Source organism: Phoca vitulina, unplaced genomic scaffold (genome assembly GCF_004348235.1).
Source record: "Phoca vitulina isolate PV1807 unplaced genomic scaffold, GSC_HSeal_1.0 scaffold1, whole genome shotgun sequence".
NCBI classification, from domain to species: Eukaryota; Metazoa; Chordata; class Mammalia; order Carnivora; family Phocidae; genus Phoca; species Phoca vitulina.
The window spans coordinates 34,551,447-34,695,625 of NW_022589704.1; the positions used below are offsets into that span (position 1 = coordinate 34,551,447).

General features: G+C 40.4%; 2 protein-coding genes across 9 annotated transcripts in view; both read right to left on the minus strand.

Moving 5' to 3' along the window:
- Window positions 1-844: 844 nt before the first annotated feature.
- On the minus strand, window positions 845-81,074 carry LOC116632964 (aldehyde oxidase). 3 transcript variants are annotated; one of them, XM_032405081.1, is made up of 35 exons: window positions 80,820-81,074; window positions 72,364-72,421; window positions 70,212-70,308; window positions 67,889-67,997; window positions 66,330-66,456; window positions 64,499-64,560; window positions 60,102-60,191; window positions 59,352-59,432; window positions 58,613-58,757; window positions 57,660-57,752; window positions 56,497-56,648; window positions 56,212-56,305; window positions 54,782-54,891; window positions 53,606-53,790; window positions 47,979-48,141; window positions 47,278-47,370; window positions 43,288-43,457; window positions 42,508-42,634; window positions 39,557-39,679; window positions 36,118-36,214; window positions 30,056-30,180; window positions 28,259-28,392; window positions 27,116-27,203; window positions 22,858-22,944; window positions 21,842-22,033; window positions 19,906-20,133; window positions 14,924-15,019; window positions 12,450-12,578; window positions 11,652-11,726; window positions 10,170-10,222; window positions 8,823-8,937; window positions 5,548-5,613; window positions 3,379-3,567; window positions 2,508-2,675; window positions 845-1,541 (listed from the first exon to the last, which is right to left on the minus strand). In XM_032405081.1, exons 1-35 carry the CDS (start codon window positions 80,862-80,864, stop codon window positions 1,491-1,493), a joined length of 4,017 nt encoding a protein of 1,338 aa, XP_032260972.1. In that variant the 5' UTR covers window positions 80,865-81,074; the 3' UTR covers window positions 845-1,490. The 3 variants fall into 3 exon arrangements, with proteins under 3 accessions (XP_032260972.1, XP_032260982.1, XP_032260992.1); XM_032405091.1 differs by lacking the exons at window positions 30,056-30,180; window positions 36,118-36,214; window positions 39,557-39,679; XM_032405101.1 differs by lacking the exons at window positions 8,823-8,937; window positions 10,170-10,222; window positions 11,652-11,726; window positions 12,450-12,578.
- Window positions 81,075-94,887: 13,813 nt separating this feature from the next.
- The window catches only part of SGO2 (shugoshin 2), a 66,950-nt gene continuing 17,658 nt past the window's right edge, over window positions 94,888-144,179 (minus strand). For 2 of the 6 annotated variants that reach the window (XM_032405152.1, XM_032405132.1), the window contains exons 2-9: window positions 133,267-133,401; window positions 131,258-131,433; window positions 130,368-130,445; window positions 122,570-122,655; window positions 114,380-114,501; window positions 110,095-113,301; window positions 107,552-107,702; window positions 94,888-96,750 (exon numbers count right to left, since the gene is read on the minus strand). In XM_032405152.1, the coding sequence (XP_032261043.1) occupies window positions 96,735-96,750; window positions 107,552-107,702; window positions 110,095-113,301; window positions 114,380-114,501; window positions 122,570-122,655; window positions 130,368-130,445; window positions 131,258-131,433; window positions 133,267-133,399 (3,969 nt within the window). In that variant the 5' untranslated portion in view covers window positions 133,400-133,401 and the 3' untranslated portion in view covers window positions 94,888-96,734. Of the gene's footprint in view, window positions 96,751-107,551; window positions 107,703-110,094; window positions 113,302-114,379; window positions 114,502-122,569; window positions 122,656-130,367; window positions 130,446-131,257; window positions 131,434-133,266; window positions 133,402-138,148; window positions 138,233-138,349; window positions 138,410-138,603; window positions 138,718-140,609; window positions 140,694-144,179 lie in introns of those variants that run through there. The other 4 variants (XM_032405115.1, XM_032405123.1, XM_032405161.1 and 1 more) reach the window with 4 other exon arrangements.

Consider the following 144,179-nt stretch of genomic DNA (forward strand, 5'->3'; position numbering starts at 1 on the left):
TCTTTTAGAGCGTGCAATTCAGTGGTTTTTAGTATATTCACAGGTTGTACAACCACACTACCTAATTCCAGAAAATTTTCATCACCCCAGAAAGAAACCCTGTACCCATTAGCAATCACCTCCCCATTTCCCTCTCCCCCTCTCCCTTCAGCCCCTGGCAACCACTAATTGACTCTCTGTTACCATGAATTTGCTTATTCTCAATGTTTCACATAGATGGAATAATACAATATGTCGCTTTTTGTGTCTGGCTACTTTCATTTAAACAATGTTTTCAGGGTTCATCCATGTTGTAGAAGATATCAGTCTTTGATTCTTTTGCATAGCTGAATGACATTCCCTTGTATGGATATACCACATTTTGTGTAACATTCTGTTATCAGTTGATACAGTTGGGCTGTTTCTACTTTCGGTTATTAAGAATAATGCTATGAACATTTGTGTATAAGTCTGTGTGTGCATATGTTTTCAAATTCTCTTGGGTATATACTTAGTGGTCATTTGGTAAGTCCATGTTTGACTTTTTGAGGAACTGCCAGTTTTTTTCCAGTGTCTGCACCATTTTTATTCTTCCCGGCAATGGATAAGGGTTCCAATTTCTCCACATCCTTAGCAACACTTACTATTATCCATCATTTTGATTATAGCCATCCTAGCGGGAATGAAATGGTTTCCGTTGTGGTTTTCATTTGCATTTCCTTAATGACTATTGACTTCAAGCATCTTTTTATGTGCTTATTGGCCATTTATATATCTTCTTTGTGGAAATGTCTGTTCAATTCCTTTGCCCATTTTTAAATTGCATTATTTATCTTTTTATTGCTGAGTTTTAAGACTTTTTAAAATATATCCTGCATAATACATCTTTATTAGATATATGATTTGCAAATATTTTCTACTATTCTGTGGTTTGTCTTTCAATTTCTTGTAGTATCTTTTGAAGCACCAAAGTTTTCAGTTTTGATGAAGTCTAATTTATCCATTTTTTTTTTCTTTAGTCCCACAGATGCTTGGATACAGTGCCTGGATCCATTTTGACAATAAAAGGAGGCTGACAGCAAATGGGGACATATGAGAAAATGACAACTTTACAGTTCACACTACTAATAAAATTATTTAGAAAATTGCCTTTCACTAGACAGTGTAATTTCTGTTGGTGGATACAAGCCAAATATGAATCACATACAAATCATCATCTTCTATTCCATTCAGCTGGATGGATTTAAGAAACAAAGTAATGGAGAATATCATTCTAGAGGAAACCAGTTAGTATTTGTGCTATTTAAAATATGATTTCTAAATTGCTTAAGCATATCTATCAAAATCCAAATGGAACATTGAAAATCAGCATCATATAAAAGCAATACTCTGTGAAATGGTTTCTAAACTATGAACGTTTATCTTTCAGACCTAGCATCTTAAAGCATAAAGACCGGATAGACTGCGATGGTGGAAGAGTCATCCCATTTCCCCAGAAGTTTGTATTTGATTCATATGGGTACATTCCAAGGAACATAGGATCCAGGTTTGTCTTTTGGGATCTGGAATAAAAGAACAAATGTGGACGTTTGCAACTTGGAAAACATTTGTGACAGGTGAAAAATAGCATAATAAAAAAAAAAAAAAAAAAAACAAAACAGGATAAAAACCACCCAGAGGGCAACCAGGACAAAGCGAGGTCTCAGAATGACAGCATGAGCAGTATGGAAGAATCTGGGATAGGACTGTGAGGCAGGGCAGGGCAGCCTTCAAGAGTCATCATTTCACACTTGAAGGGGGACAAATAAAAAGTGGAATTAGTCTCTGTGTTCCTCCATAGTGAAGAGATGATTCACGGGGCTTGGGACAAGCTGTAAGGGGTACCACACAGAGCCAGCACTGAGAGGAGGAGTAGGAGGGGCTCTCCCTTCAATATAAGGAATACCTTGTATATAGTCAGAGGGGTCAAGATCAACAGCATGACTTTCTCCCACAGTTAGAATCTCATCAGTGAACGTGACAAAGGGGAGCTGAGATGTTTGCTCTGCAGGGGTGTTGATGCATGAGGGATTCTGCTCTTGGGCTTGGGCCAGAAAGGGCCCTTCCCACTCTACAGTTCAAATCAGGAATTACACGCACTTTCTCAAATATCTGACTGGATAGAGTGGGACAGACTGTTGGCGTGGCCCATATTCTTGGCCTGGGTGTCTCAGGTTCAGGGAACAGTTCCTGAACTCCCATTCCTGACCAATATATCCTGGGAAGGGAACGAAACCAAGGAGGAACATGTAACTGATGAAAGAGCAATGAACCTTCATTTTCAAGTGGTGTAGAACTGAGCCCCTTTGTAGGGCAGGCAGGACCAGGCTGATGAAAAACTGCACTCTAAGGGTCAGTCTACTCTTCCCATGCTCAAATGCCCTCAGGATTCCTGTCACCTTTTCTTCCATGGAAAAACATGGTGAGTTAATAAAACTTGACTACAAGGACAGGGAACAAAAATTCAGAATTTTATGAGCAGATCATACCATTTTTGTGAACTTATCTTCACAGGCCATTCTAATCTTCTCTGGGGTCAGGGGACTATTGAGCTTTAATGGTCCAAACAGGCCTCTCTCCTGTCGTGCTGCATTCACCGCATCATGAATGGCAAAAAACACTGAACATCCCAGGAATATCCCAGACTCTCCCAGACCCTTGAAGAGAAACAAGTCAACCAGATTATGACTCTCTCTTTGTATCTCTATGTATATATATGTATATGTGCATCTATAGGTAAACATGTGTATAGATGCCTATATAAAATGTTATTACTTCTAAAGATTTATTTATTTTACAGAGAGTGAGTGTGCACATGTGTGTGGGGGGAGGGGCAGAGGGAGAGAATCCTCAAGCAGACTCTCCACTGAGAGTGGAGCCCAATGGGGGGGCTCAATCCCACAACCATGAGATCATAAACTAAGTCAGAACCAAGAGTCGGATGCCCAACCAACTGAGCCACCCAGGTGCCCCTATAAAATATTATTATACATGTAACTTTTTTCTTTTAAAAAAGTAATTTGATATTTTAACCTAGTATTCTCATTCTTAGGATTCCTGCCTAAGGAAATGATGCCAAATGGAGAAAGCAGACGTAGGTATGAGATGATTATTGCAAAACAAAAAATCAGATACAACCTGATGGTAACAGTAGTTCATGTTAGGCTCCAAAATTTGAAGTACTTAAGAAAAGTTGTAACAATGTTAAATTAATTTAAAATTAAAATGTTTAATAGGGCCTTTTCTTCTCTAAGTCTGGTAAAAACCTCAAACAACACAGAAATGAAGGCCCCTCCCCCAGCCCCTGCACAGATACCACCAATCACATAAACATTCATTTATTTATCAAGCACAGCTTACCTTCGATGAATACAGGGTATTGGAGCTTTGAGACGGAGGCAGTAGGGAAATGTGCAACTCTGCGGGGATGTCACAGATGGTGGGGATTTTATACTGGTTTGGGCCACGAGTATACAGGACACCCTGAGGAGAATAGTGCAGCTCCTCGATTGTATAAAGTCCCATGCCTTGAATAAATGCACCTTCAATCTGGGGGAGGGGGGAAGAAAAGAATTTCCATATATGAGAAAATACAACCAACAGGAGCATTTCAACTTTATGCTGTTTATTTGAATTTTTAAAACACAGCACAAGAGGGTTTGCAGCATGTCCTGGAAGATGTCTCTGGAAGTTTACTTAGAAGATTACCTCATTTTTGAACATCTTATTCGGTGCGCAGTTCAAAGTCAAAGAAGTTGACTTTGAATCTCAACTGGGCAGTGAAAGTATAGCTCTAGAAGAGGCCTCAAATAGCCTGTGGCCCAAAGGCCCTCCTTCTTTTGGTCCATGGGCCAGAAGGAACCCTCTGGCCGATCTGTCCGTAGCCCCCAGCACACTGACAGGGCTCAGAGCGTCCCCTCACCTCATCACAATCCTGGCTCGCAAGTGGGCGTGGCCTCTCATTCCTGTCCCGTTTCCTCACTTGTTAGTTACATGAACTGTGTGCTCTCCAAGCTTCCTACACACCTTTAAAATGCTCCAATTCTTAGATGTCAGCATGTGGACAAAATTGGCTTTCCACACATCTTTCTGACTTCTGGGTCTCCTCTGTGTGCCGTCTTCTCCACCCCACCCTCCAGCCTACCTTGTGTCTATTTGCAGGGAGATTCTTCTCTAACACAATGTTAGATGAATCTTCCTTATAGAAGCCTAGACCACGCGCCAGGCGACGTCACCTCCACCTTCTAAGGCAGGCGCCTGTCTCCGGGGCACCTCCACCGACCCGGCCCCCTTCTGGTCTCTGCCTGCAGCCGTGCCTTCCATTCCACTGACACAGGCCGCATGGGCACTCGCCACCGTCGTCACCCCCCCCGCCGCCCCCCACTAGCCCTGAACACAGAGTAGGCTGAATTTCCTGTCTTTCTTTAGGTCCTCCACTCTCCTCCCACCCAGAATGCCTTTTCCTGTTCATTCCCTAAACCTGGGGCCTCCCTGAAGCCCATTTTGACTTCTCCAACCCACCCATTCTTCCCACTCTCCAATGACACGTGTCATGATTGGAGAGTACCTCCAATTATGTTCTGAACTGCGGGTAGTAAGCTGAATTGCCCACAGGTAGGAGACAGGTGAGGAACGTGAGTGAAGCTTCCAGGTGAGTCCTGACTCCTAGAATCACAGAGTACATGCTTCTCTTAAAAAAGGGAGCCAACTGGGCGCCTGGGTGGCTCAGTTGGTTAAGCGACTGCCTTCGGCTCAGGTCATGATCCTGGAGTCCCAGGATCGAGTCCCGCATTGGGCTCCCTGCTCAGCGGGGAGTCTGCTTCTCTCTCTGACCCTCCCCCCCTCTCATGTGCGCTCTCTCTCTCTCAAATAAATAAATAAAATCTTTAAAAAAAAAAAAGGGAGCCAACTGACTTTTCCTTGTGGAAATGCAGCGTCCGTGTTGGCAAATTTTCTGTGTTTCCAAGAAACACTAGCCAGTTGAATACTTAGGTAACACAGCTGGTGATTTTTTAGTCTTGTCAATTATTTCAAATTTATTTATTTATTTTTATTTTATTTTATTATGTTATGTTTCAAATTTAAATAAAAGATAACTGTGGGCAAAACAGGCTACCTATTATTAATGGCTACTGCTGCAACTGTTTGATGTTATCCCAACCCGACTTTAAACTCCTCGAAGCTAGAGCCCATCGTATGCCCAAGACTTCACACTTAGCCTCCAGTCTACTTCTAATCCCAGAGGTGAGGGGCGCATCTGACACCTCTAGGCTTGCTTCTTCTGCCTCCCTCAAGCTCCTCAGTCACAGACTGCATGTCTCTTCAGAAACCACTTAAAACTTCTTTGTTCCCTTCCCTTTTTTAAACAGTAAGAGATTTGAGTTTTGTGGCTGGCCTGAAGAATGGATTCTGACTTACAGGGGTAGAAAACTACGACGACGAATAAGCCGGAGAGAATGTTTGCCCTACAGACCCCCACGGCGGTTCTGGCTTTCACAAATGGGGTTGAGGCAAAGCAGGTACACGTACCTGGCCTATGTCAAGGGCTAGGTTTATGCTGCAGCCAACATCCATGACGATGTCTGTTCTGATGTTCTGGTAATAAAAAAGAGCAAAAATGTTCATTTTCCTGAGTACAACTTAGGAGAGAAGGCTGCGAAATAGTTCCTGCCAGGAAGCCCTTGGTATAGAACTTTTTTGGGGCCACAATACATTTCAGGAGAAAGAATCAACAAAGAATTTTATTGGGTCACCAGTCTATCTATAACTTTCAAAATTATACACATACTCAACCAGCTTAAGCACTGATTTTTTTTTTTTTTTCCTTCAGGAACAACAAGAGAGAAAAATATTTGACTTTGTTCCGGCTGAGTGATGTAACTTAGTGAGTTCAGCCCAGCGCAGCAGACATAATCTATGACACAGAAAATGTTTACAGTCCTCGTGATCCTTGTTGAAAAACCCTGTGGCTACCATACAACCCAACATCCAGAGTCCAGCTGGCTGGGTGACATTGACTGAAGCACAGAACTCAGGGTGCATCAGCCGAAAAGTCTCCAACTGTTATCTGCTGTTGTAGATTCTTCATTTTGAGAGCAGAGGAAAGATAAATCTAAAGCACAACTTGGTGACCAAAACTTCCTGATAAGCTACAAATGAGGACTATGGCAGGCCCAGCCAGGTTACTGGTAACACCTTTGCTCTCCAGCAAGTCTGTACTCTTTTACTCGACATAATGACGTCTGCCACGACAAATAGATTCTACTTACAACTATTAATGGAACAAAGGAAACCCAAGAGTTTTCTTATTTGATTTGGGACTTTCATCTAACATTTTTCTTAAGAAAATTAGAGAGTGATCCAGAATGTTTTATTACAATAAAATAATAAAACACCTTTCTTCTTTAAGGACATGATGAAATGTAAAGTTCTCTGTGACACCATTCAGCAAGGCTGGCCTTCCGGCAGACCCATGGCCTCCGTTACTGGTGAGGGGAGGTGCTCTCAAGTCTGCAGTGTTAGTAAAAGTTTCGTTTTTAGAGCCATGGACTTACTGTTTGTCACTGTGTTTTGTTAGGGCTGAAGAGAGCAGTTCTAGGTTGTGGTAGCCAGCCTCCAAGATGGCCTATGACGATCCCTGCATGCTGGGTTCACGTCCTGATGGATTCCCCTCCCACACTCTACCAGCGTTAGTTTGTGCGACGGACAGGACATGTGGAAGTGCTAGCACATCACCCCGGTGTTAGGGTGTAAAAGACTGTGGCTACTGTCTGGGTGCTCTCTCACTTGCTCACACTCTCTTCTTCCTTTGCATCAGTCCCTCTGGGCTTGGGGGCAGCCTGCGTGTCCTGAGGACACTGAGACATCCCATAGAGAGGTCCTTGTGCTAAAGAATGGAAACTTTTGACCAACAGCCAGTGAGATCCTGAGGCCTCCTGCCAACAAGCAGGTGATGGAGCTTGGATCAGATTTTCCAGCCACTATTGAGCTTTGGGAGGACTGTGGCCCTCTTTGACAGCTTGATGGCAACCTTGTGAAAAATCCTGAGTCTGAATCACCCAGATAAGCCACTCCCAGATTTCTGGCCCTCAGAATGCTGTCGGTTAATAAATATTTGTTATTTTCAGCTGCCAAACTTGAGAGTAATTTGTTACCCAGCAATAGATAAGTAATATATAGATGTAGGTTCAAAGTGAGGGAAACTTTGTAGGAATAAGAACAATTCTAGGGGCGCTTGGGTGGCTCAGTTGGTTAAGCAACTGCCTTCGGCTCAAGTCATGATCCTGGAGTCCTGGGATCGAGTCCCACGTTGGGCTCCCGGCTCAGCAGGGAGCCTGCTTCTCCTTCTGACCCTCTCCCCTCTCATGCTGTTTCTCACTCTCTCTCTCTCCCTCAAATAAATAAAATCTTAAAAAAAAAAAAAAAAAGAACAATTCTAACAACATAAGGAGAATGACTGAGAAACAGGCCTCCAGGGAGGGCCCAGGGGGCATGTTACATTATAGCCCTTTACTTAGGGGTTTACCTAACCTGAGCTACAGATCTAGCTTTTTTGAATGCATCTGATAAAAAGACTATTTAGCACATCTCTTAAGATTGTTCAACTAAGTCATAAGAACACACCTTAGAATTTCATACCAATTATTCATACTAATTATTACCTTGTTCTTAGATCTTAACAAGGCCAAGGCATATACAGATAAAGAAAACCCAAGTGATTAGGTTTTCACCAAATTTTTCTTTGAGGGAGAAGGTGATGTAGAAATTAGTTAGCCTGAGAGAACTTTCTACTGAACTAAAAGAGGACAGCTACTCTAGCATGAAAACCATGCTTAGAATGATCATTGTTGTGTCCCAGTCCAAGATTCCCCAAAAGTAGTCTGGTCTGGGTTAGAGTCTGAACAAACCAGATACTGTACCAGGCAGGTTCAATAAAGGCATGTACAGTTTCAAAGATTAGGCTGACTATAGTTTTAAAAAACATACATGCCAGAGACCTATTAAATGAAAACTTACATCTTATCATAATCCAAGATACAGTCACAAAGTATGTTGGGAAATATAAAGACCTAGAGCTTGCTTCTGGGTAGGTTTTGGGACAGATTATCACATGACAGTTGTGAGGGTATCACAGTCCCATTGAATGTATTAATGATCATTTATTATTATAAACAGTGGCCAGTAAGTAGCTTCATTGCAGCTGGGTCCCACAAGGACCGAGATACAAGAGGAGAAACTCTCCTTGAAACAGAAGTGCACGTGTGTGTGTGTGAGAGAGAGAGAGAGAGAGAGAGAAACTGTGTGCATATCTCCTCACTGCATCCCTTAAAAGCATAGGGATGCCCTTAAACTATCTAAAAAGCAGGATCTAGCTAGATAAAAGATATCAAAAGCTGGCCACTAGCTTCCCCGGATTGGCCCTTGGTGCTTGTTAGCAGGTTATGGACACGTACAAAATCCTTCAAAAATGTCATATGATGGCATTTTATGTAAGAGTTCAGGACTGCTGGTTAGACCAACGGTCTACATGAAAGCTCTCTTTAAGCTCTGTTTCTTCCTTGAAGTGGTTTCTTTCCTGATTCCATTTAAAAGGGCCAGGAAAATAAACAAGAGAGGCCGCCGGTCATTTTCCATGGAAGCAACCACAATACCAAGGCAATTGCTGAGCTTCTGATTTTTTCTGGTAACAGAGAAACTATCCTCAGCCAAATACATGGTGCTTCTACGGTGCTCAGACAGATGTCATGTGCGGAATTTAGGTGTATCTGGGGTACAACTGGAAGACCTTCCCAGTTGGTACTGACCTTATGAGCACCTGCCAGGCAGTCTATTTCAACTTCGGAACAGGCAGCTCCATAAACAAAATATTCAAAAGGATGGCCTTCGCCTGTCTCCCAGTTCATGTTTGACTCATAGCCCCTGGAAGAAACAGAATTCTTGAGGAGCGTTGTTAAGCGACTCAGTCCCCTAACTGCAGACCCTGATGATTAAACAGACCCATAAGAGGCTGTGTTCAGTTTGCATGTACAGCAAATGAGCGAACACACTTGTACAATGATGTGCCGGCATGTCGTGCGTGCAATAAATCTGTTGAACAAATGTATACTTCTTTCTTATTAAATTTGCTTTGTCTGATAAAAACATTCAATTGCTCCTCACCAATGAATGACTCCTTATGCCTGGAAGTTAGGTGCTTACTCTGTGATTACCCAATCTATTACTTTTCGTTAATATTGAATCATGTCATCCTACTGTCACCAGGTTTAGGGAATTTCACCTGCATTTTAGACCAAACACTATTTCAAAGGTGCACATTCGTCTGTTCGTCTGTCTTTCCGGCTCCAGGATTCAGCCTTCTGTTTGCAAGACCAGGCCCCTGGCTCTCATTCTTTGCTACTTCTCTGGTTTCCACGCCTGCTCTGTTCCTCACTCTTCCTCAATGACCAAACGGATGTCACCATATAAGAGGCGTGCGCAGGCCAGCAGCTTGCCCGCACTTTCTCCCCTTCTCTCCTCTGCTTCTTGGCCTGGAGGTGGCCGTTAAAAACGCTTCTCACACTTACTCCTGATAGCCGACCAGTGCCCTGAGACTCCCTGGAGAACTAGCAGCATGACAAATCAGTTGAGACTTTCTGATTCACCCTGTTCTCTGATAGCTTTCATTTTCCATTAAAATAATCTGATAATTATTTTCCAAAGTAGGTGAGTGACAATTGTTCAGCGTCTTGACAACACGTGCTTATTGTCAGGTTTCTTCTTTTTTGCCAATCTAGAAGGTGTGAAATGGTGTTTATCTTATTATGGGTTTAATTTGCATCCCTTTACCTTTGTCTCTTAAGGATACGCTAAGTTTTCAATAAAACATCAGCTACTGCTGTGGGTTCCAAGCACTAACCTCAGAGAACCCTCCAGTACCGCCCAGTAGGATTTGAATCATGAGCTCAAGCCGTGTTTTATTTTATGTGCCTATTTTTCCCAACAGAAGCCTCTCTGGGCATTTGGATTAACTAGAAGCTAAATGTTGTATATAACAGTGGGTTAATAGAAGGTCACCCAAATCAATTTTTTCCCAAAATTGCAAATGGAAGTGAAACTCTTCCTCAAGCAACAGCTGCTATTTTTCATAGCATGTGATCGAAAGGACTCTTTACCTGAAGTATCCAGTAGCTGAAAGACTAATGCTTTCATCAAAAGCAGCTTGTGCCTGGGAAATAAGAGGAAAGATGATGTGATGATGATGTTTCAAGAAAGAATCGCTTGCGGCTTCAATCTTGGTTTCGCTCTAGGTGAAATGCAGCTATCAGTACTAATAACCAGGAAGAACCAAGATTAAGGTATTCCCTTCTGCATTCTCTGCCCTCGCGAGCACTCGCTGTCGCTGCCGCGAGTAACGGCATGTGTTCGGGGCCTGTGACGTCCCGTGACTGCCCAGGTATGTTACACCCGAAGTCGGGACTAGAACAGCCCACAGGCCTTCTGCTGATGAAGAACCTCACTCGGTCTTCTGAAAAGACAGCCTATCCACCGGGAATGTTTCAGGAGACAATGAGGTGGTTGTTGTTTAGTTTTAGTACCAGGTATTCATTGGTCTTGGGAAAGTGGCATAATTTTGGTACATTGTACCACTGACATGGTAAGTTCTCCTGACTCTGCAGTGCACGTAGTTGACTAATAGACAGAAAAATGAGGGTTAGGTCCACGTCCCCAAGTCCGAGAAAGGAAAAGGTGAGGAGTGCAGCAGAAGAAAGCACGCTGAATGGTAGCATCTCTGAGGGCGGAGGCCTGGCTGTCTTGCACGGTATCGCTCTTCAGTCAGGCTCTCTCTGCCTTTTGTTGGCTCGGAAAGCACAGGGCAGAGGGCAGAAATAAAGATGCCCCAAAAGGACTGAGAGCTCCCATAAATATGAATTATAGAATGAGTCCTAACTCTGTGGAAGAGCAGGACCCATTTCTAAGGAGGATTCCCCAAATGCTATTTCCCCCGACCGATGCTTTTAATGTGACATCCTCAGTCAGCCTGACACACACTCTCAGCTTTTACTGACATCCATTCCACACCATCTGGTACTTTATAACCTATTACTTTAAAAGTATGCTAGTTGACTGCAGAATGTGCGTTTTCTCTTCCAACGGGGTTGTAAGTACATCGAAGGAAGCAGTTGAAATTTCCACTGCATTTAGTGCCTACTACTGGTTGAATACATATCCAGTGGCTTGGTTTCCTATTTCTACATGAGTGCTTATGTGATTTTTTACTTTTATAGAAGGATTGTACTGTTGGCTTTCCGTTTAGGAACGGTGGAACCCAAAGGAGGATAACAAAGAGATTTACAGCTATTATCTAGAAAATACCTGGGATCCATCGGAAGAAACATTAATTTGTTCTGGCTTAAAAACAAGGGCTTTGGGTAGAAAAACAATCTTTCTCTCTAATGGAGAATTTTCCCAGATGCAAGAGTTCCTCTACCATATTATGATAACGTTTCCACGTGCAGAGAGCCAAAAGGCCTCTACTTATCGTTATGTAACTGTAGTACCTTTTAAAGTGCCATTTCAACTGATATTTAATTCACACATTTTTCCTCCCTCCTTTTTTCCCCAACATAAAACACAAAAGTAACAGTGATTCTCACCCAATCCTTCCAAGTGCCTTGAGGATTCTTGCTGATGATGGGTTCAAGGCGTTTTAGAAGAGTCTGACAAGCATCCTAGGGATTATTTTTTAATTAAAATCATTATCATAATTTCAGGCAAACACTAATTTCAAAACCACAACATATGTGTCATTACAGAGTTTGTTTAGGAGGCCCACAGGCCCTCAACAACACAGAGAAGGTAGAGACCGACCCTTTAAGAGGTGATGTGAAAGGTTTCCCAGGGGTGGGGTTGAAGTGTGAGCTGGTCTTAACGATGAACCGTCTAGGTTGGGGGGCCTGTAATCCGTGCTAAGAGGTCAGGACTTAACAGAAAAACTGATGGCAAACCCCCGACCGCTGTTTTTAAACACGGCATGGTCAGATTTATTTTGTGGGAAAGCTCACTCTGTCAACATGAAGCCAGAGTGAAAGGCAATAAAACTCCGGTGGAGAGACAGAGCCTTGTAATGGTCCTGGCAAGAGGTGCGAGTCTGAATCCAAGCAGCGATATTCCCGGAACGTGGATGTCAAAAGACACAGAGATATTTCTGAGTGGAATGGAAGGATCCATGAGATGTCAGGAGTGAGGGAGGAAAGGAGATGGATTTCCAGTCCAGGAGAGCAGCTGGTTATTATACCATGTACTGAACCTGATGCTGGGGGAAAGCACGTTTTTCACCAGGAAGGCGTGAGAAGGAGGTAAGAACTGGATTAAATCTCAACATCTTCTGAGCTCCACCCATGTTCCTGGCCCGGTGGGGCTAATGATTTGGATGCCATGGCAATGATTTTTACCTTTACTGCCAGCCCGTTGAGATCGGCCACCACGGAACCTCCAGAGATGTTTGTATTAGGGACAGTTTCTGTGCTTGTCCCACGCAGGTGGATATTAGACATTGGCATCCTTAATTCACGACTAACCACCTGAATTTTAGAGGAGAGATTCTTTTCACGTTACTTTGGTTAGTCGCAGACCTGTGCACATACCCACACAGTAGCCCACGTGTGAGCCCCCATACATGCAACAGGGACAGGTGGGTAGAACCATGAATTCCTGCAGCCACAAAAAGTTCTTTTCTAAAGACCCTGTATAGCTAGTCTGGACCCTAAACCTTGAGCACACATTCTTGTTTCTTTGACTTTCTCACGTGCAATAGCATCAGGAAGAGGAGGCAAAGCCCCAAGCCAACACAGGAGGAGATGCTTCACGTCTTCATGAAATCAACACCTTGAGGCCTTTCCTACCACCTCACTCTGCAAAATTCTAGCAAAGTCTCTATAAACAGAAAAATGCAAATCAAGGCAATAATGAGATATTATCCTTCACAACTATTAAATTATCTAAGGTTTTTAAAAAAGCCGTAACGGATAAAGTTGGTTAGTGGCGTAATGAAATGCATACTTTCTGGAAAACAATTTGGTCATAAGTGTCCATGATTTAAGGTACACTCTATGACCCAGCAATTTCATTTTGGGAAATCTATTTTAAGAAAATAATCATTAATTTGACAACAGGCTTACATACAAAAATATTAATTGAAGTATTCAACAACTGGGGATGGTTAAATAAATTATACATACATCCACAAGCAGCCATTAAAAAGCGTGATTGCAAAGAATTCTTAACCACAGGAGGAAGTGCTCACTCTATATCAGATAGATAGGTGGAAAAAAAAAAAAAAAAACCAGAAACAAGCACAGGGGAAAAAAGAGAGAGAGAGAGGCAAACCAAGAAACAGACTCTTAACTATAGAGAACTGATGGTTATCAGAGGGGAGGACGGCGGGGGCGGCAGGGGGATGGGTTAAATAGATGACAGGGATTAAGGATGCACTTGTCCTGATGAGCACTGGGTGTTGTATGGAATTGCTGAATCACTATATTGTACACTTGAAACTAATATTACCCTGTATGTTAAACTGATATAACTGTATGTTAACTAACTGGAATTTAAATAAAACACACACAAAAAACCAGGATACAAAAAATTATATAAACAGCATGTTAGCAATTTATGAAAAAAGAAAGACAGAAAGACCTCAAAACAGTGCTTATTGCTAACTGGTGAAACTGTTCAGAGTCTTTTTAACAATTTTTTTTGCCCCTTCCAAATGTTTTAAAATCCTTAATATTATTATTATTCGCAAAATAGAAACAGTACCTAAAAATTAATCTAAAGTGAATGAGTCAAAAAACAGGTAGACTTTGATTAGAAATATCCAATGTGATTTATATTATCGATTACTCCAAGTCCTAAAAAGGGCGAGAAATGATGCAATACATCAGCATCTACACATCTTCTTATTAGCCAGCAAAGGTTCAAAAAAGACAACTCGCTTGTTAATACTGGTGTCCGCCTCTTTGTGAAAGTTTGAGAGTCTCTTGGTTTTTACAAAACACCTACATTGGTACCTGTTTTCGCTCACTGAAATAAATCTGAAGAGGATTTTCACTTTTAATAAAAAAGATGAAGAGCCAAGATAGCGTTCAGTGTTTGCTTGGCAGCGGACGGTTGCGGAAGCAGCGCTCACCCCCAGCAGGGAGAGCAGAACCCCAAGCTCCTGCCCCGGAGCCACACTCAGCATCTGGGCATCAAGCTGCCAGAGGTGTGAACTGCATCCGTCACCATCTGTGCTTTATCTCCATTTATGTTTACGTCCATCAGCAAATCAGAAAATATTAAGAGAGGTTAATTTGGAGGGGGGTCTGGAAAGGCTCAAAAATATTTTCATATAAAATTTTTTTTTCGATAGAGAGCACAGATAGGCAGAGCAGCAGGCAGAGGGAGAGGAAGAAGCAGGCTCCCCGCCGAGCAAGGTGCCCGATGCGGGGCTCCATCCCAGGACCCTGGGATCATGACCTGAGCTGAAGGCAGCCGCTTAACTGACTGAGCCACCCCTGTTTTCATATAAATTAAAGGTAATTACAACTTTGCTTTACTCCATTTTGGTTTACAAAAGGTTTCAAAGCAATACTTTGTTTGCGGATGGTGGGAGAGACCTGCTTACCCAAAGGAAAGCAACAAATAAAGACACAATCTTCTATAGCAATAAGACAACCTGAGACTCTTCTGCCACATTCTTTTAGGACATTCAGTTACAAAACCGGCTGGTTTATCCAGTTTCTGTTAACAGCTTAACAGTTTAAGCTGTCAAAGCTAAAATCTCGTATCTTTTTCATTTTGGAACAGAAAATACACATGCTTGGTTTCTCTCTCATACACAGCTACAAGCGCACACCCAACTTAATCCAACTAGTTGCATACTTACCTGAATCATTTTAGTGTGGACCCCCTGACCCATTTCGATCCCACCGTGAGTCACCAGCACAGACCCATCCAGGTAAATGTGAACCAAGGCAGCAGCCTATCCAGAAAAGATGACAAGAGTTTCCATGATCTTTTGGACTGATATTATCACATGTCTCATCAAGTAAAACATTTTCCCTGGAGAGCAATGTATAGAATTGTCAAATCACTATATGGTACAGCTGAAGCTAATATAACACTGTATGTTAATTATACTGGAATTAAAATGAAAAACATGTAATAAGCTGTTCTAAGCTCAAAGACATACAGAACAGGGCAGAACCTGACCCACTCGGTCATTTGCCAACCCTTACTTTAGTAGTTTAATGTTAACCAGATATCAGCATAAAAACTGTCCTCAAAAACCAAATATGTGCTTCACTGTCAGTCTATTCTAGAAGGTATTAAAAAGTACCAGATGAAAATAAATAAAGAGAATAAAACATTTTCCCTGGAAATGACCCCCTCCTTTCCATCTCCTGCTGAAATATGCACACTTTTCCCAGTGCCCTGAGAACACTGAGCAGAGCCAGGCCAGTGCTGGGGCTTTGAGGCTGGGGCAGGATGACCCTCCATAAACTGCTATTTCCTCATGAGGACATTTGAGGATCTCCCTAATCCAGAGTGGAACAACAATCTAGGTTTGGGGTTTGGTTTTTTTGGGGGGGGAGGTCAGTTGTAAAATGCCAAGTTAAGTGCAGATAGGTTGGGGCAGGGGAGAATTGTTTACATGAACACATAATCCCATAGTTGTAGGTACGATAGAGAGAAGCAAAAACAAAAACCCAAATAAGATGGGACAGACAGACATTGTTTGCTGCAAAATGAGCCAAGCCTACCCCAAATTATCCTGGCACAGAATTATAGGGCTTTAGTTGGAAGGGAACTTGGAAGGAATCTTATCTAACTGTACAGCTCCCCACAGGGACCGAGAAAGAACCAAACTGCTAACACAGAATTAAAGGCTGCTATAATCAGAAACATCCAGACTCTAGCTAAAAATGTTTTATAATCAACACCAATGTGCCTTCTTGCAATTTTGTCCATGCTAGACTAAGGGGGATGAAGATATCCCAGGAGGCTGCAGAAAACAAGGATGGCCTTTTCACTTTGTGTCTCTAGTGTAAGAGTAATATTAACAGCATGTGGTCCTGGTGAAAATGTCCCAGTGGTTGCACTGTGGTTTAGGAAGCCCTGCAAGGCACACTTCTGTAGCTGTTCAACTGGGAAATGCTAACCTCATAGGTGTGGTCTGGGCCAGCAAGGGGTGACTTAAAGCCCTGTCAGCTAGTTTCTTAATATCTAAGCTTGTAGGCAGCATGGCACAAAAACCTAGGATTTGTAAAGGCAGGGTCTTCAGAAAATTCTAGTAACAAGCGAATAGGTATACAACGAAGCAAAAATTTTAGTAAACCTTCATTACTCAGATTACCTATAAACAACCCTGGTCATAAGTGAAAGTCAATGAAATTGCATGACAATCACCAGATGCACCTAAGGAATGAACTACATTCCTTGATCGATTCTCTGATGACCAGAAGAACTTTTATTGCCACTTGTGGGCCATGAGCCACACTTGGAGGACTGCCTCTTTATTGATACCCAAAGGTTTACATGACTCCAGTGAAACAGAAGCTTCTAAGACACTGACAGTGAAAATGGGCTCTAGTTACCTGGGTCAGCAGGTGTACCCTAGGGATGTATTGGTCAAATAGGGACATAGGAATAACCTTTCTCAGCCCAAAGGAGAATCTTAGAACCTTGAGGAAGGCATTGTTGCCATGATAATCATGCCCAAGAGACTTGGGAGGATGCAGCAGAGTGTTTTACTGTTTGTTCACTCATCACTCCTGGAGATGCCATCTTGTGATCCCGACCATTTGTTCTCAAAATAGTAAAGCTAGGGAGTGGCATCCCCTACAGATAGCCTGGTGCTGGCTGCCCCAGCTGCTCATCAGATGCCGAGGGATGGCTGCAAGGGCTGCTCCGGGCTCCATTCTCTGCCACTTTATTGCTCTCTGCTAGAATGGAAGCCCCCTGAAAGGAAGGGCCATGTCCTAAGGCATCCTTGGAATGCAACATAGTATCTCACACATAGTGAGCGCCCAATAAAAGTCTACAGCGATTTGATCTGTTTCTGAAGCTTTTAAAGTCTGTATTTGGCCTCCTTGGCTCTGCAAGCAATTCAGAAGTTGCTTGTGGGAATTTGTAGCTGCCACACGCCCCAGAGCCACAGTCCCAGTGGCTTGTGCAGTTCCTCCATGCGTGACCCTGCTGGCCACGGGGCTCCGCCCGCATGGGACTGCTGAGGAATTTGTTCCCTGTGCTGCTGCCATCCCCTCGGGGCACTGAAAATATCAAATCTGGTTCAGTTAAGTGGCACCACCGGAGGGTCCACTGTTACTGCCACAAAGGAAAATTCTGCAAAGCTTCATCTGTGAAATTGGCACGACTGGAGCATGAGAACAGATGGTTCTCCGACACAGATCGGGGACCTAGTCTGTGAAATCTAAATCATCCAGCAGGGGCTGCCAGGGTTGGTGAGCAGTTTGCTTTCGTTCCACGGATTCCCAAAATGTCTCAGCCACTGGAGCATTTGAGTTTCCACCCTGTGTCGGGCGCCATGCTAAGGTACTGGGGATGCAGAGCTTAATTAGGTCTTGTCTGCTCTTCCGTGTCCCGGGGCTAGTCCTTAAATACGTCGGAGGGGAGGTATGTGTGAGCCCCTCAGCTGTCGCAGGCACAGGGGCTGCCCCTGCTCAGGGAGATGGCACGGGAGGATGAAGACATGTGACCAGACCGTCTCAAAGTCCACTCTCACGTTCTGTGGCTCAATAGCTGGATATCCTTGGGCCAGAGAGTGAACGCCTATGGGCTTCAGGTTCTCCTTCTATAAAACAGAATCATACCTATCCAACGAAGGTGAAGTGGGGCATTACGAATCCCCCAGCCTTGGGCCTTTTGATAACCTTCCTAGTTCCTTCCCTCCTCTGTTTGGTTTGCTTCAGGATCGCCTTTTGGCACACGGCTTCCACGGAGCAGCTTGCCCGATTGGACTCCTCGATTCGGCCCTACACCAATGTTTCCAGCATGGACGCTGGTCTCCGGGGAAGACGGGTAGGGCTGGTGGTCTGAGAATGAAGTCGTACTGCTGGCTGCGGTCTGGTTTCCTCCCGGCTGAGCTGAATCCCACCTCAGTTCCCACCAAATGGTGCCACGGAGGGGCAGCTTGATGGAGCTGAGAAAATACTGCTCCCGGAGCCTCTCAGACACGAATCTCCAGCCCTAGTCCCCCACTCTCTAGATGTGGGGCTTCAGGCAGGTTATTTTAGCTCTTGAAACCTCAGTTTCCTCACCACTAAATGAGGCTACAAATCTTATAGGTTGTCCTGAGGGTTGAATGAGATACAATCTAAAAGGGGTGCTCAGTAATTATCATTATTTCTTAGATAAAAAATTTTTGAGAAATTCCTGATATGGGAAATGGGCCAGGTCTGGCCTACTCTGGAGACCAGATTTAGGTAAGGGCAACAGTTAAATAGAGACAGCCTACCGCATCTACCACGGTTACGTCCTGGGCTTGCCGGGAGATCTGTAAACAACAGGGACTATTTTACCCAGGGGTCCTGACTGGTCTGCTCAGGGACAGATGGACCAGACTCATGTCTTCGTTAGCTGCCCGCTAATCAGTCTAACCCTCAAACCAGGACTCACTGCTCACTAACACTTTCCTAGTGGTGGTTTTCTCCTCTCCCCTCCTTCTGAATAATCTTTATTCCTCTACCACAGCCTCTTGACTGTCTCCCTCATCTGGGTAAATTGTGTGCAGATGACTAAATGTCTCTGTGTTGTTTCTGCTGTCACAAACAGGCGAGGAATGGGACGGCTGCAAAAGAGACTACCACTTGTATTGTTACGATGCTCCTCTGAGCTACTACTAGTCTAAGCAAGCATGGAACATTCTCATGATCATACCCTAGGTTGAGCCAGGATGGTTAGGTGAATGGATCAGCATGCGAATGAAGGAAGAACCTTCCTGCCCATTTTTTGGGGGGGGCCTCCTCTTCTCCCTCTACACACAGCATACTTACTAGTGCTCCTCACAGCTCCACTCCCATTTATCCCTAATCTGTCATTACTCAAAGCACCTGCCATTCCTTCTTCATAGCTCAGGGGAAGGTGTGAATTCTGCAAAGGGGAGTGACCACAGTTTTGAGGGCTCTGCCATCTTCTCTACATATATGTATGCATACGCAAACGTATGTGTAAGAACGTAGATAACAAGGGTCCCACATCACTGCTGTAGAGTGAGCTAGAATAGCGCAGACCACCAGCTGTTCGGGTACGTTTCATTCAAGAATGAGGGGGCAGATGCACGCACCAAGTGAGATTTAGCAAACAAAAACAAGCAGGAAATTTATTTAATCAATTGAAGAAACTACAAGAACAAATTTCTTCACATTTTTAACAGCTAAGAAGGGAGCAAATTTCTAAAATTCTGTTTTAAAAAAATTATTTAAATGAGTTACTCTTCTGGGTTTAGTTTATCCCACCCTCCAAAAGCCAAATGCTGTGCAGCTTCCTATTTCTATTTCATGGTCCAGTGACACTGCAGCACAGAGGGGCTGGAAGAGGAGTGCTGGCAGTCATCCATCCCACCATCTTACTTCATACTTGAGTGATCTGGGCCCAGAGCAAGTTGACTCAGTTGCTTAATGCCAGGACCAAAAGCAGATACCAGCTCTCCCGATTTCCCAGCAAGAATGCTTGTCACTAACCCTGGGGATTCCTGCAAAGGAGCTCTTATCTCCTCTGGAGAAAAGCTAGCTTGACGGAGGACAGCTTTGGGGAAGGTTTACAAACAGGCATTGCAACCCTATGGCTAATCCACCTTCACAGCAAGTTTCCCCAACACCTTCTGATTGGTCTGTTTGGAGAACTGACCTGACCAATAGCAACTGAGCCAAGGCCAACAGGAAACTTCAGGGGTACAATGGCCAACCCTTTCTTCTTCCAATAATTCTCTGAGTTGAATTTTTCCACGACCGCTTTCCTTAGGGAGTAGGAAGACATGGCCATACATTCTTTCCAACACTGAATCAGGTTCTTGGCATTAATCTCTTGTTTGTAGGGTGTCTGATCAATTTCCTTGTACATGTTTATCATTCGGACCTATAAAAGAAAAGGAGATCAAAACGGGAGGAGAGGCAACAGATGTAGTCTCTTCCATCTACTGCCCTCCTAGTCAAGTTCTGCTCATCCCATCAGGCCCAAACTGAGTTCCACTTACTCCTTGTTGAAGCCCTTCCTGAAGCCTTCTCTACCTGAAGCCTCTATCTAATATGTTAGCACTTAACATGCTTTCTATGCTGCTCTGATATAAGTTCAAAGGGAGGCATCCTTTCATTATATTTCTTATATAACTCAGTATAGTCCTGGTACACTGTAGATCCCTCTAATTCGAGTTGCATTTGTGAACATCTGTTGAAAGGTAATCCTGAATTTAACTTCCAGGCTACATGATCTACACAATTTGGATTGTTCAGATACTGTGGCAAGATAAGACTGCTCATCCTAGTTATTGGTTATGTTTAAACAGATAACTAGGATGAAGAACAAATTAAGATTCTTTTTTTAAGATTTATTTATTTATTTATGAGAGAGAGCGAGAGCGAGTGAGCAAGCGAGCACGAGCAGGATGGGCAGAGGGAGGGAGAGAGAGAATCTCAAGCAGACTCCATGCTGAGTACGAAACCTGACTTGGGGCTCGATCGCTTGACCCTGAGATCATTACCTGAGCTGAAACCAAGAGTCGGATGCTTAACCAACTGAGCCATCAGGTGCCCCAGGGAAGGCGGTGTTTTTTTAAGGGTGGCTGTTTTCTGCTCCGACTTCCCCAGGGGTGGAGGGAGGTCATTATCTAATTCTCCCTATGCTACCAAAGGCGCCAGCACATCTGGGAAGGAGGCTGTGCTGAGACGACCAGAAGGGAGGAGCAGGGACCCCCAGGAGTTCAAGAGACATAAAGAAAATGGCTCCTGCCTAGGGCCATCGATTCTAATATTGAATGGAAAGAAGGAAGGCAGATGAAGTGGGGACTGGGGCTTTCCAAGGTTTGCTGCAGCACGGGGCAAACAGGCATGAGGAAACCTGCCAGAGGTACCAGCTGAGGGTGGCTGGAAATGTAACCCACCCTCACAGAGGCTGTCCATTTGTGAGAGAGCTAGCAGAAATGGAGCCCACAGAAACATACTTGAAAAGTGGCCGCATCTCAGCAAGGAAGGGCCGAGAGCTCGCTGGGCAGAGGCTGTTCCCTCTGGTCCTCCTCTCCCTCTCTGCCCCAACGGCACAGCAGAAGGCACAGAGCGGGGGGCAGGCAGGGGAAGCACGCCGTGTCTCCCCACCCTAACTTGGCTCCAGGATTCTGAGTGCAAGAGGCATGGGGGTAGGGGGGAACAGAGCTTGTTAATGAATGAAACTGGGACCGAGACTTCAGGAACAGAAAGGAAACTATTTTAGTAACTGAAATGACTGAAACTTTCTGACAGCTGCCTGAGACGTCCAGGAAGCAGAAAAAAGAAGGGCTTGACAGAACTCGTTGGCAGCAGTTATATCCCTGGCCGATGGAGACTTCTCAATGAATGAGCTGGAATCCAAAGCTCCCTCTTCAATATCCTCTGTCTCCAGGATTTTTGGGAAAGAGCCTGAGTAGGATCACTGAACTTTGGAGTCCAGGCTCTGTCTTAACTAGTTAGCTGGGTTACCTCGGGCACATCATTTAGCCCCTCTGGATCCAAACTCCTCAACCTGAATGACCCCCGATGGTCCTCCCTGCCCTGGAGCCTGATGTCTTGTGTGTGAGAGACTAGTTTAGCCGTACCTTCTCAGGGGCCAGACCACACCGGGCTGCCACTTCGGTGATACAGGACTCAGTGATGAGCCCCGCCTGAGGAAAGCCAAAGCCACGCAAAGCTGTGTTGGATGGAAGGTTTGTTCTGCACACCCACGCCCGGCAGCGCAGGTTGGGAAACTTGTAAGCGTTTTCCATTTTCAGAAGTCCCATTTCCATCACCTGGGAAATCCAGAGTTGGTGTGATCAGATTCTCATCCTTCCATACCTATTTTGCCCTCCTGAGACCTAAGACCAAAACCAGGCAGGAAATGACCAACCCTCTCTACATCACATCAAACATGCTAGAATAGATCCATGTCCTAAATTAAAAGAATTTTTGTTATAAAATAATTTTTAAGGATTTGAATAATTTTTCTTTTGAAATCATCATTTTTTATTTTCATATTTTAGGGCTAATGCATTTTTTCCCCAGGTTTCAGACATCTGCCAAAGACTTTGAGGCATTCACAGGCTCTAAACACTGGGTCTACAGAATGTAATGAATAAAATATCCTACAGAGCATGAAAAAAAATGTTTTGGTATTTGGTCTAACGCACTGGTTCTCAACCAGGGGTGATTTTGTCCTCTGTCTTCCCTGGTAATGTCTGGAGACACTTTTGGTTGTTGAGACTAGAAGGTACTGTGTCACTGACATCTAGTCATAGAGGCCAAGAATGCTGCCCGACATCCTACCATGCACAGGACAGCCCCACAACAAAGAATGATCCAGGCCAGAACGTCAACAGAGCCATGGGTGAGGTCTAATGCTTGCATTTGGGAAAAGAACTCTAAGTACGGGAAACATGGCGATAATATACAGACACAGACTTAGCCAGTATCTCTGGGCTCACTCTGGGGGCACCAGTAAGTAACACATGGCTATCCCTGCAATGTGGGTCTTTATTTATTTATTAAAATATTATTTAACTATTGAACAGCTTCTAAATTGTATCATTTTATGTAATACTTTCCAGAATGTGAACTTGCTTCTTAAAGCACTTACAAGTAATGACTCATCCAGGGAGGCGCCTCCATTGCTATAATGCTCCATATCCAGGGCCAAGATTCTGCCATCGTTCATGAACCCAGCCTAGGAAAAGAGAACTGATCTTTAATGCTGGTGCTGGGGACCATGTCTCTCTACATTTTACTTTGTCACTTGGAAGTCCTCCTCACATGGATAGAAAGCTTCATGAAATTGGATTTGGTGATGATTTCTTAGATATGACAAAAGCACAGGCAACAACAACAACAAAAATAGATAAATTGGACTACAGCAAAATTTAAAACTTCCATATATCAAAGAACACAATCAACAGAGTGAAAAGGCAAACCAGAGAACGGGAGAAAATTTTTCAAATCATATATCTAATAAGGGGTTAATATCCAGTATGTATATGAACTCCTACAACAACAACAAAAAACCCAACCTGACTGAATAGACATTTCTCCAAAGACAGTATTCAAATGCCCAATCAACACATGAAAAGATGCTCAACATCACTAGTCATTAGGGAAATGCCAATCAAAATCACAAGATACCACCTCACATCCATTAGAATTCTGGCTACTATAAAAACACAACCAAGCAACCAGCCAGTAACTGAAAATAGTAAGTGTAGGTGAGCATGTGGAGAAATTGGACTGCCTGTGCACTGTTGGTGGAAATGTGAAATGGTGGAGCTGCTGTGGAAAACAGTAGGCCGTTCCTCAAAAAATTAAAAATAGCAATATAATCCAGCAATCCCACTTTTGAGTATTTATCTGAAAGCACTAAAAGCAGGGTCCCAAAGAGCTATTGGTACAGCTATGTTCCCAGCAGCATTATTCCCAATAGCCAAGGGGTAGAAGCAACCCATATGTCCATCAATGGATGAATGGATCGAAAAAATGTGGTACATACAATGGAATAGTATTCAGCCTTAAAAAGGAAGGAAATTCTGACACCTGCTATAACATGGATGAACTCTGAGGACCTTATGTTAAGTGGAATAAGCCAGTCACAAAAGGATAAATACTGTTTGATTCCATTTATATCAGGCACCTAGTGTAGTCCAATTCCTAGCAAGTAGAATGGTGGCTTCTGAGGGGCTGCTGGGGTGGAAGAAACGGGGACATATTGCTTAGTGGGTGCCAAGTTTCAGTTTTACAAGATGAGAAGAATCCCAGAGATGGATGGTGATGATGGTTGTGCAACAATGTGAACGTGCTTAATGCCACCAAACTACACTTAAACGCGGGTAAGACAGTAAATGTTATGTTGTGTGTATTCTGCCACAACTGAAAATAATTTAAAAAAGGAGAAAGTAAGTGTAGAGAAAGATATAAAAGCAAAACAAACAAAAACCCCTCCTGGAAAATTCATCACTATTGTTCTACCAACCCTTTTCTTTCCTCTGAAAGCAAATCAACCGCATAGTTCGTAACCTCCCTTTCTTGCCACAAGTCCTTGAATTCTGGCTCCACGTTTCTACCTGAACTTTCTCCCCCGAGGCCACCTCATCTTCTAATCTCCGAATCTGGTGGCCTGCTCTGAATGGACTCAGCACATTTTTCTCAGAGGGCCCAATTTGATGAAAACTCTCAGCAGCATTCGGTGCTACTCGAGGTCTTTTACATAAATATCTTTTCTGTGATTCATATGTATCCAATATCCATGCTTTCCATCTGCACTCTGCTTCAGTATCTCTGAACTTATTAGAGTTCACTTTGTGATTTTTGTTGAATGGAACCAAATTCAAACCAAAGTCGTAGTCAAGGGCACGGCCTATGAATTCCAGAAGTTTGAGTTCTGGCTCTGCCACTTAACTAGTTCTGTGATCTTAGGCAAGCTCTATAACCTATCTGCGAAATGGCAATAAAGAAAATAATGCATAGAAAATTACAGGTGAGTGACTGAAACACAGCAAGTGTTCTAAATATAAATTATTAATATTACTATTATAAGTGTTATTAATATCATCTTCTGTCTTTACATCAGAAAGCATCATTTTCTCATAATTATAATCACCACTATGCTTAAGGCTTCTGTAGCTGTAACAAGTCCTTTTAATAAGGTTCCATATTGGTGAAGTACAAGGAACCATATTGGTGAAGGAACAAGATCCATCATTGTTCTTCCAGATTGGTTCCTCCTTCCAACTTGGTGCTTTCTCCTAGAAACCTCCAAGTCATGTTTCTGGTTTTATTCTCCCTTGTTCTTTGCCAAGTTTGCCACCAACTCCTATTTTATTTTATACTACCATGGCTCTTGGACTCATTTCTTCTACATCTTCCTATCACAGCTCAGACCCAAAATACTTCATGTCTGAATGCTTCAGCTGCTTCCTAATGGTTCGCCTGCCTCCGCCCTCTCTCCTCCCTGGGCCATCCTGCCCAATGCCATCATATTACCTTCCCCAATGCACCTGTGTTTGGTTATGACACTTGACTGATCAAGGATCTACCCAGTCCTACTCTTTCTTACAAGATCAAATTTCAACCCCCATCCTGAAACTCTAGGCCTCTCTCAGTCTGGCATCACTTAACCTAACCAATCTTATTTTCCACCACCCCTCAGTAATTACTGTGTATTCTAATTCGCCCTCTCTCCTTACCGCCACCCCCATCAAACATGCCATGTTGATCCCTCCTCTGTGTTTTTGCTCTTACTATTCCCACCACCCATATGTCTTCTTTCTGCCCATCTGTTCTTGAAGGCCCTTTATGTTTCACCTTCTCTAAGATGTCTCATGAACATACTGCAACCCATATTCCTCTCTCCTCATAGGATTACCACGTGCATCTCATCTTTTAACCTGACATTATGTTTTCATGATGACTTCATATGTGTAAGTTTTATTTCCCCTCATTCCCTAAAATGTAGTCTCTGTCAGAACAAAGTTCACTCTGATAAATCTTTGTTAAACTAAACCAAATTCAAAACATAGCTCAGAGTGAACGTGAGTTGAAATAAATACATCCATTATCTCCTAAAAATATGTATGCAGGTACACCAGTTGTGGGGGAGATGATGCTGTGTTCAACAGATGTTGTTATCTTTCATCCTGGGCACATGGAAGACTACGTTGCCCAACCACCCTCGTAGTTAGGTGACAAAGTCCTGGCTCAACACACGTGAACAGAAGCAAGGCCCACATTTAACACACCTGGTGCCTAAAACACCCCACACACAACACTCCATGTTCTCCCTCTTCCCTTGTGTTCTGTCCTCTGCAGAAGACTCAGTGAAGTCCCTAAGGTGTGCTCTACAATAGAGCTTTCCGAGATGATGGCAATGTTCTATATCTACATGTCCAATATGGCAGCCACTGGACACATGTAGTTACTGAGCACTTGAAATACAGCTAATGCAACTGTGGAACTGAATTTTCTGTTTTATTTAATTTAGTTAATTTAAATTTACACGTGAATAGCCATACGAGCCTTGTGACTTCCATACCACATGATGCAGTCTGAGGGGATGATGGTGGCACTCCTGGATGGAAAAAGTTTAAGTCTCTGAATAATTTTTCGGAGCAGAGTCCTCTCCTCTCCCCTTCTCCACAACCCCTGCTGATTATACTGAGCTGTTACTTGAGCAAGAAATAACACAATACAGTTTAAGCCCCTGAGAGTTTTTAGTTATTTATTATGGCAGTTAATCCATTCTGACAAGTTAATTTATTTCTTATAAAGCAAAAGAATAATTATTTTCTGCTATGGAAATTTTCCTAGGAATTTCTGGGACAGAGTTTTATAGAAATAACCTTTATATATTGAAAAATGAGGAAACTGTTGGCAAATAATTGCAATTTCACAGAACACTATTGGGAATTATTCTATTTTTAAGAAAATGTGGAAGTAGTCCGGTTATCAGATCTACTTTCATAGATGTATATATACTCACATGTTTTCCAGTCATTCACTCTGTATCAGCCAAATCCAGTTGGTACTTTTTCACTATAGGGAAATGGTCCCAAGACCACATTATAGATTGGTTACAAATGCTATAGGGAAATGGTCCCAAGACCACATTATAGACTGGTTACAAATGGAGGAACTCGGGTGGTTTCTGATTACCAAGTGCTCCCTGAATAAAGCAGATGTGAACCAGCCGATAATCAGTGAGCACAAGGAATAGAAAGTTAAACAGAAGCAGGGTTTGTTGATTTGCTCATTGTTAGTCCCCAGGAGAGAGCAGCCCAACGCTGCCCTCTGCAACCATGCAATGTTATCTTGATAACATAAATCCTTTCCATCCCCACTCTTCTTCTACTCACTTTGTACTTTCCAAGGTAAGGGTGGCGGCCTCCAGTGATTAACATGTCTTCTCCTCGCTCCAGAACACAGCGGACTGCACGACCATGTCTAAAGCAGAAAAAAAGAAAGAGTGGTAAACTGTATACCAAAGAGCTACTATCTGGGGATTATATAACTCTCAGCGAGAGCTGGAGTGGATGCCAATCCACATACATTACAGGACAACAGAACTACTGCCCTGGGGCTGTCCTGATCTCAGGCATGCACAGTGGCCTCCCCTCCCTTTGGGTCAGGGTACAATGCCTGGCATTCGCTACTTATGCAAGGGAGGGTCTTGGGTGTCAGGGGCTCTAGGGTATTGCTTTGGGAGTATTTCCCATTGTGATAACAACCTCTGCTATAGGGAAATGGTCCCAAGACCACATTATAGACTTGATTACAAATGGAGGAACTCAGGTGGTTTCTGATTACCGAGTGCTCCCTGAAAGGACAGATCTGGAATGAAGGTCATTTTGCTTCATGGGATACAGAAACTGACTTATATTATTCAGCAAAGAAATCAAAGCCTTCTACATGTGCCTGCTCCAAAGACAATTTCCTATGGTAATGTTTTGAGATCCTTAAAGGGAAATGGCAATGTAAATAAAGGTAAGCATCCACAAAAGCAAAAATCTCCATTTAAATCAAGAAAATGTATGTATGAACACATTTATTTATTTATATATTTAATATCTATATTATATAGCATATATAATATAGCAATTATTATATATAAATACACATAAAGGATTTTATATATGTGTGTTATACATATTTATAAAAGATTGAACTTTTTTCAAACCATTGAACTGACCTATATACACATACAGGTGCTAAGGACAAGTAACCACCATCCATTTGGGACTTGTTTCTGTCTACTCTTCAGGTATTTTTACTGTGGCTTTCATTCTTTTCAGTAATTGAGTCTCACTTTGGTTCTTAGTATCTGGTATGACAATATAAGATTAAAAAGTTGTAATAAAATGGCAGCTTTGTGTATTTGTATACCATATGTGATTTTAAATAATCTTAACCCAAATTCTTTCTCCTGAACCCCAATATTGAGAATGCACAGCATGACTTCATTTTATTTTTAGTCTACTTAGCAGATTTTCTCCACTTACTTGTTGGCGGCAAACGCAGTGATGGCTGCCAGGATGCCGGTTTTGAAAGCCTTCCCCCCGAAAGCCCCACCAACTCGCTTTACATGACACATGACCTTGTTAGCTGGGAGCTTCAGGGTCGAAGCAACTATGTCCTGTGAATGATAATAGTTCCCATTAATCTGATCCATCTGCAGCAAGGGAGTGGGGCAGCTTTTACACGTTTTGATTTCAAAATGTTGCACACAATACAGAAACTGTGTAGTTATACTAAATAACAGGACAGTTGCCAATAACCTAAGCATACATCCACAACTGATCTCAGTGGCATTTAGCTATTATGACATTGCAAGAACTATCATTAAGCAGTCCTTTCAGTATCAATGGGATATTTTTGTGCTAATAATTTTTTTTGAGAGACAGCATGAGGGGAGTGTGGGGGTGGGAGGAGCAGAGGGAGAGAGAGGATCTTAAGCAGGCTCCATACCCAGCATGGAACCCAATGCAAGACTCAATCCCACAACCCTGAGATCATGACCTGACCCGAAATCAAGAGTTGGATGCATAACCGACTGAGCCATCCAGGCACCCCTGTGCTAATAAATTTTTGAAAAATTCCCCTATGAACCATAACCAAAGTATCCTTTACATACTAATCCCTTGGGATACATTTCCTGAAGCAGCGAGATTTTGAGGCCTTGCACACGTCTCTCAGACTGGATCTTTTTCCCACATTCTGCTGTCTCCACTGGAGAAATTTCTCACCTCCCATCTGGATTATTGCTGAGTTGACCTGTGGGTCCTCCTTGGATGCAGGTTTTGCTCTTCCTTGCCATCCTAATGTTGGGAGGTCATTTAATCTTAACAACTCATGTTTCTGGATGTGGAGCCCCAGGGGGATGAAGCAATGGGCCCAAAATCACATAGGGAGTGAGTAGCAGACAGGAATGGAATGGGACTCACCTGACCCTTCTTAATGTTCCAGCTTCTAAAAGGCCTCAGTCCACACATTCCCACATTTCTACCTGCTCTGGTAATAACATCGGCTTGTATGACCTACTGAATCAACCCCTTTGCTTTGTTCCCCTTGCTTTCACCCTGATGTTTCAACTAGCCACTCCTGAATGCATCCCTGATGCCAGCTTGGGCAGTCTTTGTGCCAGCTTTCTTACATGCATGCTGCCTGGTATACAGGACAGAGGCCATATGTGTTTACAGAAAGAATGAGTGAATGAATGAATGAATGATAAAGGAGTGGCATTTGATCTTGGTGTGGAATTGCCTAGAAATGGCCTCTCTTCTCACCATCTAGATAAACCTCATTCTCATTACAAATCCAAACTGAAGACTTCATCTTCATGGACTTTCTGGATGATTCTAGCCCTCAGCAAACCCTCTTTTCTCTTAATTCTTCCGTCTGAATAAATTCTGACTTAGCTGATTAAGTATTAAGTTCCATTCTGTCCAATACCATTTCCTAACTGCTTCATGAGAGTTGGGTACTTATAATCTTTGGAGGGCAGGCTTTCCTCTTTTTCCTTTTGTATTCTTAACAATGCCAAGAGTACAGCAAAAGAGATCTGCTGACTCCATAACTGGTTCTGAAGTTATAAATCCACAAACAAAAGGTGCCTACTTTCATAACATTATCTTAAAAGCTCTGAAATTGTACAGCTATTAATACCCAAATGGATAGGGCTGTTAGTACTCCAAATTCCTTCAGTTCCTGCAGTGACATTTTTGTCTCTAATTATTCTTGGTATATTTTGCCAGCAGAAACCATTTAGCCACCTCTCCTCTGCAATGGCCCCATGTTACCTGTATGTATTTGGGAAATTGTGTAGAAACATAAACATCGATTTCTTGATCCTCTCCTCTGGGAACAACAAGCATGCTTTGGGTTTCCATATAAAAATGTTCTTGACCTCCCATATGTATTTCACCTGTTATAGGAAAGTACACAGAGTCAAGGAGGCTTTCAGATAGAACAGGTAGAATTCCCCAGCTGTTATCCCATTACTGAGAAATTCCACCAACAGTGCTATTGCTAGGACAGCAAGCTACACAGTTAAGGGCCACGAACACTTGGCTTTCATTATATCTGCAGATTTGAAGCAGAGTTCTGTATGGGTATCTGTCAGGTCTCCCAGTATGGTAGGTCACAGAGTTCTAGGAAAAGGTGTGCGACATTCTAGAGTCAGTCAGAACACTATGGAAAGGAGATTTCTGGTCCAAGATGAGATGGAGTAATGCACTTCTCTTGTTTCCTTCTACTAAGTACAGCACACAACTTTATTTATTTATATGCAAAAGAAATATAAGACTCTGAAAGGTAGAGAGAAGGCAGACCAGCTAGGAAGTTTGGGATCCAAGGAAAGACACATGGTGAGTTTAGTGAGTTATGTTCTTTGTTGTTGCCGTTTGCTTCATATATCCCAGACTTGGTACCAGAGAAGCCAGCAATCCCAAAATATCAATAGGAAAAGACAGAAAGAAAGGCCCCAAGAAAAGCCTACTTTCTCCAGCCAAAGGACCAAGAGATGGGAAGCCTAGCAAGAAAATTTTTAGAAAGAAAATTGGGTCACTGACATCAAATACTTGAAGGAATAATGCCTGAAAATAACCACACTACCCAGTGAAAAAACTGCGGCCCCATCCCTATCTGCAAAAGTTGGATGGAAAAATCTAGACTTCCACCCTTGTCAGGCTATAATGAGATGCCCTAAACCTTGCATTGTGGTGGTATCACTGGAAACCACACGAGGAACCTGGACTTCCACCCTTCACCTAGCAATAACAAGGCAGAAACCCCTTTTCCCCACCAACATGGGGTCAGATGAGTTCTGGTAAAATAGAAGATTTAAATAAGATCCAGAGTCTTAAAACAGAATAGTCAAATGACCAGGATACAATTGAAAATCACTCATTATACCAAGAACTCAACTTGAATGAGAAAAGACAATCAACAGATGTCAACACCAAGATGACACAGATGCTGGAATTATCTAGCAAGGATTTTAAAGCAGCCATCATAAAAATACTTCAGTGAGCATTTACATAAACACTTAAAACAAATGGAAGAATGGAAAATTTCAGCAAAGAAACAGAAGATACAAAAAGAGCCAAATGGAAATTTTAGAACTAAGAAATACAACAACCAAAATTTAAGAGGCTCAATGGAAAAAGCTCAACAACAGAATAGAGACAACAGAGGAAATAATCAGTAATCAAGAATATAGAACAACAGAAATTGCCTAACTTGAACATCAGAAAAAAAGAGACTGAAAAGACAATGAGCAGAGCTTTAGGACCCTGTGTGACTATAAAAAGACTGCACATTTGGGTCACTGACATCAAATACTTGAAGAAATAATGCCTGAAAATTTCTTAAACTTGGCAAAAGACACAAACCTACAGATTCGAGAAGCTGAGTGAATATTTGAAAATATGATAAATCCATAGAAATCCATGCCAAGACCCATCAGAGTCAAACTTCTGAAAAGTAAAAATAAGAAAATATCTTGGAAGCAGACAGAGGAAAACACTACCTCGCCTACAGGGGGGAAGATTCTTCACAAGGCAGAGTTCTCATCGGAAACCATGGAGACTAGAGGAAAAGTACAACATCTTTCTTCAACTGCTAAATGACCTATAAACTCAGAAATCTATATCCAGCAAAAATATTCTTCAAGAATGAAAAAGAAATCCAGACATTCTTAGATGAAGGAAACTAAGAATTTGTCTTAAACAGACCTATCCTAAAATAATGGCTAAAGACAGTTTTTGAAACAGACAAGAAATGATTTTTTTAGAGGAATCTTGGAACCTCAGGAAGGAGAGAGAACAATGGAAAGACTACAAATACAGGTAAACACAACAGACTTTCTTCCTCCTCTTGAATTTTACAAATTGCATTGAAAGCAAAATTTTAACATTGTTTCATGTAGTACTCAGACTATAAAGAGGAAATTTTTTAAGACTATTACAAATGAGAGAGTAAAAGGATGTGAAGAAAGGCAAATTTCTATGCGCAAACTGATAAAATGTTGCTACCAGATATATTGTAATTTATATATTATATATTATATATATGTAAAATACACCTAGAACTACCAGCAGAAAAACTAGACAAAGAGATAGACTCAAAAATACTACAGATAGATCAAAATGGAGTGCTGAAAAATGTTCAACTAAGCCATTGGAAGATAGGGGGAAAAAAATTAAACAGACAAAAAAAAACAATACAATTATGACCAGCCATTATGTTAGTTAGGTGAAAGGCAGAACTTTAAAAAATTAAGAATGTATCCAATAACAGTGATTTTCAGATGGTTTAAGGGAGATTCCCAAAGAAATCTTTTGTATTGGATTTCCTATCTTATCCAAAATCTGAATAAAGAAAAAATATAGAAAAATGAGATTATGTTTCATTTATAAAATATAAAAATTAAAATGTCAAAACTCAAATCTCAATTTTATTTTTTTAAAGATTTTATTTATTTATTTGAGAGAGTGAGAGAGAGAGAGCACGAGCAGGGTAAGGGGCAGAGAGAGAGAGAGAGAGAGCACACTCCCTGCAGAGCAGGGAGCCTGATGTGGGACTCAATCCCGGGACTCTGGGATCATGACCTGAGCTGAAGGCAGATGCTTAACTGACTGAGCCACCCCAGTGCCCCTCAAATCTCAATTTTAATGTAAAGTTTTATCAAAGACCGCACATTGAAAAATCCACTTGTCAGTGGGCTCAAATTCATGGTTTACCATATCAGTGTTCCTACCTATCCACTCAGAATTTATTTTGTTAAATACCTACTTCACTTAAAACATGAAAAGCTACAAACTATTAGAGCTCTTTCTGCTCACATCTGGAAAGCAGGCCAAGTTTTAGAACCCTGTTACATTGCGCCGTCCATCCTGCAGCCCTCCCCCCCACAGGGCCCTCCCTCTCTTCCTCTCAGGGTATTGCTCTCAACTAATTTGATCAACTAATTTGATCAGCTAATCCCCGAGATAAAATGTTATTCCACTATGGGTTTAGGAGTGATTCCTCTGGGCACATTTCCATTTTAATAAGAAGCCCTTAAAGCCTGAAAAACCATTAAGATATACAGGAGTCTATCTGTGTTATGCCCAGTAGGACAGGATGTGGGGAAGATAATCTCGGTTTCAGGGCTCCTAGATCTCTTGCAAATCCTGCTGCACAGACTGCCTTCTGTGCTCTCCAGGGTAAAGCCCGTTCTGGCTAAAGGAATTTTAAAAGAGAGAAATGAGAAGTGGCATCACGTAGAGAGAGACGTTCGCCTCAGGGTTGGGAAATTAGATCAGTTTGATTCCTGCTCAATCACACGCCTCCCAGCCTCGGCTGGCTTATTTGTGAATGGGGGCTTTTAATGCCCTCCCAGTGCTATGACATCAGGGCTAGGAAGGGGCCAAATATATTTTCACACAGAATAAAAACAAACAATAATCTCACTCCCTTCAAGAACACAGTCTAAGACTTGATGTCGTTAGTGCTCCACATAGTTTATCTTTTAAATATTTGTTTTTCTTAGAGCAGCTATATTCCTGAGGGGCAAAGTGCTGTTTTAACTATCATCTCCAGTTACCTCTTCCTGAAATAAGTGGCCAAAAATTCTTAACTCAAATGACAACTGTATTGTAAGAAAAAAAAAATACCTCACACTAGTGAGTCAAGAAGATGAAAACTTAAAAGTGGTATAAATGTCTCTTTTAAAGCATCCTGTATCACTTTCGTATTTATCAGTAGGGTAAGGGGCAGGATACAAATTAAAATTCAAGTAAGAGAGAGACTGAATAAATTCCTTAACTGAATTAAATGATTAAAGAAGATGTCAAGGGAAAGAAAAACAACTGAACTCACACAAAAACACACATGGCAAGAACAGAGGCAAGAACATACTATGGTCCAAGTGGAGGAACCCCTTTAAAAATGGATATTTTCAAAATGCTCACACCTCATCTCTTATGCTAAAAATGCTCCCTCCTTGTCTCCCAGAAAACAGCCCCACCCTTCGAGTGTTTGCCCCATTTCACTAGTCCTAAGAATCACCTGGAGCTCTGTGAAAACTCGTCAAAAGCACATTCCTATGCTACCCTGGGTCCCCCAATTCCAGAATTCCAGAAAGGAGGCAGCTCCAGGAATCCCCAGGCAGGTCTCATAAATGGCTCCCATTGGGAGGTGCTGGGAAACATCGGGTGTGCTAAATGAGCACCTGCCAGGGTGTTAGCTCAGTAGTAGACTGAAATCCTGCCTAGAGAACAACAGAAACATCTCAGCCTAGGAGAAATTACTGCTCACAGTTATGGGTCTCCCTACTATGGGCCAAGCTCTATGCCAAGCACACTTATGTTATCTCTTAGAATCTTCACAACTGATCTCTGAGATCAGGATTATTTTATTCATAATAATTTTAAAGCAGGGAGACGGGCCCTGCCAAGTCACACACTGATAAGACAGCGTGCCAAGGGAATACTGGAAGGGCGATGGCGCAAGGTGTCTTTTCTATAGCTTCCAAGTGACGTCATCCAGGCAGCCCGTGACCATGTTCTGGTTTAACACAGCTGTGGAGTTAAGAAACATGATGGGCTTTGAACTAAAGTGGCTGGGCTGTTATACCTGCCAGACCTCTTGCTGTACGCTCGGGGATGGTATGCCTTAGGACCCTTCTGAGCTTGGGATCAGGGTTGGAGAGAAAAATTAGGGTGATGGTAGCTTCAAACATGCACTAGACGCCAATACCCTGGAAATTCACTTAAAGACAGACAATGCCAAATGAGATAGTCTCTGCCCTGAGATGTGGGACAGAAAGCCCATGCCCACCCAGCAACACATCTGGGTAAAGTAGACCTTGCATGGCGAGCGTTAAGGATGGCTCTCTAGCATGGATGAGAGCAGAGCAGAGCGGGGAAAGTATGTGTTATTTAAGACCCATGGTACATTTTTTTTCCTGCTATAAAGGACATGACTGAGACAAGTGGCAAAACCTGAATAAGGTCTGTTGATTAAGTAATTATATTATGTCAATGTGAATGTTCTGATTTTGATAATTCTTTAAGTAAGATAATGTTCTTACTCTAAGGAAATACACACCAGTATTTAGGGGTAAACCAACATGTAACTTACTCTCCAATGGCTCAGAAAAAATGTGTGTGTGTGTGTGTACAGAAAGAGAGACTGATTAAGCAAGTGTAGTAAAGTGTTAATAATCGGGGAATCTGAATTAAGAGTAACTGGGAGTTTCTTTAATGTTTCTGCAACTTTTCTGTAAATTTACAATGATGTCAAAATAAAAAGTTACAAAAATTTTATTGGAAAATTCAAATCAACTATTTTCTAAGAGAGAAATTTCATTTTAATTACACATATACATGATGGAAGGAAGTCTGGAAGGAAGGGAGGGAGAAGTCAGAGAAAGGATGGAAGAGAAAGAAACATGGGCTTTGGAAATGCTAAGAAAAGCTATCAATTTGATGACCAGCTTTATCACTTAGTAGCTGTTGTATGACTGTTCAAGCTCTGCAAGCACTCTGATCCTGTTTCCCGATCTGCAGGGTGGTTATGAGCAGGAAAAGAGATGACATCGTATAAAAACTGGGGCCATGATGGGGCAGGTGGTCAGCGCACAGTATAGGGGGCTGGGCCTCCCACTTTACCTCCCTGCTGTGCTCTACACACACACACACACACACACACACGCACGCACACACACCCCACAGAGGGAAATGCATGTGTGAATGAAGTGCCTATTCTCGGCTGATTTCTAGGTGATTTCTGAAAGGCAAAGGTAGCGTTAAACTAGACAAGCTCAGAAGCCTTCTGGGCTGCTTCCCCCTCCTCACGTTTTTCCAGAAAGCTTTACCTTCTAGAATTTGATCAACCACTTTAAATGCTTCATCCACATTTCCATATTCCAGTTTCCTCTCTGGTTCAAAGAAGGAACTGTGCTGTATGGCTTCCTGGACAGAACAGAAAAGTGAGGCTGTGTGGGCCAGAGATGCAGCCCTCTGGCCGTAGCCACCCTCAGTGGGGAATCATCTGAGTCGGGCCAACATTGCTCCTGCTCTGGAATCCCATGCTCTTCCATTCAGCACAATCCCAGTGAAGAGCTAAGAACCAGCCTTCAGAGAGACTCCTCACAGAGCCAATACAAATGTGCCCGTCGAGTCAGAAGAGAGTACGCCCAGGAAAAACCCCAGCATGTAAGGTGGTCCCGGAATGGAACTAATATTTTTCCAGGAAGACTGTACTGTTCATTCCACAACCCACTGTATGAAGCCAAGGCCACACAGCACATGGGTTTAGAGCTCGGACTCTGGACCCCGTCAGCATTATGTTCATTCTCTCCATTTACTACCTGTTTGACTGGGGGCCTAGTACTTCTTCTGCCGAGCCTCATCTGTGCACGGAGACACAGCTGTGCACACAGCCCCAAGAGCGTTGTGGTGTGGATAAAACGAAACGAGACATGTAAAAGGCTCGCATGGCATATAATAAATGCTCAGTAAGTGCTAGCCGAAGACATTCTGGTGGTAAGGATCATGGTGGACCTGCCAGCCAGCCCCGCGCCCCTCACTCGGGAGGACAAGCACAGCATTTACGCAGGGCAGTGGGGCAGCTGGGACTCCAGCCCCGGAGGTGAGATTCCATTACCCGCCCAGTGTGGGTATGTCAAATCCACTTACGCACTGGGTCCTATCGGCTTCCTCTGGGTGCCTAGTGAAGGGAGACTGCTGGGTACACATCATCAGGGATGTAGCTACAATCATGTAGGCTGGTTTCCTTAGCTATTCAAGGAATTTATCTTGCTGTAATCCCTGCGTCCCCTGGCAAATGTGCCATCCCAGCTCCTGCCACCATTACCTACCGTGGATTATTGGCCATCCATGAAAGTCCAGCCTGCTGGCAGGTAGGAATTATCCTAACTCTGGTTCCCTCTGGCCACGAGTAGATGTTCAGACCTACCAGCATACCTTACAGGACTGATGTATTGTGATCCTGCCATTTCCCCCACTCAAAGAGTGGGTTCATTTGTTTTTACCACCAGCGGACCCAGGTTCCTTGATGGAGGGTTTGTTGTTTGCTTCTATTTCTGACTAGCTGTGTGACTGCGTGACCCATGTTCTTCTTTCCTCATCAGAATAAAGACAGTAACAGTTTTTCCTCACAGGACTGTTTTGAGCGTTTAGTGAGTTAATGTCTAAAACCTGCTTTGACCTGTAGTGAACTCTGTGTGTTGGCTATGGTCATGCTGTTGATCATGATGACTGATGGGAGATTCTGGTCAGGAGCATATTTTCCTCACCATGGTCATCAGCCTGATCCCTTGAGCCAAGAGTTTTGATAGAGTTTCCCCACTCAAACTGTTAAACATTCTAGAAAGTATTAGCTTGGTTAAACCTCAGTGCTAGTGACAGAGATACATTTATTTTTATCCTATTTAGATTGATAACACAGTTCCTTCTAGAATGAACTTATATGCCTTTCTTATTAATCTAAGATTCAGATATTCCAGGTTGAAAACAGTAGTTAAGATTTATAAATCCTATTTTTTAAAGTTTAATCGTTTTCCACTTCACTTGCTGCTTGCTTTTTGAGTAACTTTGAGACAATTTCCCAAATATTTCTTGGTCAAAAAAGTGATTTAAAAAAAACTGTAATGTGTACAGAGCTGGGCATATTTCCCTGCTAAAGATTTTGATTAAATCCACCCTGATCCAGTTGACTGACCTTGGAGAGCCTGAACTCTGATAAAAATGTGAGGCAGCTCTCCTCCACGTGTCAGAGTTTGGTGTTTGATGCTGGTCTTCTCTGGCAAACTGAGGATCTGCCAGGTGGAGTGAGGGCAGGCGAGGAGAAGGGTGGCGTTTGTTTACTTGTTTGGAAATTCATTTGGCTGGCAGGTGGGGGCAGGGAAGGGAAGACATTTAGCCACCAGTACTGGGCAAAGGACTGTAAACAACATTTTGATGAAGTATCATGTAAATACTTCCTTATGAAGAAGTAATTAAGGAATAATTTCTTAGTTAGAAGTACCTCTAAAACAAAATGCTGGGATCTGAGTGTATAAAGCAGGCAAATGCATCAGGCAACATCTGACTAAGAAGGGAAGAGAACGCTGGAATCTGAAACCGGCCAGGAAAATTGGGGAAGCTTTGTCACTCCTTGACTCCAGCTTAACTTCTGTATGTTTCTCTTCTTGACATTTTATTTTAATTTTAAAACACTGAGGACACTGTCCAGACACAAATGCTATGTTTCTAGGAATAAAGCAGCATGATAGGAAACACACCAAGGCCAAGTTCTTCTGGAGACACTAGTCTGAGCCAAGTCAGTTTCTCATTCTCTGCTGGAGGGCACGCTAGTCACCTAGAGAACAGCTGATTCATTTCGTTGTGAAGGTAATGTATTCCCAGAGTACATGGAGTCTGTCTGTGCTGAATCTAATCTATTCATGCTGCTTTCCCAACGTGCATGCTTTCATTGTTTAGTAAATTATAAGAACCAATGAAATGGATGCAGAAGAACACCCTATCATTTCATGGAGATGAGTCTTATAATCTCTGTAAATCTCTAACTTCTTTCTAAAAAACAGGATAGAAAATGCAATTCTCCAATTGGTGTAAGTGGCCAAAATACCTACAGGCATCAGAGGATTCTATTCCTCATACTCATTTAAGATATGCACTGAAGAATCTAAAGAGCGTCCCCAGGATTTGCTGCACAGAGCATCTTGCTGGTTCCTGCACACCCCTGAGAAAGTCCAGGTGCTGGTGAACTCAGGGTCCCGGACACTGCTGCCTGCCCACGCAGCACTCCTCCCACCAGTCCCCTCCAGGGATCAGATTTCTTTTTACGTCTCCATCCCCTCCCACCCCACTGTGGCCCATACACTTCAAAGAAATCTGACCCCCAGCAGTAACCAGCAGGTCCGCCATTCCTCTGGCTAATCATCCAATCAGAGACGGGTGTGTGACCTCAGTGGCCTGATAAGGCTGGATCTCAGGATTGGAGCTTGGAATGCTGGGACAGTGCTGCTCTCTCCTCCCTGGTCATGGATGAGAAGCTCCTGGCTGCCATCTTGTGACTGCAGGGGCTAAGGCATGGACTGTGGGCAGCAGAGAGGAGAGGCACAAAACCAGGTTCTGTGCCAACACTGATGTAGTCCGGGGCCAACCAAGCCCCTACGTATTGCACATCACTTGGAGTCAGACTTTCTTTCCTGTCACTGTAGGCAAAGAGCATTTTAACGGCTCCACTGGGGAAATGTGCTATTCTGACCCTGCCCTCGAACTCATTACCTCGATCGTCAGGATCAGTGGCTGCAAATCTTGGTAGACAACCTTCACTTGCTGGGCCGCTCGCTTTGCCTGGAGCTCGGACTCTGCGATCACGGCGCAGACGAGCTGGCCCACACAGGACACCTACAACACAGACAGGCTTCTGTCGTCAGGGAGCGCAGGCGCCAGGCCCCCGCCCTCCGTCCCTTTTCCTCCTCCCACTAGCACAGCGCCGGACACACAGTACAGAACCGCTTCACATGCACAGTGCGGCTGTTACAAGGGCCCTGGTGAAAAAGCACATTTGTCAGAGCTGGCCTGCTGGCCCCGGGGCTGGAGGAGGCCACTGACAAGACGTGCTCCCTGGCTGACCCTTGAGCTTGACCCGGGCACATGGAGGCTCCTCACCCCTTCCCTGTCCTTAGAATGTACGGTTTCCACACTAGGAACTGTTTCAAGGATGGAGCCTTGAGAGAGGAAGGTGTGGTACAGACCATCTGGATGGCCCAGTTAAGGCCCCCACACATACAAGCTGGCAGATGGTGCAGAGATCTACTAGTCTTGTGGCTGCCCAAGATAAGCCTCAGAAGTTCCCTTTCTTGTCCAAACCACTCCCTACCAATCTGCAGGGGTCCGCCTCTTCGAGCGGTTTCTTTCCGCCGTGTGGGTGGGCACCAACACCCAGGCTCCAGGGGAGCTCAGCTCTTTGTGCTGCCATCCCTGGCAGAGTGGCTGACGAGGGGCAGGGGTGACCGTCACACAGCAGACTCAGCTCCAGGCCAGCGCACTGGGGCTGGGGCGGGGGCCGAGGAGAGCCAGTCACTTGGCTCGACCTGTGGCTGCCACCAGGATCAGGGCCATCCTGGGAGGAAGCTTCTGGAAAGGGAGGACCCGAAGGTCATAGCCCATCTCATCAGAGACGATGGAGGGAGAAAAGGAAAACACAACACTGCTAGTGAGCAAATCTCTGTCCCAAACCTTGGTGGCGCCCAGGCTCGTCATGAAGACACAGAGCCCAGACATAAGCAAGCAGAGAGCATCCGCTTCATCATTTCACCTGCAGGGGGCGCAGGGGCCTAAGGAGTTCACACAGGCAGAAAATTGATGGGAACAAAAAAATACGGCTCCAGAAAGGGAAAACAGGACTAGAAGAATTCACCATGACTGCTCTGTTCTCTCTCACCTTATACCATGATCACAATTCAAATTTAATCACTCATTTTAAAACTGACTTTAAACTATTAAATCTTTTCTACGACGAGCACATAGTAGTTTTGTCATGAGAAAAAAGTGTGGTAGTAAAAAAGTTAAATCTAGCATACGTGCGTGCACGCACACCCACATCCACACACAAAAGTATGTTTGCTGGGTGTGGGTGGGTGGGGACAGTGGGGAGATAAGTGAAGAGGAAAGGTGAAATGTTGACAATTGTTGAAGCTGGCTGATGGGCCTATGGGGATTCATTGTACTATTCTCTATTTTTATATATGTTTAAAAGTTCTACAGTGAAAAGATTTTTTTTTAAAGACTTTATTTATTTATTTGACAGAGAGAGACAGCAAGAGAGGGAACACAAGCAGGGGGAGTGGGAGAGGGAGAAGCAGGCTTCCCGCTGAGCAGGGAGCTCGATGCGGGGCTCGATCCCAGGACCTGGGATCATGACCAGAGCCAAAGGCAGATGCTTAATGACTGAGCCACCCTACAGTGAAAAGATTTTTTAAAGGCCTAACTTTAAAAAGGAATTAAACTAACAAAGGCATTCACGATGGTTCCACGCTCCACTCTGCACGGATGCCTGGGTTTGCCCCTGTGACCTGGCACACAGATGTGCCCCTGAGATGCTCATCATCAACATCTGCACACCTCCCAGCAGAAGTACTATCGTGCAGCTCAGAAAGGTTTTGCTTGTTTAATTAACATTTGGCAAAGGCCATAATTCTCACTGTCTTCCGCAAGCCCCACACAGCCCTGCCTTGGGAGAGTTTCAACCTCCAATTTACACTCAGTCATCAAGCTTTCATTTTTATCAACTAAATCAGCCAGCAAGAGCCAGAAGTAGGGACCCTGTTACAGGAGGAAGCTCTTTGGGGTCAACACTGAACTGAGAAGCCTGAGTTAGGCAGAAAACCTGCTGAACACTGCCCTTGTTGCATTTTCTGAAAACTTAAGTCACAATAGCCAGATCATTTTGAATCATCTGAAACTTTTAAATGGCCACAGTGCTATCATTGTTCCTCTACGCTGCTACATGGGAAGCAGTGTGAGGACTGTGCAAATGAATCAGACATAGGGTCTCACTCAAGGACTTTTATTAGGTAGGGGAGATACATAAGACAAAGGAATAAATAAGTAAGCTTAATACAAAGTAGAAGTGCACTAAAGGTCCACTTCACCTTCTCTGGACTTTAAGCTCTGTGAGGGTAAGGACCACCTGGGTCTTATTCAGCTATGGTGGCCAGCCACATTAGATGCTCACTTAAAAACGCCTCTTGAATACATGGCAGTATATATGAATGAGTCAGACCGAGTTCAGAGAGGGAGACGGAATTCTCATGTTAAAGGATAAGAAAAGGGGCGCCTGGGTGGCTCAGTCGGTTAAGCTTCCAACTCTTGGTTTCGGCTCAGGTCCTGATCTCAGGGTCATGAGATTGAGCCCCACATTGAGCTCCATGCTGGGTGTGGAGTCTGCTTAAGATTCCTCTCTTTTCTCTCTCCCTCTGCCCCTTCCTCTCCAGTAGTAAGATTACTACTAGAAAATAGGAAAACACCAAGCATCTTTTATAGAGCTAGTCAACTTCTTTTCTTATGTGGAAAATGAATATATTTGAGTTCATTCACCATTAGAATATGGTGTTTCAAAGAATTATTGGAATCCTTTATGATGTGCCAAATTTGATGCCATCTTTAAGAAAACAGGGCAATGCCATTAACTGAGGAAATTATTTTTGAAACAGAAAGCAAAAATGCCATACCTCCTCTGTCCTCAGAAGTTCCTCCGGTTTGGTTAAAATGCAGAAGGAGTTTACGCCACGAAGATGTTCCTCAGTCACAATGTCCACCACGCCAGGCAGGCTGAGAGCTTCTGACAGATCAATAGACCTAGATGAGAACACACACAGCAGGTCCTCAGAGAAGCCCCCAGCTTGAAGACCATGGAGAACATGCTTAATTGGAGAATAAGCTATTCGAGTGGTAAGATACACCCAGCTCTAATAGTTCTTGCCAGACCATGGTAACAAATGCCCGGAACAATAAAGCTATTACTTGAACTTGAATGAAGCTGACTTTGAGCAATGCAGGGGTTAGGGATACTGATCCCCTACACAGTTGAAAATCTGCATATAACCTTTATTCCTCCAAAACTTAACTACTAATAGCATACTGTTGACCAGAAGCCTTATTAATAACATCAACAGTGAATGAACACATATTTTACATGTTATATGTCTTATATACCGTATTTTTTTACAATAAAGTAATCTGGAGAAAAGAAACTGTTTTCACAGTACTAGCATTAAAAAAAAAACCCACACACAAGCGGACCTGTGCAGTTTAAACCCATGTTGTTCAAGGGCCAACTGTATCTGGAGGGACAAATTGTAGTCAATCCTACATTTCGATCTAATTTCCCTCCCAATCTGCATTGGATATTGCCAACAAATAGCCTATCCTCTTTGTACCATTACTTATCACTTATGTGAGTTGGATGAAAAGGCAATAATTAATGTCTAATTAGGAACTTCATCACTTACACAATCTTAGCATGAGCTCTTGAACTTGTTACAAAAGACAAGAAAAGTTCCCGGTCCACTGTAGGCATGTCGTCACAGTAGATGGCCTCACCCGTGGCATGTTTAATACCAGACAGATGCATGATAGGACGGCCAACTGGGTCTTGAGGAAGCTGCTTTGAGTCTGCACTCTGTTTAATCAGTAACCAACAAATCATTTTTATAATCATTTTTATAATATTATGCACATCTCCCATAAGAGGGTAGCTGTGCAATTTACATCCAAACCAGAACACTTTTGAAACTGAAAATAGTCACTGTTAACAATAACACCAGGACAATAAGCCTATTTCAGTAATACAGTAGGCAAACTGGGCTGTATAGGCATGATATTGTTCTTATTTTTTTCCTCCTTTTTCTAAATATAGAACAGAAATATCTCTAATGCAAATTCCATTTATGTAAGTAAATGAATATAAATATTTCTTCCTAAAAATGTAAAATTATATCCTCTTGTTAATGCTCCCATATTTCTTTCAATTTTATTATCAAAATTATTTTACCGTTGTATCTAAGCAATGGCATATATAACGTTTTTCAGAAGAGCATGATGGTATCATGACTTTGTTTTATAAAATATTGAGGGCATGCTGTCATGCTCTGTTCCAAGTGAGGAAGTTAAGAAATAATTGGTAAAACTCGTAACTTAGACAATCCTGATAAAGAATGAAGACAAAGGGACCTGTATTTTAGGAATTATTTACTAACGTTACTCTTTCTTAGAGACCCATGGAATAAAATGTCTTGCTACTGGTTCTCTAAATACCTTAAATATGTTTCATTAACCAAAGTGGACATCAAGAAACATGATGTCTTCCCCAGTATTTCAAATATGAGAGAGTTGTTAGCTTTCCTAGTTGGTTGGTTATCGGGAGAAGACCTGGATGTATGAAGAAAGAGGGGTTAAGGGACAGGACAGAGACCAAGCTCAGAGCCCAGCATGAAGGCTATGGCTGCTAAGGGGGCTGGTGATGACAGTGTGGGTGGTGGAAATTCCAGGATAAAGATAACTGAAATACTTCTTCGATGCCCTCTGCTGCTCATGGGACTCAAGAAGAGTGGTCCTGGTTCACTGCCAACCTACTTGAAAGACTCAAAAAATAAATCTTTGGCTTGAGATAGACCAGAGGTTGTCTAGGCAGGGGGCAGGCCTAGAGCATCAAGAGGGCAAAGGAGAGTGGCACATGTAATTTGAAAACATGTTCAGCATTTTTACTGGTTATCGGGAAAAAATAAAAACCTACTGTCTTCATAATATAAATGACAGTAAAATATCAGCCAAATGTTGACTGACAGCTATATGCAGAAAGTAAAGTGATTTCTAAAATTAACTTGGTACATGACACATGTGTGGATGCTATGAACTTACTCCTTTCTCACACAAAATTTACTGTTTTACAGTAAAATATACACTTACCCATAGGCATTTTTTTAGTGTCCATATTTGTTTCATTTAAATGTAAACTTCCATTTTGTAGTTACTAGAGCATAATGCACAACTAGAAAGCAGAAGATTACGAAGAAAAATAATTTAGGACTTGACCCAGGCACGGTTAAATAGACATTAGGCCATGAATGTAGGCAAAGAGGGAAACTGAGAGAAAATTTTACATATGGGGGTTCAGGCATGGAAGGGGATCTGAAGCAGCTCCCACACACACCAGCCCCAGTGACACAGCTCATCACTCTGTCCTCAGGACCAAATGCTCTCAGCAGGCCTTTGGTCTCTCTCCTTTGAGAAGCTGAGATGGTGATCAAGAGAAAAAAAAATGTTACGAGGGCTCCATCAAGTAGGGTTTTTTGTGTTCCAGATGGTGAGGATCAACTCCCTCTGTAAATACCTGCAACGTGTCATGCTAGGATTCTGTGGCAGGCTCGCAACTTGAACATTTGAGTGAAAAATCACCCGCATCTTTTTTTTTTTTTTTTAACCCTAAGGGATTTTTTCCATCTTGAAGAGTAAAATTCCAGGTAATTCATAAGCTTAAATATTAAGGAAACACATCCGTAAGTACCTGTGAAGGCTCTGGGAATTTTTCACAACATAATACTTTTTATCGTCAATAATGAAACACATCATAGCATTGAAAAAAAAAAAAGCCTTTTGAAATCCTGCTGGGTGAGGCCTGAGAAAAGACTGAAGAAAAATCCCAAAATATATCTTATTCCTAGTCTATAATAAAAAATGCAGCTGATTATTTTAGCTGAAGATACACTTTTTTTTTTTTTTGGTAGTTAGTTGGGGTGAATCTACCGGTGAAAGAGGCTGTACCCGACTCCTTACTTCTGCTTGTTATGTGGCTGAAGGGACCACAGAGGAATAAATTTGTCTCTTCAAACTGGTGATCTCCTGAAACGGTGTCAAAATGCTTTCAAAGCAAATGAACTGATTTGGGGGGAAATGTTTGTCATGAGTGCTGAAGATGCTCTAGCAATGCAGATATTTGTGTGTGTGTAAAAAAACCACAGGAAAACAAAAAGAAAACTCATCTCTGTGGGAGATAAACTGCTTCCAAAATTCGGCCTTGCACTCTATAATAACAAGCTCCTTTTTTTGACTATCTACTGTGTGAAGATTGTCACTTTTCTTTGGATGATTTGAATGCCCATTAATTTGTTGTTGTTGTTCCTTTCGGAGGTTTATTCCATTGTGAAGGTAAGGTTAGGGTATTCATAAGCTGAAGGTTGCAGCTTCCATATTTTGCAGAACACCAGGAAAGATCGCAGCTTTTTAAAACTTTCAATATCATCACTTTCTTTTTTTTAAGATTTTATTTATTTGACAGAGAGACAGCGAGAGAGGGAACACAAGCAGGGGGAGTGGGAGAGGGAGAAGCAGGCTTCCCGGCTAGCAGGGAGCCTGATGCGGGGCTCAATCCCAGAACCCTGGGATCATGACCTGAGCTGAAGGCAGACACTTAACGACTGAGCCACCCAGGTGCCCCAATATCATCACTTTCAATGGAGTTTGGTGTCCTTAAATTTTTGAACATCCTGAACCTAAAACCTCAAGAGATATATACCAACTGCAACGTTCATTATGACATACCGTCAGCTTTTACAACTAAATCCAGCAATAGATTCAATGAACTGATGCTTTCAAAAGCCTCCTCATGTTCTTGACTGAATAAAACTCTCAAGGTAAAGTTTCTTGATAATAATTTCAAGGAAAAACACATCAAATCTTATCCAGGTTACCAACAGGATGACTTCAGGAGGTATTTTTATGATGTTGTGGTGGGAAACTCCATTTGAAAGTCATGAGGAATCCTGTTCTAATAGCTTTCATTAGGAGAGCTTGAATAGCTCTTAGAACTTAGTTTGATTCAAACTCTAAATGTAACTCACAGAAAAGATACCTGGAGAATAGAGACTGGGGAAGCAAGCTTGTTTTTTAATTTAAATTCAATTAGTCAACATATAGTACATCATTAGTCTCAGATGTAGCGTTCAACAATGTATCCGTTGCATATAGAACTGTTTATTAAAAAAAAAAAAGTAAATCAGTAGCTCTTTTAAAAAACCATTACTGCATTTTCACCAACCTCCGAGGGCTGTGTTTCCCGCTCCTCTATAAATGAAATCAAAGCAGCCCCCCAGCCTTGACACAGAATGTGACTTTGGTTGCGCTCCGGCTTCCACAACGCCAAGGGCAGAAAGTGCATGGCAAGCTAGCCAGCTCATGCCTGTCAGTGGTACAAGGGCACAGAGCAAAACACACGAACTTCAAGATCAAAGCAGACATTTTTATAAAAACTGCCATTGCTACTTTTATTTTTCATCATAATTTTTCGTTGAGTTTGAAATTGTAATTAACACTAAGGAAGGCTGAGTTCACCAGAAGAGAGCTAGAGCTTAGAAAGCTTGAGAATCACTGTGAGGTAAGTGGAGTGTCCAGGTGAAGGAGTTATAGGCCAGACCCTTTGAATTTAAAAAAAAAATGCCACTCACCTGGTACCTGAATGTACTGCAGTGATGTCTGGAATGAAGATCTTCTAAAGCACTCTCGTAATTGTCTGCAAGGCTAGGATGGTGAACAGGGTCCTGAAAGGTAGAACCGTTGTAGATATTTAAAATAGGCCCGAATGGTCTTGGTAGGGAGGCTACCATGGTTCTTAACAAGGAGCTCTACTCGGAAGTCTAACATTTAGCAAGTACTTGGCCCACGCAGAACCCTGGGGGTAGCAACAGCTCCCTGACCAACAGGACACATGCTCTGGAAGGCCCATACCCACTACTACACATTATGAAGCACCAACTGAATATAGATCACTGACTTAGTCTCAGATGTAGTGTTCAACAATGTAACATCTTTATGTTTCTTATGATCCTCTCATATGCTTTCCTAAATGATTTGAGGACTTACAAACTAGTAAAAGAATGCCTGGGTGATCACTACTATCACCAAGACAACTACAAGGCAGTCTTCCCATGTTCCTCTGAAGCACTAGGGACCTACTGAGCCCTTTTCCTGCGACGACACATTTCACAATAACCTATGGAGTGGCTGCCATCATCATCTTATAGGTGAGAGAAATGAAGCTGAATCCAGAGAAGAGAGTCAAATGAGTGAAGGTGACCCAACAAGTGGGAGAGATGCTCTACTGAGAGGAAAGTATGTTCAAATCATGAACGTGGTCAGTTCCATTTACCATCCTCTTCAGAATCTGTGACACCTCCAGGTAGAACTTGAAGAGGAAGCTGATGATGAGAGTCCTCTTGAACTCCACCCTCCCACCCGGAGCTGAGCCTGGAAGGGTAACTTCGTCCAGAACCAGCCTGCAAGCCGCATCCAGCATCTCTTCATTCCAGGGCCTATGGGAATCAAAGAGAATACTCATTACCTCACAGGCTCAGCTCGTGTGTGAGACAAATAATGACAGTGGAATGCAGGGAATAAGAGTAAAAGTTCCACAGCTGGGCAACCCACGTTCAAATCACAGTCCTTCACTCTCAAGGCGTCTGGTCCAGGCCCACCACTTCCTCATCAGTAAAAGGAGAATGAGAGTAGAACTCACCTCCTGGAATGTCATGAGAAAGAAATGACAACTTGTGTTAAGTCCTTACCCCAGCAGTAACGGACCCCTATATCACTAGAATATTTACTGCATGCCTGGTCCTGTTGTAATCACCTTGTATATATTCACTCATTTAATCCTATGAGGTGGGGATGATTATCGCCCTTTGACAGATAAGGAAAGGCACTGTAAGGTTAAGTAAGCTGACTGAGATCACATAGTTAATCGGGGCTGACTGAGTTCATGCTTTTAACCATTCCTCTTTGTTTACCTTTGAAATGGTAACTGATAACCTAGTAAATGCTCCAGAAATATCAGCTATTAGTATTATCTATAGAAACAAAAGTCATGTAAGCAAATGACTTTAGCCATTTATTATAAAACAAACTCCCACAGTCTATTTTTTATTGTGGTAAATTATTCTCTCATGGTAGAAAATGCATATTTTCGAGTGTAAGCAAACCAGCCTCTTTCACTGGAAGTCTGGGCAGAGGAAATTGTTCCATATGCAGACTCTGTGTCTGGGGAAGGAGAAAATTTCTGCTCACCAGGGTAACCAGGTGTGACATTCAGTGTTGATGGACAGAGGTTAAAATGGCCCTGGCCAAGAGTACTTGCTCAACAAAATTCAGACTTCCATCTGGATATTATGCACAGCTAAAAAGAGAATCCTGTGTATCTTACTCCGGTCCAATTTAAAGACTCATAAGGGGGAAAAGATGGCGGAGGAGTAGGGGACCCTATTTCAACTGGTCCCCGGAATTGAGCTGAATATCTACCAGACCACTCTGAGCACCCACAAACCAGACTGAGATGTAAGAAGATCTGGATCTCTACAAACAGAATATCGCAGGCGGTTGGTTTTGAGGTACGAAGCGGAGAGCCGTGATTCTGCGGGCAGATATCGGAGGATAAACGGCGGCGGAAGGGTGTCTGGACGTGGGGATCCTACACCGCTGGTGAGTGACAGCCTCGCGCGCTGGGGATGGGCACAGACTCGCAGACCGGTAGCACCGGGAAAGAACTTTAGGGCAGCCCCCGGGGCGGAAAACCAGACCGGTGGGGTCGCGCGCACGCCAACCGCAGGCCCCCCGGACAGAAACCGGAGCGACGGTCGCGCGCACGCAAACTGCAGCCTCCGAGACGGAAGCCCGGTGCGCCGGGGTCGTGGGGGTGAACTGCAACCCCCGGGGGTGGAAACCCCAAGCGGCGGAGTCATGTGCGCCCGGGGGGGTGAACTGGGAGCGGCTGGCGGTTTTAGAAGCACAAAGGGCAGAGACGTGCCCCGACCTGGAGGCAGGACTGGGGGCACTGCGGAGGGGTGCACAACCCAAGACGCTGCAGTTTAGAGCAGCACGGACAGAAACGGAGACAGTGTGGCCTGGAGAGCTCACTGAAGAACAGACAGAGGTCTCTCTGCTCTGAGGCAGAGGGTTGGAAACGGTCTCTTCTGCTCTGACTCGCGGAAGAGACGCGGAAAGGCGCCAGAGAACAAAAGCCCCAAAGACTGATTCCCGCTGAGCCCATCCCCCGCCACAGGGGCGCAGGGCAACTCCGCCCAAACAGGGTTGCCTGAGTAACAGCGCGGCAGGCCCCTCCCACAGAAGACAGGCTGGGAAAACAAGAGGCCAGCAACCCTAAGGTCCCAAGAAAACAGGTGCATCTTGCTTGGGTTCTGGTCAATAATTTGGACTCTATACATTCCCTCAAACACCCATCAACAGAATGACTAGGAGGAGGAGCCCCCAAAACAGAAAAGACTCAGAGATTATGACTTATGCTGCAGATTTACAAATGGATGCAGATATAACCAAGATGTCGGAGATGGAATTCAGGCTAGCAATTGTGAAGACAATGGCTAGAATGGAGAAATCAATTAATGGCAACATAGAGTCTCTAAGGGCAGAAATAAAAGGGGAATTGGCAGAACTTAAAAATGCTATCAATGAGATCCAATCCAATCTAGATAATCTAACAGCTAGGGTAACTGAGACAGAAGAGAGAATAAGCGATCTGGAAGACAGTATAATAGATAAAAAGGGAAAAGAGGAGGCCAGGGAAAAACAACTCAGAATCCATGAAAATAGAATCAGAGAAATAAGTGACACCATGAGGCGTTCCAATGTCAGAATCATTGGAATCCCGGAGGGAGTGGAGAGAGAGAGGGGGCTAGAAGATGTATTTGAGCAAATCGTAGCTGAGAACTTCCCTAATCTGGGGAATGAAACAAACATTCGAGTCCTAGAGGCAGAGAGGACCCCTCCTAAGATCAAGGAAAACAGGCCAACACCCCGGCATGTAATAGTAAAACTTGCAAATCTTAGAACCAAGGAAACCATCTTAAGGGCAGTTAGGGGGAAGAGATTCCTTACATACAGAGGGAGGAACATCAGAATAACGTCAGACCTATCCTCAGACATCTGGCAAGCCAGAAAGGCCTGGCAAGACATATTCAGGGTACTAAATGAGAAGAACATGCAGCCAAGAATACTTTATCCGGCAAGGCTTTCATTTAGAATGGATGGAGAGATGCAGAGCTTCCACGACCGGCAGAAGTTGAAAGAATATGTGACCACTAAGCCGGCCCTGCAAGAAATATTAAGGGGGGTTCTATAAAAGGAGAAAGACCCCAAGAGTGATCTACAACAGAAATTTACAGGGACAATCTATAAAAACAACGTCTTCACAGGCAACATGATGACAATTAATTCATACCTTTCAATAATCACTCTCAACGTGAATGGCCTAAACGCTCCCATAAAACGGCACAGGGTTGCAGATTGGATAAAAAGACAGGACCCATCCATATGCTGTCTACAAGAGACTCATTTTGAACCTAAAGATACATCCAGACTGAAAGTGAAGGGATGGAGATCTATCTTCCATGCCAGCGGACCTCAAAAGAAAGCTGGGGTAGGAATTCTTGTATCAGACAAATTAGATTTTAAACTAAAGTCTGTAATAAGAGACACAGAAGGACACTATATCATTCTTAAAGGGTCTATCCAACAAGAAGATTTAACAATTGTAAATATCTATGCCCCCAACATGGGAGCAGCCATATACATAAGCCAACTGTTAACCAAAATAAAGAGTCATATTGATAACAATATGTTAATTGTAGGAGACCTCAATACTCCACTCTCAGCAATGGACAGATCATCTAAGCAGAAAATCAACAAGGAAACAAGAGCTTTGAATGATACATTGGACCAGATGGACCTCATAGATATTTACAGAACATTCCACCCTAAAACAACAGAATACTCATTCTTCTCGAGTGCACATGGAACTTTCTCCAGAATAGACCATATACTGGGTCACAAATCAGGTCTCAACCGATACCAAAAGATTGAGATTATTCCCTGCATATTCTCAGACCACAATGCTCTAAAACTGGAACTCAATCACAAAAAAAAAAATTTGGCAGAAATTCAAACACTTGGAAGCTAAAGACCACTCTGCTCAAGAATGTTTGGGTCAACCAGGAAATCAAAGAAGAACTTAAACAATTCATGGAAATCAATGAGAATGAAAACACATCGGTCCAAAACCTATGGGATACTGCAAAGGCGGTCCTAAGGGGGAAATACATAGCCATCCAAGCCTCACTCAAAAAAATAGAAAAATCCCGAATTCACCAACTAACTCTACACCTTAAAGAACTAGAGAAAAAGCAACAAACGACGCCTAAGCCATGCATTAGAAGAGAAATAATTAAAATTAGAGCAGAAATCAATGAATTAGAAACCAGAAACACAGTAGATCAGATCAACGAAACTAGAAGTTGGTTCTTTGAAAGAATTAATAAGATCGATAAACCACTGGCCAGACTTATCCAAAAGAAGAGAGAAAGGACCCAAATTAATAAAATTATGAATGAAAGGGGAGAGATCACGACTAACACCAAGGAAATAGAAACAATTATTAGAAATTATTATCAACAACTATATGCCAATAAACTGAGCAATCTGGATGAAATGGAGGCCTTCCTGGAAACCTATAAGCTGCCAAGACTGAAACAGGAAGAAATTGACAACCTGAATAGGCCAATAACCAGTAATGAGATTGAAGCAGTGATCAAAAACCTCCCAAAAAACAAGAGTCCAGGGCCTGATGGACTCCCTGGGGAATTCTACCAAACATTCAAAGAAGAAATAATACCTATTCTACTGAAGCTGTTTCAAAAAATAGAAACAGAAGGAAAACTTCCAAACTCATTCTATGAGGCCAGCATTACCTTAATCCCCAAACCAGGCCAAGACCCCATCAAAAAGGAGAATTTCAGACCGATATCCCTGATGAATACGGATTCCAAAATCCTCAACAAAATCCTAGCTAATAGGATCCAACAATACATTAAAAGGATCATCCACCACGACCAAGTGGGATTTATCCCCGCGATGCAAGGGTGGTTCAACATTCGCAAATCAATCAATGTGATAGAACACATTAATAAGAGGAGGGAAAAGAACCATATGGTCCTCTCAATTGATGCAGAAAAAGCATTTGACAAAATACAACATCCTTTCCTGATTAAAACTCTCCAGAGTATAGGGATAGAGGGAACATCCCTTAAGCTCATAAAATCCATCTATGAAAAACCCACAGCAAATATCATCCTCAATGGGGAAAAGCTGAGAGCCTTTCCCTTAAGATCAGGAACACGTCAAGGGTGCCCACTCTCACCACTGTTGTTCAACATAGTACTAGAAGTCCTAGCAACAGCAATCAGACAACAAAAAGAAATAAAAGGTATTCAAATTGGCAAAGAAGAAGTCAAATTCTCTCTTTTCGCAGACGACATGATACTTTATGTGGAAAACCCAAAAGACTCCACCCCCAAATTACTAGAACTCATCCAGCAATTCAGTAATGTGGCAGGATACAAAATCAATGCACAGAAATCAGTTGCTTTCTTATATACTAACAATGCAACTGTAGAAAGAGAAATTAAAGAAAATGCATATTTTCTTATTTTGCTTACTGTGTCTACTGTACTATTGGGAGATGGGTTCTCTCTCTCTTTCCTTCTCCCTCTCCCTGCCCTCTCTGTCACACACACGCACGCACATGCACACACACAGACTACATGATGCCCACTTCAGAATTCACTCTAATCAAGACACATGGAAATAATCATGAAATCGTCCTGGAATCCCATGCCATTGAATAGGAAGGTGGTAAGCATGTTTCTTGTAACTGTGCCACCACACAAAGAGCTGCTGCAGTACTTGGAGTCTGAGGACAGGATTCTGTACCTTCCGACGAGTTCCTGGCAGGAATTCTTTGCACAGACGGTGGTCGGCCCAACGCCTCCATATGAGATGGATAACTCTCTGATGATGCCACCCCCTTCTCCAAAAAAGACTCTCATTCCCGAATTGACGATGGCAAGTGCATTCTGTTGCCGCTGGGCTTGTCGGAAGCCTGACACAAATTCCCACTGAAGGCGAAAGAGGTGGCACATGCAGAAATACAGTGAGGGACAACGATGCACGAAACAGTTTATGTACGCTGACTCTCGGTCCCTTGTCACACTCTCTGTTATGGGCTGCACCGTGCCCCCTAAAATTGATATGTTAAAGTCCTAACCCCCAGTACTTCAGAACGTGACTGTATTTGGAGACTTTGTCTTTAAAGAGGTATTTACATTAAAATGAGGTAATTACGGTGGGCTCTCATCTAACATGATGGTGTCCTCATAAGCGTTAATTTGGACATAAACAGGGAAAACACAGGGAGAAGATGCTCATCTACGAGCCAAGGAGAGAAGCCTCTGAAGAAACCGATCTTGCTGACATCTTGATATCAGGCTTCTAGGCTTCCAAATTGTGAGAAAATAAAGTTCTATTGTTTAAGCCACTCAGCCTATGGTTCCTTATGATGGTAGCCCTAGCAAACTACTACACCCTTCAAGGCAGGCTTGATTATTCCCATTTTATAGATGAGGAATTTAAGCCTCAGAGTGCTTCGGTAGTAAGTTCAGGTCACAGATCCTGAAACCAGGATTCAGTAGAGTCTGAATTCACTTTGAGTCCAAAGTCCTTCTTTCCCCTAAGTTCTATTGGAAGTGCATTTTTTTTAGCTTCTTTCAAACCCCAAGATATAGGTAGAGCATATTTTCAAGTTTTCTTTATGGAAAAGCCTTATGTGTCAAAAAATTTATAAACATCTATAGGGAAGTAACTTCAGAGTTTGGGTCAGGTAGAGATAGAGACAGAAAGAGACAGAGAGGCAGACAGAGAATGGTAGAGACAAAGGTCTCTTGATTCTAGGAATGATCAGGGAGCACATAACACAAGTAAAAAGTAACTACTCACAAATACTGTAATCTCCCCTGTAAATAGTCAACACCTTTTCTTAACTCACCATGTGTTGGAATTAACAAGCTTCAGACTCACAGTAAAAGCATGAGACTGAAAGGACATGCTCACCTTCCTCGAGTGGGGTATGTTCACTGAGATTAAGATCTCTTCAGGCTTCAGATCTGCGCTGGGGCACCTTCTGAGAAACTCCTCGTTTAAAGGAACCTGTCGTTTTCCTTCTGTGGAAAGAAATGACACTTTCCCTGGAATCTGTTCTGTTAAACAATAAAACTTTGCAAACAATTCTACCAAATATCTGATGAAACTGGTTGTCTGGGAAAAGAAGTGTTCTTTCTATGCTTAGCAAATCTTTCCCCCTACAATGGCATCTTGTGGCTAGGTCCCACCTGTGTTGTTGTTGTTGTTGTTTGCTTCTTTGCTTGCTTATAAATAAAAATATCTAGCAGAGTGGCCCAGAGATCACATAGAACAGGACATGAACAGTCCTCTTCCCAAACAGCAAAATTCATTCTGAGCTTTGTAAGTAGGCAGTAGATATTAATATCCCTCTTGATATTCTGATCAAGTCACTCAACAAACATGTACTGTTTATAACCAGGAACCATACTAGGTTCAGTAATGAATAAATAAATTGCCTTTAATAAATGTATACTAGTGAGGTGCTGCCTTATTATTTTTTATATCTTTCTCCAGCACCTAAAGAATTTCTGTTCTCCAATCAATACACTGGGGGAGGAACCACTTAAAGCTATAATGTAATATGACTTTAGGATGAAAGCTAATAAGCTTTCATTTTACATTCACATCACAAGATATGTTTCTCATCATATGATTGTTTTAAAGGGATGTTACTTGAACATACAACTCTGAATACTAACCTTCCTCCTTAAGATAATTTTGTGGTTCAGATGATATGAAGAGTAGGTATTTAACAATGCAGGTAATAGAAGGCTAGTCCATATTTTTAAATGAAAATAAAAACAGATTTATAAGGGACCAATTAGCAATAACTATTAACCAAGATGGAATAAGAGAAATATATTAGAAGCCCTGGACTTTGTTTCAAAAACAAAACTCATATAAACACAGAATGGAGCCCAACCATTTTCAACAAAAAAAGGTCTGTAGGCTTCCATCAATGAAAAATTAAGTGTGAGCGCACAACATGACGGGGGGGCCACAACCCCCCTGTACCACCTGGAAGAAGTCTTCAACAAAGGGGCTCTGTAGGTCTCAACAGACTTTAGTTCTCTCTACTACTCAGGGCACAGCAGGACACTAACCAACACAAGCATGGTCAGTGTAGGGTGACCAGTACAGGAAAATACCTAGCACACGGCCTCAAAAGAAAGCGACGAAGACATTGGAAGTGTATGGAATTAGGAAAAGACTGAGCAAATTTCCAGCATCCAGAAAGGTGGAGAAAATTATTAATATTACAAAGAATAATCATTTTCAAAACTGGACCTCCTGCCTCCCCGGAGGGAAAAATGGGTAAGAGGAGCAGGTTTAATAATCTCCAAGGAGTTGTCACTTACTTTTTGATAGCAAGTTGAGGGTACAGTTGCCCACGGCCAGGAGGGGATTCAGATCTGAATCTAGGTGCCTGCTCACGATATGGCCCCCTAAAGACTTTTTAAAATAATGAGTTATTTTCAATACCTGTTATATAATTATAAAAACACAATTGATAAAGTAAGGATTAAGCAAGGTTTTGGAGAATTATTATTTTTTGTCTGTTCTAAAAGAACCAAAAATGTCTATTTGTCAGAGATAGTCACGTAAGACATGTATGCCAGAGTTTACCATCATCAAATACATACAGCCATGTTCCTGATCTGGGATCCAGCCAGAGTTCTCAAATGCTTCAAGAGAGCTCGGTACATCCGTGTCTTCTCCTCTGGGAGGTTCTGGATTACTTCACCCAAGATGTACTTCACCTGAGTCAGGCTGAGGCCAGCACCTAAGGTCAGCTCTGAAGTGAAATCATTTATAAATAATGCAGTGTGATCACTGCTGACCTGGAAATGTCATTAGACCAAAGTTACAGACATGGGATCTTTTTCCTGGATACTTGCTGCTCTGCTTATTGATGGTAGTGGTGGTGGTGGTGATGGAGGCAGTGGTGGAGATTATGGAGGTGATGGTGGTGGTGGTGACAGAGGTGATGGAGATGGTGATAGAGGTGATGGGGGTGGTGGTGGTGATGGAGGTGGAGGTGGAGGTGATGGTGGTGGTTGTTGTGATGGAGTTGGTGATGAAGGTGTAGAGGTGATGGAGGTGATGATGGAGGTGGTGCTGGTGGTAGTGTTAATGGAGGTGATGCTGGTGATGGTGGTGATGAAGGTAGAGGTGGTGGTAGTGATGAAGGTGATGTAGACTAAATGTTTTTACTATGCTGAATGCTTCACAGAATCTCCTTGAATCTTAAGAAATCTTTGAGAGAATAGCCCCATTTCACTGATGAAGAAACTGAGATTCAGAACTCAACTAAGTTCTCACAGCTAATATGCGCAATAGTCAAGAATTAGACTCCAGAGCTAGACTCCAAACCCACATTTATATTACTTCTCATCATTGTTATTAAATCAATTTCCTTCGTAGGAAGAGATGAGCCAGTCTGTAAGCTGCTCAATACATAAACCTGCTCTCTTTACTACTGTGCTTCTGGAGAGCAAAGACTGTGTTCTATTTATCTTTATCTTCTATCCAGGACTTAGCACAATACCCTTCATTGGATAGTTGCTACATTTCTCTGATACGGCAGACATAGAAAGTTTTTCAGTAGACTATTCAGACAATTAGTATTTCATGTAACTATAGAGAATTCTTCCCTGGGTCTCCTCCAGAGTGTTATCATTTTTATAAGGAGAGACTCTCTGTATATTGTAATTAGGAATAATTCTTTTTCTGCTTGTCTGCTGGACAAAGGACATAAATTGATTAATGAATGTGAACTAAGAAAACAGGGACCATAAGAACTCACCATTATGTGAACAGTTCACAAAATTCAGTTCTTCAATTCCATCTGGAGAAATTATGACTGGGTGAAAGACACCCTTAAATTTCATATCAGGCCCTAAGGATTAGAAAAAAAATTTTTTGAAGTTGTGATTAAAAGCGATTATCTTTGGGTGCCTGGGTGGCTCAATCAGTTAAGTGTCTGACTCTTGGCTCTGGTTCAGGTCACAATCTCAGGGTTGTGAGATTGAGCCCAGTGTGGGACTCCATGCATGGGCATGGAGCCTGAAGATTCTCTCTCTCCCTCTGCCCCTCCTCCCCTGCTCACACAGTCTCTCACTCTCTCAAAAAAAGTGATTATCTTTAAATTCATAAAAATTACAGATCTTTCCATTGGTCTGCTCATTGCCAAATCACCCAGAGACAAGCCAGATGGACTTCCACTGAACTCGGAGGATACTTTGAACTTGTCAGCTTGAAGTCTTGGCTGACTAGTATGAGAGGACTTGTGGCATACTCAAAATTCTCTTTGGGAGGACACTGGGAGATTCCTCAAAGAAGTAGGCAGTCAAACTGAGTTCACAACAGACATAATAGAGAGACCCTGTAGCTACAGTGTAAGAAAACCATTTCATATCTATCAGGATACCACCGAAAAAGGAAACAAAGAGCAACTTCAAATATGAGCCCAAGATCAATCGCCACATGGAAAGAAAGGACAGCTGACTGGAACTGCTACTTCTGAGTTGTTATGAAGCGGATCTCCTGGGTGCAACTCTATGCACTGCTCTGATTCCGGGCAATAGGAATTTACTTATGTCATGGAAGTTGTGAAAGTCTCTTGAGCAACCCCGAGGAAGTCAAGTCTAAACAGTTAAAAGTACTTTTTCAGACTGTTTTTCCTGAGAATATGTATATATGAGGTTCTTTCCTCCAAAGTCCTTTTCCTCAGTTCCCTCATAAGAGGTCCCTACATACCTACAGAGGTGTTCCCCATGACAACAGGGGCCTGAGGATAGTTGAATTTAGCTTCTAGAAGTGCCGTCAGGGTCGTTGGAGAAATCCATGTCATTCTATCACCACTAAAAATCCTGGTCCTTTGTGGTTGTTTCTCAGCCATTATCTGTTAAAACAGCAAGAGGGATTCAAGATCATCTCATGACAACATTTTCACCTGTTTCTGCCCCATTTTGATAGGAAACAGAGACAGGAAATGGAGATCTTTTTAAAAAATAAAAGTGACCTAAAAGTAAAGCTTTACTAAGGAATCAGAGTTCAGATTAAACATATAAAAATATTTTATTCCTTCTGGAGACTGTTCTCCTATATCTACCTTTGCTGCTTTTATATCTCAAAGGAATTCATTTTAATGTTTAAAAATATCTTAATATGCTTAATTTTGTCAAACCATTCTATGGAAGAATAAACTTAAACAAAGTTGGAAGTAGGAAACATATCTACATTTATAAATGTTGTGATGTCATTTCATGACATTTTCTTATTGATACAATTTGCTGCTTTAACAGTCAACTATCCCCTCATGATGGCTCTACCCTCATTCACTCATCTCTGCCTTAGTCCCATACTATTTAGACCTTGGGTTAAGAATGGCAGATGGCATTTGCCAATCAATCAGCTTCTGAAAGGATCCATAAACAATACCCTTCCTAAACATCTCACCATGAATTCCTCTATAATGAGCTCAACTTTGCCTTACCATTAGCTCTGGAGGAAATATCAATTCTTGAGTTGGATCCAATGGCAGAAACTCCTCTTCTGAGAAGAGTTTTGGACTTGTCTTTAAAAAAAAAAGAAAGTAACAGGAGTTATTATCATCAGACAACTCTAACTACTTTAAAACCTTTGTGGAATGAGGTCAGAAGAAGAAAGACATACAGCAGACAGAAAAAAAGCCGACTGGCCAGCCACACTCTCTGGGTTCTAAGTCAAGGGCTCTAACACAGACCTGGTTACTAGCAACTCAGTGCAGATGCCAATGGTCCTCCAAAGCTCAACTTCCTGAGTAAACATTCTCTTTGCAGTCTGGGAAAACAGAGGAGGCACCAGCAGCTGAGAACAAGAGGTTTCCCCAAATTGCCACCTATCACTTCTCCCTCTGCCAGTTCTTCCATTTCCCTAACGTCTTCACTGTGCTTCTAGCTCTTGAAAAAAGACTTGAAAAGCTTTATATATAAAAAAAAAAAAAACAAAACTAAGAGACATTAAGGGATCAATGTGTTTTCTCTCCTATGGATAGTTGTACTTGAACCAGAATAATAGCTGGAATGAAGAATAAAGTTGTTAAGACAGATTTTTTTTTTTTGGATGAAGATTGAGAATGGAGAGGGGGGGACATGCTGAAATCCATCAAATGAGTCAAGTTAGGCAGCCATTTATTCTTCCTGAAAGTAAGTTGGTTCTGTTCATGTCCTGAGAAAGCCTTATAAAAAATTTACATTTCACTGACCTTATTTACTTCTTCATATTCTGGTAATTCATTTATTCCCTGATCCAGATAGCAAACCCCATTTTCTTTACTTTGACAGCAGCCAGAAGTCTAGTGGGTGAAAAAACGAATAATTGAGAATTTATTGCTGATTCTACTAAGTATTTTTTCAGCTTTCTTGAGGTATAGCTGACAAATAAAATTATATATTTAAAGCACACAATGTGGGGACTCCTGGGCGGCTCAGTCAGTTAAGCATCTGCCTTCAGCTCAGGTCATGATCCCAGGGTCCTGGGATCGAGCCCCACATTGGGCTCCCTGCTCAGTGAGAAGCCTGCTTCTTCCTCTGCCTGCCGCTCCCCCTGCTAGTGCTCTCTCTCTCTCTGACAAATAAATAAATACAATCTTTAAAAAAAAAATAAAGTGCACAGTGTGATTATTTTATATATGCATACCTTGTTAAATGATTACCACAATCAGGTTAAGGAACACATCCATCATCTCACATAGTTACCATCCTTGTGTGTGTGTGTGTTGTGAGAACAATTAAGGTCTACTCTCTCAGCAAATTTCAAGTACACAACACAATGTTATTAACTATAGTTACCATGCTGTAAATTAGATTCCCAGAGCTTATTCATCTTATAACCGAAGTCCTGTGCCCTTTAACCAGCATCTCTCATTCTCCCAGTCCCTGCCCCGGGCAACCACCATTACACTCTGTTTCTATGAGTTCAACTTTTTTTCTTTTTTACATTCTGCATATAAGTGAGATCATACAGTATTTGTCTTCCTCTATCTGGCTAATTTCACTTAGCGTAATGTCCTCTAGATTCACCCATGCTGTTGCAAATGGCAGGATTTCCTACTTTCTCATGGCTGAATAATATTTCTCTGTGTGTGTGTGTGTGTGTGTGTGTGTGTGTGTGTGTACATTCATCTGTTGATGGTATAACTTAGGTTATAAGTTATATACAAGTTATATATGTTATAACCTATTGAATAACTTAGGTTATTTCCACATAGTGAACAATGTTGCAATGAATATGGGAGTTCAGATAGCTCTTCGAGGTACTAATTTCATTTCCTTCAGATATATACCCAGAAGTGGAATTGCTGGATCCTATGGTGGTTCTATGTTTAATTTTTTGAGGAAATTCCATACTGTTTTCCATAGTGGCTGCACCAATTTACATTCCCATGAACAGTATACAAGGATACCCTTTTCTTCATATCCTTGCCAACATTTAACTTTTGACATTTTGATAACAGCCATCCTAACAGGTGTGAGGTATCTCACTGTGGTTTTGATTTGCAATTCCCTGATGACTAGTGATGTCGGGTACTTTTCAAGTACCTGTTGACCATCTGTATGTCTTTTTTAAAAAAATGTCTATTCAGATCTTTTGCCCATTTTTAATCAAATTACTTTTTTTTTGCTACTGAGATACATTAGTTCCTTATATAATTGGATGTTAACTCCCTATGGTTAATGGTTTGCAAATATCTTCTCCCACTGTTTAGGTTGCCTTTTCATTTTATTGATTGTTTCCCTCACTATGCAGAAGATTTTTAGTTTGAGATAATACCACTTGTTTATTTTTCCTTTTGTTGCCTGTGCTTTTGGCTTCATATCCAAAAAATCATTGCCAAGACCAATGTCAAGGAATTTTCCCCCTATGTTTTATTCTAGGAGTTTTATGGTTTCAGATCTTACATGTAAGTCTTTAATACATTTTGAGTTCATTTGTGAGTAGTGTAAAGTAGGGGTACAATTCATTCAGTTTTCCCCAAGCCATTTATTGAAGAGACTATCCTTTCCCGATTGTGTTCTTGGCATCCCTGTCAAACAGTTGACCGTATATGCATGAGTTTATATCTGGGCTTTCAATTCTGTTCCACTGGTCTGTGGGTCTGTTTTATGCCGGTGCCATATTGTTTCAATTGTTATAGCTTTGTGAAACAGTTTGAAATCAGGATGTGTGATGTATCCAGTTTGTTTTTTCTCAAAATTGCATTACCTATTTTGGGTCTTTTTTGGTTACAAGCAAATTTTAGGATTTTTTTTCTATTTCTGTGAAAAATGCTAATGGAATTTTGTTAGGGATTGCATTGAATCTGTAGATTGTTTTGGTAGTATGGACATTTTAACAATATTAATTCTTCCAATCCATGATCATGGGATATCTTTCCATTTATTTCTGTCTTCCTCAATTTCTTTCAACAATGTCTTATAGTTTTCAGTGTATAGATCTTTCACTTCCTTGGTTAAATTTATTCCTAAGTATTTAATTGTTTTCAATGCTATTATAAATAGGATTGTTTTCTTAATCTTTCTGATAGCTTGTTAGTATATAGCAACACAACTGAGTTTTGTATGTTGATATTATATCCTGCAACCTTACTGAATTCATTGATTAGTTCTAACAATTTTTTTGGTGGAGTCTTCAGGGTTTTCTATACATAAAATCATGTCATGTGCACAATTTTACTTCTTTTCCCCCAATTTGGAGCCTTTTATTTCTTTTTTTGCCTAATTGTTTGGCTAGGACTTCTGGTACTATGTTGAACAGAAGTGGTGAGAGTGGGCATCCTTGTCTTGTTCCTGATTCCATTTATTGATTCTTCAGTTCCAGAATTTGTTTGCCTCTTTTTTATTATTTCTATCTCTCTGTTAAACTTCTCATTTAGTTCATGTATTGTTTTCCTGATCTTGTTGAATTATCTTTCCATGTTTTCTTGTTGCTCGTGGTTAGTAGGATCCATGTTCTATTGATGCCCTCTCAGAGCCCTGGCTGCTCTTCTCCCACCTTTTCCTGCCCCCAGCACTCCTCAGTATTCTGGATGGGGCAAGAAAGAAGTGGGCCTCTCTGGCAGTGTCCACACAGCTGGGGAAGCCAGATACCCACTCACATACTCTCACATTCCCCCATGGGATAAATCATGAGCCAAGAAGGTCTGACTTGGCACTGAACTGTGCCACCTTGGGGGAAGGATGATGCACATAAAGTGAAACTGTTCCTTTCACTCTCTTCAGTGCTTACAATCTTGGATTTATTGTTGTTGTTGTTCCACTGGTATAATGAGATTTCTCCACTGGACTCCTCGACTTCCATAAGTCACTCTTATACAGGAGTGATTGTGAAAATTGGTGTTCTTTGGGAAGAAGAGAGTAGAAAACTCCCATTTCACCATCTTGCTGATGTCACACCTCTATTGAGTCAAGCCTGGTACTGGTCCTCACCTAGGTGGAAAAGCAGCTGGTCCAGCCCAGGAAGGGCTGGTCTTCTGAGGTGAGTTGCTGAAGCTGGAGATGAAATGCAAATTCCAGGCAGGAAGCAAAGTCTACTAGCTATTAAATAAAACAGGTGACTACCAGTTGAAACATAATGCATAATCAATATTGCAAAATGTTATGAAAAAGAACCATGTGTATATAAACATATCCATACTAACTTCTAATAAAAAAAATCTAAGTTTATGAGAAAATTTGAATAGTAGTGATTATTCAACAAGTTAAAATATGTAAAAATCTTATAACAAAGTCTGGCACTGAGCAATAAATATTAACAATATTAATAATATTTAATATATTATTAATGATATATATTAACAATTACTATGACTACCACTCAGTTCTTATTTATGACATACTGATTTCATAATTTAATGTCCAAAGGGCAATCTTCTGTCCCTCATTCCCAGGTTGTTTGTTCATTTATTCACGCAACACACAGTGACTGAGTGGCTCCTCAGTCGGTGCGTGGGGACCAGCCCTGGAGAAGCACGGCCCGCACTGCCAAGCAGCCCACTGTCTGACGGAGAGATGGGACAGCAAGTGGGAATGGAACCACGGTGTAACCGCTGCTGTGACAGGGGCATGCACAGAGGGCTGCAGGGGGCAGGGCACCTGACACAAACAGATCAGGAAAAACCCTCGAAACAATGACCCACAGCCAATATCAAAGTGCTTATGTGCTCATTATGTGACTATCAGGGCAAGCTCAATGCTGAGATGAGAGTAAGCACCTGCCCAAGATCAAATAACAAACAGCAATCACAGAGCCTGAGATAAGAAGGGGCCTTGTATTCGTTAACAATGGTTGTTCCCTTAATCACATCTGGTACTCCCTACCGTTTTGTTTCACTAGAAAAAAATACACTCAAAAACGTGTTCCTTTCAGGACGCCTGGGTGGCTCAGTTGGTTAAGCATCCAACTCTTGATTTTGGCTCAGGATGTGATCTCAGGGTTGTGGGACTAAGCCCCGCACAGGGCTCCACACTCAGTGTGGAGTCTGCTTAAGATTCTCTCTGCCTCTCCCTCTGTCCCTCCCCACTGCCGCACTCAATCTCTCTCTCTCTCTCTCAAATAGATAAATAAATAAAATCTTTAAAAAATGTATTCCTTTCTACTTACTTTACAGAAAGTCTTGCATGCATCAATTATGGGCCTATATCCAGTGCAACGGCATAAGTTACCTGAAGGAGAAAAACTCAACTGTATTACTCAAGTAACGTAGAGAGAGGCACAGTCTGCCAAATGCATGATGGAAGTAAGGACCCCATCCAAGAAGAAAGCCCCGTTTGACATTTCAGTCTACATAATCTAAAAAGTCTGATTTTTTTCATCAGCAACTTGGGATATTAGGTTGAGAGTCCTGAAGTAGAGCTGAACAACTCAGTTATTTGTGTTTTCTCTCTCTAAGCAGTTTTATATCTTCTGCTTATGACAGGTACTCAAAGAACACAATGATTTCAAGCTAAAAACTTGGTCTACAGGCACATTCAAGAGCTAAGCTTCAGTTGACAGACCAAAGACATTTTATAGAAGCAAAGGCAATTATTAAACTTTGGAAACAACTGGGCACACAATTTATTTACAATAAATCATTAGGGCAGCGTTTCTCTCCCAGTGGTCCATAGCCCACATTCACCCCCTCCCTCCAAATCTGGGGTCTTATTGAAAAAACAAAGCCACTGAAGCAAGCTATCTGGGGTTTAATCCCAGGAATCCTCACTCTTTACAAATTCCCCGCAAATTTGAAAACCCTTTGTTCCCATTATAAACAGCCATGAGATCAAATGCCTAACAGGATCTAAAGGAAATCAGGCAAGAGACAGTTTATGTGCTGCATCTCTCCTTTATATTCCCATTTGCTCTGGTCTTCCATGTGTGTGGAAGAGCTGGACACATGAGCTTTAACCTCGTGTTCTCTGGCAGGGAAATAGGGTCCTTGGGAGACAGATAGACAGAGCCATGGAGAGTTTCACCAGGATTTGGTGAAATTATTTTTAAAAATTGTTTAGAATCTTATTAATGAAGACCTCCTCCATCCACACACACACTGAGCTTCTGAACTTGATAAAATCACTCTAGACTGGAGAAAGACAGTTATTTGAAATAAGTATCACCAGAAGATCTCAATCTCTTTTATCTCATGTTGAATTCATGACAAGTCCTCTAATAGCTAATATGATTCTGAAAGCACTCACTCCATAGGAGAGAGTGATGGAAGAGAGAGGTATGTGGAGAAAACTGGACCCTTTCCAAGAGTAAGTGAATAAGCTGGCTTTGTAATGTTTGTAAAAATAAGCAAGTAGGGGCTCCTGGATGGCTCAGTCAGTTAAGCATCTGCCTTCGGCTCAGGTCATGATCCCAGGGTCCTGGAATTGAGTGCCATGTTGGGCTCCCTGCCCAGTGGGGAGCCTGCTTCTCCTTCTCCCTCTGCTGCTCCCCCTGCTTGTGCTCTCTCTCTCTCTCTCAAATAAATAAATAAAATCTTAAAAAAATAAGCAAACAATAAAAAAGGAAGGAGACTTTTTTTTAAAAAAGATTTTATTTATTTATTTGAGAGAAAGAGCGAGACCGTCAGAGAGAGCACGAGCGGGGGGACAGGGAAGATGGACTGAGGCACCCAGGCAGGGAGGAGACTTTTATAAATTAAGAGAGACAAGGAATATATCAGCCAAGTGCGATGTGTGGATCTTGTTTGAATCCTAATTTGAACAAAGTAACTCTTCCACTTATTGGTGGTACAACTTGAAATAAATTATTCTCTCTAAACCTCAGTGTCTCCATCTACAACATGGGGACAGTAACAATGCCTATGTTACACAGGTATCATAAAGAGTAAATGAGACAACCTTTATACAGCATTAATACAGCATGTGGCACACGGTGAGTGTCTAACTTCACCTTTTACCATCACCATTATTGAAAAACAAAAGCACACATACATATAACCTACCACCAAGGGCCTCAGTTAACTGCTCCAGAGAGGGCTCTGGATGGTTCCTCAGCAATGTGTAGATGGACATCACCATCCCAGGGGTGCAGAAGCCACACTGCGTGCCGTGACACTTGGCGATCCTCTCCTGGAAGCACAGCAAGTTTAGAAATGTAGAATCTTGGGTCCTATCCCAGACCCACCAAATCAGAACCTGCACTTTGACAAGATCCCCAGGCAACTTGTTTGCACAATAAAATTGGAGAAGAGGCCCTGGAAAATCCTTCCCATCTAGATGTCTCCTTTTCTCAGACTGGGTGGCTATGATTACTGGTCCTCACCTTTCATTAAAGGTTCTCAGCCTTTGGAATCACCAGGGGAACTTAAAAATTTCCAAGGCCCAAGAAGCAGCCCACACCAAGAGCACACACATATATTTTTTGGATTCCCCGGTGGTTTCAATATGTAGTCCGGAATGGGAATCACTGAAACAAAGCTTACCCCCTTTAGGTCCCTCTGAGAAGTGAAGCCAAGTGTGTGCACGTTGAAAAAACCAAACCAAACCAAGCCTAGCTGCCCACGATGGCCCTATCACTTCAGCACGTAGACGTTTGTTTACAAAGTGCAACCATTAATCCAGAAAACAGTCAAGAAGGAAACATTGCCTCTTTCTCTACCAAACATTTTCCTTCCCAGCACTTTCTCTTTGGAGTCTAACTTCAAAGGTGCAACCCCATTTTGGAAGCTGTCTGCTGGCTACATTGCAACACCAGGAGCTCAGCAGCAGCTACTAAATGAAAGAATGTCTCACAGCTGGGAACAGTTACATGCCACAAGAGCGTCCAGACAGAATTCATTCCCTCTAGGTAATGAGGTAACGAACAGTCCCCAACATTCCTTCAAGTCCAGGGAATGTGAAGTTTGGGTATTCTCTACGTTGTCTCTATCTTTTTTCTCTTCTATCCTCTCCTCATAAGTGACCTTCATTAACCTAGATAAAAACAAGTAGCAACAGCATTTTTATGGGCAACATATAAATAATTTAAAGAGTCAGGAGTCTGAGGTGCCCTTTCATTTGAGGTAAAGTTCTAACAAAGTACTGCCTTAAGGAGAAAAGCCTCCAGATTTATCAAAACTCCTATTATCTGTCTTCTGAACAAGTCCTATATTTAACAAATCTTTTTGGGAGCTGAGATTTTCATCCAGCTTTAAAGTCCGGTTATTTTCCACTTTGTAAAAAAAATATATATATATAACCCTCAATGCATATAGCTCTTGTTTTTTGAGTTTGGAAGATGAAAGACGGATAGGCCCCATCCAATTAGAACAAAAAAACCCAAACACAGCAACATCAGGGTTTTCTTCCAAAAGAAAAAGTCTTCTAGTCTTCCAAAGGCATATTTCTAAGCAATCAGTTATAAAACACAGCCACACCAGGTGTCACTCCCAGCCTCAAGCTCGGTTTCATGTACGGGCGGTGACCAAGCAGCAGGGCTCAGACTGTTCTACTGCATTAACCTCTGTGGCTTGTCATGCTTTTTGAAGCTCAGAAACCCTATGAGGAAGAAGCACAGCCTCACCTGAACAGGATGAATCCTGGTCTTGGTGCTTCCTATGCCCTCTACTGTGGTGACAGCAGCCCCGTGCAGAGAACAGATGGGGATCAGACAGGCATTGGCGGCATGATGGCTTCCGAATGCAAAAGAGAAGCACAAAGTACACTGTACCCAGGGGGAAGCAGGACTGAGCATTCACCCAGCACTTCCAATATGGCAGGTTTTGAATGACGCCTCAGGCTTTGCAAATACATCCTGTCCTCAGCTCATGCACATGTTTTAGAAACAAAATATACAGGTTTCTAAACAGTATTGCATCCATATATATATACACACATGAAAGAAAGATTGGAAGAATATTATTCATTTATTAATTAAACGTAAATATTTATTGAGTGTCTACTATGTGCCAGGCAAAGTTTGAGGCACTAAGATTCATTGGTCAACAAGACAGATAAAATTCCTGCCCTTGTAGAGTATATATTTTAGTTGAGGGAAGACAGACAATACATATACACATAGACCATACATACATACATAAACTGAGATAGTAAGAAGTGCTATGAATAAATTGACACAGGCAAAGGGAATAAGGAGTTGCAGAGGTGAGGTGGGCATTGCTATTTATAAGGTGATCAAAGAGGGCTGATAATGTAACATTTTTGCTGGAACATGAATAATTTGAAGGAGCCAGACATGAAGGTTTGGGAGCAAACATTCCAGGTAGAGGGACAACACATGCAAAAGCCGTGAGGCAGGAATGAGCTTGGGGTGTTTAGGGACAGAAAGAAGGCCAGTGAGGTCGGAGCATAATGAATATAGGAGAAATGGTAGAATTCCAGGTTGAAAGACACACAAGGTAGGTGATTGTAAGGCTTCATTTAGAAACTTGTAAGAGACCTTCACTCTCATTCTAAAAACCAAAACAAGCCATATAAGCTATATAGTTATAGTTTTTAAAAAACTCATCAGATGCTGAGTATGTAAAGAAACTTAAATGACCTAAACCCTATTAAGTACAAGCCCTTTGTAAGAGAGATGAGATACAGCTGTCCTCATCTCTGACGTGGGCGGAGGAGACGGAATCTGCCTTAGACAGGAGTAGGGAGAAACCACACCAATTTTCAACAAATTTTTAATGTGGGCTGATGTAACAAATTAAAATACAAAGCTGGACTGCACTCTCCCCCAAACTCTTCCCCACCAAACTCCACTGAGTGCTGAGGGTAATACCCTAAAACTAAGGGTAGGGAAGGAGTGCTACAAAAAAAACCTCTCCAGGCACATGGACTCTTAGATGAGGAAGGTTGGGGGGAAAGCAGGAGAACAGAGCTGTAAGCACTCAGGCTTCACAGAGTGTAGGGCAGTTGCCATCCTTTAGAGGCTAAAGACAGGGAGGCATGGCTGCAAGAGATCTCCCAAAGCATGGAAGTGAGATGGGAGAGCAAAGAGAAATTCCTGGTGAACTAGAAAGTGGGCAGCCAGGCTGTAGAGCAGGGAGGGATCACCCAGAGTTCAGGAAGCAGGCGACCTGGCTGTGGAATACAGGCAGATCTCTGAAATCTTACCACTGCTCAGATCCTTAGCCCTCATCTGAGATCTGCAGAATGATGTAAATGGTTTAAGATATGCATGGTTGGAGCCCAAGAGAGAGGAGTGGGGAGAGAGGAGAGAGAAGAGGAATGACAAAGGAAGGGAGGGAGAATAAAGGGAGGGAGAAGGAGGGAGGGAGGAGGGGAGGAAGAGAAAGAAAGAGAGTAAATATTTGAAGAGATGATGGCTTGAGAAGTTTCCAAAGCTGATATGAGCCATCAACCCACAGATCCAAGAAACTGGTGAACCTGAAGAAGGATAAATATCAAACATAAAGAGAAGATGTTAAATGTAATGGGAAACCACTGGTGATTTTTAAGTAGGAGAGTGTTTTATACTTGAAAGGGATCTTTCTGACTGATGTGTGGAATTCATCATATGGGCAGGGGGCAAGGCTGGGAGCAAGGACATCAGTTATTAGGCTGTAACAGTAATATAAAAGTGTGATGATGCCATTATTCTTCACAGCTATTTCATCCCTTCCTTTCCTTCCCAGACAGCACAGGGAGTCAGACAGCCTTTCAAGTTTCAAAAGGGGATTCTCTGACCATATGTTATCCTCACTGATGGTACATTTTTTTTCTAACCCACTCACATTCCGGGGACCATGTCTATCTTGTTCATCGTTGTACCCCCAGCGCCTGCACAGTTCTTGTTGCATAGTAGGTGCTCCTCCATATTTCTCAAGTGAAGGAATAAAACAAAGTTCAAGACTTCAAAAATACAACCATGCCTGGATTTTGCGGTGAGCTACCTTACGCTCCTGACAGTGGGGGTGTATCGCGATATCATCACCGCGCAGGCGCCACAGCCTCCTGTTCCACAGCCGTACTTAGTTCCTGTGAGTCGGACTGGGAAGGGCATAGTTAAAGATAATGTGTTTTCTCAAATTCTTTCTAGAATAGCTCTGACCTTAGAGGACACCACCATCAAAAAGACTCTTGAATATATAGTTAAGTTCAAATGATGCCTTAGCTGCTATTATTTAGAATCTTGTGGATTCCTGATTTCCATTTGTGCATTATATTTGGTCTCCTCCCTCTCAAAACAATTGGACATCACATTGCCAAAACAGGGCCAAACTTTAAAAAAGAGTCTGTACGTATAAAGGCCTGAATATTTGAAAGCATGAGTACATTGCACATTTGTCTTCATCCTTATCTGCATCTTTGATGACATACAAAGAAAAATGTAGAATTGTAAATCATTCTTGGAATATTTGTGTGTTATTATCCATGTTGACTGTATTTCTCTGCTTCCTGGTGGCAGAAACTGTTACTTGTATGCTCATATCTCTTCTCTCATTCTTTTTTCGTAAAAGAAACTTCAATTTTTAGTCACACACGTGGTTGCCTAGAATAAAGAATACATTTTCGCAGCCTCTTCTGCAGCTGGGTGGGGTTAATGACAATGCTGTCCAATGGGAGGTTACATAGTGCTGTGTATGACCTCCAGAACAAAATGTCCTCAAAAGGAGAGGGGTGCCCCCGTCATCCCTTACCTCCTATTTTCTGGAGTTCAGATATGATGGCTACGCTTCAGTTAGTCATCTCTGACCATGAGAAGAAAGGTGCATGCTGAGGAGGGTGGGGCAGCAAGACTCAGGAGCTTGGCTCCCTAATAAGGTTGTGACACTGCTTTACTAGCCCTAATCCACCTAGTTTTGGGATTCCTTTATGTGAGTGTGACAGCCATGAGAATGTGTTTCATAGACCTCCTTCAACATGGGAGGGTAAATGACCAAGAGACCCAGCTGCTGCATTTTGATTTCTATCACCCCAGTTTTCATTGAGGTCATGACTCCCATGGGTTGCTCCCCACCAATGGTTTAGTTCTATGGAGAGACATGGAGTCCTTGTCAGCCACCCCCAATGGCTTTGATGAATATGCCTTAGACTGCACAGCACCCTTGGACCCTCCCACTCAGCTTCCTCGTCCACTCTTCTTCACAGGTGGCACTCGCATTGTGGTTTAATGTCTCCCTGAGCCTTCTCTAGCTCCCTCACTATTTCCTTTCACTCAGGCATCTCTCCTAATACAACCCTTGCACATTTAATCCCATTTCTGGTGTCTGCTTCCAAGAGAACTGAAACTAACACAATGAGAAAGGAGTAAACTTTTAACTTCTACCTTATTTACTGTGATTTGGGATTTTCTGTAACTCACAAGTGAACCAAATCTTAAATATTACACATTAGTACCATGGATAACCAGGAAATCAGCGTCCATTGTTTTTACGTCCAAAGATCTTGAATGACTTCCAGAACATTGTCATTGATGCCTTTTGAGTTGTGTACTCTTTGGGGAGTCTCATTCTCTCTAGAGGGAATAAAAATGTACAAATTCCCATTGTCACATAATTCTGCAGATAAGTTAGTGGAGTCTATAGACATCAGGAAGCCTACTGGAGTTCATGCATAGCAGGCTAAGAATCCATTCTTTACATGACTTAAATTTACAAAGTTTTTCTAAGGTAACATTTTCAGGTTTAATTTCTCCATGGTTCTTTTACTTTCATTTCAGGAGATTTCTGTGCTCTTTTTTCCTAATGGGCATGATGATTAGTTCTTGAAGATGGAATGTCAATATTGTGACTCTTAATTCTAAAGGATGCTTAATTAAGCCCTTTTAAGATTTGCTTTAATTCCCACTGCTAGTTTCTCCATTTTATAAAACGTATTTAGTGCCAAAACAGAGATTAGAAAGAATTTGGTTCTTCTGACAGCCACAACTGTGCACTGCCTACAAAACTAAAATGTAGGACTTTCTTAAAGAAGAACATAAAATCATAATGGTAGGGAATAGGACTCAGTGCGGCTCTAAAAAGATATTTGAAACATCACCTGATGAGGATATCAGCACTATACACACACACACGCACACACTCAAAGCAAAGAAAAGGATACGCTTCTTCCTCAGATATGGTAACAGCATTGTTTCAGGATCAACATTTTTTTCTATTACCTGTACCAAAAGGAAAAGAAGAGAGTTATGTACATAAAGTTGAGAGAGCTGGTGTAATATTCACACGGGCAAGCTCATGCTAATTTGATGGCAGTGCACATTAATGAACTCTTCTACTCATATTTTCAATTTGATTTAATGTTTATGGAACACCTGTGATATACAAATCATCTCTCTTAAGAGTAAAGTTGAAATCTGGAGCCCCAACACCACTTTGCCGCTGTCCTTTGTCCTGAATTTTCACTGTTTTCTAATGCAGGCGTTGTTTCTACCAACAGGAACACTAGTGATGCCTGCCCAGCTTCTCCCAGAAAGTCTGAAACAGGTCAGTGAAAAGACATTAGTAGAACAGAATAGGGAAGAAAGAGGTAGGGGGTGGCTGCTGGAATAGAATATTGAGATACTGATATAATTTTTTTAAAAAAATCTTGTTTATCATGGCTGAAGAATTACAGTTTTTTTTTTAAGATTTTATTTTTTGACAGAGAGAGAGAGAGAGCGCGCGAATGCACAAGCAGGGGGAGTGGGAGAGGGAGAAGCAGGCTTCCCGCCGAGCAGGGAGCCCGATGCGGGACTCCATCCCAGGACCCGGGACCATGACCCGAGCCGAAGGCAAACGCTTAATGACTGAGCCACCCAGGCACCCTGAATTACAGTTTTCAGGAAGAGAACACAACCAACCATGACCCCCAGATCAAAGAAACACAAGAGAAGATAAAATGTATATGCCAAGTAATCCAAAGATGTGCAAGAAAGGATACACTTAAGAAGCGGGTTTGTGTGGGCAGCCTAGCAGCACAGCAATAGGACAGCAACACCCAAGGGATGGCATGACCGAAATGTCATGATTGGTTATGTTCCCCAAAGTGATCATGTTTTCTCTTTTTTGATTAAAACTCTGTACTTCTTTTAGTCACAGAACAAAGAGAACCATGATTTGCTTCACAATCTCAGAAGTAGAGTTCATCTTTCACCGTGTTATTCTGCTACCCTTTTGGGAAGTAGGTGAGGAGGGGACATATGCTTATTCTATGGATGCCTCCTCACCCTCAATTCTAAGTAGCCATATGCCAGGGAAAGTGAAACATATGCCAATTTCCAAGGTCAGATCTGTGCCCTAGAGGAGTCTGCAATATAGTGAGAGGTGGGATTGTCTGTGTGTGTTTCAGGGGGGTACACACACCCAAACTGTAATACAAAAAAAAAAAAAAAAAAAATTAAGTGCCCTTCCAGGCATCCCAAACTCAATAGGCCCTCAAATGAAACTATTTTATTTCCCAAACTTATTCTTTCCCTTCTTTTCACTAACTTGTTTAATAACCTCACCATCTGCTAAGTCATCCCAGCTTAAAAACCTGAGCTATTCTCAACTTTTTATTTCTTTCAATCCACCACAATCAGTGTCACCAAGTCCTGTCACTCATACTTTCAAAATGATTCTCTAAACACCCTGCACTTCTACTGTCACTCCTCAACACTCACTACTTCTTGCCAGAACAATTATCAGAGCTGTCTAACGTGTCTCCTGCCTCCATTCTTGGCACCCACAATACCACTCTTTATACCACTACTGGAATGACCTCTTTAAAATCCAAGCCTGATCATCATCTGTATCTGCTTTAATTCAACACTGCCTCCTGGCTGCCAAACCACCATGCTGGGAATTCCTGAATCATTCAGGGTGCCTGTTAAAATGACATCCCTATGGAATCAGAATTTCTGGGAGAAAGACCAAGAAAAGGTGCATGATTAATGAGCACACTGAATGTGTCTTAGGGAAATTTATATTCTAGAGTTCCTGGAATACAAGAAGAAATTCAAACTCCTTGGCATAGCCTACAAGGCCTTTTTGACAGACTGCCCACCTTCTCCTGCCACTCAACCCGTGTATCTTTAACACTGGTCACATGGGAGAACTGGCTGGGCTGGCAGGACTTTCACCCTTCACTACATTTTGGATATAGGATTCCTTCTAAAAGTCCTCCCTATCTTCTTTACTTGGCAGAATTTTGTACATCATTCAAAGCCCTGCTCAAGTGTTCTCTTCTGTGGGGTGCTGCCATCTAATATACCTTTCCATCCTCTGCTCCAGGTAACCAGCTTCCTCTGTGCTCCCATGGCCAATGTCCACACATCTGTCATAGAACTTTGTGGACTCCATGTGACATTGTGACTTATAATTAGGAATACATATTTTATCTTCAGCCATTGTTCCTGGTACATAGCTCCTAAAATCCCTGGAATTTCTTGTGTTGAGTGTGATCAAGGTGTCTTTGTTATGTTAATGGTATAACTTTTGGAATTAACCTAACGGGGGCTGGTTGCCAGAAGAACCAACTATGTGATTAAAGGGTTGGAACTTTCGGTCCTGTCCCCTGACCTCCAGAAAGGGGAGAGGGACTGCAAGTCAAATCAGTTGCCAATGGCCAACGATTTAATAAGTCACGCCTGTATAATGAAGCCTCCATAAAAGCCCAAAAGGATGGGCTTAGAGAGCTTCCAAGTTGGTGAACCAGAACACATCCATATGCTACCTGTGCCATATCCCAATTCCATGGGGTCAGAAGCTCCTTTGTTCTGGACCTCATCCTATAGCTTCATTTGGCTGTTGATTCATAGCCTTTAATACCCTTTGTAATAAACCAGGAATCAAGTGAGTAAACTGGTTACCTGAGTTCTGCGAGCCACTCTAGCAAATTAATCAAACATAAGGAGGGGGTTGTGGAAATCCGGTTTATAGTCAGTCAGTCACAAGTATAGGTAACAACCTGGACTTATGATTGGCATTTGAAGGCAGGGAGGAGCCTTCTTGTGGGACTGAGCCTTTAATGGAACCTGATGCTATCTCTGGGTAGATAGTGTAAGAACTGAGTTGAATTGTAAAACACTCAGGAGTCAGGGAATTGTTTGGTGGTGTGGGGAGAAACCACCCACACACTGGAATTGAGTAGCAGCACTGTACCCTGCATCATAATTTTATTTGTGTGTGTATAAGCCTCTCTTGATCCTGGGAGACACCACCTTCTGTTATTCTTCTTTGTGTCAACCACTGAGCTAGGTGCTAGAGATATATCATAGGGACATAATAAATGTTAATTAACTTTAATAAATAATCATGAGAACACTGAGGAGAAAGGAAGGATTTCTCACAGTCTTGGGGCATCTGAACAGAAGAAAAGAAAGAAAAACAGAGAAGTGCCAAGAATGATGGCAGAAACTGCTTCTTGTGTATCCCAGCATGCATTTCCCTTTCTTCCTTCCTGCTGCCTGGAAAAGGGATGAAATGGCTAGGACTCCAGCAGCTATCCTAGACCATAAGGCAATATATTAACAGCTGTAGAGGAAAAAGAAGAAGTCTGGGTCTCAGATGACATCATGAAGCTTCTGGACCAGCTCCAAGATATCCTTTTATGTAAAGTAAAAATGATCTGTATCTTGTTTGAATCACTGTTTTTTGAGTTTGTGCCATTCACAGCTGAAAGTAATCCTAGTTAATACATACGATGGTAAATTTTACAGAAGCCCAATTTTAATAACGAAACAGGATCTGGGTAGCTTAGATAGTAAAGAAGAGCATTTAGGCTTGAGGGATATTTGTATATTTTTGGAAGGAATGGAATGGAAGCAGGTCCATTGGAAGAAGCAGGCCTTGCTTGTTTGGGTACTTGTTCTAAGAGATGTCTCAAGAGATTGGAGTCTTGCTCAAAGTGCCCCTGGCTTGCAATGTGTTTATTTTTCTTAGTTGGTGGATGGCCTATTTGGAGGGGGAGGTAGGAGCAGAGATATGGCATGCGCCCTGTCCTGGCAGTCTTGGAGTGAAACTGTGAGATCAGGGCCAAGCTGGTGGCTGGGGGCTGGGAAGGGAATGAGGAACAGAGTTACTCTCGCTGACTCTGGTTTGGGAAGATGATGCCAGTTCTTGGATCAGGGTCATGACATGTTCCTGGCTCAGTACAGCCTTGAGCGTTGTAAGGATCTGTCCTTCTATATCTCCACCAGCCATCTGTGAGATTTCAAGTTCATACTGCACAAGATTGAGAAATCACTTTCCTCTGTACCGGGCCAGTGACTAGTACCTGAGGGGTCTTCACCACATCCAAGACAGAGGCAGAAAGAAGAAATAGAAGGGAGATGAGGAGGGGCGAGAAAGTGGTGAAAGAATGGAAACTAAGAAAGGGAATGAGATATGTGTGAAAGGACAAGGCTGAGACATACCAGGAGAGGAAAGAAAGAGATGTATTTGTGGGACCCAGTAGAGAAGAGCAATAACCCCCAGCATCCTTACAACAGAAGGAGGACACTTCTGACTGAGCTTCTGGTGGCTTTAAAATTCATCTTAATTGTTGGTTCTCCCTGCCTAAGCCACCTCCGCCCCCCTCCACTTTTCTTTGAATCATTATAACCACCCCAGAAATTTCCTTTCTCAGCTCTGCAGACCAAGAACCCAAAGAAAGACTAGCTAATGGACAGCTCATCCCAGTTTCCTATACTAATATCAAGACCCTACATTTTTTTGAGCAAATAATGCTCAATGACTAATTTTCAGCCCCCTTGGCACTTCCAGGCAGGTCTGGCTCTGCACATGAAGCAGATTATTTTCTGGTGCAGATATTAATAATCATTTCTACATATTGAGTACTTGCTGCGTGCCAAGCACCTTGCTAACCGCTCTCCGTGGAATTTAATCTTTATCTCAGTTCCATGAGAGAAGTTACTGTTATTAGCCCCATTTTGCCGGGGGGAAAACTAAGGCTCAGAGATATTAAGCAACTTGCCTGAGGCCACAGAGTTGCCAAGTGTCAGAGTAGAGAGCACAGGACTCAAACCCATGACTAACTAGTTCCAAAAGCTCACACCTTTGCTTTCTACACCTCACTGCCCTGTAGAATAACGTGCTTTAGTTCCTGAGCTGTGTTACAGAGTTCATCTGGGGTATAACTTATTTATGGCTTCTTCCTCCCTCATACTCTACGTTAAGTTGGTCACCTGTTCTGGGGGCCCCTGTTGGAGCAAGTAAAATTTCCGAAATCTCTCTGCAACTAGCTATCTGACCAATATGCACTGGCCTTCCCTCCTGATGGCCTCAGACCCTGCCTGATGACACCTTTTGGTGACCTGAGGGGATTTTGCAAAAAAGCACAGACTGGAGGCTAATCACACCACCTAGAGTCTCCTAACTGGCTTCTATACAATTCTATACGTTACTCAGTGCTCACCAAATGAGTGTGGTCACCATCTGTCATCATACAGTGTTATTACAATATCACTGACTATATTGCCTATGCTGTACTTTTCATCTCTGTAACTTATTTATTTCTTAACTGGAAGTTTATACTTAATTTTCCTCACCTATTTTGCCCGTCCCTCCAGCCCCTTCCCCTTAGGCAACCACCAGTTTGTTCTCTACTTTATGATTCTGTTTCTGTTTTTGTTTGTTTGCTTTTTTAAGATTCCACATGGTATTTGTCTTTCTCTATATGACTTATTTCAAAATAGCCAAAGCAATCTTGAGAAGAAAAAAGCAAAGCTGGAGATACCACAATCCAAGATTTCATGATATACCACAAAGGTGTAGCAATCAAATATAAGGTACCGACACTAAATAGACACATAGGTAAATAGAACAGAATAGAGAGCCCAGAAATAAACTCATGCTTATATGATCAATGAAGCTAGGAGAAAGTGGGAGAGAATATATAATGGGGAAAAGACAGTCTTTTCAATAAATGGTATTGGGGAAACTGGACAGCTACATGCAAAAGAATGAAACTGGACCACTTGTTACACCATACACAAACATAAATTCAAAATGGATAAAAGACCTTAATGCAAAACCTGAAACCATAAAACTCCTAGAAGAAGACACAGGCTGTAATCTCTTGGACATCTGCCTCAGCAGCGTTTTTCTAGATATGTCTCTTCAGGTAAGGAAAATAAAAGCAAAAATAAACTACTGAGATTACAGCAAAAACAAACAAACAAACAAACAAACAAAAACCTTTTGCATAGCAAAGGAAACCATCGAAAAAACACAAAGGCAACCGGGTGAATGAGAGAAGGTATTTGCAAATGGTATATCTGATAAGGGATTGCTATCCAAAATATATAAAGAACTTAATACAACTCAACACCAAAAGAACCCAAATAATTCAACTAAACAGTGGGCAGAGGGCCTCAGAGGCAAGTTTTTAATCCCAGAGGTCATGTTTGACCTTAAGAGCCCTTTTCCCTGGTGGTTTCTCTCTCTCACTTTTCTCAACAGCCCCTCATCCTCTGAACCAGAAACTTTATTCTAATTCTATGTATGTGGCAATCAGGATTGCTTGCCGGGACTGACACACACACCTAACAATCTGGACGGGAGGAGGAGGAGAAGGAGGAGGAGGAAAGGGGAAGAGTGGCATGATTTCTTTTAAAAGGGCAACTGCAAAAATTGAATCGATATCTTTAGAGTGTACTTTCCAAATGATCACAGGACATTTGACCCATAGATAAAAATGAGCCCATAGATAAGAACCAGCTTATCTATTTTTAAAAATCAATAGAGCACAAACTGTTGTTAGCCATTATGTTAAAAATCCAACCGGAGTTTGTTTGAGGGCAGGGAAGGGAGGATGAGGAAGAAGATAGACTCAAAAACCAGTTTCCTTGTTTAACCAGAATCCTTACCATCACCTACAAAGCCCTAGCAATCTGGCCCCTGGCCACATCTCCAGCCCCACCACCCTCCTTGCTATCCCTTAGCATGCAGAAATCCCCATGTCGAGGATCTTTGCACCCCCATTCCCTCCATTGGGGATACTTCCCTCAGATGTTTGCTCCTCACTTCATATTTGTCATTGCTCAAATGTCACTCTTTCAGAGAGCCCTAAACATCCATCCCACTTAAAATATCAGCTCCTGTTCACTCTGCTCTATGTTCTGTCCTAGCACTTATCACTGCCTGACATACATTTCCACTTGCTTATGTGCTTGCTGTCTGCCTCCCCAGCACAATGTAAACTCCATGCAAGCAGGGACTTTGTCATTTCTGTGTTCTGTTGCATCCCCTGAGAACACTGGAACACTGCCTTCTAGAGTAGACCCTTAACAAACAAATTAAATAATGCATTATCACTTGATCTAAGTAGCAGTATCCCTTTTTAACAGAGGACCTGGAGCTCTAAAAGTTTAGGGCATCACAGTAAGAGAGCTGGAATTGAATCCTTGTTTGTCTAAATAAAAAGGCCAGAGTTTTGTTTGCTATGCCATTCAGTCATGCAAAGAAAGAATGACATAACGCTAACACTTCATCCCACTGCCAATTTTTACCCTCACAGTAGTCCTCTGAGGGGATCCTAAGAGCCCCCATTACAGATCAGGAATAACAAGCTCATGTTACCCAGTGTGGAACCCAGGCAACAGGGTCAAAGGAAGGTTTTGTGGGGCCTAGAACTTGTACCATTTGGGGGAGGGGTCCTCTTTAAGAAAAATACTACAAAACCACAAGTGCAAAAATACCATCAGGGCCTTAGAACAGGCCTCCAGTGAGACCTCAGCTTCTTGGTGCGTTCCTGGCGCCAGTCAGTCGGGGAAAGTGTTTGGCTCCCCTAGACCCAGAAGCAGGGCTCACCGCTGGCTCTGAGGGTGTTGGCACTGTGGAAGGGCAGGGAGCATGGCCCCTGCTTGGTTGTCATCTCTTAAGGAAGCCCTTTTTCCTTCCTGCCTCAGTTTCTCCCTTGCAAAGTGGTGCCAATAGGCTGGGACAGCGTTGAGTGAACGCAGTTTATGGCCACGTTGGGAGTGAGGGGTGTTTTCAAGGACGCCCAGGGGCTTTGCAGCGCTCCAAGGTTGAGCACTGCCGGAACTCTCGCCGAGGCTCTGCAGAGCCAGCCCGGTTTCTGCGAGCACAGACGCCGCATCACAGCGGACGCAGGGAGGACCTCCAAGTCCCCAGAACCCGGCTCTGGGTTCAGCTCTGCCAGGAACTTGCTGTGACTGGAGCAAGTCACAACTGCCTCACCTGAGAAACGGTAAGAGTGGTTTGAATTCGTTCGTCCTTCTGGTCTAAGCCGCTCTCTGCTCATGCAGACACGGGAGAGCCGAGAGCCCAGGCTCAGCCGTCTATAGTCTGCTCCCCGTCTACCCGGACGTTCCGTTATCTGCGGGTTTGAGGGGGAAGGTTGGGCAGCGCTGACCCCGACGAGGAAGAACAGCCATTTCTCCTCCTGTTTGCGGGGTGGGGCGGCTGAGGTCGGTGGTCAGCGGGCTCGGAAGGAGAAGGAAAAGGAACCCCGGCGAGTGGGGCCGGAGCGCCAGGGCGGTCGGGAAAGCACACCCTGCACCTGCCGGGTGGGGGCGGAGGGGCGCGCGGGGGCACAGCGGCCCGGAGGCCAGAAGCCGCCGCGAGCGCGCTCACCTTGCGGCCGTTCACGTAGAAGAGCAGCTCCGCCGCCCGGTCCATGCTGGCGGGACGCGGCCTCGCACCGGGCCCCGGGGTCGCCGACTGCGCTGCCGGCGGAGCCTACCCGGCAGCCAAGTCCCAGGGAGAGAGTTCCGCTGAAGACCTAAAATGCCGTGCGCCTGGCGGGGAAAAGCTGCCCGGCTCCCAGGACGTCACGCGAGCGCTCCGGCCGCCGAGATCATGGGCGGGAGCTGCCCCTCCTCGCGCCGACTCCCCGCGTCCGCGCCGCGCTCTCCGCCTCTCGGCCGGTGCGGCAGGTCCTGCGGCGTCTCTTTGGGCGTCTTTCATTGGTGCGGGTTTTAAGTGGCTTTCCAGCCAGATGTGCAGTTCGGGAACAAGCCGTTTTTTGTGCCACTGCTCCCACCACGCTCCCACCACACCTGGTGCAGTCCTCATAAAACAATCCCATGCATTCCAACTTTGCAGGAAAGGAGCTTAAGGACAACCGGTGGTTTTACAACTTTATCTTACAGTTTTAGAAATAACTATCCAAGTTTATTTTTTAAAATCAAGAGCTACCTTGATATAGAGATACACCTTTTTTTTTTTTTTAAGCTTCATCACTATTCACAGTCTATCCAGTAAATAACAACAGTTTATCTGGTAAATATGAACAGAGATATAAAAATCTTGGAAAACTTTTTTTTAAAGGCAACTTGGAAAATACTGAAAAGCATAAATACAAAAATTATCTGTAAGCCTACAACTTAGAATTTACCAGTATTAATTTTTGGGTCTATCTTTACATTTTTGGAATCTGCCTGTAACTCCTTTTAAAAACTCAAATAGAACCAAACTAGTTATTTTCCACACTTGTTTTCATTTAATATGCCTAGAACACTGGGGCACCTGGGTGGCTCAGTTGGTTAAGCCTCCAATTCTTGATTTCAGCTCTCCTCATGATCTCAGGGTCATGAGATGGAGCCCCTGGTCCGGCTGGCCCTCAGCACAGAGTCCACTTGTCCCTCTCTCTCTGCTCCTCCCCCCACTTGCTCTCTCTCTCTCTCAAATAAATAATAAAACATCTTTTAAAAAATATACCTGGAACACTTTCCCATGTCATTTCGTTTATGTGAACACAAAATTTTGTGAAAATTTCCAAAGTTAGTACATAAAAGTGAGGAGTACAACTAGCGTCGCCATATACCTCATTGAGCTCTGAAAATGGTCAACATTTTGCCATATTCACTTAACTTTTTCTGGAGTTTTTTTTTTAAAGATTTTATTTATTTTACAGAGAGGGTGAGAGAGCACAACCAGGGGGAGCAGTAGAAGGAGAGGGAGAAGCAGGCTCCCTGCTGAGCAGCGAGACCTGGGATCATGACCTGAGCCGAAGACAGATGCTTAACCATCTGAGCCACCCAGGCGCCCCTTCTGGAGTATTTTAAAGCCAATCTCAGGAATGTTACTTTATCCCTAAGTACTTTAGCATACATTTTTTAAAAAGACATTTCTTTACTCGAAATGCCATGTTCACACCTCACAAAATATTTTCTTAATATCCTGAAAATTTCCCAGCATCCAAAAAAGTCCTTTTACATTTGATTTCTTTGAATCAAACAAAGGCTATTCAATGTATTTTTTGTTGTCTCTTCAGTCTGTTTTAATCTACAACAGTCCCTTCACCCACTCCCCCTTCTTATGCTATTAACATGTCCGGTCAGTTGTCCTATAGAATGCACCACATTTTATAATGGCTGATTGCTTCTTCTGGTGTTCTTTGTTCTTCCACCCTACTTACTACGTATATACTGTGCCTGATGAGGAAAACAAAGGCAAGAGATATGTGGCCTAAATGAAATCTCCTTACAGCTTGCAGCACACTGATACCTGAAACACTCAGAGCCTGACATTCCTCAAGGAATCATGGCCGCCTTAATGCCTCAATGTTTATGTTTTATTGAAGCCTAAAAGCAACCTTATCTTGACAGTAGCTAAATCTTCAAGGTTCTGTAAGACCTTGCTTTCAGCATATAGAAATTCTTTAAAAACTTAATGTTATCTCTCCCTCCCCTCCCTCCACAAACTTAAAACTATATTGTCAGTCACTCCTCACACTCGCAGGTGCAGCTCTCTCTGCCCGCGGGTCCTGTCCCTGTGCTATAATAAAATCACCTCTTTGTATTAAAAACATCACAAGAATTCTTTCCTGGTCATTTGCTACTGAACCCAAACTTCAAATCACATCATTTTGGCACCCAATGTGGGGCTCAAATCTTCTCATCTGGATTCCAAGCCTTGGTGCAAACTTGGTGAGTACTTCCTTTCCTCTCCCTTTACTTTCATTTCAGGGGCTTTTCAAAGTATGGTCTTATTGGAACACTTCCACGTCAATTACTTGGGCTATATTCGTCTAGCCCATAGCTACTCTACAGGGAGGAACAGAGGCCTCCCTGCCTTTTGGCTTCCAGGCAAATGGCTGGAATGGTAATAAGACCCAGAAACTTGGGGCGCCTGGGTGGCTTAGTCGTTAGGCGTCTGCCTTCAGCTCAGGTCATGATCCCAGGGTCCTGAGATCGAGCCCCGCGTGGGGCTCCCTGCTCAGCGGGAAGCCTGCTTCTCCCTCTCCCACTCCCCCTGCTTGTGTTCCCTCTCTCGGTGTGTCTCTCTCTGTCAAATAAATAAATAAAATCTTTAAAAAAAAAAAAAGACCCAGAAACGTGATGCCCTCTCTTTATTCCTATTCTTTAAAAAAAAATTATTTGAGGGGGTGGGGCAGAGAAAAAGGGAGAGAAAGAACCTCAAGCAGACTCCCTGCTGAGCGGGAGCCGGAAGCAGGACTCGATCTCACGACCCTGAAATCATGACCTGAGCCAAAACCAAGAGTCGGCCACTTAACCAACTGAGCCACCCAGGTGCCCTTATTCCTATTCTTACAAAGAATTGTCTTTTGGGCACAGGACAGCCACCTAAGTCGCTAGGATGGCTCCTCATTGGTCTAATGTGATCCCCTTCATATCTTCTGGCTGCCAGATCTCCGCGTGGAGCCGGCCGAAACCAGTACCCAATTGAATTAAAACCCAACCAGGGACTGTTTCCTAGGGAAGTTGGCTGTAAGGACTATATGTGTTGGAATGTCACTTAGATCATGTGGATTTCTATCTTTACTATTTTTCATCACTGTCCCCTACTAACTACTTAAGTTACAACATTGGGTCATTTCCCCTTGTAAAACTTCTCTAGTGTTTTCCATGAGTTAAAAATGGCGGGGTCTTCATGGCAAGACACGGCACCGTATTTTGGTCCATTCACTGGCACACATTTGTAGTCTAGAATGCAATGGGGAAGTGTGGGGGGGGGGATGCCAGCAATCCCTCTTATGAGGCCTTTATGGCAGGGTGGTGATCAATAGTGATTTTGTTCAAGGGAGGCCTCTGGTTGCTTTGAGAGCAGGAACCTCTAATATATCCTGTGTGGGAGTCAGGGGGGATTTTTGGTAATGCACCTTCTTTACTTTTCTAGGAACATGGGATCTTCTTCAGTCCCCAAGGGTTCTCCCTTGGGATGCCTTTTAACCCACTGGAATCAAGTTGGATTGCAAGATCTAAGAAAGAAAAAACTGATCATCTTCTGCAACATCATATGGCTTCAGTACTCCTTCAGAGATGAGGAAAAATGGCCCATTAATGGGACATTAAGCTTCAATATGATCTATCAGTTAGATCTCTTCTGCAAGAAACAGGGCAAATGGACTGAGAGGTACCCTATATTCAGGCCTTCATGGCCCTAAATCAGGATCCTGACCTAAGGGCTTCTTTCAGAATGTGTTTAACCACCAACCAGGTTAATAAACCCCCTCGACATATCGGATGATGATCATCTCAATAGGCCCATTCTTCCTAACAAACCTGCGGTATTGGAGAAATCACTGGCTAGTCCAAACAAAGACGACATTGGCTCTGTTACTATCCTTCCTCCTTATAAACCCCAAGACCCCACTCCTCCCAGCCCAGCTGGACATACCAGGAGCAGAACTCCCTATCTTCCAGGAGTTCCACCTAAATCTGGAATGCATCCTCTTAAGGAAGTTGCTAATAGAGAAATGGACACAATTAGAGTCCACGTCCCATTCCCCATGGCAGACCTGGCTCAGATAAAACAATTAGGATGATATTCTGAAAACCCTTCTCAGTTTATTGAGGGCAACAATTCTCTATTATTATATTTGACCTGGCAGGATGGATACATCATATTAACACGTTGCACTCCTAAGGAAGAGAACTGTATGTGGGCTGGAGAGTTTGCTGATGAACTTGCAACAAGAGATAGGGAATATTATCTGATTGGGGGGGGGGTGGGGGGTTGGGGCTGTTGTCCCAAATACCGAGCCACACTGGAATTAGATAGACTGGGAAGGAGAGAGGAGACCATATGATCATTTGATTAATAGAAGGAATGAAAAAAGGATTCTCTAAGCCATCCATAAATACACAAACCTGGACCCAACGTCACCTGAGGGAACAACTGTATTAAACATGCATTTTATAAGTCAGTCAGTACCTGACACCTGCCGAAAACTGACTAGAATGGCTTTAGGCCCTCAAACTCCCACCCAGCGCCTACTAGAGGTAGCTACTGGAGTCTTTGTTAATAGAGATGTGGCCTTAAAGCAAGAAAAGGACCAGAGAGCTAAATTGCAGGGTAAGATACAGGCTCAAATATTGGCTGGTGCTATTGCGGAACCCCCACAACACCAGACTAACCAGGGGCCAAAGGAAAACCCGATATCAGACACAGGACCAGGTAGGACCCCGTGCTATGGATGTGATCAGACCGGACATTGGAGCAAAGAATGTCTAAACAAGCTCCTCCCCCAGGGCCATGTCCTGTCTGTAAAAAAAAGGGCAGGGGGATTGGAAGAGAGACCGTCTCCAGAGAGAGAGGAAGACAGGAACTCACTTCCCCGCCCGAGAGCAGGAATCAGAGGATCTCCCGTGACAGGACCCTGAGGCTGGTCCGGCTCCCTGTGACATCAAGATGACCCAGCCCCGGGTTATCCTGGATGTGGAAGGTAAGTCTGTCAATTTTCGTATCCCTACAGGAGCCACTTACTCTGTTTTTATTCAGCACTCTGGCCCAACTTGTCTTTCTAGCCATAAAATTGTTAGCATAGAAGGGAACCTAAAACATGCCTCCAGGCAATGCCTTTAACCTGTGAATACAAAAGTCAGTTGGTTACTCATGTTTTTTCTGGTCCTTCTGTCTGGTCCCACTCCATTCCTTGGACAAGATGTAATGTATAAACTGGGAAGCACGTTTGCTCTTACTAAAGAGGAGGGTGGCTTGTTTTCTTTAACACCTGGAGAACTAACACCTTACCCTGATATCCGTCCTTATATCCCTGATATCCTGATATCCTGATATCCCTCCTAATATCTGGAAGAAAGTAAACGCACAGGTCTGGGATGGTGATGTCCCAGGACTGGCTCGTAAAGCCCAGCCAGTGAAAGTGACCTTGAAGGGCCCAGCCATTAGACTTCAGAAAAACCAATATCCCTTAAAACCTGTGGCAAAAGCTGGGTTACAACCACTTATTGATAAGTTTCTCAAACATGGTATTTTAAAGCCTTGTCAATCTCCTTATAACACTCCAATTTTACCAGTAAACAAGCCAAACGGGGAATATCAGATGGTAAAGATTTAAGAGCTATTACTCATCCCATAGTGCCAAATCCATACACTATTCTCACACAGGCCCCTGGTGATACCAGCTGTTTTTCAGTACTTGATTTAAAAGACACCTTCTTGAGGAGGTGTGCCAAGGAGCTGGCTGAGGATCCACGCTCTCTGCTCCAGCAGTTTAATTTTCCAGTCTAAAAAAAAAAGACACCTTCTTTTGCATCCCTCTATGTGAGGAAACACAGCCACTATTTGCCTTTGAATGAGCCTCAACTTCAAGCTCACAGGCTGCTCAATGAACTTGGACAGTCTTGCCACAGGGGTTTAGAGACAGTCCTCACTTGCTCCGGGCTGCCCTTAGTAAAGACCTCCGTGATCTCTCCATGCCTCAAGAGACTATAATCCAATATGTGGATGACATTTTAATCTGTAGTTCCACAACAGAAATGTCTGTTAGTAATTCTATAACTTTACTTAACTTCTTGGCAGAGGGTATTGTGTCTCCCCTAAAAAGGTGCAAATATCTAAACAGAAAGTATAATATTTGGGATATGAGCTAACACCAGGTCATCGTACCCTGTCTACTGACAGAAAAAAAAGGCTTGGACACCCACCTACAAAAAAAACAACTCTGTACTTTCCTAGGTATGGCAGGTTTTTGCCACCTGTGGACTCCTAGATTTGGGCTCTTAGCCAAACCATTGTATGATTCAATTAAAGGCCCTGATGAGGAACTTCACTCAGGACTAAAGCCCAGCAGACAAGTCCTTCAAACATTAAAAAGTAAGCTTTTGTCAGTGCCAGGTTTGGCTTTACCAAATTCAGAAAAACATTTCACTTCATATGTTGCAAAAAACAGGGACAAGCTTTGGGAGTTCTTACCCAGAAGTGAGGAAATGAAACCAGACCAAAGTCACTTGATAATGTAACACAAGGCTGGCTTGTCTTCAAGCGGTGGCTGCAACAGCCCTCGTGGTGGAAGAAGCCTCACAACTCACTCTGGGACAGGCCTTGACAGCGATGACCCCACATTAGGTCCAAAGAGCCCAAGGGCCACCGACAGATGTTGGGAGGCCCACTTACCAGATACCAGCCTATACTTTTAGACAGACCTGAAATAATAGCTCCAACCTGTCAAACTTGAACCCCAGCTACCCCTATGCCTGGACCTAAGCATCGTACTTCTATGTTAGAACATGACTGCTCAGAAATTATCGATCTTGTTCGTTCTAGTGGACCAGATTTAAAAGATTCCCCTTTTGAAAATGCAGAGGAGAGTTGGTTTGCTGATGGCAGTACTTTCCTGGATAAGGGAGAAAGAAAAGCTGGATGTGCTATAGTTAGCTTAATTAAGACCATTGAGGCAAAAGCCCTTCCAACAAATGCTTCTGCTCAAAAGGCTGAATTAATGGCACTTACCTGTGCTCTTCAACTGTAAAAGGCCTAAAAATTAATATTTATACTGACTCCAAATATGCTTTCTTGGTGCTACCTGCCCAATTTGGAAGGAAAGGGGATTATTATCAGGTCATAACTCCCCAAATATGGGCCTGGAATGAGGCTGTACACCTACCTAAGGAGGTTGCTATAATTCACCTCAGAGGACACCAAAAGGATATGACTTCAGAATCTAAAGGAAATAATTTGGCAGACCATGTAGCCAAGCAAGCAGCACAAAATAAACAAATATGAAGTCTTATACCAGTCTTAACTCCAATAAAGCCCATAACTCTTGTTTATTGAGACCAAGAAATTCACATAGCCCGGAATGAGGATATTCAAAAAATATGCAGGACTGGCTTGTTAATGATGAGGGGAAAATCTTTATACCCAAAAATAACCAATGGAAGGTAATACAGGGTTTTCACCAGGTGACTCATTTGGGCAAAAGTGCTTTAGGACATTTAATTTAAAATATATTTCCTGGAATGAACTTAACAGCTACAACGAAACAGGTTTGCCCATCCTGTATTGTTGGTGCACAAGTAAATCTGGAAGGTGCAGTTCCCCCCCCACACACACTTTTAAAACCAGTCCAAAGGCATGGAACATATCCAGGAGAGGACTGGCAGCTTGATTGCACACAAATGCTTCCTTGCAAAGGCTATAAATTCCTACTAGTGTTTGTTGATACATTCACTGGATGGGTCGAGGCCTTTTTCTATAAAACTGAAAGGCCCATGGAAGTAACCAAAGTTTTGTTGTGAGAAATTATTCCTAGATTTGGCCTTCCACGATCCCTTCAGAGTGATAATCGCCCTTCTTTCCCTGCACAAATAACCCAACAAATAGCACAAACTTTAAAAATTAAGTATCTTCTGCATTCAGCCTGGCACCCACAATCCTCTGGAAACGTGGAAAAAGTAATCATACTTTAAAGTGGCACCGAACTAAACTTAGTTTAGAGCGCCAGGAACGTTGGGTTACTCTCTTACCAATAGGACTTCTCAGAATGAGAACTGCTCCCAACCTATAGGATTTAGCTCTTTTATTATATGGAAAGCCATTTCTTACAGTGGACCTGTTATTAGATGAAGATTATAATGCTCTATTAAATTATTCACTCAAGGCTGGTTTAATTTGTAAGTTACTTAATGAATATACTGATCACATGCTCCTCAAACCTGATTTAACTATAACTGAAAGTCTACCCCATGTAAGTCGTGGAGACATGGTTTATTTAAAATATTGGAAGTCATATACAGTGGGGGACTTAAATCCAAAATGGAAAGGTCCATATCAGGTCATATTATGTACTCCCACTGCAGTACAATTAGAAGGACACTCTTCTTGGGCTCACATATCTAGAATAAAATCTGTACCTCCTTCATAGGAAACCCATGAGCAAATTAATGTGCCTTCTTACTCCTGTAAACCTGTAGAAGATCTCAAACTCCTACTCAAATGACGATGGAGGTTGTATGTTCACCTATCTTTAAAAAAAAACAAAGATTTTATTATTAATCAGAGAGAGAGAGAGAGAGCACAAGCAGGGGGAGAAGCAGAGGGAGAGGGAGAAGCAGGCTTCCTGCTGATCAGGGAGCCCGATGTGGGACTTGACCCAGGACCCTGGGATCATGACCTGAGCTGAAGGCAGATGCTTAACTGACTGAGCCACCCAGGCGTCCCTCTGTTCACCCATCTTAACAGACGATTCCTTTCTACAATGGGCACAGCATTATGCTGAGCTACAAAATCAAACAGCTTGTTGGATATGTGGGGTTTTGTCCATGTCAAATACATCTGGGTTTCCCTCGTGGGTTTTTCCTTTACAAGGCACGGGTTGGCACTCTCTATATACTTACACTTCAGAAATAATATATGATATCCTGTTTTGTGATAAATCTATCACTAATCAGAATGTTTCTTCTTGGCCCATGATCAATATGACATGGAATTTACCAGGACATAACCAGACTTTTTCATACTCTCAAACTATTAAAATATTAACTGACTTTACAAGCCCACAAACTGATCCCCACCAATGAGCGCCTAAGTTACAAAACTCTACTTATGCTATACTGAGGATGTTATATATCAAATTTGGGATACATACTTATGGCTCACACCAACCATTAGACAGCTCAGTCAAAAGGCAATTTTATGCTGGGAGCAAAAAAAATCATACAGATGATACCTGGGCGAATAGCACATGCCATTTAGGATGGCTATCACTAGAAACATGTTCTCAAACCATTGTACTCCACGCTACCAACTGGTTTGCTGCTGATTAGATAAGGTGACCTGGAATCAGATGGTTAGTCCCAAACAGAACCCACTGGTTATGTGGAACTAACATATGGCCCTGGCTTCCTCTAGGGTGGATAGGTTGTTGCACCTTAGGTTTTGCCTGGATTCATGGGTGCGTTACCAAAACCATCACTACCCCAGCTTATCTTCCCAATTTAAGACAGAGGTGGACATGATCTGGTTTTCATTGGTATGACCATCTGGCATCCATTTTTATTCCATCTGTAGGGCTGGAAAGCGTAATTTGGCATATGGAGGCTCTTAATAAATACACCATAAAAGCACTCAATGATTCACAAAATAGCATCTCCTTACTTAATAATGAGGTCACACAAATGCTCAAAGCAGTTCTACAAAATAGAATGGCTTTAGACATCCTAACAGCAGCACAAGGAGGTACATGTGCCATTATTAAAACAGAATGCTGTGTATACATCCCAGATTGTCATTAAAATGTCACAGGACTACTAGAAGATATGAGTATTTAAATTGAGGCTCTATAAGAATCCTTCCCTCTTTCAATGATTAGGTTAAGTTCCTGGTTTGGAGGGGGATTATGGTCAACTATTAAGGGTCTCTTTGTTGGACTTCTCATTCTTATAGCCATTTTAATTCTAACACGTTGTCTTCTTCAGTGTTTTTTCGCTTGGTGCCGAGACTCCATCACTACAGTAACTGCACGTCAACAGATGATCCTTTTTACTCAGGGAGATTCATATATGCTGTCTACCTTGGATTCGACTGCCTCTACCTTTCATAACTCCTACATCCTCAACTGACCCATGCTGACTTATAGGTAGGGACATCTCTATGCCCCTATTCAGCAGGAAGAAGTTACAAAAGGTAAGACCTTTTACCCTAAACAACCTTAAAGATTGAAGGGTCAAAACTGTTCAGGGGGAAAAACGGTGAGGAAGACAAAGAGAAATGTAGCTTAAATGAAATCTCCTTACAGCTTGCAGCACACTGATACCTGAAACACTCAGAACCTGACATTCCTCAAGGAATCATGGCCGCCTTAATGCCTCAATGTTTATGTTTTATTAAAGACTAAAAGCTACCTTATCTTGACAGTAGCTAAATCTTCAAGGTTCTGTAAGACCTTGCTTTCAGCATATAGAAATTCCTTAAAAACTTAATGTTATCTCTCCCTCCCCTCCTTCCACAAACTTAAAAGTATATAGTCAGTCACACCTCACACTCGCAGGTGCAGCTCTCTCTGCCCGTGGGTCTTTGTCCTTGTGATATAATAAAATCACCTTTTTGTACTAAAAACATCTCAAGAATTCTTTCCTGGTCATTGGCTACTGGACCCAAACTTCAAATCACATCATGCCTATCGCTCCAAAGCCTTGATTAAATTTCAGCTCAACTTTGGGGTTGGGGGAGGTGATGAGAAGACTTCATGGGTGATGCCGTACACTTGACATTGCAGCACATCAGGAGGCTTATGATGTCTGGTTGTCTCATTCTTAATGATGCTAAGATTGATCAGTGGCTTCAATGGGTTATCTCTTCATAATGAATTTCTCCATCAACATCTCAGCTCATGGTTTCACCATACATTGCTGACCACTGTCTGAAGCAGTTATTTTATTAGGAGGTTGCAAAATGGTAATTTTCCTAACTCTAACATTCCTTCAGCATTCTTCAGTTGAGATTCTTTTGAACAGAACTATCACTATTCACTGGAGCTATTGACTATGCACAAATAGAATTAATATCAGAAAGGCAAAATACATCTTTATTATTTCCTCTTACAAATTTTCAGAGCATCCAATGTTTTTCTTTGTTTCTCTTTTTTTTAATCATTATGAATTTGTGACTTTTTGTATAACATGTTTTAATGTTACAATCTTTCATACCAATGTTGAGTCTGTCCCATCTTAGGCCAATGGAGGCACCTTCAAATTGGAACTTGTGTCCTTTTAGTTTTTATTTATTTATTTATTTATTTATTTGAGAGAGAATGAGAGAGAGCACATGAGAGGGGGGAGGGTCAGAGGAAGAAGCAGACTCTCTGCCGAGCAGGGAGCCCGATGCGGGACTCGATCCAGGGACTCCAGGATCATGACCTGAGCCGAAGGCAGTCGCTTAACCAACTGAGCCACCCAGGCGCCCACTTGTGTCCTTTTGATATGGTCACATTCATTTTTTTTTTTTTTTCAAGATTTTATTTATTTAACAGAGAGAGTTAGTGAGAGCAGGAACACAAGCAGGGGGAGTGGGAGAGGGAGAAGCAGGCTCCCCGCTGAGCAGGGAGCCCGATGTGGGGCTCGATCCCAGGACCCTGGGATCATGACCTGAGCCGAAGGCAGCTGCTTAACGACTGAGCCACCCAGGTGCCCCTGGTCACATTCATTTTTAATAATGTCCTTGTTTTCTGGTACAAGACATCCCAGGCTCACCTTGGTTATATACTGTCCCAAACTTGGAATCAGCCATTTCTCCAAAGAGCCCTGGTCTCTGTGATGGGAAATAGTATTTAGAAACCACAATCTAGATGCTAGAAGTACTCATTGCTAGTCAGTCATCATTGTTTCTAAACATTTTTAGTGGACAGAGCTAGAAAATACATAACTTTTTTAAAAGTGCAAAAAGCATGAGTTCACACTAATATTTCTAATTAAAATTTAAGATTGCAGAGTTTGATTCTGCAACCAAAGATTCTGAAGTTTCTGAAATCTAATTTCTTTAATCTGTCCTTAGATCTATTTCATAATAGCCACATCAATATTATAGCAGCAATGAGACTAGTAAATGAAAGTTTAAAATTTTGTTATAGTTCTTTTTACCCTTAGAGTATATCCTGATAAAGATACAAATTCAAAATACCTTTTGTAAGATTGGGTATCTCTGTCACCAACTTGATAGTTATTTTCATTCATTTCAGTTGGTTTTCAAGTTAGCTGTCCTCTAGTGATGTTACTTAGGTTGTTCCTTTTTTCCATTTTTGCTGTTACAAACCATACTATAGTGAAATTTTTAAAAAACATATTTATTTTAGAGAGAGAGAGAAAAGGTGGGAGGAGGGGCAGAGGGAGTGGGAGAGAGAATCCCAAGCAGACTTCCTGCTGAGCACGGACCCTGACATGGGGCTTGATCTCATGACCCTGAGATCATGACCTGACCCCAAATCAAGGGTCAGACGCTCAACCCACTGAGCCACCCAGGCGCCCCCGAAATTTTTGTATTTTTTCAAGAGAATTTTCACTATAGTTTCCTAAAAGTGAGACTACTGGGTTGTATTATTGTATATGCCTATGTAGTTTTGCTGGATATTGTCAAAATCTTTTCTATAAAGTTTGTATCATTTTGCATTCCCTCCATCAATGTACCACAGGAATCAGCTGGGTAATAAAAAGGAAGAGGCTGGGATTATTAGAACCCAGAACCTTGGCGACTGAGGAGAGGGTCCTGCTCAGTCACTGTTTAATACCTCAGGAGCTAGGAAAGGGCTTCTAGGAGTCAGAACGCAGATCTCAAAGAGGGCTTGTGGCACAGATGGCTGGGACACCTCAGGAGCCTGAAGGAGGCTCCCTGAGGAGCTAGGCCTGAGGCCCGTGAGGGGCACAGCCCAAGCAGTGCTGGTACCTCCATGGGGGCGTTATGAGGCCGGTTCTAGGAATGCTAAATTGACTGGTGACAAACCAACTGCTGCCCCCGAGGAAATCACCATTGCTGAGGGGATGTTGACAGGGAACACAAGCAAAAAAGGAACAAGTTTTTTGTCCCTCTTTCTGATTTTGTCTCTATCACCCCTTGCTGACAGACGCTTAAAAAGTCAGCTAGCAAAGAAAAAAAAAAAAGTGATTTGTAGAGTTCCAGAATCACATAGCAAATTGTAGAGAGGTGGGCTTGGAGGTGAGAGACAATGGCTGGCACATACTAAAAAGTGGAATTTATTCCATGAAAGTAAGAATGTTTCAGTATCAACAAATCAGTGAATATAGTTTGTTATATGAACATACCTAAGGAGAATAATCATATCCCTTTGTGCTGACTATTAAGCTATTATGTTTCAGCTTCAAATCCACATGTCTCACTCCACTTGTTAAGGCCAGGCCTTTACAAAACCCCATTTTTCCCTTTGCCAGGCTCCCTTTCAGTCTCTGGCAATAGAAGGAGATAGAAGCAAACTGCAAGTATGGAGGAGGAAAAAGAAATTTGCTCCTTCCTGTTTGGTACTTGTTCCTGTCAGCATCATCACAGAAATGGCTCACCCTGGCAGGAACAACGGACTTCAGAAGCAACAGAGGGTTCCAGTCTGCAGCTTTTCCACACTATCAGACCAGTCTTGTCCTAGCCCGTCAGGGAAACAGCACTAACCTTTTGCACACCTTCCCTAGAGTCCTGGAACTCTTCCTCCAAGCCTTTAGGTTTCAATAATTCCATTCTTTTTTCTTTGCATCCCCAGCCCCAGAGTACTTCCCCTAGTCACCTCCTCTATGACACTCCAGTGGTCCCCTGTTTAGTTCTGTACTATATGGCTAAAAATTTATAAAATAATTGTGGTTTCTATCTCTTGGCTGCACCCTAACTCATACAGTCTCTATCAATGTCAAAAGTCACTTGACAAAAATTCAACACTCATTCATGATTTTTTAAAGAAGCACTCAATAAAATAATTGATAGACAATACTTTAATGTGATTATAAATTATACATAACCAGCTCAAAACCCAGCATCTTACTTATTAGGGTAAAACCAAAGGCATTCCCATGAAAATCAGGAACAATACAAGGATACCTATTCTTCTCACTACAATTTAACATTTTACTTAAGGTAGCAGCCATACAATTAATTAGACAAAAGAAAGCAATGAGGTGCATAAGATTTGGAAGGCGGAAAAAAAAAGAGGTAAAGTTAACTTAGTTTTCAGGACATATGTCTGGAAAATACTACAAACAATGAATGTTCAGTAATTAACATACAGAAATCAATAATGAACATATATATGCAAATAATTAGAAGAGAGAATCAAAGGGAAGATCCCATTTTTATTACCAAGAAAAAAAAAATTCCTAGGCATTAATTTATTAAGAAATATGTAAAAGCTCTAGGAGAGGGAAACTTTGATACTCCCCCTAAAGTCTAGAGTATGGTAGTGGGGCATAAACAGACACACAGACCAATACAACAGAAAATTGAGAAATAAATTTAAGTGCATGTGGAAATACAACATAAAAAAGGGTAGCATTTCAAATCAGTAATGGAGAACATGGACCTTCTCATTAATGGGGGAGTCATTTGGAAAAAGGTTGAAGTTGCATTCATATCTCATATCATAGAAAAAAATTCCACATGAATCAGAAATTTAAATATAAAACAAAATGAAACCATGGGTAAATGTCTTTATAATCTGGAAGTAGGAAAATTCTTTCTTACTGTGACCAAATTCCACCAGCAATAAAAGGTTGATAAATTTGACTACATAAACTGAAAAATAATTTACATGGGAAGGGAAAAAAAGAAAAAACTCATAGAAAGGAGGAAAAATAGAAATAAGCAATAGGGACAAAAATACAATACTGGAGACTGCCTCTAGGAGGTTCATAGTCTCCAAGTAATAGGTGTATAGGAAAGAGAACAAAGATTGTCAGGGTGCCAGGCTCTTAATCTTTGTGTAAACTGTTCCTTTAATAAGGCCTCCATTCAACCCACATTGTTGATATTATGAGTAAGTTCCGTGGGACTCTGTATTCCTACAGCAATTCCTCAGAGTTTGGTCCTAGGACAGTCTGCCCCAGAATGATCTGAAGTGTTTGTTAAAAACACTAGTTCACCCTTTCAGTTGTCAGATATTCTCTAAGTAAGCTTTTCCATCTAGGCAGAATAGAATTTGACTTGTCATTTGAATACAGTAAATTATGTTCGTTGATCTCAGACATCAATAGGATTTATTACTTTCTACTACTAGTATAGTAAGGGTTCTTTAAAATAAAGTTATAAAAACCAAATTTAAAAGAGCCTGAAAGGTTAAGCCCCTCAGCCAAGTCATCAGATTACAGAGAATGGAAATAATACAGAAATTGACATCTAACAGGTAATTCTGAAAGTATAAGAATGAAGGGTGACAGAAAACTGGCCAAGGCAGGAGGCAACTTTTAAAATCTTCTAGGTGATCAAATATATTGGATGGTTTAAAAATAAAACAAGATAGCTTGGTATACAACAAGATAACCAATGCAAAAATATTTATAACACATTTTATTTGGTTAAAAGGTTAACAGCTTTTGCTTAGTTAAAGGCTGTTAGGTTGAAAGAAGTTCACAAAAACAGGAACATAAGTTATAGGATGACCAAAATGATTTTAGAAGTTTAATATTACAAAATAGCTATTTTATACACATATATGTAAACATAAGAATAAATTAATACTCATGAAAAGGTGGGGGGGAAGCCTTCATCACGCATTTCATCCTTTGGATCCTTGTTATATCCCTGTTTTGACTTGGTATGGTTTGAGAATTCAAAAAAATCAGAATCCATACATTCACCTCATCTTCTCATCTTCCTGCAGAGTAGAAAAAAGGGAAGATGAACAATATTAACAACTCAAAGCTGATGCTTTTGCTGTGAAGCATGGAGAAGAAAACTCCTGTATCATATATCTGGAATACTCTATGATAGTAGGAATTATAAAATAAGGTTTAAGAAAAACTGACCAACTTAGATTTCACACATTACATGTTTTACTATGTATTTCTTTTTTATTATGAACTTCAGCATACATAGAAGAATATATGAAAATGTACAACTTAAAAACAATAAATAAATGTTGATGTACCTACCACCCAGGTTAAGAAATAAAATATTACCACACCTCAGAAGCCTCCAGTGCGCCCCTTTCTGATCACACCCCTGTCGTCCCCCAAGAAGTAATCACTATCCTGAACTGTGTTCATCTCTTCCTTGCTTTTCTTCACAGTAAAGGTGTTTTTTTTTCAACACCTTTATTCACTTCCAAGTGTCTCCTTCACTGAAACATTAAACATTCTTATTTTACATTCTGTATCTAATTCTGCTATCAGTTGTTTCTGCTAGTACCTTGTTCCCTTGTGTATGTAGTGTTTACTGTGAGCTGACTGTTCATTTCCCTTGGAATTTTATCTGTAGAAAATTTGTTGAGGACTGAGATGAGGGAGAGCTCCAGAAAATATTTGCATTTCCTTCTAATGGACAACAGGGGGCACTACAAGTCATGGGCTAATACTAAATCCTCAGCTTGAGGTTTTCTGTGACTTCCAGATATTATGAATTCCAGCTGCAATGCATGAGAGTTTGATTTTGGTTATGAATTCTGATTTTTTTCCTCCTCAGTTCAGTACCAGAGTTATTTCTTGGGGCTTAAAAAAACTGGTGGGAAGGTTATTTTTAGTTTGCCTCCTACTGAGAAAGTAGCTCAACTTTATTGAAGGTGATCTACTATTGGACTTTTCATTTTAGCTAAACCCTAGGATATGCCTTCTGTCCCCAGCCCCATAAAGCTGTGAATCCAACACTTAGGTTCACCTAGTTTGGTAAATATGTTCGGGCAAAAGCCAGAGTCCACCTACCTCTCTGGGTTCCTGCTCTCATTCAGTCTCTGATGCGAGCTCTCTTTCTTCTTCTCTTCTAGCTAATAGATATGTTCAAGGGGGTTTTTTGTTTGGCTTTTGTTTTTTTTTTTAATATTTTACCCAGTAATTTTATTTTATTTTTAGTTTGATCATGTACCTAGTGTATATCATGTTGCAAAAAGTGGAGTTGTATTTATTCTTTACATTACACATGTTTTTTAGATGACATACATATACATGGTCCCAAATTACAAAGGTATAAATGGTTAGCTATCGAGTAGGTCTCTTTCCCTCCTCTGTACCCCTCTCCAGAGCCAATGATACCACTGCCTTGGGTAATTAGATAGAATTTAATTAATTCTTTAGAAGAGCTACCTATTCTAAATACAGCAAAATGCTGTAATGAAATAGTATTCTATTTTAGTTTAGATCTGTATGCCTATTGGGCATACAGATTATTTGGTAAATGGTTTAGTTGGTCAATTTTTTAAAAGCAAATATCACAATGAACATTAGTATAAATACTAAGAATGATGACAAACCAGCTGCCTTTTTTTTTTCTTTTTGGATGGCATCCAGCAGATATATCACAGCTTCTGATAGGCCCCCAGTGAGAAGAGATCCTGAATGAAACTGCTTGCAAAGTATTACAGAATGATCATTTTAGGCACTGAGGATAGGGGTGGCAGAAGTTAACAAGAAGGTAATACAAATATATTTTTTAAAGTCTTTATCTTTTAAGTCCCAAAGCACTGAATATGACAAAGGGGGACATTTTCAATAATAAAAGTCCTAATCTACAATGTAGATTAATCATGAATATTACTCTATGAGTATATAGTAATTATGATATTTATGTACCAAATAGCAGAGCAACTACCTTTATGAAGCAAAAACTACAGGAGATGCATGGAGACAGATAGGAACACAATAATAAGAGATTTTAATATACAACACTCTCAGTGCAAGATAGATGAAGTGGGCAAAAAAATAAGGAGAGAGAAGATCTAAAGGATATAGGGGTAAATCTTATGAATATATATCAAACTCTATACTCTGATAAAAGAGGGTACATATTCTTCTCAAGTACTCACAGCATAGTTACAAAAGCAAATCCAACAGCACATTATGAAAAACATATACCATGACCAAGTGAGATTTATTCCAGGAATGCAAGTTCAGTTCAATATTAGAAAACCTATTATCATACACCATGTTAATAAATCTAAGGAAATAAAGCGTATAAATTTTTCATGGATACTGAAAAAGTCCTTGACATGATGCAACACTCATCCATGATTAAAACACTCAATAGACATTGGGGGACATTTTCTTAATATTATAAATGGTATATACTTACTTTAATACTAAAGTCATTATCTTGTTTAATGGGGAGACAACAGAGTGGAAATACCACTCAAGTCAGGAACGAGGCAAGAATGCCCACTATTCCTATTAATATGTGAAACTGTACTTGAGGTATTAGCCAATGCCATAAAACAAGAGAAATCAATCAGAGGCATATGAATGGGTAAAGAAGAAGTAAAACTAACTCTATTTTCAGATGGTATCATGCTATTCCTCCTCCATTAAGTTTTACTTGAGAGAATCAATGAGACAGATAATAAAAGAAATTTAGTTAAGTAGCAAGTTATAAACTTACACAGAATTCAACACCTTTCATACTCACAAATAAATACTGAGCATGATTTACATGTCCAAGTTACATGTGCATTTACAGTCGCAACCAAGAAGACTAAATACCTACAAATCAAATTAACAAGAAATGTGTAAAACCCGTTTGAAGAAAATTTTAAAACACTTCTAAAAGTTACAAAAGAAGACTTGAATAAATACAAAGACATCTCCTGTTCTTACATAGCACAACTCAATACAAAGATGTTAGTTCTCCCTAAATTAAGGTATAAATTGAATGCAATTCCAATAAAAATACCAGCAAGCTAGACCAGTCATTTTGAACTCAAAGCAATTTCGCCTCCTATGTGACATTTTGCAACATTTAGAGATATTTTTGATTGTTTTAAGTGGATGGGTGCTACTGACATTTACTGGGTGGAGGGCAGGGATACTGCTAAATATCTTACAATGCACAGAACAGCCTGCCACAACAAAGAAATATCTAGCTCAAAATGTCAATAGTGCTGAGTTTGAGAAACCCTGAGCTTGCCAAGTAAATACTAAAGTTCATATGTTAAAAAAAAATAAAAATAATAAAAAAATTTAAAAAAAAAGTTCATACGTAAAAACACCTAAGGAAACAATGGAAAAGAAAAACTATGAGAAGGCAGTAGCCTTACCAGACATTAAAACATCATATACAGCCTCTATACTAGACAGGTAGATCACTGCAATAGAATAAAAAGTCCAGCATTAGATGTACCCCCCCAAATACATACAGAAATTTAGAATATGACATGGTTGACATCTCCAATCTTTGGGATAAAGATGCATGTGTAAATAAATGAATGGTGCAAGTACAGATGGGTAGCCTTTGGAAGAAAGACAAAATTAGATCCATATCTTATACCTCACACTAAAAAAAAATTCTAAATGAACTAGGGATTTATGTAAGAAATAAAACTATAAAAATACTAGAAGAAAATATGATGAATTCCTCTTTAACCATGGTATAGGGAAAGACCTTCTAACTATGATTTAAAATTCAAAGAGAATGAAAGATTAAGAAATTTAACTATGTAAAAATAATTAAAAAAACAAAGTCAAAAAAATAATTGATAAACTCAAAAAAATACTGGCTACATATACTACAAGGGCTAATATCCCTAATACATAAAGAAGTCATCAAAAACTAATGATGTAATGTATGGTGATTAACATAACATAATTAAAAAAAAAAGAAAAAAAAAGAATTCTTAATAACTGGGGGACAAAAAGACCAGAAATACAATGAAAAAATAGAAAAAAGATATGAACAGATTAAAAAATGGTATGAATACCCCCAAGCACGAGGAAAGCTTTTAAATTCACTTAATAGAGAAATGCCAAGTAAAACAACACCAATATACCATTTCTCACTTACCAGAGTGGCAAAAATTTTAAAATATGACAACATATTCTTGTTGATTACAATGTGGGTAAAGGGTGCCACACTCTGCTGGTGGGAATGCAAATTTGTACGAGCCTCTGGAGGGAGGTGTGGCAAGACCTAACAGAACTATATATGTCCTTATTTTTCACCCGGGCAATCCCCTTTTAGGAATTTACTCTGAAGATCCATTTCCAACAATATGAAAAGATATATGCACAATTCTACTCAATGTAGTTATTATTTATAATGGCAAAAGATTGGAAACAACCTAAATGTGCATATATAGGAATGTGATTGAATAAAAGGATAGTATATCTATACATAATTATTATCCAGCTGTAAAAAAAAAGGAGGAGGAAAATCTCTACAAATTGATATTGATTTCCAGAATACACTATTAAACAAAAGTAAACAAAGCCCAACAGAATAGCTATGGTATGCTGCCTTTATGTAAAAGGGGGATATACATATATCTGCTTATTTATGCTAAAGAAATACAGGAAGGATAAGCCAGAAACTAAAGAAACTGGTTACCCCCAGGAGGTAGGTGAAAATAGGATAGAAAGAGGGGGTAATAGGAATGGGGTAGCTGGGATAAAAGTAGTTGCTGTTCTCTGCATATACCATTTTGTACAGCTTTGATTTGTATAATCCAAATGTTTCACATACCCTCAAAGTAAACAACAAAACCTACCAAGATATAGAAGGAGAAAACAATCCAAACAATAACAAATGTACTTAAATGAATTACAAATGAATAACATAACTACTCTGGAAGGGGGTTGGTAAGGAAAGAACTAACCTAAGACAAAAAGAATCATATCTAAATGTTATAATCTAGTTATAGTAAGCATGCTTCTCACAGGGATAGTAGTTAGCAATTCTGAAACTACTTTATGTGTATGCTAGAAATGAACAAACAAATAAATATATTTTAGATAATGAGAGCCAGGCTTCTCACTGATAAAGAAATTATGAATAAGCAAAGTAAAAATGAACTCTGTGGTGTTGAACTGGAATCAGAGGCTATCAATATATAAACTCACGGTTTTTTACTTTACATACAGATAGAGAAATATAAAAGTGTGTGTATGTGTGGATTAGTATGCATACATATGTTTCCTAGCTCTGTCTGCTGAGAGGGCCTAACAACAATGTGCCCTGTGGTGGCCAGACCCTAAGGAGGATCCCTCCCACCACACTCATGATGATGTTCATGCCCTTGTGTAACTGCCTCTTTAAGGAACTGTGACTTGCAACTAACCAACAGAATATGGCAAAGGTGATGGAATGTCTGACTTCTAAGATTGCATTTCATTTTATGATACTCTATCTGCTAAAGGATTTGCCCTAGAGACTCTGCAGCTAGCTTTGAAATAAGTAGCCATTTTGGGAGGCCCATTTGGCAAGGAGCTGAGAGTGGCCTCGAGGAGTTGAGGACAGCTTCTAGCCAACAGCAAGAAGCTGGGGCCCCTCAGTCCTCTAACTACAAGGAAATAAATCTGCCAACATTCTGCATGACCTTGAGAGCAGATTCACCTACAGTAGGGCCTCTAGATGAGAACCATCTTGGACAACAACTTAATTACAGCTTTGTGAGACACTAAGTAGAACACCTAATTCAGTGCTCTAGTCCAGATTCCTGGCCCACAGAAATGGAGAGATAAGAAATGGATGCTGTTTTAGGCTACTAGGTTTATGGTAACATTGCTGTGCAGCAATAGCTAACTAATACCATACACATAGCAAGAATACCTAGGTTTCTAAACAAAATTCTTCAAAAGTACCTGATTTGGGGGCTGGGGCAGGAAAAACACTAAGATAAGCCTGGAACATCTTGTGTCACAAAGTAAGGAAGTGCTCAAAATATGATGAGGTCTTGCTAAAAGAATACAGAAGGAAGCCACCCTGAAAGAACTCCTAATAGCCACACTGGAATAATGTCAGCAATGCAATAACTATTGATAGTATTAAATTTTCACTTACAGAGTAAGTATCCATAAGTCCATACTGATATAAATCAATCAATCAATCAATAAATAAGGAAAGGAGAGAGGGAGAAAGGACAGCTCTTCTTTACAGAATTCCAGAAGGAAAGAGGGAAACAGAAAACCACTATTAGGCAGAAATATAACTGTTGCAGGCAAGGTCCATCAATGGATGCTAAAATCAGTAGGCAAAAGTGGGAGGAAAAATAGGATGCACAGATTCAAAGCATCTCCCCCAGTGTTCATTAACTATAAAGGAAAAGATAGTGATTTATAGACTTATAGTGAAAAAAACCCAGCAGACACCACCTCAATCAAGTGACCAAAGTTAACATTACCGAGACATACTGACATGATAAACCCCTTAAAATGATGCAATGAGAGAAGGACATACCATTTCTGCAGAATTCTTGCCAAAAATGCTTAACTGCATTGTAATCATGAGAAAACATCAGACAAACCAAACTGAGGGACAGTCTACAAAATAACTGACCAATAGTCTTCAAAAGTGTCAAAGTCATAAAGGAAAGGAAGGAATGAGAAACTGTTATAGGCTGGAGGAGGCTAAGGAGAAACAAGGTGGGATCCTGGATAGGATTCTAAAACAGCAAAGGGTGTTAATGGACATCTATAGTTTGTTAACAGTATTGTACCAATGCTAATTTTCTAATTTTGATCATTGTACTGTGGATAAGGTGTTAAAATTAGGGAAAGCTGGGGAAGGAACCTCTGGGCTATTTTTATAACTCTTTGATAAGTCTAAAATTAGTTTAAAATAAGAAAGTTTAACTTGCAACTCAATTAAAAAAAAAAAAAAAGACAACCCAATTGAAAAAAGGGAAAAAGATCTGAATAGACTTTTCTTTTTTTTAATTTAATTTTTTTTTTTAAGTAGGCTTCCTGCCAGCGTGAAGTCCAATGGAAGACTTGAACTCACAACCCTGAGATCATGACCTGAGCTGAGATCAAGAGAATTATTATATGATCTCACTCATATGTGGAATTTAAGAAACAAAACAGAGGATCATGGGGAAGGGAGGGAAAAATAAAACAAGATGAAATCTGAGAGGGAGACAAACCATAAGAGACTCTTAACCACAGGAAACAAACTGAGGGTTGCTGGAGGGAAGGGGGTAGGAGGATGGTGTAACTGGGTGATGGACATTAAGGAGGGCAAGTGATGTAATGAGCACTGGGTATATAAGAGTGATGAATCACTGAACTCTACCTCTGAAATTAATAATATACTATATGTTAATTAAATTTAAATTAAAAAAAATCCAAATAAAAAAAAAATCAAGTGAAGGAAGAAAGAAGAGCAAGGAAATAACTTTGCTATGATTACAACTTCAGATGCACTTCATCTTAAATTATGCTTGATACTCAATCCACAGTACTTGGAATAATTGCGTTTTAAATTTTTCCCTCTGTCAGAAATGATATTAAGGTGTTGTGGCCCTTTTATATAACGCAATAATTTTCAGTAATATGAGTAATTTCACCCTCTAATTTGTGTTCAGTACAGATATTTGAGTATTCATGTTAATTATTATGTTTAATAATATAAAAAGCTAATACATGTGGTAGTTGCTATAGCTCTAGAGAAAAAAAAAAGAGTGGGACACCTAACCGACTGAGCCACCCAGGTGCCCCTGAATACACTTTTCTTTGACGAAGATACACAAATGGTCAATAAGCACATGAACAGATACTCAACATCACCAGTCATCAGAGAAATACAAATCAAAACCTTTCTATGGCACTACTTTACACCCACTAGACTACGGTTAGAATCATCAAAAAGCCAAGTAAGAAGTGTGTTGGTAAGGAAATGGAGAAATTAGAACCCTCATACATCACTGGTGGTAATGTAAAATGGTGCAGCAGCTTTGGAAAATAGTCTAGCAGTTCCTCAAATGATTAAACAGAGTTACCATATGACTCAGGAATTCTACAAGTAGGCATATACCCAACAGAAAAGAAAACATATATAGACACAAAGACTTGCAAATGATATTTATAGCAGCATTATTCATAATAACCAAAAGATGGAGAAAACCAAATGTCCGTCGACAGACAAATGGATAAACAAAATGTGGTATTATCCATATGATAGACTATTATTCAGTCCTAAAAAGAAATGAAATACTGATACATACGATGAAATGGGATAACCTGGAAACACTATGCTAAGTGCAAGAAGCCACATATTACGTGATACCATTCATATGAAAAATCCAGAATAGGGAAATCTATTGAGATAGGAAGTAGGTGAATGGTTGCCTAGGGCTGGGGGTGAGGGGGGAGGGTGGGGAGGGGGCGGTATGGGAATGATAGATAAAGGGCATGGGGTTTCTTTTTGAGGTGAAGAAATATTCTAAAATTGATTGTGATGATGGTATGTGTATCTGTGAATATACTAAAAACACACTGAATTTTACACTTTAAATGATGATATGTATGGTATGTGAATTATAGCTCGACAAAGTTGTTTTTTAAAAAACTGTTTGATCCTTTATTTCACTTTTGTTTCTCTCTCACCCTCCCTTGTATTGCTACAATGTGTTGGTTATTGGGTTTTTTTTTAAGACTTTATTTTTTTAGAGCAGTTTTAGGTTTACAATAATATAGAGAGGAAGGTAGAGATTTCCCATATGCCCTCTGCCCTTACCTACACATAGCCGTCCCCATTGTCAACATTACTCACAAGCATTGTATATATTTTATTCATGATGAATCTACACTAACACATCATAATCAGTTGAAGCCTATAGTTTATCTTAGGGTTCCCTCTTGGTGTTGTACATTCTAAGGGTTTGGAAAAATGTATAATGACAAATATCTATCATTATAGTATCATACAGAGTATTTTCACTGCCCTAAAAATCTTCTGTGCTCCATCTGTTCATCTGTCTCCCCTGCCCCCTCCCTGACAACCACTGATCTTTTTACTGTCTTCATAGCTTTGCCTCTTCCAGAATGTCATATAGTGGGAATTATACAGTAAGTAGCCTTCTCAGATTGACTTCTTTCACTTAGTTAAATGCATTTGTGACTCTTCCTTGTCTTTTCATGCCTTGATACCTCATTTCTTTTTAGCACTGAGTAATATTCCACTGTCTAGATATACCACAGTTTATTTCTCCATTCACCTACTGAAGGACATCTTGGTTGCTTCCTAGTTTTGGCGATGTGAATAAAGCTGCCATAAATATCCATGTGCAGATTTTTGTGTAGACATAAGTTTTCAACCCCTTTGGGTAAATACCAAGGAGTGTGATTGCTGGGTCATACAGAAACGTATACGTTAAGTTTTCTAAGAAACCACCAAGCTGTCTTGCAAAATGGCTGTACCCTTTGGCTTTCCCACCAGCAGTGAACGAGAGCTTTTGCTCCACACCTGTTATTGTTTCAAAATACCTGTCAGAACGATCAACTTGGCCTTTCATTTTATAAAAGAAGTAAATACTGAAACAATGCAAAGGATGAGAAAATTTAAGGATAGTTTTCTCTATCTTTTTGAATATATGATCCCAAATATGATTGGGTTCAGCAAAACAGGCTACTTCATTTATCCTTTTAAAAAAGTGAGATTTTCCATAAAACACATGTAAAAGGCATTTGAATATATTTTGAGATAATTAAAGAAATTTGAATAGGGATTGGCTGTTAGATGACAGTAAAAAATGTTGCTAATTCATATAGATAATTGCTGTGATCACTATTAATCTAGTTTTGTTAAGAAGTTCCTTTTTTTAAGAGAGATACACAGAAGTGTTTTTGGAATTAAATGACCCAATATTAGGGATTTGCTTTAAAAATACTACAACAAAAAAGGATAGATGAAATAAATAAGGCAAAATACTGATAACAATTGAAGCTGGGGGATGGTGGATAAGAAGGTGGAGTACTATTTTCCCTTTGTTGGGGTATGTTTTATATATTTAAAAAAAAAATAGACAAATCTCTCTGTCTGTCTATCTATCTATCTATCTATCTATCTATCTATCTATCTATCTGACAGAGAGACAGACAGAGCACGGTGGGGGCAGAGGGAGAAGCAGGCTCCCCACTGAGCAGGGATCCCAGGACCTGAGATCATGACCTGAGCCGAAGGTAGATGCTTAACCAACTGAGCCACCCAGGCGACCCTATTTTAGAGAGAGATATTTTAGAGAGAGAGAGCATGTACACGCATGGGGGTGGGTAGGGCAGAGGGAGAAGGAGAGAGAGAATCTCAAGCAGACTCCCTGCTGAGCATGGAGCCCAACTCGGGGCTTGATCTCACAACCCTGAGATCATGACCTGAGATAAAATCAAGAGTTGGACGCTTAACTGACTCAGCCACCCAGGCGCCCTGTTTGAAATTTAAAAAAAGAAAGAAAAAGACTATTACTCTTTAAGGCTAAAGAACAAATAAGCTACTTTGAATTCTTCTAGGGAACACAAATGAAGATAACAGACATGGAAATAGTGGTTTGCAAATCATAGGGAACAAAGTTTTTTTTACAAAGTCTGTTCAAAGAATAAAAGAAGACATCTCTTCAAATCTTACCCAGATCATACTGTGATTATTATATGTCAAAAATATATTGATATTCAGAAATGTTCAAATACTAATTCAGGCAGGAATTTCTTTTAAAGCATATAGTTTATAATATCACACTGAAATCACTTTAATATCACTGAAATACTTACCTTTTGAGATTTGGCTCCTTTAAAGAGAGAGGAGTACACCTTCTTCTTCGGCTTGGTGGCTCTAAAGATGGATTTTCTGACTTATTTTCAGCTTTAGCAGCATTATTTGCAACAAAACTGGTATTTGTCAAGTCCTGTAGTGTTCTACCACCTGCAAAGAATATTATTTTCACAAATATTTATAAACATATGTAAAGAGAAATGGGATATCCTCATATAAAATAGATATGGGATATTTAGTGGTTTGCAAATTACTGGCAGCAAATTTTTAAACTTAGCAATAATCAAGTTATAATTTTGAATATTACAATAATAGCACTGAAATTATTTGTGAATCAGTTTTTTCCCCCAGCAATGAGAAGAGACTTAAAATTTGAAACAACCTACCAAAGTATACCATAACATTTTTATTCTGAAATCACATATAGGCTGATAAAAATCCTTCACGGGTCAACTCTATTCACAGAATCATACAAATTACTGTAAATTCATTCAACATTTGTATCAACTGCTTACTCTGTGAAAGGTATCATAAGGAACAGAGAGAAGCAAGATGGCTCACCAGTCCTCTATCATGGACTGTAACTCTAGATTTTTGCACTTCTTTTTAGTATTCCTTTTACCCGGAATGGCCTTATCCATCAAAATCCTAGTGTTCTCTAACTTGAAAAGATATCTGTACCCCCATGTTCACAGCAGCATTATGTACAAAAGCCAAGACATAGAAACAACCTAAGTGTCCATCGATGGATGAATGGATAAAGTTGTGGGGGGTGTGTGCCTATATGTTACTATTATATGCATATTACTCAGTTATTAAAAAATGAGGAAATCCTACCATTTGAGATAACACATATGGACCTTGAATGCATTATGCTAAGTGAAATAAGTCATACACAGAAAAACAAATACTGTAGGATCTCACATCAGGAATTTAAAAAAAAAAAAAAATCAAAACAAAAAACCAAAATCCAAACCCAGAAAAAGAGATCAGACTTGTGGTTACCAGAGGTGGCAGAGGGTGGAGAGAGGGGGAAAAAGAGGAAGGTAGTCAAAAGGTACAAACTTCCAGTTATAAGATAAATAAGGACTAAGGTTAAGAGGGGGCGCCTGGGTGGCTCAGTTGGTTGAGCATCCAACTCTTGATTTCGGCTCAGGTTGTGATCTCAGAATTGTGAAATCAAGCCCCAAATTGGGCTCCACGCGTGGAGCCTGCTTAGGATTGCCTCTCTCTCTCTTTTTTTAAGATTTTATTTATTTCACAGAGAAAGTCTCTCCCTCTTCCCCTGCTCTTCAACCCCACCCCTCCCTCTCTAAAAAAAAAAAAGTTAAGAGAGTAAACCCCAAGAGTTCTTATCACAAGGAGAAAACTTTTTTTCTTTTTTCTTTTCTGTTTACTTTATCCATCTGACATGATGGATGTTAGCTGAACCTACTGTGATAACCATTTCATAATACATGTAAATCCAACCATCAAGCTGTATGCCTTAAAGTTATACAGTAATATAAATTATTTCTTAATAAAATGGGGAAAAAAATTCTAGTATTCTGCATACATATATATTCAAATGTTAGTCTCCCAGTAGAAAATTTTGATTGATATGGGAATGTCCAATGTCACAAAATTTCTAATAATGAAGGAACATCCTTAGGATCCAATGTTTAAGGGGAAAAAATGGGATAACTAATGTTATATATAGCATGCCTTCAGATATATATTTTTAAATTCCATAGATTCAACTCTGTATGCACATGCCAAAATGTTGACTGCAGTTCTTTGGGTGATTGTTTTTCCTCCTATTTTCTGATTTTCTACTTTCAATTTTCTGCAATGAGTATTCTTTTAATAACTGGGGGAAAATAAAAAGTAAACACTAAAGATAAAAATCCTACCTATCCTTTACGGCCTAAAATGCTACCTATTTCATGATGTCTTTGCAGGTTCCTCTTGTCCAAACCCCTCCCCATATATCTGTTAGCACATGTGTGCTTTTATTAGAGCATTCACCACATTTACCACTGTATTTCTTATTTGTTATTTTTGGATACATGTATTCTGAGGAAAGGATTTGGTACTACTTTTTTTTTTTTAAAGATTTGTCAGAGAGAGAGAGCACAAGCAGGGGGAGCGGTAGGCAGAGGGAGAAGCAGGATCCCCACTGAGCAAGGAGCCTGATATGGGACTCGATCCCAGGACCCTGGGATCATAACCTGAGCTGAAGGCAGATGCTTAACTGACTGAGCCACCCAGGTGTCCAAGGATTTGGTATTACTTATTTTTTAATCCTCTAAAACACCAAATCAGACAACTTTGTGGTAAAGGCCAAATCTGTTTTTTAGGTTATAAATATCCAAGACACTACTCTGTTATCTTCCTAAAATATTAAACTTTCTTTAAATTCCTTTATATTGTTTCTACAGTTCAGGCTACACAATTAAATACTGTTCCTAACTCCATAAAAATAGCAGTTACAACAGAAAATACTGGTTAAGTGAAAAAAGACAATACTTTTAAAACTTGGTCACTTCAGCTATTGACCTACCTATTCCTGATTTTTGTGTTCTCTGGTTGAATTTCATCCCTTTCATCTTCTCATGTTCATCATCACTTACTTGAAAGACTGGTGAGCTCTCCATGGCAAAATTTTCTTTTATCATCAGATTTTTACTAGGAGAAGTACTCAGAGGTACTGACTCCTCATGCATACTCTTAAAGGAAGAATCTTGTATGTTAGATGAATATACCTGAGATAAAGATTGAAACACCTCTTTGTAAAAGTCTGGCTTCGTTTTGACAACTCTCTCATTTTCTGAATTTTTTTCCTCACCAGCTTGTCCAGATTCAACTGATATTCCCTGGTCAGTGTCAGATATTATCTGCATTACCTTATGGCTATCTGAAGAAGGATAGACGGTCTTCCTTTTCTTTGATTTAGATGCCGTTTTGTTTACTTTTCTGCCCTGGCACTCTCTTTCTTTTACCACTTCCACAAAAGGGATAGCTCTTTTTTCATTCAGAGTTGTGGAGCTTTCCTTCAGATTCTCCTGTAGGTCCCTATGCTTACCAGGATCAGAATCTGCTTCATTAGTAACATATTTTAAACCTGATTCTAGGGAGACAGACGTCTGTAAAGAATCTGATAACTGCGAAATAGATTTGTTTTTACCTTTTGCAAAAATCTTTGCCTTGCCTGGTGATTCTTTCCCATGCTTTTTAACTAGTTTGTAAGGATTTGAAATTTGATCACAATTTTCCTTTTCATTACTATCAATTTCCATAGAGTATCCACTGATGATACCTTGGCATTCAAGTCTTTGTTTAGATATATTTACTTGAAAAGCAAGATCTTTTGTACAGCTTTCTTGATCATGCACATCTTTATCATTATCCCCATATATTTGGTACTTTTCAGAAATTATTTCTGTCTTTCGATTTACTTTCTGCCTAAGTTTCTTATTTATTTTTGATTCATTTTGCTGGGCAGGTTGCGTTTCAGTCACATGCTTTTTCAAACCCAACACATTCTGTGTCTCATAATCATACAAATTTCCATTATTGTGGGTGGAAAGATAAGCTGTTTGTGATTCACTTGTGACTTCTAATTTTTCAGAAATGGTTTCTTTACCTGTTTGGGTTAGGGAAAAGAAGTTACCTTCTTCTGGGTCATACACACCTTTTTTTTTAAACTCATTTACTTGGTTCATTTCCACAACTATTTCTGTCTTCCGACTTACTTTCTGCCTGAGCCTCTTATTTATTTTTGATTCATTTTGCTTTGTAGGTGGCATATCAGTAACATGTTTTTTCACCCCCAAAATGTTTTGAGTCTCATAATGACATAAGTTCCTAATACCTCTGGTGGAAGGATCAGCTACCTGAGACTCATTTGTGTCTTCTAGGTTTTCGGGGATGATTTCTTTTTCCTTTTGCGTTACAGAATGTAAATTATCTTTTTCTGGGTCATGTATGCCTTTGTCATCATTCTCATATACTTGGTTGATTTTAGAAATTATTTCTGTCTTCCGACACACCTTTTGCCTAAGCTTCTTATCTATTTTTGATTCATTTTGACAAGCAGGTTGCATATCATGGATATGCTTTTCTATTCCCAGAACATTTTGAGTTTCATAATCAAATAGGCTTCTACTATCTTTGGTAGAAAGGGCAGGTGTTTGGAATTCACTTGGGCCTTTTATATTTTCAGGGATGATTTCTTTATCCTTCTGGGTTAGGAAGAAAGAACTACCCTTTTCTGGGAAATATACATTCTTGTCATTATCTAAATGATTCACTTCAGAAATTATTTCTGTCTTCCGATTTACTTTCTGCCTAAGATTCTTATGAACTTTTGATTCATTTTGCTGAACAGGGTACACATCAGTGATCTGCTTTTGCAAATCCAACACATTTTGGATCTCACAATCACACAGGTTTCCATTATCAATGGTGGAAAGAGCAGGTTTTTGAAACTCATCTGAAACTTTAAGGTTTCCAGAGATGGCTTCTTTATCCTCATGGGTTTGGAAGGAAAAGTTACCTTTTCCTGGGCCGTGCACATCTTTAGCAGTATCCCCATATGCTTTGTTTGTTTCAGAAATTATTTCTGTCTTCCGATTTACTTTCTGTCTAAGCTTCTCATTTATTTTTGATTCATTCTGCTGAGCAGGCTGCATATCAGTGACATGCTTTTTCAAATCTGACATATTCTGGGCCTCATAATCACATAAACTTTCATTACCTTTGGTGGAAAGATCAGCTGTTTGAAATTCACTTGTGACTTCTAGGTTTTCAGAAGTGGTTTCTTTATTCTTTTGGTTTGAGAATAAGTTACCTTTTTCTAACTTAGGAATCACAAATGTCTGCCTAGAAGCTTTACTTTTATGATAAGCTAAAGAACTCTGACCCATATCAAATTTACTCTCCTGCTGGAATTTATCTGAACTTTGGGAGAAAGAGTATGCTTCCTCTTGCTCATTTGTTACATGTATTCTTTTCTTTCTTTTATTACACTGTGTACTTTGTCGGTCGTCTTGATCAAAGCCATTATGAAGGGTTACTTTCTTCAGTATGTTCAACTGAGTCAGCTGCTCAGTACTGAAAATAAAATCTGGATCTTCTGAATCCCCTTTGCCATTTAAGACAACTGATCTTTTTTCTGGTCCATTTTCAACCATTTCGTCAATATTGATATCTGAACTATTTTTAAATTGTCTCTTTGATCTTTCTCTCTTTTTTTCAGAGCTTGAATCTTTCACTTTTCTGAAAGCTTTTATTTCACAATCATTTGATTTTTTATTGTTTTTATTTTTAGGCCCTGTTGAAACTGTAACAATTTTGCTTACTTCACTAGCAGTTAAATCCATGTCAGCATCATACACAGTTTTCTGCAACTGAAAGTCATCACTACCCTCAAATGGATTCATGTACTCTGCAGTAGGTTCACTTGTAGACTCCGATGAGTCAGGAAGGCACTGTATGTTTCCTTGCATTTTAATATTCTTTTCATTAGTATGATCATTTATTTCATTATTCCAATTTAATTCTGGACTTGAAATGTGTTGTTGATCTAAGTCTGTCCCATGAGAACTGTCAACAGAAGGATTATTTTTTTCCTGAGATGATACATGTTTTTTCCTTTCCGTTACATTACTGAGAGATGGTTTCTCCTTTCCGTGGCTGATTGACTGGACATTTTTCATCTCACTCATTAGAGAACTCATGGAATTTTGGTCTGAATGCAAATGACTTTCTATAAAATAAAGGGAAAGAAAATTCGGAAATAAGTAATGACAAGGAATTTGTTATTTTAAACAAATAAGATTAAAAATCAAGCTGTTTCACAGAAAGGATTCTGACAATGTGTTCTGTTCAGACACTTAGAAAGAATCTATGCTGATAAAAATAAAGTAGAATGATCAATGTATTCAGACATTTTACATGTGTATCTATGGAAAATATATACTAAGAATTCACTCTGCCTTGGCCCCAACAGTAGAGTATAGCTGACAGTAGAGCCATTAACATATATTTCTAAGTGGGAGGAGGCCAGCAACTGAACCCAAATAACAGTGATGACTCTGATAAGGATTACTATCAAAAGGCTATCAGCAGGCAGCTAAAGTTTATATAAATTATATATACACACATAAATTTTTATAAAGGAAAAACAATTCTATGCTCTAAATGAAATATACTTATGGCTCCATAATCCAATCTGCAAATCTATTATAAATACATCAGCCAGACTCCCCTGAAGGATTATTATTTTAGAAATAACCACGTAAATAAAACATAAGTGTCATCATTTTCTCTGGTTCAACCATTATCCAGGCTCAAGTTTTTGCTTTGGCTATAGATTTTGTGACATAAAACCTATTTAGGCCCCCAATTTTTTTGTCTATGAAAAGAAGATGAAACTAAATAAATATATGGTATTTTTCAATTTGTAAGCTAATAAGATAACAAGAAAAGCTCTTTAGGTGTACTCATTTCTAAATACTGCTCGCGGAATAACAGCATTAGACCACTGTGGACCAGACATTTGTCAGCATGTTTACTTAAAAATTAAATTTTTTAACAGCAGTTTTAAATAGTGGAAGTTAGCAAGTCTATAACATAAGAGATCTAACTTATTAACTGTTTATACACCATGGGCCTCCAGAAAAAATCTGATGAATGTAACTTTTTAATACTAATATTCAAAATTAATTTTAAAAATTTCACCTTTGGGAAGGATATCAACAATAGAAACAATATCCCGGAATCATCTAAACCACACATATCGTGATTATTTTCTTTAAGAAATAACAATTCCAAGTTATACTGACTTGATAAAGGTTGTCTTGTTGATACCGAAGAGGGAATATCAGGTGATATCTTTGCTATAACATTGTCATCATCTTTATCTTTATCATCATCATCATCATCATCATTTGAAGTTAATGGAACCCTAAAGGCAAGTGGAAATGAATGAGGAATTTTGTATTTTACAAAAATTATTTAGAAAATTACATGGATAGTTCTTTTTATATTCCATTTATTTAAGATCCAACTACAAACCCACTCTGGTATCTTTTTATGTTCAATGAAGACAATTATAGGTAGGAAAGAGATAGTTTCTAATAGTTTAGAACCTGAAATAAAACAGGAATGCTTCTTATCCCCATATCCCCAGTGGCCTCAAAAAGATATAACTGATATAATCACTGGTTGGGCCATTAGGATAATAATACTAATAAAATGAATTAACTTCAAACATACTTATAAATACTCATATATAATATTTATAGCTTTGTTATAATTAATTTTATGGAATACCAAAACTGTCTCTAGTTTGAAACAAGTACAATTGTATGTAAAGTTACGTGTGAAGTAAAGTTTGCTATGTTTACAAAAGGCATACATGTAAACTAAAGCCATATTCTTGAAGTAGGTAAATCTATTCGGTGGGTGGGTGGGGGGATGGACATAGAAACCCACAGAAATAATTAAATTGACCTTGAATTCAAAGAATGAGGGTTAATATCCCTCAATGATAAAGATTTTGCCCTGAATGCCAAACATATCACAGATACTTAAAAATTACTGATAATGATAACAATAAATATTGACAAATATTTGTTAAAAATTTAAAGGCAACTATTAGTAGAATAGCCATTGGGAGGAAATTTCTATGTCACTTAAAGAAACAGTTAACAAAAATAAACACATAGGAGAGAGATTCTGCTTCTGATAATGGACAAAGAGCTATTTTTGAATCAGCCCTATCAAACATAATGATGATAAATTCTGGATAAAATATTTTTAAATTACCTGAAGTAACTGGAGAGTAAACAAAAAGCAAGTAGATAATAAAGGGGTGTTAACACTTAAAAAAAGGTGAGTTTACAACCTCAGCCATGCCACATTTTTAAAAAGTTAGAAATCAATATTCTTACTGATTTAAGGTAAGAGTTAAGGACAATTAAAACAGCTGCAAAAGTGTGTTTGATGGGGGGAAATAACAGGAGAGGTAGAGAGGGGAGTCCCAAATTTTGTGTGTAAACTCCCCTGCCCACCCCCCCCCCCCCCAGTCTCTGGCTAACCCACAGATCATATATATGTGAGGAAGATTCCAACCAGCCCAGCTAAGGATAAAAGAACCAAAAGGAGATTTCATATGTTGCCCCCTACAGGGAAATAATAAGGTTGAGTTCAGATAAGGTAACTGCCTACTAAAATAAAATCATCAGGGGTGCCTGGGTGGCTTAGGTCATGATCTCAGGGTACTGGGATCAAACCCCGCATTGGGCTCCCTGCTCAGCAGGGAGTCTGCTTCTCCCTCTCTCTCTGCCCCTCTCCCTGCTTGTGTGCTCTCTTTCTCACTCTCTCTCAAATAAATAAAATCTTTAAATAATAAATAAATAAAATAAAAACATCAAGCTTGTTGGAGGAACACACCTGAATCCAGACTTTCTACAACATACACTCACAATATCCAGGATACAATCCAATATTATTCAAAATATAAAGTGTTAGGAAAAAGTGTTCAAACTCAAGAGAAAAAGATAACCAATAGAGAATACTCCTGATATAAAATGCTCATGAAAATATGCTCAATATGAAAATATTGAGCATGAAAGTATTCTCAATATCATTAATCATCAGGGAAATCCAAATCAAAACCACAGTGAAATACCACTTCATACCAACTAGATGACTATCATCAAAAGGATAGATCATAACAAGTGTTGGTGAGGATGCAAAGAAACTGGGACCTAATACTTTGCTGATGGAAATGTAAAACAATGCAGCAGCTTTGTAAAACGGTTTGGCGGTTCCTCCCAAAGTTAAACATACAGTTTTATGACTCAGCAATTCTACTTGTAGGCATAAACTGAAAACTATGTCCACACAAAAGCTTTTACATGAATGTTCAAAGCACCATTGCTCATAATAGCCAAAAAGTAAAATAGCCAAATGTTCATTAACTGATGAATGGATAAACAAAATATGGTATATGCAAACAACAGAAAATTATTCAGTCATAAAAAGGAATGAAGTACTAATACATGCTATAAAATGGATGAAACTTGAAAATGTTATGCTCTGTGAAGGAAGCCATACAGAAAAGGCCACTTATTGTGTGATTCCATTCATATGGAATGTCCAAAATAGGCAAATCCATAGAGACAGAAAGCAGATTAATGATTGCCAGGGGACGGAGAAGAGGAGAAGGGAAGTGATTGTGAATGAATATAGGCTTTCTTTCTGAAGTGATGGAAATATTCTGGAATTAGTGGTGAGGTCTGCACAATTTTGTGAATATACTGAAATCCACTGTACACTTTAAAAGGATGCACTTCATGTTATGACAAACTTTGTCATGTGAATTATACCTCAAATTTAAAAAATAAGTGGAAGAAAGGAAATAAAGAGCAGAAACCAATGAAATATGAAATGGAAGAAAAATTGACAATACTATAGCCAGCTTGATAAATTAAAAAAAAAGGAGATACAAATTACCAATATCAGGGATGAGAGAAAGAACCCCACTACAGATGTCACAGGCATTGAAAGAATAATAACAGCATATTATAAACAACTTTATATACCAATAAATATGACTGCCTAGAAGAAATGGATGATTTTCTGGAAAAACAAGTATTTTCTAAATTGATTGAGAAGAAACAGACAATCTGAAAAGCCCCATATTTATTTAAGAAATCAAATTAATAATTAAAAACTCAGGCCCAAATTACTTCTCTTGTTAATTCTTTCAAACACATGAGGAAGAAATACCAGTTGCACAAACTCTTTCAAAAAATGGATAAAGAGGTAATACTTCTTACCTTGTTTTACAAAGCCAGCACAACTCTTATTAAAACTCATCAAAGAGGGGTGCCTGAGTGGCTCAGTCGGCTGGGCATCTGCCTTCAGCTCAGGTCATGTTCCCAGGGACCTGGTATGGAGTCCCGCGTTGGGCTCCCTGCTCAGCTGGGAGTCTCCCTCTGCCCCTCCCTCCCACTCATGCACACACACTCTCTGTCTCACAAAAATAAATAAAATCTTAAAAAAAAAACAACTCATCAAAATATAGTAAGATTATAGGCCAATATCCCTTAAAAACACAGACAAAAAATTTTTTAAAAAGTTATCAATTCATACCATTAATATAGTAAGAATAATACACTATGACCAAGTGGAATTTATTTGAGAGATATAAATTTGGTTTAACGCAAATTGAAGTCACCACATTAACAGACAGGTGAAGTATATCTCAATTTTTTAAAAAAGTAAGTAAAATAAAGGAAATAATAAAGAGCAGACACCAATGAAATATGAAATAGAAGAAAAAACTGAGAAAACATTGATGAAACCAGATATAAAGGGGAAAGTCATGATTCTCTCCACAGATACAGAAGAAAAATTTTATAAAATTCAATACAAATTCATTATAAAAACACTGAGCAAACCAGAATAAGAAATGAATGTCTTTCTTCAACTTGCAAAAAAGGTGCTAACTTTTCAAAAGAAAAGACAGAAGCCACAGATAATAAAATAATACCTTTAAATTTCTAAAAGTAATTCCCAACCTAAAATTTTATAATTGCAAACATACTCTTTAGAATTGAAGATGAAATAAGTATGCTCCCAGAAAAACAAAAGCTGAATGAATGCATTGCCAGGACCTGCATTGAAAAAAGTAATGAAGAATTTCTTTCAGCAGAAGGAAAATTATCTTTAAAAGAAATATCAAAATGAAGGAAGCTTATTTGTGAATTTTACCTCAATAAAGAGGGGAAAACAACTGTGAATGGGTATGCAATTAAAAAATGCAGGAAGCAGGGCGCCTGGGGGGCTCAGTTGGTTAAGCATCTGCCTTCAGCTTGGTCCTGATCCCAAAGTCCTGGGATAGAGCCCAGGGTCAGGCTCCCTGCTCAGCAGGGAGTCTGCTTCTCCCTCTGACCCTCCCCCTTCTTGTGCGTGCGCGTGTGCGCTCTCTCTTTCTCTCACTCTCTTTCAAATAAATAAAATCTTTTAAAAAAATGCAGGAAGCAATATGAAAAAATAGAAAACTTCAGTAGGTAATTTAAATGAATCTTGACTACACAAAACAATGAAAGTAGTAATTTGTGGGATTAAAATACATGTATTAAAGAGTTAAAAAAATCTAAGGATGAATGTTGCTATCACTAGAGTAGGAACAGTAGAAGAAAACAAGTTAATAGATAAAAAAATTAAATAATGGAAAATATTTTATTTAGAGAAAAAAGAATATAAAACAAGTTGCTCAAATAGAAAATAACGAGATGGCACATATAAATCCAATTATACTGTCAATGATATTAAATGCAAACATACTAAATATTCTAATTAAAAGAGATGTTACAATGAATTCATTTTTTTTTAAAAAAAAGAACTTATATGCATTTTAAGTATAACAGAGTTTGAAAGTAAAGTTATAGAAAAAGATAAACCAGGGAAATGTTATATCAGACAAGAAGACTTTAAAGCAAGAATCATTTCTAGAAATAATTCATACTGATAAACAAGTCATCAGGAGAACAAATCAATCCTAAACTTATATGCATCTACTAACAACTTTAAAATACATAAGGTAAAAATTGACAAACTAAAAGGGAAATAGATGATTCCATAATCATAGTGGGAGACTTTAATGCATTTCCCTCAGTAGCTGATAGAATAAATAGACAAGAGAAGCAAGAAGGATATGGAAGTTCTGAACAATATAATCAATAAACTTGACTCAACTGACATATATAAAGTATTGCATCCAACAACCACAAAATACACATTCTTTTTATGTGCACCCAAAATATTTACCAAATTAGACCAAGTTGTGTCCTAATGCAAGTGTTAATATATTTCAAAAGACTAAAATCATTGATCTTTGTTTTGTAACTAATGGAAATCAGCTAGAAATCAAAAACAAAAAGTAATTAGAAAAAAAATACCCAGCTGATTAGAAACGTAATATGCTTGTTAATGATCCAAGGGTCAAAGAATGTATCAGAACAGAAAGTAGAAAATATTCTGAACTCCAAGATAATAAGGATATGACATATCAAAAATTGTGGGGTGCAGCTAAAGCAGTACTTACACAAAAATAAGCCTTAAAAGCATATTTTTTTTAAAAGTCTGAAATTTAATAATCTAAACTAGCTTGAGAAACAAATAATAACAGGAATAATAGAAGTTTTAAATTGAAAAGAAAGAAAAAGCAAAACAGAAAGAGAAATAATAAGGAGCAGACTAAATGCAAAAGGAAACAAATATACTAAAAAGAAAGATCTACAAAGCCCAAAAGATAATTCATTTAGCGAAGATAAATAAAATTGATAACTCTCTAGAGCAAAAACTAATCAAGAAAAAATTTATAAAACCCAAAGAGTCAATATTAAGAAAAAGAGAACATCACTGCATACCCTACAAACATTAAACATGTAACTAGAGCTGTTATGAACAACTATATGCCAATAATTTGATATTTTAGATGAAACGGACAAACTTTACAAAAAATTAACAAACCAGACATAAGAAAAAATAGAAAACCTGAATATTCCTGTATCTATTAAAATGGGATGTTATCAAAAACCTTTCCACAAGAAAACCGCAGGCCCAGATAAATTCTCCCAAACATTTAAAGGAAAAAAAATATTTACATAAGTACTTTTGGAAAACAAAAAATAAGTGCATTTATCAATTCATTTACTATGACCAGCATAATATAAATACCAGAACTTGACAAATTATTACAATAAAGAAATATAAAGCATCTTGATTATTAACATATAAGGAAAAATCCTTTAAAAAATTAGCAAGTAAAATTTAGTGATATATCAAGGATGTATCATCAGGAGCAGTTCATTGCAGAATTGTAATGGCGATTTAACATTCAAATATCAAATTCATTACATCAATAGAAAAAATCTTAAAAATAATTATATTAATAGAAAAAAGAAAAAAGTAATGTATTCTTGATAGTGACATAAAAAGCATTTGATAAAATTAAAAAGCCATTCATGAAAACCAGGAGTACAAAGGAACTTCTTTATCTCTTAAGGAGAATCTATAAGCAAACATATTAAATAATGGGAACACAATAAGAATGTCCACAATTAGTACTTTTATTAATTATTGAACAAAAAGTAGTCACTGCAACAAGATAAGAAAAAAATTAAAGGCCTACAAACTGAAGGGGAGAGAAGGAGAAACTGTCCCTATTTGTAAATAATAAAATTATATTCATAGAAAATGAAAAAAAAAACTACAGATAAACTATTAAAATTAATAACAAGGTCACTAGAAAGAAGGTCAATATTCAAAAATTTTATTTCTATATACTAGCATCAAGAAGAAAATGAAATTTAAAAACAGTAACATTCCGAATACCACTAAATATCTGATAAGTAGGAAAAATCTAAGATGTGCAATAACTATTCAAGAAAGTATAAAACTGAGAGAAAATACATAATATCTAAATAAATGATGATATACCATGTTCATAGATGGAACACTCAGTTTTATTAAATGTCCATTTTCCCCAAACTGAACTATATTCCATGTAATCCCAATCAAAATTCCAAAAGAGAGAGAGAGAGAAAGAGAGTGTGTGTAAGTGCATGTGTGTATGTAAACTGGCAAGTTGATATAAAATTCACTTGGAAATGCAAAGGGGCCAAAAGAGCCAAGGTATTATTTAAGAACAAAAACATAAATAAATAAAATAGAGACCCACACTATTAATATTGACTTATTATAAAGCTAGTAATTAAGATGATGTAGTATTGACAAAACAACTCATGTAATAGAATAGTGAGTTCAGAAACAGATCCATATACACATCCAGTCATACGAAGTCAACAGGATTTCCACATGAAACAAATAAATTATGACCCTTCCCTTACATCATATCCAAAATTCTAGGTAGACTGAAGATCTAAATGTAAAAGGGAAGATACTAAAGCTTGCTATTGATTGATTGATTTATATTCTTCACAGTATAATTAAACTTCTAAAAAAAAATGTAAGGGAATGCCTCATGGCCTTCCAACTGGTAAAGATTTTCTTAAAAGGCCACAGAAAGTAGTAACCATGGGGGGGGGGGGCGATAAATAGATGAAGATATATAAATATATAAATTAGATTTTTATAGAGAACTTCTCTTCATCTAAAGATACCATTGAGAGAGTGACAAGGCAAGTCATAGAGTAAAAGATTTGTAATGTACAAAGAATTTACACACAATGTAGAGAAAGAACTGCAAATTTGTAAAAAAAAAAAATAGACAACCTAATAGAAAATAAACACATATAAACAGGTGCTTAACTTTCTTAATTATCACAGAAATTAAAATTAAAACCCCAATGTAATACCCCTCAATATGGCTAAACTGAAAAAGACAATAACAAGTGTTGTTGGAGATATAGAAAAGCAGGAATTCTCATATATTGCAGTATGCAAGATAATAAAGATAGAAATAGTTATCAGATTAACCCAGCAAAAGACATGATGCCAGTGGGGACGTAGGGGAAAAGAAAGAAAAGAACCAAAGAATAGCAGGATACTACAGATGCTCGTGGTTACTAAACTGATGGGTAAGTCTTCTTGCAGCCCTGGAGATACAATCTATAGCAAGAAACTACAGACCATCTCATTCCTACCTTACTAGGCAACTACATGTTGATGAAGACCAAACACTGTATAACACACACAAACACTGAATGTGCTACATAAAAATCTAAACACTCTGAACCAGTATAATTCAAACCCATGAAACTAAAGGTTCACCTTTGCCTCTTTCTTCTATAGAGTCTATGGGAAAGCTGAATATTATTTTAGCTCTATCAGGTTATGCCTTTAATTTCTTTTACTGGTACAATGTTAACAAGTAGTTTTCATTATTTATTTTAAAATGTTTTTCTATGTTTCGAGAAATAAGACTAAATAAAAACTATTCTAAGTCTTACCTAGGTAGAAGTGTGCAAGTATTTAACCAAGTTTGAAGCAATTACCTTGCAAATGGAAGACGCATCAACTTGCACTGTTTACTGACCCGTTTCTTCTTGCTAGTTGGCAGTAGAAAGGGACTTTGATGAAACTATTTTTGAAAAGGATAAAGAAAATGAAAAGAAAAAATAATATCTAATCTCATTAAATGTTTGTTATTAAAGCACCAAATTATACAAGTATACCAATAGTAATAGAACAATTCTTGCATTAGTCTTCAATAGTCAAATGAGAATAATGTGATAAGGTTAAACATAGTTCATCCTTTATCATGCCCCCAAAGATAATCATTACTAATATTCTGGTATATAAACTCCCAAACTGTCTTCTCTGCATATGAATAAATACATGTGTGTATACCTGTACATATGATATCTCTACATAAATATGCAATATGTTCATGTCTACATATGTATTACGGAACATATTACATTTTATAAGCTATATTTTTTAATGATCTTTTTTAATTAAAAGTCTGGGTGATTTTAGTATATCTTTTAAGTTTTTGCTTATCTATATTTTCTAAATTTTCTCACACATTTTTTGAACATGTTTTAATTATTTAATAAAGACCATAAAATTAGGCAACCCACAACCATGTTTTTCTATTACAGTACTAACCTGTAATAGAAACAGCAGTATGGCCAAACTGACAAGCTAATTTTAAAATTCACATGGAAATGCAAAGGACCCAGAATAATTAAAACAACTTTGAAAAAGAAGAACAAAGTTGGAGGGCTATGATAATTGAGACAGTATAGTACTAGCATACAGACAGACAAACAGATCAATGAAATACAACAGAGTCCAGAAACAGACCCCCACACATTTGGTCAATTAATTTTTGACAAAGGTGCAAAAGCCAAATGGGGACCCTAGACTTCCATATTCACCAGGCTATTAACAAGGCCAACTCTCCTCCAAACAAGTGATACTGTCCGAAAAGGTCAAGAAGAGAGGGAGGACAGTCCAGTGGTAATGAGGACACCCCCTATGCCAACTATGTCTGTGGAGAACACATGGGGACTCTAGACTTCCATTCTTACTTGGTAATAACAAGGAGCCCCTCTTCCTCTCCTCTATGGTGGTGACAGAAGAGGTCTAGTAGAAAGTCAGGATTTTCACCACTCTTCAGTTGTAACAACCTCCCCCTTCGTAATTCCTGCAATCCTGCTGTCAGTGGAGGCCAGAAAGTCATGAGGCACCCCCTCTGTTCCAGCCAGGGTGGTGTCAGCCTGAACTCCCAGCTCCATCCATCAATTAGGAGACACCCCTCCAGAGTGACAATAGAAGTTGAGTAGAAAACCTAAACTTTAACCCCCTCCAACTTGGCAGTACGTGGCACTTTACCACTGGCATGATGTCAGAGGGACCTGCTAAAATAGAAGGTTTAAATAAGATCTGGAGATTCTTAATATACTACCCAAATGTCCAAGGTATAACACAAAATAACTTATCATACCAAGAATTAGGAAAAGGCCTAAATTTGGAAAATACTAAATGTGAACATGAAAAGACAAGACACCAACACCAAGATGACACAGACGCTGGAAAAGAACCAAAAGAACCTTGTTACCTAACAAGGATTTTAAAACAGCCATCATAAAAATGCTTTAATAAGCAATCACCAACATGCTTAAATGAAAAAATAGAAAATCTCAGCAAAGAAACAAAGTCTCAGCAAATAAAGAGAGAAGACATAAAGAAGAATCAAATGGGAATTTAGAACTGAAAAATAAAATAACCAAAGTAAAATAAATTAAAAACTCAATGGACTCAAAAACAAAGGTGGGGGGGAAATCTGTGAACTTAAAGCAACAGAAAGCACTAATCTGAGCAAGAGAGAAGAGACTGAAAAATAATTAAGAGGTTCAGGGATTTATGGGACCATAACAAAAGATACAACACTCACGTCACTGAAGTCCCAGAAGGAGATAAAGGGGGGAGACCTGAAGAAGTTTTAGAGAAATAACGGCTGAAAATGCCCCAAACTTGGCAAAAGAAACCAATCTGCATATTCAAGCTGAGTGAACCCCAAAAAGGATAAACTCCAAGAAATCCATGCCAGGATATATCAGGGTCAAATTTCCCAAAACTAAAGACAAAAATCTTCCGAGCAGTGTCAAAAAAATGGTACCTACCTACAGAATTAGGAATAAAAAAATAAAGCAAGCATCCGACTCAGTTGAAGAAGTAACAATAAAATAAACCACAGGAGGGCGCCTGGGTGGCTCAGTCGTTAGGCATCCGCCTTGGGCTCAGGTCTCGATCCCAGAGTGCTGGGATCCAGTCCCACATGGGGCTCCCTGCTCTGTGGAAAGCCTGCTTCTCCCTCTCCCACTCCCCCTGCTTGTGTTCCCTCTCTCGCTGTGTCTCTCTCTGTCAAATAAATAAATAAAATCTTAAAAAAAATAAAATAAACCACAGGAAAGAAGAAATGACTTGTTACTAAAGATAAAAGCAAAAATTAATTAAGTTTGAAACACCAAAATAGTATAATTAAAAATTAAAAAAAAAAAATTAAACCCAGAAAACGGTTCTTTTAAAGGAAAAAATAAAACCCAAAACATAACTACCTAACCTACTGGGGGCAAAAAACCAAGGAAAAGCCTAAATAGAAAAAATCAGTCAACTGGGAAAATAAAACACAGACAACATTTAAAAATGACAGAGTATTATGGCCAACTCTGTGCAAATCAATTTGAAAACATGAATGAAATAATAATTTTCTAAGGAAATATAATTCAGTAAAACTGACCACAAAGGGAGAAATTTTCCCAAGAAAACCAATATCCATAGAAGAAATAAAGTGAACAAAGAACAACCATGCCTACCAAGAAAGACCCAGGTTTCACAGAGAAATTCTACAAAGCATTTAAAGAAAAAATAATTCTAATACTGTATCATTTTTCTAGATCACAGGAAAAGGAAACATCCAAATTCTTTTTATGAGTTCAGTATTTATAATATTTTTATCAATGTCTAAAGCCTGGGTGGCTCAGTCGGTTAAGTGGCTGCCTTCAGCTCAGGTCATGATCCCAGGGTCCTGGGATTGAGCCCCGCACCGGGCTCCCTGCTCAGCGAAGAGCCTGCTTCTCCCTCTCCCTCTGCCTGCCGCTCGGCCTACTTGTGCTCTCTAGCTCTCTATGAAAAAAAAAAAAAAAAAAACCTTAAAAAAAAACTAAAAAAAGAAAAAGACTGTATAAAAAGAAAACCTTACTTATGAATAGCAGTTAAAAAATTCCTAACAAAATGCTGGCAAAAGGAATTTCGGAACACAATAACAAATCATTTTTGAAATTTATTCCAGAATTGCAAAATTAGGAAAGCTACTAAAATAAGTCATCATATTAATACATCTAAAAAGAAAGACCAGGAGTGCCTGGGTGGCTCAGTCGTTAGGTGTCTGCCTTCGGCGCAGGTCATGATCCTGGGGTCCTGGGATCGAGCCCCACATGGGCTCCCTGCTCAGCAGGAAACCTGCTTCTCCCTCTGCCACTCCCCCTGCTTGTGTTCCCTCTCTCGCTGTGTCTCACGCTGTCAAATAAATACATAAAATCTTTAAAAAAATAATAATAAAATAAAATAAAAAGACCATATGATTATCACCATAGATGCTAAGAAAGTAACGTAAAATACATTATTTATTATTTTTTTATTTAAAAAGCTAAATAACATAAGTATTATAAGTTAAATATGTATATTAACCTTAAGAAAAAACAGGATCATTCTTAATGGGGAAACACTATCCAACATTTTATTAAAATTTATTGCTTTCTAGGTTCTAGACATTGGTGTGGTATAGACAAAAATCCTATACTTAAGAACTTTATGTTCTGGTGAGATGAATAATAAAATTAATGAGTAAAATTGTATCTAATATAGTGTTAAGTGATAAGGAGAAAAATTAAGGCAAGAAAAGCAGAATATGAAATGTTGGGGCAGGGGTGGGGAAGGATTCAGATTTATATAGGGCTGCCAGAGAAGACTTGACTGAAGTCACTTTTGAGTCAAGATTTGAAGTAAGGGAGTAGGCCATGTGAAGGAAGAACAAGTCCAAAGGCCCTAAGATGGCAGCTTGCCTGTGTTTGAGGAGTGCGGACTAAAGATGTTAAAGAGTGGAAGGAGCTGAGTAGTCAATGAGGTGAGAGAAAGAACACGAGTTTCTTTTTTTTTTTTTTTAAAGATTTTATTTATTTATTTGATAGAGAGAGAGAGAGAGAGAAACCGCCTGAGAGGAGAGAGGGTCAGAGGGAAAAGCAGGCTCCCCGCTGAGCCGGGAGCCTGATGGGGACTCGATCCCAGGATTCCGGGATCATGACCTGAGCCGAAGGCAGTCGCTTAACCAACTGAGCCACCCAGGCACCCAGAACACGAGTTTCAATTTTCAGATAATAACGGGCAATAGATGACAGGGGAAGCCACTGGAGAGTTTTCAGCAGAGACTAATGTTTTAATTGGCTCTCTCTGGCTGCTATGCTGAGAGGAGAATATAGGGGCAAGGGTAGGAACAAGAAGCCCAAGTTGGGATGCCACTCCAAGAACTTGGGTAAGAGAAAACAGTGGCTTGGATGGGGGTGGTGAAAGTCAGGGTTATGAGAAGTGGTAAAACTCTGGACTGATTTTTAGGGCAGTACTAAAAGGATTTGCTAAAGGATCCGATACGGGGTGTGAGGAAAAAATAGGAAAACAAAATTGCAATTACCTGAGATGAAGACCCCAAAAGGAACTGGTTTGGTGGCAAATGTAAAATTTAAGATGCTTCTTAGACATCCAAAGACAAATGCCAAATAGGTGGTAGGCTAGGTGTTGTCTGGCCAGGCTACAGGTGCAAATTTGGGAGTCATGAGTATTTAACAACAATTAAATCCATGAGAATGGATGAATCATTTAGGGAACAAGTGTAGATAGAAGAGAGAAGGAGAAGAACTGAGTTCTGGGGTACCCAAAATTTAGCAGTTGGAGAAATAAAGAGAAACCAACAAACAGACTGAAAAAGAACAATCAGAGAGGTAGGAAGAAACTTAGGAGAGTGCAGTATTGTAAAAGTCACATGAAGGCCAACATAAGGACCAAGAAATATCTAGAGGTTTTGGTAATGTGGAGATCAATTTTCAGAAGAGCACTTCTAGTGGAGTGGTGGTGAAACCCCAATTGGTATGGGTTCAAGAGAAACTGGAGACAGTGTAAACAATTCTCTCAAAGAGTTTTGCTATAAAGGAGAAAAATGAGAGTAGCTGGGGGTGGGGGATCTGAATAAAAGGTTGCATTTTTATGTTTTTAAAGATGGGAGATAGGAGATAATGTTTTTGCATCCTAATGGGAATAATCCAGAAGGGAGGGAAAAATTAATAATGCAAAAGGAAAAAGCATTCTACACTAATGTCAAGCCAATAGCAAGAGACAACCCAAGTGTCCAACCCAGAGCCTAAGTTAAATAGATTAGAAGTCCATTCTAGATCTATCCTAAGCAGCACTAAAAAAGAATGAGGAAGCATTCCTTGTAATCATATGGAGAGATCTTCAAAATATGTCACATTAAAAAAAGTCATAGTATAATTAGGGATAGTATAGTACGTTTTGTGTAAGAAAGAAAATAAAGAAAATATTTATATTTTTGTTTTAATATAAAGAAGCAAAGCAGTTACCCATATGAGGTGTGGGGAGAAGAAAGGATAAAGAAGAAAGTAGCTGAAAGCAGAACAGAAGCACGTATGAGCTTTCTTTCTATACTTTATTATATTGTTCTGATATTAGAATGTCTACATTCCCCAACATCCTCTCCCCCAACTAAAAAGAAAAGGAACTGCAAAACTCGAAACTTGATATGCAAAAGTTAATCTGTTAAATAGTAAGTCCAAGAAAGCAGACACCAAAGTTGTATGCTGTCCCTTCATCCTCCAGCTTCTGCATCTACTCTCTTTTACTTCTCCTAAATCCAGATGCTAATCTCAGCCCTCTTCGAGATCTCCAAAGAGAACCACACAAAAAGCATCTGGGAACAATGTTGACTTCACTAAAGAGTTTTTTAAAGAACCAGAGGAAGGAAGGAGCTTTATATCACATAACTCACAACAAACCGTTGAGCAATGTTTTTAGGGCTAAGTTTTTAGGGCTAACTGTTCTCCACAGTTCTTCCAGGTCTTGCTAATTAATTAGCTTCTTTCTCTTACTCTCCAAGTCAACTCCTGTACTAACTACTCTACACTCCCCACTGCCATGTCTGATTCTAGCCTTAGTAATTTATTCAGGGCAATTCGATTTAGCCCTGCAAGCTGATCAGCAAAACAGAGCTCCCTCCCTGACTTTCCCTACCCACCCACCCACACAGTGAATGGCATCTCTTCTTAAAGGGTACTAAATGTATAAGATGCATCTCTGCTCACTGGTTGTACTAGATATCAAATTTAAAATAATGCTAGGAGCTACATGTCCTGTGAACATTATTCTACAGGGATATTTATACAAATCCTTTCTTTATCCAAATGTGGATTAAGTTAGGTGATAAAGTACATACTCTTTGGCTAGCTTTTATAAAACTGACAAAGGAGCTCAACATTGATCACATAGGTTGAAAGAGTTCCTATCTTTATACTACAAAGACTATGTATTTACGAGCCCTAAAAATGACTTTTAAAAGTTTTTAAAGGAGAGATTTGCAGCAAATTTAGAAAACACAGGAAGATATACATGCAATAATAAAAAAGGAATAACAGCTAACATTTATTGCATTCTTCCTATTGCCAGGACACTTGCTTGCCACATCTAACAATTACAGTAATTCTTTGTAGATATACTACCATTATTTACACCATGCATAAGAGGACACTAAGGTTCAAAGAGTTAAAGGCCAAGGTCACAGGACCGGGAAGTAACAGAGCTGGGATCTAAATATAGGCAATTCCATTTAAAAGCTGCCCTATAAAGCACTAAACTGCCTTCAGAATCTATCAAGAAATTTACCTAAAATTGGGACTTCACTAACCTTTCTTCAGTTTATTTATTATGTATATTTTGCCTTCTCATTAGTTATTAATTCCCAGCATTTATTTTCCCTATTTAGATAATTGAGTTAATTTCACAATATATTTGGCCCTTTTCCAAACTTCCTGATTTTTCTAGTGATTTGATTTTCCTCGTGATAGATTATAAGAGCTATTTAACTATTAATATTAATGCTTTATCTCCTATTTGTTTAATTTTCCCAGTCTGCCACTAGCCTTTAATTTTTATGATTTTTAGCCTTCTAAAATTTTTTTTTTTTGGTGAGAAAATCCATCAATAGCTTCTTTTATGGCTTCTATCTTTCTATCTTTGTTTCTAGTATAGAAAGGCCTCTCCTATCTAACATGAATTTATTTGTAATTTCTTCTTACTTTATATATTCTTTTTTATTTAAATCCATCTAAAATTTATTTTAGAGAATGGTGTATAGTAGGATCTTCCTCTATTTTTTTCCCCCAGTTTTTCAATTTTGCCCATCCTTTTTTTAATAATACAAATTCTTTCCTAATTTGAAATACTACCTTTCTATGAACGTCTTCTTTGTTTTTTAGTGGTTTAGGGGCCATTATGTTCCACTGAACTGTCTAATCCTGTGTTCTAATCAAAACCTAATTTTTATATAAAAATTTCAATAACCAATTATACCAAATGATGTGCTATTAGCCAGGTAAAACTGATATTGTCATCATTTCTTTGCACAAAGTTTAAAATACGAATCTCCAACCTTGATGCTACTGAATCTCAATTATTCTTAGCAATGCTTAAAAATTACACCACTTATACATAAACTCTACTTACCTCAGAAAGAGTGCTCATTTCAATTGCAGTTATCAAGTTACTGTTCATGAGTGCTTCTATTTCTATAAGCTTCTTATTCTGTATGTGTAAAATAAAGACCTCTTTTAATCAATTAAGATTCATACATTCATGGGGATATCATCAGCTGAGAAGACTTAAAAAATAATTGAGATCATATTGAGCTAAAAAGGTACATTCTATAGTTCAAATAGCCACACACACACACACACACACACACACACACCCCTTGATTGCTTTTGAGTTCTCAATCATAAATTTTCCTACAAACATTTCTCTATCTTCTCATAATAATAATACATCCCATGGAAAGTGAACATAGTTTGTCAGACAATTTAACACTCATGAATAGATCAATTTTTCCACTATAAATTAATTTCTGCTCATTTCAGTGTTAGAGCTATAGTTGCAGCCTAGCTGACCATTGGCTCTTCCTGACTTGTCTGTGGACAGAGTTGGAAGTTGGAAGGGAAAGCAATGACTACAATCTTCATTCTATTTGGTGTGTAGCCAGGGGAAAACTGGGGTTAAAAGAGAATACAAACACTCTGGGAATTCCCCTCTTTTCATTGGAAAAATTATGTCCATCTTCTTAAAATGTATTAATGCACCAAGGTTTGCAAATGATAAACAATCGAATGTTGATCACGGTATTATTATACTGGCTTGCAGGGCCCCAAGTGCACATTCAGAATGTAGACTGAAGACACCTATTTTACTACCCATTAACAGTTTGTTCATTAACATGGCATACACTTTCAATAATTTTTTACAATGACTGGAGATTTGAAAAACCTTTTTAGAGCTTCTATAATAATATAGTTAATAATTATTCTATAATTCAGAATTCAAACACAATATAGTTTCCATACCAAATTATTTAGTTTTAGGCGAAGAAATGTGTTCTCAAAATTCAGTTTCTCCACTTCTTTTTGCAATAGCGTCTTTTCAGTTGTAATTCTTCGAGAATTCTCTTTCTCTCTACTAAGAGCCTGAGCTAATGCCCTGTTGTTGTGCTTTAAAGAAATTTTGAAAATAGAAGAATTGTCTGTAAAAAAATTTTAGAAGTTAATATTGAAATTATATCTTCATAAGTTTTCATACCCTTAATGAAACTATTTTAGGCAAAATATATCGTAAGTTTTAACTAAAAGTTGGAAAACAATAGAATAACAGTATAGATGTAGTTTTGAAAAAAATGTATCCAGAGTTTGGATCTGCAGAAATAAAAGCTAGACAGAAGATGCAGAATAAAAGAGCTGTGAGGAATGCAGACTGTTGTGAATACAGAGTTAGGAATAAAAGACGTCTAGGATAGACACAGTATCCTAGATAATTAGACCAGTCACAAAAACTCAATCCTGATACCTGTTGCCCTACCTGTCTTCCTACTCTGACTAGGAAGTAGAATGGAGAAGCTGATTCTGAAGCTCTAACTGGCGATAGCCCATAGGTACTAGGGTAGCCAATCTGTCAAAATTTTAAAGCCGGTTTCTGTGACTCCAGAAAATTAACAAATTAAAATTAACAGATCAGTTAATGCTCCTAAAGTCCATTTTTCAAAGTCTTTAGTGAAAGGGAGCATACTTACTATAAGGTTGGACAGATCATCTAAACCCTGTGGGATCTTCTATCTCCCCTTAAATATCCAACTCCTACTTAAAGGCATTTACTGCAATCTAAACTTGACCCCTTCTCTTTACAAGCACTATGTAAATATAATTTAAATCAGAAATGTTTCCGTGTTGTTAGCAGAGAAATTTATATGTGAATTCCTTGGGAGAGTTCACCTTAAATAGAGTGTGTTTCCTCAGTACACAGAAAGCATACTTACATTTTCATAAAGTTTATTTAAATGCCACTATTCAATAACATATCCCACTGAGTAGAAATATAGTATCTATAAGATACATTTATAAAAGTAATAATATTTTTTAAATATTCAGGGAATGTTTGGGCATCTAAAAAACAGGGTCCAAAAAAGTACTTTATCTTTGGCATAGAGAAAGTAGTTTCAGACAGTCACCTTTGACATAGCAAACGAAAATAGATTAGAACTGGTTTTGGATTTCCAGAGCTAAAGGATAATAATATTTTCCTGTTGCACTCCTCAAACACAGTATGTTCCTTCATAATAATGGGTGTACAACGGTCCTGCCAAACAGAACACGAAATAGCCACTGTACGATGGGGTCTAATATACCACATGACCCTAGACACCTGGGTAGGAGGAACATTAAGATTTAAAGATACTCAGAAGTCTCAGCTATTTCATGGGGCACACACAATTATCCTTCACAGGGGCTACATCAACAGGAAACCTCTCCCCCTCCTGCTAAGATGGATACAAACCACTGAGATAATTTTCAGAAGTGATGAGAATTTATCTTGGCAGTTTTTCCCACTTCCCCTTTTTTTTTTTTCTCTTCTAAAATCTTAGTTCCAGAATCCATGAAACCCTATCTCCAAAATGCTCAGTACTCTCATGAACTTTGGCTATAGAAAATCACCCACTACAATACTCTACCTGGGCCAACCACATCTAGATCATCCATCATCCTATTGCTACAGCATGCAAGAACAATCTGTCACTTTTTTTAGCTCTTTTCCAGAAATGTCACATTGGTATTTTCTTTGCTGTGTAGGAGGTAGCTGCTTTAGGCTACCCCAGCCTTACTGCTGAAAATTCTGCTGTCACCACTGAGGGTAAATCATCATAACCACTCAACTAATAGGAGTTGAAGGATTGAATGAACAAACCGTATCAGTTAACAAAAATAGTCATTTTAGTCATTTCTATACTTGATAAAATAAAGTACCAAATATTATATCAATTCTCCAAGGGAAAGTAAAAATGTGAGCATACTTTAATGGTACTTACTTAATATTTTTGTTTTGATTTTTGAAGCAAGAGAAACATTCAGTTTCCCAGTCTTTGAAATTCTTTTGTCTTTCACATGTCTCTTAATTCCTGAAGTAAAAAGTGAGCCAGTGTCCATCACTGGGTGCTCCATCACTGAAATAAAAACAAAAAAGAAAGAAATCAGAGTATTGATTAATAAAAGAAAAAAAGGATAACTGATAAATACATTCTAAAAGGTAACGATCATGACTTAGGTGATATAATTTGTTTGTATATAAGTATCTGCAAAACCCTTTGTATAAATCTGAAAGTATGCATATAGTCAAAAGTGGTTTAAAGTAGTATCCAAAAAAGGTAAATGACTGTTTTTTCATTTAAAACCTATATTATTATATCTATGCATCAGGAGCTAGGTTAGGCACTGGGACAGAAAACAGGATATGGTTGTGTGGGAACACATAGTCATGGAATGCAGAGTCCACTGTGGGTACAGATCCTATTTCGATACAATGTAAGAAGTGTAACCTTAGAGAATGCACAGAACAGATAAACCTAATCTTATGGGGTCGTGGGGCTAGCTGGTTTGGAGGAATAAGCGGGAAATCTTGCATGTGTCTATTTGTCCATTAGAATTACTCTAAAGTCTATGGGACCACTATGGGACCACTCTAAAGTCTAATAGTGGAAAGAAGATAATCACATTATACTATGACAAGAATAACTGATATAATACACAATGCATAAAAGTAATTAACTCTGCCTGGGCAGAGGAAAAGGATCAGAAAAGGTTTTACTGAGAAGGTACAGTTGATGCTGAGCTATGTAGTAGACAAGACCAACCTCTCAAAACTCCCATCCCTTCCCCAAGCCTCCTTGCCTCCAGCTTCAGAGATCAAGAAGAAACGCTATTATTGGGGCGCCTGGGTGGCTCAGTCGTTAGGCATCTGCCTTCAGCTCGTGTCATGATCCCAGAGTCCTGGGATAGAGCCCCGTGTCGGGCTCCCTGCTCCGTGGGAGGCCTGCTTCTCCCTCTCCCACTCCCCCTGCTTGTGTTCCCTCTCTGGCTGTGTCTCTCTGTCAAATAAATAAATAAATAAATAAATAAATAAATAAAATCTTTAAAAAAAAAAGAAACCCTATTACCTGTGTCTGCCTACCTCCTAATACTCAGCCTCTCCCCACTACCTGCCTTAAGTCCACAGGACTAATCTCACTATCCTCTTTGTATCAATCACAGAATCTCCAGGCCACTTCCTCTCCCTCATCCTAATCCTCCTCCAGCTCTGCAGTAGGCTAAAAAAATGGGTCTCCCAAAGACATCAGGTACCAATCCCTGTCATTCTAAACCTTATGTGGAAAAGGGGTCTTTACAGATGTGATTAAGTTGAGGATCTTGTGATGTCCTGGATTGTATCTAGTTAGGCCCCCAAATGCCCTCATTAGTGTCCCATATACTAAGTAGTACTACTTGAATAACTAAACAGGGCATATCAAACTTAACCTGCCCAAACCTGTTTCACTCAGAGCCTTCTCTATTTCATTTAATGGCAACTCCATCCTAGTTGCTCTGGCCAAAAATCTCTCATATCCCAATCAACCTTCATAGTACATTAGAATCTGACCGCTTCTCAGTACCTCCACTACTATCAGCCTAGACCAAGGTGCTGACATGTCTCACTTGAATTCTTGTAATAGCCTCTTATCCTCTTATTTCCACTGCTGCCCTTGCTACAGTGTATTTATTAGTCTATACAATCTAAAACTCTCCAATGGTTCCCATTTCTCTCAGAATAAAAACTGAAGTTCTTCAATGGTTAAGAAGTCCCTCCACCATCTGCTCTTCTTCCCATTCCTCCAATTTGAACTCTTCCTTCTGTCCCTTAGCCCATTCCTTCCAGGCCACACTGGCCACCAAGCTCTAAATGCTTGGCAAATGGCAGCCATTCTTCAGCCTCAGGTCCTTTGTATTGGTCATTCTCTCTACTGAGAAAGCTCTTCCTCCAGATAGAAATGGCTCATTCGCTCTCCTCCAAGTGTTTGCTCAAATGTCACCTTCTCAGTGAGGCCTTTCAAAACTGTAGCTCCTTTCCTCAGCATGTCTGATTACTCTGACCCTTCTCTATTTTTTCCATAGCATTTAAATCACTATCTAATATACTACAGAATTTACTTATTTCCTATCAACTAGAATTTAAGTTCCAGAAAGTCATGGATTTTTCTCTGTTTTATTCACTGACATATTTCCCAGCTCACAGACCAGTGCCTGACAAATAATATGAACACAATAAATATTTATTGAATGAATAAATAAGTCTTAATAATAAAGAATGTCAGGTATCAAGATTAGAAAGGGTTTTCCAGGAAGAAGGAATGGCATGTGTAAATGCATGAAAATGGAACATTTAAGAAGATACCAGTGATCTCTTGATGCTAGAAGGTTACTGCCCTGTTTCTCTTAACAGCAAACTCCTTTAAAGAGCTGTCCATTCTTGCTGTCTCCAATTCATCCCCTCCCATTCCCTCTTGATCTACTCTCAAGTTGTTGCTCTCACCACTATACCATATGGAAATTGATCATTAAAGCACTAAATTGCATTGTTACTAAATCAGATATAGCAGTCAAGATCCAGTTCTCACCTGATCTATGATTTTAATCATAGTATTTGACATCAGGTCATTCTCTCTGAAATACCTTTAGTGGGTTTCCAAAACACCACATTCTCCTGGATTTTTTCTGCCTCACTGACCACTTCTTCTAAGTCTCTTCCACTGATTATTCTTTATCTCCCTAACCTCTTACCACCTGAGTGCACCAGATCTCAATCCTTGGGTCTCATCTATTTTCTATGTACATATACCCCTGTGAGGGTATCCTCTAGTGCTCTGGCTTTTAAATCTAAATGCCAATGACTTGCAAATTTATATCCCAAATCAACCCCAGACTTATTTATCCAACTGCCTACTCCTCATCTTGGATGTCTAATATGTACCTCAAACTTAACATGTCCTCAACTCACCCCACCCAAACCTGCTCCACTGTGTCCTCTCCATCTCATTTAACAGCAATGCCATCTTTCCACTTGCTCAGCTCGGGAACATCTTTCTCTCACATTCCACATCCACTCTACCATCAGTCATGCTGGCCTGACTTTCACATGTCCACATGGGCCCCCTACATTGTCACTCTGATCCAAGTTGCCATTCTCTCTCATGTACATTATTGCTATAACTACCTAAACGGTGTCCCTGTTTCCACATTCTTCCCCACTATCAATTCTCAACTTAGTAACCAAAATGATCCCTTTAAAACTTAAGTAAATTCATGTCACTCCTCTGTTAAACTCTCCAGTGGCTTTCCATCTCACTGGAGTAGAGTCATAATCCTTGCAATGGCCTATAAGGTACTACACAATTTGACACTTCTCCCCTTCCCCAATTCCCTATCCAGTACCTCTCTGACCTCTTCACCACTTCCTTTGCTCGCTAAGCTCCAGCCACACTAGCTACCTTAGCTAGGTGCCACTGCAGAACCTTTATATTCCTTTTCTTTTCCCTTTGTATCAACTCTTCTCCAAATAATCACAGGGTTTACTGTCTTCAAGTCTTTACTCAGATGTCACTTTCTTAGCCTTTCCAGACCAAACTATTTAAAAGACCACACCTGACTCCATTTCACTTCCTATTATGTATTTTTTTGCCATCAATTTATCAGTGTCTAATATAAGATCACATAATTTCCTTATTTAATTGTCTTCTTCTACTAAAATGTGTTTCACGAGGGCATGGATTTTTGTCAAGTTTGTTTGCTGCTGTACCCTTAGCCAAGAGTGCCTGGCACATAGTAGCTACTGGGTAAACATTCGTTGAAGAAAACAACTATGGATAAATGGAAGAAGTCTCAAATACTAAGAACTGACCAATACTGGAATGAGTCTCCTTTGCAAATGTTGAGCAGATGTTGGGAGATGTCAAGCAAATAATGGGAAAATGGTTTTAAAAGAATTTTCTGCAATGGGGAAGAAGTTTAACTAGGAACCTTACAACACTGAGGCTCAATGTTTCTTCTAAAAGTTTTGCCAAAAAGAAAAAAAAAGTAAAATCAAAGATCACCACCTATTCCATGGATAGAACATAAGAACATACAGAAACTCCAGACAAATGGTTGCATCTCAAACCCCTGAAGGGATGCTAACATAGAAATCTTGTCCATCTCCCAAAAAAATCCAGTCAGAAAGATCAAATCTCATTTTGCTAATTAGGAAACCACTGCTGAACTGTCCTCCCCAATAAGTTGGTTCTTAGTTCCCTAACTTAATAAATGGCACTAGCAATCACCCACCCAAATGCTCAAGCTAGAAATCAGAGTCTTCCTTTTAACACTGCCCTGTCACCCTCCACATTAACAACCTCACCAAGTAACACTTCAGGAACATAAGCCAGGCCACTGGAGTACCATTCAAGGCTGACTTACCATATAGAGTGAGGTATATTAAACAGCGGTTGGGATGGTACTGGGAATCCCAGTTTCAACATTTCATAGCTATGTTATCTTAACAACTCTAAGTCTCAACTTTCAGACTTATAAAGTTAGAGAAAGTAAGGGCATCTCATTGTAGGGACTAACTGAACCAATGATGTACACTGCCTAGGACAGGACTTGGCACATAGCACTCACTAATACGAGTTATTTATTATTTATTCTGCAGCTCTTGTCTGGCCATCATCCCGGCTAACTCTAAATCAGAAATACTAAGTTCCAAATCCGGTTCTCCTGAATTGGATCCGTCACCTAGAAAAATCATCGTCCCTATTCCCTACCGAAATCCTACCCGCGCATCAAGACCCAATTCAAGTTCTAAGTTTTTCCCAGTCTTCTATCACCCCTTCGCCTTCAGCCGACCTTCCTTCTAACGAGAGCTCCAACGGAGAGGGCTCCTTCAAGAACTCGGGTAAGCAGTCTCTAACGTTCATCCAGCAGATATTTATTAAGGGCTCACAATGAGGTAGAAAATGTTCTTAAAGAGCAGGGAGTAGTGCAGTCACAAAGACAGAAATCCCTTCTTTCAAGGAGCTGACCTAACTGGCCGCTCGCCCCCCTCACCCAGCCGGGCGCAAAATCGAAGGGACGAGAGGCAGCCGATTAAATCCAAACCAGGGGCTCCCCCAACGATCCCCTCGGAACGGGGAGAAAAGGCCGCAGGCCCAGATACCCGAGGGCGGGGGGTGGGCGGGACCACGGGCCGCGCGGGGCTCGCTGGACAGAAGACTCTGAAGAGTAGTGCCGGGAGCTTCGGCCGGGAAAGGCACGGATCTCCTCAGACAGCGGGGCGGCCACGCCAAAGGCCCCTCACTTACCGCTCTTTCAGCGTGGGGGCGACGACCACCCACCTTCTGGAGCTCGGCGCCGGGGGCTAGGGCTTGGGTTTAAACTCCGCAGCCGTTAGCGGTTGACACATGAGCCAATCAGATCCCGAGGAGGCCGCGCAAAGGAGGGCGGTCTCCAGGAAGTGGGAGGTGGAAGGGGCGGGACCTCGAGCTGAGGGACAGAGGGGGCGTGGCCAGGAGAGCCTGGGGGAAAGTCGGAGAAAGAGAAATTGGCGGCTTGGGCCTTGAACAGGTGGCGTTGTACTGCCTTCTGATGCCTTGACCCAAAAAGGAAACGTTCCTTTAACAAAAATACCTTTATTAGATTTCTAAAACCCTTGACAGTCATCTTAGCATTATGATGCCAAGATCTTTATTTAGTTTTCACTTAAAAGCACACCCCATTTTTCTTTCAACTTTCTCAAGGAAAAGCGGCAATGAAATTTCTTTGAAAACCCTGGATCTCATTTAGTTCTTATACAAATGGTTTGGTTCAGCTAAATGTACAAGAATGGTATTTTCCGTTATACACAACTACATTAAAAAAATATGTTATTCTTTTTATGTTCCAAGTCAATTAGCTTAGTTTTCCTCTTACAAGTGACTTTAATAATCTATGGAAAAACTTGGAAAAACTATACTGAGAATAAAATTTCCTCTTTGTATGACATTAGACTGAAAAAACTGAAACTGAAAATAGCTTATTAAATCTAGATTTTAATAATTGGTTATATAGTGATGAAGTCGACTTCATATTCATGTCAATGTTTTGTTCATTTAGGGACATTTGAGAATCACAAATTTCCATTTTACTTTAAAGAATCTAGAAAAATTATGTAATTCATGATTGAGTTAGATCTTTTAGTCTAGTATATTTCAAAATCGGTGACCAAAGAGATCTGGCTACATGAATCTTGTGTAAGTAGAAGAGTATTTATTGATTGGCCAGCTGCTAAAATTATAGTTTATGGTTCAGTAAAATCTTCCATAAAAGTGGTTTAGAATGTAATATACTGGTTTAGAAATTTCTGGTTTATCTAGGGATTAACTAGCACTATATCTTGTTTACCCAGCCTGACACATTAAATGCTCAATATATGGTATATGTTTTTTAAATGAACCATGTCATGGCTCTGCCATTTAGTGCTTATTTAATCTTAGCCAAGTCACATAATCTCTTTGAGCTTCTGTTTCTTCATTTGTAATATGGAGGTTAATAACAACATCCAATATATTTTTATGATGGTTCCAATCAGCAGACTATTTTATTCAAATACACTAATATTGCTTTCCTCTTGACTTATTTTGTAGCTACAACCTCAAAACCAAAACAAATAGAAAAGGGAGAGCAGTCAGAGGTAAAAGAAATGTTACAAACCTTTTCGAGACATAAATACCAATACCTCCTTTTTTTAAAAAAAAAAGGATGATTATCTTATTTCAAAGCAGTTAAGAGAATTTAATGAATCAATGCTTCGTAAATTATAAAAAGCTCTTGAAAATGTAAATTATTTTCATATGCAACCATAAGCTTAAAAGGTATCATTAATTGAACTGAATTTAACCTGATCTGAGCTTGCTTTTAGGTCTTTTGCCTCTTGGTAGAATGGATAGAGGCAGGAGCCCTGAACTAGGAGTGTGAAGATACAGTTAGTTTTATCTTGAACATACATTAGCTGTGTGTTCTTTGTTTTGGGCTCCTTATCTGTAAAGTAAACCAGTTAAATTAAATGAGCTCATAGTTCTGTTATGATACTCTCCTGCACAAGGCACTGATTTTGCTCCTCTCCCTCCATTTTCCTTTATTCCTACATTCATTGGTTGTCTGATTTTCTCCACCTAAGGGTAGATTCCAGCCAATTAAAATTTGATTGTCCTGCCCCCCACTGACACACCATAAAATCATCTAAGAGAAAACGGTCCTTGAACAGGAGCTGAGTAGAAGACACACTGCAAATCAATAAACCAATAAAACAAAATAGAAATAGTGCACTTACATTTTATTAAACTGTCATATCTGATCATCTGTATCAATCTGGCAGGTTGAATTACACCAAGAAATAGTAGCCTAGGCTGGCGGAAGCAGAAAAGGACATGGGGTGGTTTAAAGCCCTTCTGGAGAGGCTAGAGACGTGGGCTTGAAAACAGGAACAAGAGGGCCTTGGCAACAGACAAAGACCCAGCCACGTCATGCTCCCAGCACAGCTTGCGAGGGTACCGCTGATCTTCCATGGCCAGCAGTGGCCCTGCCTGCTACCACTGGGACCTCAGTTGCTGCCACCTCTGGAAAAAGTGAGCATGACTGTGCTACACGCTCCCCATCCCTTCTGCCTGGCCCCACTAGCTCTGGTTGCTAGGCCTGAGTTGGGTGTGTCTGACTGCTCAAGCCCGATCACAGGCTACAGACTCTAGCTGGGAGGGAGTGCTGAACATTCAGCCTGGGGCTGGCTTTTTTAGTTTCTTAGTGAGAGGCCATCTCTGCCTCCCAACTAGTCTCAGGAAGGGCCCCTGAGCTGGGCAGCCAAAAGAATGACAAAGGTTCATTTCAGTATTTTATGCTACTGGATTACAATAATTATTTCTATTTTCTTCACTGAAAAGACTTCCTGCTGCGCCGGCTTAGGGACAGGTAATAATCATAACAGCAGCAGGTAACATTTATCAAGCTTTTTCCATGTCCTGGGCGTTGTGTGAAGCCCTTTATATGCCTTTTCAATTCTCACAGTGATCCTATGTGGTAGGTACGATTATTTCCTTTTTATAGTTGAGGAAACGGAGGCACAAAAATATGTTAGTAACTTCTGCTAAGTTCAGTAGGTGGTACAGCTGGAATTTGAACCGAGGTGGTCTGACCTGGGCCATTCTGAGATAGTGGAAGAGGTGACTGGTCATTTGTCACCTCAGTTTCAAGGCATGGCATTCAGCCTGTAGACTTACCTGTGTTACCTGCTTACCAGCTTCCTCTTTTTTCTTCAGTAAACTTTTTTTTTAAGTCCCTTTTGTACCTGGCGTTATGCTAGGGGTGAAGATGGATGAGGCAACCCCTCTCCCCTTAAGGGATAAGGCAGACAAGCGAACAATCCATTCCCATACATTATGATAAGTAGAGATTTAAGATGATTCTACACTGTTTCCCTGGTTTCAGCAGGGGCAGGGAATATGTAACAGGGATGCTAAGCATTCTTATCTCTGACTTGGTGTATGTGAGTGTGGCAGGGAGGCTTCTCTGGGGGAGGGATAAAATCACTGGGGTCTTGGTCTAACCGGCTGTCTGTCTGGATGACCTTTAGCAGTTCTCATTGGGGCTCTTTCACAGCCTCTCCACATGCTGGACTATCTTGAGAGACAGGGGTTGGGTCTACTTCCCAATCTATCCTGTCCCTCCACACGTTTTTCCAAAAAGGTTCAAACATTTCTTTACTCAAGATTTCCTGTGGTGAAATCCATACCACACAAACTGGAGGCTTGGGGAGGGCTTGAAAAGTCAGCTGTCATGCTCACTAGCTTTACTAACAGACTAACAGTAATGTGCCCCATCCAACAGTTCAGGGCCCTGAGGCCCACCTCTCCAGAGTTCTCTCCACATGGACATTCCCCTAGCTGCTAGAGAGGGTCCCAAGAGACTTCCCTCCATACCCTTCCTCAACACACCCATTCTTCCTTCTATTCCTCACTGCAAATGCAAAGGAATGGTGGTTGTGGACAATAATGAGTGTCAGCAGCTAACAGTAATAGAAATCACTGGGGTTAAGTTCTGGGGGGAGGGTGTGTAGAAGCACAAGGAGCGTAGAAGGCAGAACCCTGGTGAACATCAACATGGAGAAAGATGAAAGGGCAGCCAGGGCGGCAGTGAGGGGTAGGAGGAGACACAAGCTTCCTAGAGGCCAAGGGAAGAGCTCATTTCAGAGGGGACAGGCAGCCTTGTCTTACCCCGCAGGAAGACAAGAGTGAGAACAGCCCTGAGGGCGAACAGTCAGGAAGTCATTCATTTCCCAGCAGAGATAATGCACAGATGAGGGCAACAATTCTTTGTGGATAAAAAGAGAAGTGACAAAAGCAGCTGGGGAATCCAAGGCGGAGGGAGGAGCTGGTAGAGAGGGAGAGTGAATGACGTGGGAAAGAGGTGGCGAGGGGTGGATCCAGAGGTTGAGACAAGGGTTAAGCCACAGGCTGAAGGGTCACCTCTTGGTCTGAGGCAGGCAGAGGTGACTTAGGCATCATTTGTTGCTTTTTCTCTAGTTCTTTAAGGTGTAGAGTTAGTTGGTGAATTCGGGATTTTTCTATTTTTTTGAGTGAGGCTTGGATGGCTATGTATTTCCCCCTTAGGACGGCCTTTGCAGTATCCCACAGGTTTTGGACCGATGTGTTTTTGTTCTCATTGGTTTCCGTGAATTGTTTAAGTTCTTCTTTGATTTTCTGGTTGACCCAAACATTCTTGAGCAGAGTGGTCTTTAGCTTCCAAGTGTCTGAATTTCTTCCAAATTTTTTCTTGTGATTGAGTTCCAGTTTTAAAGCATTATGGTCTGAGAATATGCAGGGAATACTCTCAATCTTTTGGTATCGGTCAAGACTTGATTTGTGACCCAGTATGTGGTCTATTCTGGAGAAAGTTCCGTGTACGCTCGAGAAGAATGACTAGAGAAAAAGCAACAAATGATGCCTAAGCCACGCATTAGAAGAGAAATAATTAAGATTCGAGCAGAGATCAATGAATTAGAAACCAGAAACACAGTAGATCAGATCAACAAAACTAGAAGCTGGTTCTTTGAAAGAATTAATAAGATCGATAAACCACTGGCCAGACTTATCCAAAAGAAAAGAGAAAGGACACAAATTAATAAAATTATGAATGAAAGAGGAGAGATCATGACTAACACCAAGGAAATAGAAACAATTATTAGAAATTATTATCAACAACTATATGCCAATAAATTAAGCAACCTGGAAGAAATGGATGCCTTCCTGGAAACCTATAAACTGCCAAGACTGAAACAGGAAGAAATTGACAACCTGAATAGGCCAATAACCAGTAACGAGATGGAAGTAGTGATCAAAACCTCCCAAAAAACAAGAGTCCAGGGCCTGATGGATTCCCTGAGGAAGTCTACCAAACATTCAAAGAAGAAATAATACCTATTCTACTGAAGCTGTTTCAAAAAATAGAAACAGAAGGGAAGCTTCCAGACTCATTCTATGAGGCCAGCATTACCTTAATCCCCAAACCAGGCCAAGACCCCATCACCAAAAAGGAGAATTTCAGACCGATATCCCTGATGAATATGGATTCCAGAATCCTCAACAAAATCCTAGTTAACAGGATCCAACAATGCATTAAAAGAATCACCCACTATGACCAAGTGGGATTTATCCCTGGGAGGCAAGGGTGGTTCAACATTTGCAAATCAGTCATTGTGATAGAACACATTAATAAGAGGAGGGAGAAGAACCATATGGTCCTCTCAATTGATGCAGAAAAAGCATTCGACAAAATACAACATCCTTTCCTGATTAAAACTCTTCAGAGTATAGGGATAGAGGGAACATTCCTCAAGTTCATAAAATCCATC

Bases quoted from the DNA above. Each gene is read 5' to 3' on its own strand.
- LOC116632964 (XM_032405081.1), bottom strand. From the start codon at position 80,864: ATGGACCGGGCGGCGGAGCTGCTCTTCTACGTGAACGGCCGCAAG. The intron at 43,458-47,277 runs GTGAGTGGCATT...CTGATTAAACAG, and splicing joins GCAGTACATTCAGGTACCAG to AGTGCAGACTCAAAGCAGCT. The intron at 10,223-11,651 runs GTGAGAATCACT...CTTATTTCCCAG, and splicing joins AAGGCACTTGGAAGGATTGG to GCACAAGCTGCTTTTGATGA.